This window comes from Xenopus tropicalis, chromosome 9, assembly GCF_000004195.4.
Source record: "Xenopus tropicalis strain Nigerian chromosome 9, UCB_Xtro_10.0, whole genome shotgun sequence".
Classification (NCBI taxonomy): domain Eukaryota; kingdom Metazoa; phylum Chordata; class Amphibia; order Anura; family Pipidae; genus Xenopus; species Xenopus tropicalis.
The window spans coordinates 2630071-2767900 of NC_030685.2; the positions used below are offsets into that span (position 1 = coordinate 2630071).

The following is a 137830-nucleotide window of genomic DNA, read 5'->3' on the forward strand; positions in this document are numbered from 1 at the left end:
TGGCCCATAGCGGGCACACAGCCCATAGCGGGCACACAGCCCATGGCCCATAGCAGGCCCATAGCGGGCACACAGCCCATAGCCCATAGCAGGCCCATAGCCCATAGCCCATAGCAGGCACACAACCCATGGCCCATAGCAGGCCCATAGCGGGCACACAGCCCATAGCCCATAGCAGGCCCATAGCGGGCACACAGCCCATAGCCCATAGCAGGCCCATAGTGGGCACACAGCTCATAGCCCATAGCAGGCACACAACCCATGGCCCATAGCAGGCCCATAGCGGGCACACAGCCCAGAGCCCATAGCAGGCACACAGCCCATAGCCCATAGCGGGCACACAGCCCATAGCGGGCACACAGCCCATGGCCCATAGCAGGCACACAGCCCATAGCCCATAGCAGGCACACAGCCCATAGCCCATAGCCCATAGCGGGCACACAGCCCATAGCGGGCACACAGCCCATGGCCCATAGCAGGCCCATAGCGGGCACACAGCCCATAGCCCATAGCAGGCCCATAGCGGGCACACAGCCCATAGCCCATAGCAGGCACACAGCTCATAGCGGGCACACAGCCCATAGCAGGCCCATAGCGGGCACACAGCCCATAGCGGGCACACAGCCCATAGCGGGCACACAGCCCATGGAAGGATACAGTAACAGATCTGTCCCACAGCTCATTAGTCAGACTGTGGCTCTGCTGCTGTCTGTCCCCGTTAGCCCATCAGTGTGTCACTGTGCCAGCCAAGCAAGACCCAGGATAGGGCAGGGCACAGCACTCACTGATCCATGATACACGGCTATACCCAAGGGAACTCTTTCTCACTGTCAGTCTACTGCAACTGTCATTCTGTTCCCTCCAGCTATTTCACTGTCCCTGCTCTCCCCCTTCCCCGGCTATTGTCTCACCGACCCTCTCCTGCTGCATCCCTCCTACAACCTCCTTCCCACCTCTTCCCTTCAGTCTTCCCTTTATCTATTACTGTACCATTCCCAGTCTGCGCCTCTAACTGTCAGCCCCTCATTCCCTTTCCCCTTATCGCTGGCCATTCTCTTCTATTCCCACCCCATTCTCTTACCACCTTCTTACTGTTTGTCTTCTATTTGCTCATATTCCCAAACTGCCCTTACCCTCCCAGGTTCTAGCTCATTAATACCCCCATCTCTCCTTTTCTGTCTCATTGTTATTGCATGACCCTCCAATTTATTTCATTGTAATTCTCCTTGTGCTCTCACTGCCTCCCCCTCTCCCCTATTGCTGACATTTAGTGTATCTTCATTCGGCATTGATTTCCCATTGCTCCCAATTCCCTTGGCCCTTTCTTACCTTCCCCTCTACCCACGGATTCTCTTATTGGCCCTCTTCCCTCCGTCTCTTCTGTGACTCCATCTCAGCCTTCTCTCTCCGCTTTCCTGAGCCTCCCCTCCTACCTTCACTTCATTGCTTATTTGCCCTCCTTCTGATCTCCTACTGCCCCTCTGCCCCTCACTGTGGCCCCCACCCCATGTAATTCTCTCAGTACTTCTGCCATTACTCATAATAAGGAGGTGATACGATACACATCCCATGTCATTTGTACCCGATTCCCACAATATACAATGTGCTGTGCTTGCAGATTCTTCACTTCACACAATTAAATAAGTATATTAAGGCCTTTCCAGGCTGCGGTGGCGCAAACAACATTATCTAGTGTGGGCAATTAAGCAGGAATCCAGCAGGAACGGCACCTTTGCCCATAGCCTGTACAGATACCATAAACCTATGGCAGCACAGGGATTCCCTGTACTAAGTACAATTCAGCAGGAATAGCCCCCTAAGTTTGCCCATAGCCTGTACAGAGAGATACCATAAAACTATGGCACATAGGGATTCCCCTGTACTAAGCACAATTCAGCAGGAACAGCCCCCTAGGTTTGCTCATAGCCTGTACAGAGAGATACCATAAAACTATGGCACATAGGGATTCCCCTGTACTAAGCACAATTCAGCAGGAACAGCCCCCTAGGTTTGCTCATAGCCTGTACAGAGAGATACCATAAAACTATGGCACATAGGGATTCCCCTGTACTAAGCACAATTCAGCAGGAACAGCCCCCTAAGTTTGCTCATAGCCTGTACAGAGAGATATCCCTTTAAATTCCCTCCTTCTTTCAGCTGTAGGTAGGGATGCAGACACTGTTATTAGCGCTGTGTCTATTTATCTGTGAGTTTATTTGTAGGGAAGCCATTGCAAATAGAAACAGTAGAACAGAAACAGATGATTTTGCTCCTGGGAGGCAAATAGAAATGATCTGTGCGGATGGTCAGTCTGTCAGGTTTTAATCTATTACTAGAGAAATCAATGGTGCAAGGGCCTATCCCCGGCCTCATTTGTGTGACGGCTTCACTTCCAACACTGTGTGTCTAAATGAATGAACATGTCGATTGTGAACAGCAGCTCAGTACAGTGAGATCCAATGGAGTCCGTCACTATGGGAATCCCACGGTAATTAAGCTTGAGAGGGAGCCGGCCTGGTTCCTAGGCCTGTATCCCGGCCCCTAGAGTATTCATTATACCCACAGCTGCCCCTCCGCTGATAACCTACCCTTAGTAGGGTTACCATTGTGTAATATCAACATTTAACTCCTTCCCATCCTTACCCAATTCAAATGGTTAAGTTAATGGTTAGGGTTAAAGGGGAAACATTGTGTGAAAAACAATATTGTGCCAATGAATTGTACTCATCTAAATACAGAAGGAATGGGCTTATAAATGTAGGGTTTTGGCCTGATTTATTGAACATTTCTCCAAAAAAAACCCCCACTAGCCCCGCCCATCTGTCCCACTTCCTGCTGCCTCCTTTCCCAGGCTGTGCAGGGGGGTGGCAGCACTGTAGGATAGGAACCAATCAGCAGCTAGGCTGACCTGATAGGGAACTGAAGCCTGTCTGTGCTTGTGTGAGTGCAGGGCTGTGATTGGCTCTCCCCCTCCTACTGTGCTTCTGGCAGGGACCGTTAGGACACGCCCACCCCTCATGTGAAACCCAGACAGGGACCTGAGAGGATCTATAGGGAGCTCCAATAAAGGGGCCATTGTTACAGATAGGGTTAATGTTTAGCCCAAAGGGAAACCAGCACCGGATATTATTCATAACTGCATATTCAGCGCTGCAGGTTACCGTGGGTAACATTGCGATATAAGTGGCGGAACTGGGCCAGCGCCTGTGCGAGTGCCCCAAGAGGGAGTCTGTGAGATCATTTGTGAAGAGAATGAGGGCGGATCCTGTCTGGAGGAATTCAGGGGTGCCAAGTAGGGAACAACAGGGCAGAAAGGGTTAAGGGGGGAAACAGCAGTAGTAGTGGGGGGTGCAACCAAGCGGCTGCTCTGGGGGTGTGGAGGGGTCGGCCAGGGGAGGTTATGGGAAGGGGTTTATATTGTCCTTTATGGAAAGCAATGATAAAGACTTCACCAGGGGAGGGGCCTGTACTCTCTTGCATGGGAGGAGTGAGATAGTTGTAGGGAGATAGGGAGGCCAGTTAGTAGCAGGTTACAGTAGCCCAGTCGGGATAGGATGAGAGCCTTAGCTGTTGCTGGTGAAAGACAGGGACAGATTGTCACAGTATTGTGGGATAAGAGGTGACAGGTTTGACAGTGCAGTTAATATGGTCAGAAGGAAGGAGTTAATATAGGCAGAGAAGGAGAGGGAGGAGTTAATATGGTCAGAGAAGGAGAGGGAGGAGTCAGATTACCCCCAGACAAAGTGCTGAGCTGACAGGGTTAATGAGTACCCATCAATAGGGATAGTAAAAGGGAGCATGTTTAGGGGAAAGATGATCAGTTGAGTGTTAGGGTCAGTTTGAGGTGGGTCAGTTCAGCCAGTTGGGGGCTGCTAGGGGGCAGTTAGAGATCTGAGTCTCAGATTGAGTTGTTCATAAAGGGGTGGATAAATATATTGGCATATCACCAGCATATAGATGAGATATAAGCCAAATGATTGGATGAATCAGAACCTTGTGGCACCCCTACATTAAGTGAAACTGGGATTGGGGTTCCCTTAGCCAAGAGACAGTGAGCAATTGGTTAGAAAAGTGCAATCACATAATGAAGTTGGATCAATGGCTGCCAATACACACAAATTGTTTGCCCTTTCACCTTTGGGCCACTGGGCCAAATTAGTCGGCTCTATACTCTGGGCCTGGGGAGACCTGTCGGGGGGGCAGTTCTTGCCTGCTGGGATTTCCCCAGAAATAGATATCTGTCTAACGATATCAGGCAGTCTGTCCCTATATATGGGCCAATAGGATTGTACCTTGGCTAGGGCTGAGTCGGCAGCTTTCCTGGGCCCACGGGGAAGAATAGAATATTAGGTATAAGCCCATACTGTAGGTACCAGAGCAATGTGCCTGGATACGCTGCCCCGCCCTGGTACTGAGCCACTGGCTGCCGTGCAGGGAGCATCTAAGCATTTTATTGCTACTGCAGCATTTCCCTTAGCAACAAGGTTCCCCAGTTCTTACTGACTTGGCTGTTTTGTACAGGATCAGAGCCGGGGGCATCTCTTGCTGCTGCCGATAGCCCCGGGGGGGGGGGGGGGGGGGGGGGGACTGCCAGGTGTTACTTTATTACAGCACCAGTAATATTAAGCCTGCCTCTGTCTCCCCTGGGTGATTGGAGTGGCAGTACCTAAGTGGCAATATTCCAGCTTAGTGTAAGTGCCTTTTCCAAAGCTGAGATGTTCTTGGTTTTTGGCACATATATATAAATATTTCCTTGGTAAAAGTATAGGATCCATTATCCAGAAAGATCCAAATTACAAAAAGCCTGTCTCCCATTCACTCAATTTTAATCAAATAAATCCACTTATATACTAAGATATAATTACCCCTTATTGGGGGCAGAACAGCCCTATTGGGTTTATTTAATGGTTAAATGATTCCCTTTTCTCTGTAATAATAAAACAGTACCTGTACTTGATCCCAACTAAGATATAATTACCCCTTATTGGGGGCAGAACAGCCCTATTGGGTTTATTTAATGGTTAAATGATTCCCTTTTCTCTGTAATAATAAAACAGTACCTGTACTTGATCCCAACTAAGATATAATTGCCCCTTATTGGGGGCAGAACAGCCCTATTGGGTTTATTTAATGGTTAAATGATCCCCTTTTCCCTGTAATAATAAAACAGTACCTGTACTTGATCCCAACTAAGATATAATTACCCCTTATTGGGGCAGAAGAGTCCTATTGGGTTTAATTAATGTTTAAATGATTTTGTAGCAGACTTAAGGTATGAAGATCCAAATTACGGAAAGGCCCCTTTTCCGGAAAAACCCAGGTCCCGAGCATTCTGGATAGATAAAATAAACTTTGTTAGAAACAGCTCATAAAAATCTTAAAAATATAAAATAATCAATAATCTGCCCCTTCTCTCTCCCATGCCTACCCCCGTCTGATATCTGCCCCTTCTCTCTCCCATGCCTACCCCCATCTGATATCTGCCTCTTCTCTCTCCCATGCCTACCCCCATCTGATATCTGCCCCTTCTCTCTCCCATGCCTACCCCCATCTGATATCTGCCCCTTCTCTCTCCCATGCCTACCCCCATCTGATATCTGCCCCTTCTCTCTCCCATGCCTACCCCCATCTGATATCTGCCCCTTCTCTCTCCCATGCCTACCCCCATCTGATATCTGCCCCTTCTCCATCCCATGCCTACCCCCATCTGATATCTGCCCCTTCTCTCTCCCATGCCTACCCCCATCTGATATCTGCCCCTTCTCACTCCCATGCCTACCCCCATCTGATATCTGCCCCTTCTCTCTCCCATGCCTACCCCCATCTGATATCTGCCCCTTCTCTCTCCCATGCCTACCCCCATCTGATATCTGCCTCTTCTCTCTCCCATGCCTACCCCCATCTGATATCTGCCCCTTCTCTCTCCCATGCCTACCCCCATCTGATATCTGCCCCTTCTCCATCCCATGCCTACCCCCATCTGATATCTGCCCCTTCTCTCTCCCATGCCTACCCCCATCTGATATCTGCCCCTTCTCTCTCCCATGCCTACCCCCATCTGATATCTGCCTCTTCTCTCTCCCATGCCTACCCCCATCTGATATCTGCCTCTTCTCTCTCCCATGCCTACCCCCATCTGATATCTGCCCCTTCTCCATCCCATGCCTACCCCCATCTGATATCTGCCCCTTCTCTCTCCCATGCCTACCCCCATCTGATATCTGCCCCTTCTCCATCCCATGCCTACCCCCATCTGATATCTGCCCCTTCTCTCTCCCATGCCTACCCCCATCTGATATCTGCCCCTTCTCCATCCCATGCCTACCCCCATCTGATATCTGCCTCTTCTCTCTCCCATGCCTACCCCCATCTGATATCTGCCCCTTCTCTCTCCCATGCCTACCCCCATCTGATATCTGCCCCTTCTCTCTCCCATGCCTACCCCCATCTGATATCTGCCCCTTCTCCATCCCATGCCTACCCCCATCTGATATCTGCCCCTTCTCTCTCCCATGCCTACCCCCATCTGATATCTGCCCCTTCTCTCTCCCATGCCTACCCCCATCTGATATCTGCCCCTTCTCCATCCCATGCCTACCCCCATCTGATATCTGCCCCTTCTCCATCCCATGCCTACCCCCATCTGATATCTGCCCCTTCTCCATCCCATGCCTACCCCCATCTGATATCTGCCCCTTCTCTCTCCCATGCCTACCCCCATCTGATATCTGCCCCTTCTCCATCCCATGCCTACCCCCATCTGATGTCTGCCCCTTCTCCATCCCATGCCTACCCCCATCTGATATCTGCCCCTTCTCTCTCCCATGCCTACCCCCATCTGATATCTGCCCCTTCTCTCTCCCATGCCTACCCCCATCTGATATCTGCCCCTTCTCTCTCCCATGCCTACCCCCATCTGATATCTGCCCCTTCTCCATCCCATGCCTACCCCCATCTGATATCTGCCCCTTCTCTCTCCCATGCCTACCCCCATCTGATATCTGCCCCTTCTCTCTCCCATGCCTACCCCCATCTGATATCTGCCCCTTCTCTCTCCCATGCCTACCCCCATCTGATATCTGCCCCTTCTCTCTCCCATGCCTACCCCCATCTGATATCTGCCTCTTCTCTCTCCCATGCCTACCCCCATCTGATATCTGCCCCTTCTCTCTCCCATGCCTACCCCCATCTGATATCTGCCCCTTCTCTCTCCCATGCCTACCCCCATCTGATATCTGCCCCTTCTCCATCCCATGCCTACCCCCATCTGATATCTGCCCCTTCTCTCTCCCATGCCTACCCCCATCTGATATCTGCCCCTTCTCTCTCCCATGCCTACCCCCATCTGATATCTGCCCCTTCTCTCTCCCATGCCTACCCCCATCTGATATCTGCCCCTTCTCCATCCCATGCCTACCCCCATCTGATATCTGCCCCTTCTCTCTCCCATGCCTACCCCCATCTGATATCTGCCCCTTCTCACTCCCATGCCTACCCCCATCTGATATCTGCCCCTTCTCTCTCCCATGCCTACCCCCATCTGATATCTGCCCCTTCTCTCTCCCATGCCTACCCCCATCTGATATCTGCCTCTTCTCTCTCCCATGCCTACCCCCATCTGATATCTGCCCCTTCTCTCTCCCATGCCTACCCCCATCTGATATCTGCCTCTTCTCTCTCCCATGCCTACCCCCATCTGATATCTGCCTCTTCTCTCTCCCATGCCTACCCCCATCTGATATCTGCCTCTTCTCTCTCCCATGCCTACCCCCATCTGATATCTGCCCCTTCTCTCTCCCATGCCTACCCCCATCTGATATCTGCCTCTTCTCTCTCCCATGCCTACCCCCATCTGATATCTGCCCCTTCTCCATCCCATGCCTACCCCCATCTGATATCTGCCCCTTCTCTCTCCCATGCCTACCCCCATCTGATATCTGCCCCTTCTCTCTCCCATGCCTACCCCCATCTGATATCTGCCCCTTCTCTCTCCCATGCCTACCCCCATCTGATATCTGCCCCTTCTCTCTCCCATGCCTACCCCCATCTGATATCTGCCCCTTCTCTCTCCCATACCTACCCCCATCTGATATCTGCCCCTTCTCTCTCCCATGCCTACCCCCATCTGATATCTGCCCCTTCTCTCTCCCATGCCTACCCCCATCTGATATCTGCCCCTTCTCTCTCCCATGCCTACCCCCATCTGATATCTGCCCCTTCTCTCTCCCATGCCTACCCCCATCTGATATCTGCCTCTTCTCTCTCCCATGCCTACCCCCATCGATATCTGCCTCTTCTCTCTCCCATGCCTACCCCCATCTGATATCTGCCCCTTCTCCATCCCATGCCTACCCCCATCTGATATCTGCCCCTTCTCTCTCCCATGCCTACCCCCATCTGATATCTGCCCCTTCTCCATCCCATGCCTACCCCCATCTGATATCTGCCCCTTCTCTCTCCCATGCCTACCCCCATCTGATATCTGCCCCTTCTCCATCCCATGCCTACCCCCATCTGATATCTGCCTCTTCTCTCTCCCATGCCTACCCCCATCTGATATCTGCCCCTTCTCTCTCCCATGCCTACCCCCATCTGATATCTGCCCCTTCTCCATCCCATGCCTACCCCCATCTGATATCTGCCCCTTCTCCATCCCATGCCTACCCCCATCTGATATCTGCCCCTTCTCCATCCCATGCCTACCCCCATCTGATATCTGCCCCTTCTCTCTCCCATGCCTACCCCCCATCTGATATCTGCCCCTTCTCCATCCCATGCCTACCCCCATCTGATGTCTGCCCCTTCTCCATCCCATGCCTACCCCCATCTGATATCTGCCCCTTCTCTCTCCCATGCCTACCCCCATCTGATATCTGCCCCTTCTCTCTCCCATGCCTACCCCCATCTGATATCTGCCCCTTCTCCATCCCATGCCTACCCCCATCTGATATCTGCCCCTTCTCTCTCCCATGCCTACCCCCATCTGATATCTGCCCCTTCTCTCTCCCATGCCTACCCCCATCTGATATCTGCCCCTTCTCTCTCCCATGCCTACCCCCATCTGATATCTGCCCCTTCTCTCTCCCATGCCTACCCCCATCTGATATCTGCCCCTTCTCTCTCCATGCCTACCCCCATCTGATATCTGCCCCTTCTCTCTCCCATGCCTACCCCCATCTGATATCTGCCCCTTCTCACTCCCATGCCTACCCCCATCTGATATCTGCCCCTTCTCTCTCCCATGCCTACCCCCATCTGATATCTGCCCCTTCTCCATCCCATGCCTACCCCCATCTGATATCTGCCCCTTCTCTCTCCCATGCCTACCCCCATCTGATATCTGCCCCTTCTCTCTCCCATGCCTACCCCCATCTGATATCTGCCCCTTCTCCATCCCATGCCTACCCCCATCTGATTATCTGCCCCTTCTCTCTCCCATGCCTACCCCCATCTGATATCTGCCCCTTCTCTCTCCCATGCCTACCCCCATCTGATATCTGCCCCTTCTCTCTCCCATGCCTACCCCCATCTGATATCTGCCCCTTCTCTCTCCCATGCCTACCCCCATCTGATATCTGCCCCTTCTCTCTCCATGCCTACCCCATTGATATCTGCCCCTTCTCTCCCATGCCTACCCCCATCTGATATCTGCCCCTTCTCTCTCCCATGCCTACCCCCATCTGATATCTGCCCCTTCTCTCTCCCATGCCTACCCCCATCTGATATCTGCCCTTTCTCCATCCCATGCCTACCCCCATCTGATATCTGCCCCTTCTCCATCCCATGCCTACCCCCATCTGATATCTGCCCCTTCTCCATCCCATGCCTACCCCCATTCTGATATCTGCCCCTTCTCTCTCCCATGCCTACCCCCATCTGATATCTGCCCCTTCTCTCTCCCATGCCTACCCCCATCTGATATCTGCCCCTTCTCTCTCCCATGCCTACCCCCATCTGATATCTGCCCCTTTCTCCATCCCATGCCTACCCCCATCTGATATCTGCCCCTTCTCCATCCCATGCCTACCCCCATCTGATATCTGCCCCTTCTCCATCCCATGCCTACCCCCATCTGATATCTGCCCCTTCTCTCTCCCATGCCTACCCCCATCTGATATCTGCCCCTTCTCTCTCCCATGCCTGTGCTCCTTCCTTCCAATCTGTCTGAATTTAGAATTTCTTTTTCCACTCCTGCTCCTCTGCCTTTCTCTTCTCTTGTTTAGCAAATTCATTCCAGTCTCTTTACAACAACTAAGGGTCCATCTTACTATTCCCTTCTCTGCCGGAAGCTTCCGGTGCTTCTCCGGTTTCCTTGCTGATTTGCCAGTGGTTCCATCTCCTGTTTTTGGGTGCCAGATTATGGCCTGATTATCGGGGGTCCATGGCATCGCCACCCTTACTTATGGGAATGGTCACCTTTGTGCTGCAATAGCTTAGCAGTAAACTTATCCCAAATCCCTTTACACTGAACATCAATAACTTATAGGGATTATTTATGGTGGTTGTTGCCTGCCATCTTATTCTCTTCTAAAAGAGAGAGAGATTTGCTGGTAACTGGGCATGATAGTTTCCCGCGGGTAAATGATCCAATGCTGAGGGCAGTATTTAGCTGCTTTCTGCCCCTGCTCTAGCTCCTGGCTGAGTGCTGGGCTCTCTGGAAGGGGCAGGGACAGCCAACTCCTGACTCACTGCTGCTTATAAAACATTTACCATTAGCAGAGGAATTTGGCTGATTGTGGGCGCCACTTAGTGGTGAGCACTGTCATTGCAGCTAAAGGTACTAAGTACACTGTTGTAGGAAATCATATGAGGTAAGTGCTATATGTCATTTTTACTAACTGAACAGGAGATATAACGCAAGCTTTACTGTTCCACAGACATACACCTTCAAGCAGTCAGGAGACAATAAAGATAAATGAAAAACCCCTAACCCTGTAGGCAATTATGAATAATATCCGGTGCTGGTTTCCCTTTGGGCTAAACATTAACCCTATCTGTAACAATGGCCCCTTTATTGGAGCTCCCTATAGATCCTCTCAGGTCCCTGTCTGGGTTTCACATGAGGGGTGGGCGTGTCCTAACGGTCCCTGCCAGAAGCACAGTAGGAGGGGAGAGCCAATCACAGCCCTGCACTCACACAAGCACAGACAGGCTTCAGTTCCCTATCAGGTCAGCCTAGCTGCTGATTGGTTCCTATCCTTCTGTATTTAGATGAGTACAATTCATTGGCAAAGTATTGCTTTTCACACAATATGTCCCCTTTAAAAGTGAACGCAATTGTGATTAAAAGATAATGGCCTGTGCACAAGAGCTTACAATCCGGTCAGCTCATATTAACAATCTCACTGTGCCTGTTTTTCTTTTGCAGTATTGTGAGTTGGCGAAACGCTCTTCTCCTCTCGGATGTTTGGGGGGGACCATAAAATCCATCGCTAATCGTCACATTGCCCACAGAGACACCAGCTAGAGACATCCATGGAAGAGTGTGTGCAAGTGTCCATGACAGAGAGAAGTGTTTGCAGTCTGAGTGTCTCTCCATGTTTCAGTTCCATTTTTATGCTCATATATAAATGCATCTTTCTGTTCTTCCTTGAGGATGAAGGGAATTGTTTTTGTTTTGGCATTCAGCGACAGGGAATGAAGCACATTAATGGCCACCTACATGTAGCTGCAATAGGGAATTCTACTTTATAGTCTGACCATGTACACACACTCCCAAGGAGCAGGCGTTAGCTCATGTTTCCATTCTCTTATGGTGCAGAGGTGACCCCCAGTGGTCACTGTGTGTATAGCAGGAGCATGTGTTACTACTGAGATGCTCAATGATTTTACACTGCAGCACATCCATCAAATTAGCCTGTCCCTCCCTGTGAGAGACCTGCAGGGAAAGTCTGTATTTCTTCCATGTTTCCTTCCCTTAGAGGCTCATTCTTCCCAGTCTTTGTGCAGATCATAGATCTGATAGTTATGCTGAGCATGTGAATCGCATCTCTTCCTTCTTCCGCTCTGGAACTCGTCATTCCTCTAAACTGACCCACAGATCTGAATGACTCCCCTTCAGTTCCACATCTTCTCCATCTAAATATCCAGGACCTCTACTGAAAGCATATTATAGCCCAAGGTATTCGACTGAGATCTAATGGGCACCAGTCTGCCAATATTCCATCTGAATGTGGAAAATATTACTCTCCTGACATTCCATCCAGATCTAGAGCACCCTGCATTGTATATCATTCCATCCAGATCTAGAGCACCCTACATTGTATATCATTCCATCCAGATCTAGAGCACCCTGCTTTGTATATCATTTCATTAAGAGCTAGAGAACCTGCTTTGTATATCATTCCATCCCGATCTAGAGCACCCTGCTTTGTATATCATTCCATCCAGATCTAGAGCACCCTGCTTTGTATATCATTCCATCCAGACCTAGAGCACCTCCTTTGTATATCATTCCACCCAGATCTAGAGCACCTCCTTTGTATATCATTCCATCCAGACCTAGAGCACCTCCTTTGTATATCATTCCACCCAGATCTAGAGCACCCTCCTTTGTATATCATTCCATCCAGACCTAGAGCACCTCCTTTGTATATCATTCCATCCAGACCTAGAGCACCTCCTTTGTATATCATTCCACCCAGATCTAGAGCACCCTGCTTTGTATATTATTCCATCCAGACCTAGAGCACCTCCTTTGTATATCATTCCATCCAGATCTAGAGCACCTCCTTTGTATATCATTCCATCCAGATCTAGAGCACCTCCTTTGTATATCATTCCATCCAGATCTAGAGCACCTCCTTTGTATATCATTCCACCCAGATCTAGAGCACCCTGCTTTGTATATCATTCCACCCAGATCTAGAGCACCCTGCTTTGTATATCATTCCACCCAGATCTGTATAACAACATTACTGTAACATTCCATTTAGTTCTAGGACTAATCACTTCCATACCCCCCAATGCAGATTAGGAACCCATTCAGACTGCACACTCCTACTCATTCTTGCACAACAACTGGAGATCTGATTAGAAACACTTGGCCAAATCCATTTTCTCCCCCTGGATATACATTTCCCCCCACATGGAGCTAATCATTCCTGCCCAGCTCTGCAGAACATTCCTCCATAAACTCCCAGCTTATCAGCAAAGCCTCCCTTCCCAAAGTCCCTGCTGGGCTGCAGAGTGTCGCTTCCTATTCTTGTAGAACATCAATTCCCAGACTCCCTGCCATTCTGTGGTGCAACATACTTCTCTAATGGTTCCCTGCCACAAATGTTGCTATAAATGATAATGGGTCAGTCTATGTGCGTGGCAGGGGTAGGATCCTGCACTGTGTTTCCCAACGCCCCCCCCCCCCAGGGAGGACTTTCTCATTGTCTGCATCCAGTGTTTCTCCACAGACCTGCCTATCTATATGTCTTATATCCAATGACTGTTATATATAGTCCTGCATGCTGCCTGATTCACATGCACGCAGGGAGGGATCCATGGTCCCTTCTTTCCCCTTTTGCCCTGTCCGGGGGAAGGACGAAGGGACGTGATTATGAGTAGAGAGGGAGAGACACAGAAGTGCCACTTGGATCCAGTCTCCCTATTTATGACAAGTTCTGCTACATATCATAGCAAGTGATGCCCAAGAGTGCGGTACCCAACCACCACCACCACTTTCTACTCAGATACATTTCCAATTGCATTCAGGCCAGACACAGTACGGCCAGCCAGGGACCAGTATTCCAAAGATGATGGTACCGGGCCACACACACACCTACATGCCCGCACAGGTGCCACCCGGTGTGTCGGTGACAAAGTGCCAACAACTGTTTCATACCGCAGTGCATACGCTTCTCTGTAAGAATAACATTTATGTGCCTTTGACTGGAAAACCCTCCGGAGCTGATTTGGGTACAGATTGTAGTTACAAAAGGTTGGAGGTGGGCCTACAAGCACCAGGCTCTAGTGGCTACTAAATCACAGGGCTGTTACCGGCCTTCTTTAGTCTTATAAAGGCTTCAAGTGCTTCCAGCACAGACTCATACTGTTATCTATTTCTCTCTCTATCTATCTCTCTCTTTCTCTCTATCATCTATCTATCTGTCTATCTATCTATCTCTCTATCATCTATCTATCTCTCTATCTATCATCTATCTATATCTATCTATCTATCTATCTATCTCTCTATCATCTATCTATCTGTCTATCTCTCTATCATCTATCTATCTCTCTATCATCTATCTATATCTATCTATCTATCTCTCTATCATCTATCTATCTCTTTATCATCTATCTATATCTATCTATCTATCTATCTCTCTATCATCTATCTATCTATCTATCTATCTATCTATCTATCTATCTATCTATCTATCTATCTCTCTCTCTCTCTCTCTATCATCTATCTATCTATCTATCTATCTATCTATCTATCTATCTCTCTTTCTCTATCACATTTAAGGGGAGTGCGTGTGGATGCCCATGGTTTGCCCATATGCTAGCCCTGCAGATGTACAGTAGCGTGCCACATTTAACCCAAGAATAGCTGATTTAGTAGACAACCACTAGAAATGTATTGGCGTATATCAAAAATACCGTTTCTTAAGAACTTTCCACGCCTAAGGGGCACAAACCGAGGAGCCCAGCTCCTAGCAACCCACCTGGCCAGTGTAAGTTATAGGAGGGTTGCTGGGATTTGTAGTCCGTTTACCCTCACCTTATGAATACAGCTGTCTCTCTCTCTGCTGCCTCGCGTATCTTATCTTTATATACCTGTTACAGGGTGGGTTACGGGGTTACTGAGAATGTATTTTTATTACACTAATGTTCTTGCAGGAAAAAAATATGTTACAATTAACAAAAAAAAGGTGCATGTGATGTGAACCGGAGTTGTTTGTATATTCTGCACATTTTTGTATGAATCGAGCATGAAATAAACTATTTATGCATGAAATGTTGCTTCTCCTTGTCACTTTAATGAGCTTCCAGCAAATTCTATTTATCAGAGATCAGTCACAGCCGTTGCACTTACAGACCCGTAATGGGACAGAAACCAGGGAGGAACTACACCCAGTATGTTTGTGGCTTGCACTTAAAGGAGACATATTGGATAAATGGGAAACCCCTAACCCTGTAGGCAATTATGAATAATATCCGGTGCTGGTTTCCCTTTGGGCTAAACATTAACCCTATCTGTAACAATGGCCCCTTTATTGGAGCTCCCTATAGATCCTCTCAGGTCCCTGTCTGGGTTTCACATGAGGGGTGGGCGTGTCCTAACGGTCCCTGCCAGAAGCACAGTAGGAGGGGGAGAGCCAATCACAGCCCTGCACTCACACAAGCACAGACAGGCTTCAGTTCCCTATCAGGTCAGCCTAGCTGCTGATTGGTTCCTATCCTACAGTGCAGGGTACGGAGGGCCGCCGGCTCCCCAGCTCATCCAGAGAATTCAGCCAGCAGGAAGTGGAACATATGGGCGGGGCTAGTGGGGTTTGGGGGAATTTCTCAATAAATCAGAAACACAACTTTTTAAGCACATTCCTTCTATATCTAGAGGAGTATAATTCCCTGGTACATTCATCATTTTTATAGGATATGTCTCCTTTAAAGGAGGCATATGGGATAAATTGAAAAAACCCCTAACCCTGTAGGCAATTATGAATAATATCCGGTGCTGGTTTCCCTTTGGGCTAAACATTAACCCTATCTGTAACAATGGCCCCTTTATTGGAGCTCCCTATAGATCAGTGGTTCTCAACCTTCCTAATGCCGTGACCCTTTAACACATTTCAATTTTTTTGACCACGCCCACTTTGTGGCCACGCCCCAGTTGCCACACCCCATTTTTAAAATAGTACCCACGATGGCACAATAGACAGCACCCCCATGCAGTGCCCCCCATACACAGTGCCTCATTTGCCCCCAGAAACAGTACCCCCCCATAGACCATGCCCTCAATTGCCCCACAGACAGTAGCCCCCATAGAAAGTACCCTCCATACACAGTGCCCCCCATACACAGTAGCCCTCCTTACACAGTGCCCCCCCATACACAGTAGCCCTCCTTACAGTATCCCCCCATACAGTGCCCCCCATACACAGTGCCCCCCCATACACAAAGCCCCCCCATACACAGTAGCCCTCCTTACAGTATCCCCCCATACACAGTGCCCCCCCATACACAAAGCCCCCCCATACACAGTAGCCCTCCTTACAGTATCCCCCCATACAGTGCCCCCCCATACACAGAGCCCCCCAATTGCCCCCATAGAGAGTACCTGCAGCCGACTGCTCCCGCACCGTCTGTTCTTGGGCTCCTGCTCCTTATTCGGCTCCTCGTACGGCGGCGACAGGACCTTTTGTAAGGTTGCGCCCGTGCGTACGTGTGACGTCACACGTACGCACGGGCGCAACCTTATAAAAGGAACTGTCGCCGCCGAATAAGAAGCAGGAGCCCAAGAACAGACGGTGCGGGAGCGCTCGGCTGCAGCGCGTCCCGCTGGCCTGGATTGTTTAATCCGGGACAGCGGGACGCGCTGTAAAAACCGGGACTGTCGCGACCCCTGAGAAAGGGTCATTCGACCCCCAGGTTGAGAACCGCTGCTAAAGATCCTCTCAGGTCCCTGTCTGGGTTTCAAATGAGGGGTGGGCGTGTCCTAACGGTCCCTGCCAGAAGTGCAGTACGAGGAGGATAGCCACGCCCCCCCTGAACAGCCTGGGACTAGTAGGGGGGAATTTCTCAACAAATCAGTGCAAGCACATTCCTTCTATATTTAGAGGAGTATAATGCATACCCCCCAACTGTCCCGCTTTTCGCGGGACAGTCCCGCTTTTTATGGCGCATCCCGCTGTCCCGGATAGTTCCATGAATGTCCCGCATTGCGGGACATTCATGGAACTATCCAGCACAGCGGGATCCGCAAGCTGGAGATGTTCATGCTTCGTCTGCTGCTTCGTTATGCCTCTCCTTGCGCTGCGCGACAGGCCCTTTAATAAGGTTGCGCCTGTGGGTGTGACGTCATTACGCACGGGGCGCAACCTTATAAACGGGCCTGTCGCGCAGCGCAAGGAGAGGCATAACGAAGCCGCAGGCGAAGCGCCTATGGGAGGTACGGGGTGGGGTGGAAACTGTGTATTGGGGGCTACTGTGTATAGGGTGCACTGTGTATAGGGGGCACTGTGTATAGGGGGCTACTGTGTATAGGGGGCACTGTGTATAGGGGGCTACTGTGTATAGGGGGCACTGTGTATAGGGGGCACTGTGTATAGGGGGCTACTGTGTATTGGGGGCACTGTGTATTGGGGGCTACTGTGTATTGGGGGCTACTGTGTATAGGGGGCACTGTGTATAGGGGGCTACTGTGTATTGGGGGCACTGTGTATTGGGGGCTACTGTGTATTGGGGGCACTGTGTATTGGGGGCACTGTGTATTGGGGGCTACTGTGTATAGGGGGCACTGTGTATAGGGGGCTACTGTGTATAGGGGGCACTGTGTATTGGGGGCTACTGTGTATAGGGGGCACTGTGTATAGGGGGCTACTGTGTATTGGGGGCACTGTGTATTGGGGGCTACTGTGTATTGGGGGCACTGTGTATTGGGGGCTACTGTGTATTGTGGGCTACTGTGTATGGGAGACTACTGTGTATTGGGGGCTACTGTGTATTGGGGGCTACTGTGTATTGTGGGCTACTGTGTATGGGAGACTACTGTGTATTGGGGGCTACTGTGTATAGGGGGCACTGTGTATTGTGGGCTACTGTGTATGGGAGACTACTGTGTATGGGGGGCTACTGTGTATGGGGGGCACTGTGTATAGGGGGCACTGTGTATTGTGGGATACTGTGTATGGAAGACTACTGTGTATAGGGGGCACTGTGCATTGTGGGCTACTGTGTATGGAAGACTACTGTGTATTGGGGGCTACTGTGTATAGGGGGCACTGTGTATTGTGGGCTACTGTGTATGGAAGACTACTGTGCATTGTGGGCTACTGTGTATGGGAGACTACTGTGTATTGGGGGCTACTGTGTATTGGGGGCTACTGTGTATTGTGGGCTACTGTGTATGGGAGACTACTGTGTATTGGGGGCTACTGTGTATAGGGGGCACTGTGTATTGTGGGCTACTGTGTATTGGAGACTACTGTGTATTGGGGGCTACTGTGTATTGTGGGCTACTGTGTATGGGAGACTACTGTGTATTGGGGGCTACTGTGTATAGGGGGCACTGTGTATTGGGGGCTACTGTGTATAGGGGGCACTGTGTATTGGGGGCACTGTGTATTGGGGGCTACTGTGTATTGGGGCACTGTGTATTGGGGGCTACTGTGTATGGGGGGGGGGGCAAAACTGGTACATAGTTATAACTCACTTATAACTGACTGCCTTCTCTCTATATTTGTATTTATATGTAGGAGTTGCTATATTGTTATAAAAGGAGTATTTTTTTTTTTAAATGGGGTGTGGTAATTGGGGCATGATCACAAAAGGGGGCGTGGTAAAAAAAATTGCCAAATCTTTTTGTCCCTCTTTTCATTTTTCAAATGTTGGGAGGTATGGTCTAATGCACTGGTAATTTTCCCATGATAATCTCCTCATGTGTGGGTGACAGAACATTAGGGTGGCAAACACGGTAACTGAGCCCCAGAATAAGGAGGAGGAAACAATTTTGGGCACAGGGTCGGAATGTTTTTGATATTTTGTCACTTGGGACCGGTCCCTCCCCCCTCCTGTGGCGCTATAGGTAGGGAAGGGCCCCCAGTTCCAGGGTCTCTGTATATACAGTTACACCGCTGTCTGGGCTTCATGGCCGCAGGAAGGCCCTCCCTCATGGCCCCCCCAAACATTTACCTCCCAGCACCCCCCTATCCCTAGGGTTCCCAGCGCTACTGCAGGAAATCTCTCTCTCCTTGTTTCATGTTATCATTTAAAAAAAAACAACAAAAAAACAAACAAACCAGGCCCAGATGATAATGTCTGTAATGACAGGGATTGGTTGGCAGCTGTGAGTTTTACTCGCCAGTGACTTACACAGACACATACCGTCATACAATCCCCTGAGACTGACAGTTACACAGAGATGGCACTTAGCGTTGCCTGTGGGCCGAGCTCCCGTTGCTGCTGCAGTTGTTCCGCCATTGGAATCTGTCAGTTTGGGCGGGAAAACTCGCGCGGTGCATGCCGGGAACCTTATAGGGAAAAGCGCCCAATTCCCTTCATTGGCGGCCGGGGTAGAACCGGGCTGTGTCTCCCTTTCCGGTAACACCGTGCGGGTATTGCACTCGGCCTGTGGGAGACGGACTGGGGGGGGGGATGGCAAAATGGCGCCGGTAACACAATACATTGCTATAGGAGACTCCTGAGTGCTGGCTGCGTGTCAGGGAGGGTAGAGAGGTCACTGCCAGTCAGGTGGGAAAATAAGGTGATTACATGTGTTTATAGCGGCCTGTTGGTTGTAATGGGGCATTATCAGGCCTGGGTATGATACACATAAACACTGAGGGAACTATTGGTAAGCGCTGTATACACCTGCCTGGGAGCCTAATTCCCTAATATTATTCCTCAGCGGCATCCAATCAGCTCTAGCCGTGACGTTCAGAACAGGGTGAGGGGTATCACATATTCTGTGGGATGTGGGCAGATCTGCAGGAACCTACTGGGATGGGCCCCATTTACACCCACTCACCCCGACATTCTGCACCCCATTAGCTGTTACCCACTGGTTTGTAGGAACCACCTGGGATTGGGAAAAGGTTGCTGTTACCTGTTGGAACTGGGGCAGCTTTACCGAAACCGACAGGAACAGGGGCAGCTTTACCGAAACTGGGGCAGCTTTGCCGAAACTGACAGGAACTGGGGCAGCTTTACCGAAACTGGGGCAGCTTTGCCGAAACTGACAGGAACTGGGGCAGCTTTACCGAAACTGGGGCAGCTTTGCCGAAACCGACAGGAACTGGGGCAGCTTTACCGAAACCGACAGGAACTGGGGCAGCTTTACCGAAACCGACAGGAACTGGGGCAGCTTTGCCGAAACTGACAGGAACTGGGGCAGCTTTACCGAAACTGGGGCAGCTTTGCCGAAACTGACAGGAACTGGGGCAGCTTTACCGAAACTGGGGCAGCTTTGCCGAAACCGACAGGAACTGGGGCAGCTTTGCCGAAACCGACAGGAACTGGGGCAGCTTTGCCGAAACTGACAGGAACTGGGGCAGCTTTACCGAAACTGGGGCAGCTTTGCCGAAACTGACAGGAACTGGGGCAGCTTTACCGAAACTGGGGCAGCTTTGCCGAAACCGACAGGAACTGGGGCAGCTTTACCGAAACCGACAGGAACTGGGGCAGCTTTACCGAAACCGACAGGAACTGGGGCAGCTTTACCGAAACCAACAGGAACTGGGGCAGCTTTGCCAAAACCGACAGGAACTGGGGCAGCTTTGCCGAAACCAACAGGAACTGGGGCAGCTTTAAAAACTGGGGCAGCTTTACCGAAACCGACAGGAACTGGGGCAGCTTTACCGAAACCGACAGGAACTGGGGCAGCTTTGCCAAAACCGACAGGAACTGGGGCAGCTTTGCCGAAACCGGCAGGAACTGGGGCAGCTTTACCGAAACCGACAGGAACTGGGGCAGCTTTGCCGAAACCAACAGGAACTGGGGCAGCTTTACCGAAACCGACAGGAACTGGGGCAGCTTTACCGAAACCGACAGGAACTGGGGCAGCTTTACCGAAACCAACAGGAACTGGGGCAGCTTTACCGAAACCGACAGGAACTGGGGCAGCTTTACCGAAACCGACAGGAACTGGGGCAGCTTTGCCGAAACCAACAGGAACTGGGGCAGCTTTACCGAAACCGACAGGAACTGGGGGCAGCTTTGCCAAAACCGACAGGAACTGGGGCAGCTTTACCGAAACCGACAGGAACTGGGGCAGCTTTGCCAAAACCGACAGGAACTGGGGCAGCTTTGCCGAAACCGGCAGGAACTGGGGCAGCTTTACCGAAACCAACAGGAACTGGGGCAGCTTTACCGAAACCAACAAGAATTGGGGCAGCTTTACCGAAACCAACAAGAATTGGGGCAGCTTTACCGAAACCAACAGGAACTGGGGCAGCTTTACCGAAACCAACAGGAACTGGGGCAGCTTTGCCAAAACCGACAGGAACTGGGGCAGCTTTACCGAAACCAACAGGAACTGGGGCAGCTTTACCGAAACCGACAGGAACTGGGGCAGCTTTACCGAAACCGACAGGAACTGGGTCAGCTTTACCGAAACCGACAGGAACTGGGGCAGCTTTACCGAAACTGACAGGAACTGGGGCAGCTTTACCGAAACTGGGGCAGCTTTGCCGAAACTGACAGGAACTGGGGCAGCTTTACCGAAACTGGGGCAGCTTTGCCCGAAACTGACAGGAACTGGGGCAGCTTTACCGAAACTGGGGGCAGCTTTGCCGAAACCGACAGGAACTGGGGCAGCTTTACCGAAACCGACAGGAACTGGGGCAGCTTTACCGAAACCGACAGGAACTGGGGCAGCTTTACCGAAACTGACAGGAACTGGGGCAGCTTTACCGAAACCAACAGGAACTGGGGCAGCTTTGCCAAAACCGACAGGAACTGGGGCAGCTTTGCCGAAACCAACAGGAACTGGGGCAGCTTTAAAAACTGGGGCAGCTTTACCGAAACCGACAGGAACTGGGGCAGCTTTGCCAAAACCGACAGGAACTGGGGCAGCTTTACCGAAACCGACAGGAACTGGGGCAGCTTTGCCAAAACCGACAGGAACTGGGGCAGCTTTGCCGAAACCGACAGGAACTGGGGCAGCTTTGCCGAAACCAACAGGAACTGGGGCAGCTTTACCGAAACCGACAGAAACTGGGGCAGCTTTACCGAAACTGTCAGGAACTGGGGCAGGTTTGCCAAAACCGACAGGAACTGGGGCAGCTTTACCGAAACTGGGGCAGCTTTGCCGAAACCGACAGGAACTGGGGCAGCTTTACCGAAACCAACAAGAACTGGGGCAGCTTTACCGAAACCAACAGGAACTGGGGCAGCTTTACCGAAACCAACAGGAACTGGGGCAGCTTTACCGAAACCAACAAGAATTGGGGCAGCTTTACCGAAACCAACAGGAACTGGGGCAGCTTTACCGAAACCAACAGGAACTGGGGCAGCTTTACCGAAACCAACAGGAATTGGGGCAGCTTTACCGAAACCAACAGGAACTGGGGCAGCTTTACCGAAACCAACAGGAACTGGGGCAGCTTTACCGAAACCGACAGGAACTGGGGCAGCTTTACCAAAACCGTCAGGAACTGGGGCAGCTTTACCAAAACCGACAGGAACTGGGGCAGCTTTACCAAAACCGTCAGGAACTGGGGCAGCTTTACCGAAACCGACAGGAACTGGGGCAGCTTTACCGAAACCGACAGGAACTGGGGCAGGTGTGCCGAAACCAACAAGAACTGGGGCAGGTGTGCCGAAACCAACAGGAATTGGGGCAGGTTTGCCAAAACCAACAAGAATTGGGGCAGGTTTGCCAAAACCAACAGGAATTGGGGCAGGTTTGCAGAAACCAACAGGAACTGGGGCAGGTTTGCCAAAACCAACAGGAATTGGGGCAGGTTTGCCGAATCAAATGGAATTGGTTTGTTGATACCAAGAGAATTGGGGAAGGTTTGTTGATACCAAGTGGGAATGGGGCAGGTTTGTTGATACCAAGTGGAAATGGGGCAGGTTTGTTGATACCAAGTGGAATTGGGGCAGGTTTGTTGATAGCAAGTGGGAATGGGGCAGGTTTGTTGATACCAAGTGGAATTGGGGCAGGTTTGTTGATACCAAGTGGAATTGGGGCAGGTTTGTTGATACCAAGTGGGAATGGGGCAGGTTTGTTGATACCAAGAGAATTGGGGCAGGTTTGTTGATAGCAAGTGGGAATGGGGCAGGTTTGTTGATACCAAGTGGAATTGGGGCAGGTTTGTTGATACCAAGTGGAATTGGGGCAGGTTTGTTGATACCAAGAGAATTGGGGCAGGTTTGTTGATACCAAGTGGAATTGGGGCAGGTTTGTTGATACCAAGTGGGAATGGGGCAGGTTTGTTGATACCAAGCGGGAATGGGGCAGGTTTGTTGATACCAAGTGGAATTGGGGCAGGTTTGTTGATACCAAGTGGGAATGGGGCAGGTTTGTTGATACCAAGTGGAATTGGGGCAGGTTTGTTGATACCAAGTGAGAATGGGGCAGGTTTGTTGATACCAAGTGGGAATGGGGCAGGTTTGTTGATACCAAGTGGGAATGGGGCAGGTTTGTTGATACCAAGTGGGAATGGGGCAGGTTAGTTGATACCAAGTGGGAATGGGGCAGGTTTGTTGATACCAAGCGGGAATGGGGCAGGTTTGTTGATACCAAGCGGGAATGGGGCAGGTTTGTTGATACCAAGCGGGAATGGGATAGGGTTGCAGGTGTTTGTTGGGATGGGAGCAGGTTTGCTGGTAGAGATGGGAATAGGGCTGCAGATCAGATACAGTTATCGCCACCTCGTTTTCCCCATTGTCAGTTGAGAGCCCCATCCCTAATCATACTGTATTTGGTCTCTGTAAATGAATCCAGGGGGTAAAATAGAAGTTTTAGATGCTTAGCATAAAGGAGAACTAAAGCTGCACATATGTTTTGGGGTTCCAGCCCGAGACCACACAGTCCTTTAGAAGGAAACCCTCTGCTAAACCCTCTGTTTTTTTTTTTAGAGTTTAGGGACTGACTAATTAGTAATTACATTGTATGCAGCTCAGAGGATTTAATCATCTGCCCTCTAGCATCAGCTTATTTGGCAAGCAAACCTCTTTGTCAGCTTATTTGCTACGACCCCCTTAGCTTAGCTTCTTACCAGCCGCCCTAAGCACACTGAGCATGTGCAGTGCCACTGACACTACTAACAGAATCCACGATGGCAAGCTCCTGTGCACAAGTTTGAAGGCCTGGATCATTCCTGTTATAAGGACTTTTTAGTGAATTTCTCGTCATTTTGCGAATTTTGCAGTTTCTCGAAATCAGAGAATTTAAGAGTTAAAATGCAGACTTTTCTCCACCCTTCTTCATTAGGTAAAAATGCTTTCAGTTTCGTTTCTTGTTCCTGCTTTCCGGAATGGCGTTTGCTGATCTGAGAGAAGAGCTGAACTGCTCCCTCTGCCTGGACATTTACACCCAGCCTGTGATGCTGCCCTGTGGGCACAACTTCTGCCAGGGTTGCATTGGGAGGGCACTGGATGCCCAGGGGGGGTCTGGGGGTTATTCCTGCCCAGAATGCCGAGCTGAGTACCAGAAGCGCCCGGCCCTGCCCAGGAACCGGACTCTGGGGAACATAGCAGAGCGATTCCATTCAGCGGAACTGGAGCCGGGGGAGACTGGGATTCCCTGCACCTACTGTGTCATCTCCCCTGTACATGCGGTCAAGTCGTGTCTTCTGTGTGAGACCTCCATGTGTGGCGTGCATCTGAAGGTACACAGCGAGTCAGAGGAACACGTCTTAACTGAACCCACTGCTTCCTTTGAAAACAGAAAATGTTCCACCCATAAAGAACTACTCAAGTATTACTGCCCCCAGGATGGAGCCTGTATCTGTGTGTCCTGCTGCCTGGCTGGGGAGCACCGGGGCCACAAGGTGGAGCCACTGAGTGAGGCCTCTGAGAAGAAGAAAGAGAAACTGAGGAAAGTTCTGGAGAAACTGAGCCCAGAGAGAGAGGAGACTGAGGGGCAAATCCAGAGGCTGCAGGAGCGCAGGAAAGAATTGCAAGAAAAGGCAGCCGGTGTAACAGAGCAGATTAACGCTCTCTTTAGAGACATCAGGGAACGACTCAGTCTTCTAGAAGAACAACTTCACATTCAGCTCTCCATGCAGAAAGTTATGGTTTCACTCGAAGTCTGGGATCTGATCCGGGAGCTGGAGATAAAGAAGGACGAGATGTCCCCGAAGATCCGGCACATTGAGGAGCTGTGCAACATGGCAGATCCACTCGCTGTCCTACAGGAACAATGGGAATCTGAGGGGGCAGATACTGGGGGCAGAGTGGAAGGGGATACTGAGGGGGCAGATAATGAGAGCAGAGTGGAAGGGGATACTGAGGGGGCAGATACTGAGGGCAGAGTGGAAGGGGATACTGAGGGGGCAGATACTGAGGGCAGAGTGGAAGGGGATACTGAGAGGGCAGATAATGAGGGCAGAGTGGAAGGGGATACTGAGGGGGCAGATAATGAGGGCAGAGTGGAAGGGGATACTGAGGGGGCAGATAATGAGGGCAGAGTAGAAGGGGATACTGAGGGGGCAGATAATGAGGGCAGAGAGGAAGGGGATACTGAGGGGGCAGATAATGAGGGCAGACAGAATGATGATACAAAGGTCCCTGCTGTAGGGGATGTGGATGTGGGTTTAATCTTAGGGACGTTAAGCGCAGGACTACATAGGTTTCTAAACAGCCTGAGAGTCAATAGCAAGCTGTGTAGGCAAGAGGCTTCAGGAATGCAACTCGATATAAACACAGCTGGGAATTATGTGGCTGTGTCAGGGGATGGGAAAACTGCAACCTGGACACAAGTAAATCAGCATTATCCCAAAACCCCACAGAGATTTATGTTTTCGCAGGTTTTAAGCTCTATGAGTTTCTGCTCCGGGCAGCATTACTGGGAGGTGGAAGGAAGTGCATCGGGAGGATGGAGGGTCGGGGTGGCCTATCCAACCATAGAGAGACAAGGAGAATGTTCAGTCAGTGGGAGTAATGCGAAGTCCTGGAGCCTGAGTATGTATCATAGGGAATATTCAGTAAGACACGACCGAACAGCGACCATGTTACCCGGCAAGTTATCCAGTCAGAGGTTTGGGATATTCCTGGACTACGAGGCCGGACGCCTGTCCTTCTATGAGCTGAGTGAGCCAATCAGGCACCTACACACCTTCTCCGCCTCCTTCACTGAGCCCCTGTGCGCTTCATTCTATGTGTCCATCAATTCCTGGGTGAAACTAAGGAACTAATGAAACTATTGGCTGAGAGTGTATTTGTCGGACCAAACACAGCGTGGAGCGATTTTCTGAACCTGCGGGCTGAAATGCGTGGTGCCATAAGGAAAGGGAATGTGCTACTCTAGGGAAATGTCGTTCTACATAAAGTGTGGCCCCTGGCCAGGGTTCTTCTGACACTTTATGGCAATGTTATTAAAGGTAACAAGTATTGGTCACTGCATCATACAGCTGTAAAAATGAAAGCAACGATCCTTCAAAAGTTTTCTACTGCTTTCATGGAATTCTTTTTTCTCAAACACTTTCATTCATCCTTTCCTCCTCCCACTGACTGCTTTCTGGCAGAGCTGTGATTGGCTATTCGCATTATACTGTGCTACCAGGGAGCATGTGACCCCCTTGCAACCAGAGGGAATCAATGGGGAGCTCTAATAAAGGTGTTTAAGGTGGCATATAGGATAAATATATGAATAATATAAGGTGCTGGATTCACTTTGGGCTGGGAAAGGAGGCAGCAGGAAGTGGAACGGATGGGTGGGGCTAGTGGGGGTTTTGAAGAAATTTTTTAATGAATTAACCTGAAATACTACTTTATAAAGCCCGTTTTTTTCTATATTTAGATGAGTACAATTCATTGGCACAATATTACTTTTCCACACAAAATGTCACCTTTAAGAACAATCCTTCCTAACCCCAGTTTAAATAAGGTCTGGCAACAGAGAAGGTCCGAGGGGTCCTCATTGAACTTAAATGTAATCAGAAGCCTGTCTTTGTCTGTGTGAGTGCAGGGCTGTGATTGGCTCTCCCCCTCCTACTGTGCTTCTGGCAGGGACCGTTAGGACACGCCCACCCCTCATGTGAAACCCAGACAGGGACCTGAGAGGATCTATAGGGAGCTCCAATAAAGGGGCCATTGTTACAGATAGGGTTAATGTTTAGTCCAAAGGGAAACCAGCACCGGATATTATTCATAATTGCCTACAGGGTTGGGGGTTTTTGTCTCCTTTAACCAAATATGCAGATGAAAGTCTGGCCTTAGCAGTCTAAAACTGCCTATATCTTTAAAACACAACTAAAGAGATAAAATTAATGGAAACTGAAATATAAATTACAAAGGAACAATCTGTGTAAATTCTGTTTGGATATGGATTGGAGATGGATTCTGTATATCTAGGGTCGCTTGGGTTTCCTGTGTCACACAGAGGCTCTGCAGAACGGAATATATAGTTAATAAGACACTTAATATTAATTTATTATCTCATATAAAACAGGCAATAAAGTTAAATGATACATTCCAAATAACATGTTTGGCAAGGAGACTCTACATGTCCTTCCATGTAACTCAAGGCTGAAACAAAGTGAGAGAAACATTAAAGGGTTAGTTTTCCTTTACATTCCTTTAGGCATTTTTGACCCAACTGTATGATTTTGATTTGCGTGTTGTCCCAAAGCTTGGCCAGCTAAGGTCTGTAGGTAACCTCCGTATGCAGTATGGGGTCAGTGTATGGGATCCAAAGGGAGAGGAGTCTGGGGAACGTGCAATATAATGGGCCCAGTTACACTCATTACAAATGTGCAGCCCTTACACTCCCGGCACTACTGGGGGGGGGGGGTTGCTGTAATTACCCATATCCAGCCTCTGTCTATTCCTGTCTCTGTAACCTGTACCTTCCCTGTATCAACGTCCCAGCTGTATTACTATGAAACCAGGTACTCTACCCACTATATGTAAACAGCATATTCCGTCTGGGGGAAGAACCCCACGTGTCCCCCAATTTAGGTCCATCCTCTGGGAAAATCAACTTGATCACGTCGAGCTAATTTGAGAACACGCAGACCAATAGTCATCCAGTTTGGCTGGAAATCGCTACACTATAAGGCCAAATTAATGCTTAATGCCAGAGACGTAAGCGTTTCTCTGCAGGCCTTCCCTCTTTAAAGGGAGGGGGGTCACCTTTAAATTAACATTTAGTATGTTAGAAAGGCCAATTCTAAGCAACATTTCAATTGGTCTTGATCATGTATTTGTTATAGTTTTTTAATTATTTGCGGCCTTCTTCTAACTCTTTGCAGCTTTCAAATGGGGGTCACTGACCCCTGAGCCAAAAATCTATTGCTCTGTGAGGCTCCAGTTTGTTATTGTTACTTTTTATTACTTATTTTTCCATTCAGGCCCTCTCCTATTCATATAACAGTCTTTCATTTGAAACAATCCTGGTTGCTAAGGTAATTTGGATCATAGCCACCAAATAGCTTCTGAAACTCCAAGCTGAAAAGCTGCTGAACAAAAACTGAAATAGTTAAATAACTGCAAATAATAAAAAATGAAGACCAATTGCAAATTGTCTCAAAGTCTTACTCTCTAGACATCATACTAAACGTTAGATCAAAGGTGGACAACCCTTTTAAAAAGAACAGTAATGTAACAGGATTGGGGCAAAATAAAGACAGAAGAGCCAAGAGGTCCCATGGCGCACACAGCCAGTCCTGTAGGAAAGTGCCCACGCTAGCAGGACTTGCTATTCATAGTAACTGTGGGACACGCAGTCCTTTCATATAAAGCTCCCCCTTTATGCAGGTTGTGGTTGGAACGTTTTCCAGCAGCGTCCCTCCTGCTCTTGCTGAACCACAACTCCAAACAACCCCAGACAGCTGGAGAAGCTGCGAGATGAGGCGCATTGCATGGGTTTGGAACCCCCCATATTCTTATTAATTACACTTGGGGTTATCTGTAACTGGGAATAAAAAGAGTTCATCTCCAATATTAGACTTACAGGTTAGGTTACATTAGACATACTAATGCTTATATAAAACAAACATCTCCAACCTGCAATATCTCAGCAATTACTGAACACCGAGAATTCTCTGGCATCTAAAAGCTGTCAGAGGCTGCGGGAGTTATGGTATCAGTGCTACGAGAGTGCTGCTGGCTAAATATTTCCAAATCCCATGATGTACAGGAAAGCACTAACTCCCAAGCCAACAGGTTGTATAACAGACTCATATTACTACTAATAATAATAATAATCATAAATATTCAGCTTCTTTTATCCAGGACTCTCACCTATGCATCACATGGTGCGTACCCCCTGGTTACCAGACAGGATATTAGGAGACACACAGGGTTTCTGGGACATAACATAAAGACATGGGTATATTATCCAGTATATAATGTTGCAGTTGTGACCTACAAAGTTCAGAATGGTAACTATTTACAGCATCGCAGTGTTACCCCGATTAATCTTTAAATGGGTTGGGGTACCCCATGAATCCTTTGCCACGGGAGGAGGATGTACTAGGACTACAGGTGCAATGAGACCGCCTTGCTACATTCATCAGAACTTCGACAGGACTGGGGAGGAGCTTACATAACATGTGACACATTCACTCTCCTTTTATTCTCCCGTATGGGTTCTGAGATGCAGAATGAGTTGCGAGTGTCGCGTAAAACATTTCCCACACACAGAACAAGAGAACGGCTTCTTCCCCGTGTGAGTTCTTCGGTGCACAATAAGGTGCGAGCGCTGTGTGAAACATTTGCCGCACTCCGAGCAAGTGAACGGTTTCTCCCCCGTGTGAATCCTCTGATGTTCCACCACGATCGAGCGCCGCTTAAAACATTTCCCGCACTCGGAACAGGAGAACGGCTTCTCTCCCGTGTGTGTCCTTCGGTGCAGATTCAGTTCCGAGCGCTGCTTGAAGCATTTGCCACACTCGGAGCAGATAAACGGCTTCTCCCCCGTGTGAATTTTCTGATGGCGGATATACTCTGCGTGGCGCTTAAAGCTTTTCCCACAGATTGAGCAGGAAATCGGCTTTTCCTCCGTGTGAGTTATCAGATGGCTGACCAGATCTTTGTAGCTGGCGAAGCGTGCGTGGCATACGGCGCAGCAGTACATCACCTGTAACAGGGGCGTGCTGAGAGGAGGGGAACACGTGGCGTTAGCACCCAGTTTTTTACCGTATCCGTGGGACTGGTTCGCTGCCGCTCTGTTGTTTAGGCTGCATCCCATTACGGGAGCTGCCAGTTTATTTCTCTGTATCTGTTCTGTAAGGGGGTTAATACTGCAAATCGAATGGCTTCCTCCTGAACTCGCTTCCTCTTTAATCCCATTTAAGTAATAATTAGCTGCCAAGCTGTTCTTAAAGCTGTACCCCATGATGGGCGCAAATGTGTTTGCCTTCTCTATCTGTTCTGCCAGAGGATTAACGCTGCGACCTGAATGGCTTCTGCCTTGCCACGAAATCGGTTCCTCTTTTATAGCCCTTGAAGTATAATTCAGCGGAAATGCGGAGTTCAGGCTGCGTCCTGGGGTAGACGTAGGTGCGCCCGTGGCTCGTATCTGTTCTGGAAGTGTTTTAATACCGCACTCTGATTGGCTTCGTTTCTTACGAGAAGTCAGATTGGGTTTGAGAGTGTTGGATAAATATTTAGGTGCCGTGCTGTTTGCCATGCTGCAGATTATAACAGGGTTAGAGGGGTCACTTCCCTGTACCTGTTCCGTATGGGGCTTTCTGCTGCGTTCTGGATGGCTCCCCCCTTTACTTACAGGCAGCCCTGATTTAACACCATTTTCTGCTGGGGGCTGTTGAGGTGGAGAAATGTCAGGGTTTGTGGTACTTTTGTCTCCACAAATCACTGCACCTTCAGCTGCCATCTTGCTTGGTTTGTTATTAGAAGACAATTCAGGTACAGTACTGGCATTAGTATTATCCGAAGCTTCGTTGTCACAATCTGGCAAAGATACAAGCACGGAAAGTCACTGTGATGGGAAACTTGTGTAATGCGGAAAAAAAAACAAAATACTGTGAACAACTGTTTGACATGTGAGAAATCTTCCCCTTTATCCAAGGCTACACTGCCTATTAGGCTCCCTAATGCGTTTAGTTCTGGCTCAGCTTGAAACATTGAACAAACCAAAAATATAGGTTCCAGTGTGGGGCAATCACAGTGAAAGGGCACAGGGAGCAGAGAGGCTGATTTTCGGCCAGATACTGGTCAGCTAGGGTTGGAACTAGGGGTAGGCAGAAGAGGCACGTGCCCAGGGCACAGTGGTGGGGGGCACTAGGCATTTAGCACTTCTGCACCCCTAGTCCGGTCCCTCTTCCTTCTATCCCCATCTCCAAAATGCATCCCGCCCCCCTGGTTGTCATTATACATGCGCATGTGCACGCTTGGGCATGGAAGCTGGTCAGGTTGCCTTGGGTGCCCACCCAGCCAGCTTGGCCCGACCTGCGTCAAAGTGCCCAATGCACGGGCAGATAAGGGCCAACTCAGACTGAAGAGCCCAAATTGGTAGCTTAAATCTGTCCGTGTATAGCCACCTTTAGCAAGGCAGAGTTTAGTCAAGGTTTTCACTAGATCTCAGAAAAAAAACTTTGTGCACCAATTACTCACGCAGTGGGTGGAGCTGCTGGGGCTCCTCCTCCTTTATTCCTTCCCTGTAAAGGGCCTTGTTTTCTTTTATATACTCCCACTCCTCCAAGGAAAAATAGATGGAAACATCCTCACACCTTATGGCAACCTGGCACACACAATGTTACAGTCATCCCCCAGCCAGAGAAAGGGATTATCATACACTGTTACTAAACAATAAGGGGGGATTGGGGGGCCGCACCCACCTCTCCAGTCAGCAGCTGGATGATGTTGGAGATGAGTTCCAGGATCTTCTTGTCATTTTCCTTCTGTATGACGGAGCCAGGGGCATGCAGGGCCCCCAAACCCACAGTTGGGCTCTTCTTCTTAGGGATGACGTAGCCCTATGTATTGAGAGGGAGAGAGAATGATGAGTGTGTAACGCAGCAGAGAGACCCCCTTTGTACAGACAGACAGTCTCTTCTCACTGTGCCACTCACAGTGCCCCCCTCACCTCTCCAGTCAGCAGATAGATAATCTCCAGTGTGAGATTCAGGATTCTCTCCTTCCGCTCCTCATTTTTATCCTTCTTCCCCATCACTGGGTCACTCGCTTCCTCCCACATTCCCATTGGCTCCTTGTGGGAGGGAGGGGCCTGGAAGGGGAATTAAGCAATTACACGTTTCTATAGGGGATTATTCCCAGCAATATCCCCCAAAAGAATGACAGGGGCCCGGACCCACAGAATCCCATTAAATCTCCCTACAGTTTGCATCTCTACGTGGGGCCATTCTCCTAATTCTCATGCAACCAAGCCTGGGCACTTATGGCCAGATTAAGAGGCAACTCAGGTGTTCCGCCCAGTCCTTTGGTAGAACTACATGTGCTTTCTGCATTACTGCCTATTGGCTACAGGTGCAGAATGGGTAGGGCACAAACATATTTATTGGACATCCCCCTAGACCCCCTCTGGTCCCTGTTAGTGTTAAAAATAAAGGGTGGGCGTGTCCTAACGGTTGTAGTTTAGAAGAATCGCAGGATGTTTGTGGCCAATCACAGCTTTGCCCTCACATAGAAAAAAAAAATCTGAAGTTCCCTATCAGGTCTGCCTAGCTTTCTGATGTGGATAGAAATGATAGAGAGGCTCATGGGATGCACATAGGGGCTGCCCCCATCCCTTTATCTATAATTGGCATTGAGAACTATTTCTACTGAAGGGACGGATAGGATAGCGGCCTGGGGGCAGGTGGGGACACCGAGTGGCACATACAGTGCCACCAACACGGCACAAAGCAGCCTGTAAGCCCACAGCCTGCCATATAAACTCATGGGGAGGGATTACGTCCCTTACTGACCTGCTCCTGCTGCCCAGCTCTCATTTACAGGGGAAAGAATTGCTCTGCTGCCTTCAGCTGTCCACTGGGGGGCAGGGCTTGCTCATTCATTGGCCAAGAGGGGAGGGGGCAGAGCAAAGACAGAGCCTCAGAATAGGATGATTGGATTGTTGGGAAGAGGGGAGGGATACAGGGATTTAGGGGCCGAGGGCAAGTTCCCTAATATTTTTACAAGCGTGAAAACAAAGAAAATGTAACTATGAAGTTGCTGCACCCCCCCAGCTTAGCTTGTTATCTGGGCTCCCTGAATCAGTCACCCCTCTCCCCCACGGCTGGCCTCCCTACTCCCCCATTCAGCTGGGGATTCCCCGCACTCCCAGATTCTGCATTCAACCACTTCCAGGTTACCCCTTCCCAGCCTCTCCCTATAGACAAAGGCCAGCCGCTGGGACACGTCACATGACTTCCTGCAGCCACACACAGGGGATTGTGGGAGCTGTAGTCCATGTTATACACCCAATAGAACCCCTGTATGTCCCAGTTCCCCACAATCATAATAACACTGTCAGCTCTTAGCAGTACATTGTTCACACAGTCGGCTGCTCCATTGGATCCCATTCTGTAATCATTTGGCCTCCGGATCCCCTGGTAACCAGTTTAATCCCCTGTTCAAATAACTTTGAATGATCACCTACCAGTACAGTTCTGAGACAGAGCCCTTCTCATTTAAAGGGAATCTAAACCCCCAAATCTGATCTAGGCCGGTGTTAGTACATTTGTACCTAACTGTCCCCCCCCCCCGCTCCTCTTCTTCTCACTTTGCCCAAATTCTCCCTTGATTCGTCCCAATCCATGTTCTCAATACAGCCCCGCCCAGGTTCCCGCCCACTGCCCCATGCCCATCACGTGGCCTTTCAAATTCACATTTTAGCCTGTCATTCAACCCACTTGCTGGTTGCCAAGGACCAAGCCATCCTGGCAACCCAATATCAGCTCAGGTTCCACACCTGAGCCCAAAATGTATGTATGTGTGTATGTATAACTTTATTTATAAAGCGCCACAAGGGTACGCAGCGCTGTACAGTCTTACAGAATACACAGTTACACACAGGGAGGACAAGTGATATAATAAATAAATACAATAAATACATATATGTATATATATATATAAGTGCCATGTGGTATGAGACACAGTAGGAAGGAGGTCCCTGCCCCGTAGAGCTTACAATCTGAGTGGGTGGGTAACATACAGGCACAAACTGGAAGGTAAGAGTGCACCAGGTATGGGCATTTGCCCTTAAGCGCAGGACTGGGCAAAATAATGTTTTAGTGCCCCAGAAGGTAACAGCTGAGCTTTTTCTTAAAGAGAGTGGGTGAGTTTTCCCTACAGAGGGATTCAGGGATAGAGTTCCAGAGGGAAGGAGCAGCGAGATACAAAGGGTTAAGCCGAGAGAGCGCAGTGGGTGTGGATGGTGTAAAGAGACGGAGGCTCTGAGAGGAGCGGAGGAGACGACCAGGAACATGTAGGGAGACCAGTGAGGGAATGTAGTGAGGAGCAGGGAGACCAGTGAGGGAATGTAGTGAGGAGCAGGGAGACCAGTGAGGGAATGTAGTGAGGAGCAGGGAGACCAGTGAGGGAATGTAGTGAGGAGCAGGGAGACCAGTGAGGGAATGTAGTGAGGAGCAGGGAGACCAGTGAGGGAATGTAGTGAGGAGCAGGGAGACCAGTGAGGGAATGTAGTGAGGAGCAGGGAGACCAGTGAGGGAATGTAGTGAGGAGCAGGGAGACCAGTGAGGAGGAGGGAGACCAGTGAGGGAATGTAGTGAGGAGCAGGGAGACCAGTGAGGGAATGTAGTGAGGAGCAGGGAGACCAGTGAGGGAATGTAGTGAGGAGCAGGGAGACCAGTGAGGGAATGTAGTGAGGAGCAGAGGAGTGAAGGGCTGTGAATGTCAGCATAAGGATTCTGTAAGCTCCTTTGCTTGACAGGCAGCCATGCTAGTGAGCTTAATTGAGGCTGAGCAGGATCCCTCTTAGGAGAGAGCAGGAGGATCCTGGCAGCAGAGTTTAAGATTGATTGCAGGGGAGAGAGGTGGGAGTCTGGGAGGCCGGTTAGTAGGAGATTGCAGTAATATAAGGGGGAAAGGATAAGGGCATGGATTAGTGTTTTAGCTGTTGCTTGTGAAAGAAAGGGGCGTATCTTGGCAATATTGCGGGGGAAAAAATGGCAGGTTTTGGCAGTGTTATTAATATGGTTAGAGAAGGGGAGGGACTGGTCACAGATACCCCCAAGGCAGCGTGCAGAATTTACAGGGTTGATGGTCATGCCACCAATAGTAATGGGGAAAGGAGGAGGGGCCAGGTTTGGGCGGGAAGACCATGGGCTCAGGTTTAGGGTAAGTTTGAGCTGGCGTCGGTTCATCCAGGAGGAGATACCCAGGGGGCAGTTACCAATCTGGGTTTGAACATCAGAGGTTAGTGCAGGACCAATACAATTCTTTTTCCACAGGTGTATAATATGACGGCAAACACAACATTTTTGCCTTTGCATGCTATGTATGGGGCAAATACTTCTGTCTGACCCCCATGTTCCTCTATGAGGGGGCGGCCATATTAGCGCAGCAGGAGTCCCTTAGCATTGGAAGCGGAGACTGACGGGCTGAGAAGTGAATCAATAACATGTCCCATTGGGAGGTTCACATGCTGAAGGGTTACAGTAGCTATGCAGGGACCCGCCAGTAACAGCAGTGTTCCCTCTCTGGCACTTATTGTGCACTTACCTGCAGCACAACTGTAGCACTGCTGGGAGTGTCTGTGGGAGAGTCAGTGGGAGTGTCTGTGGGAGTATCTATGGGAGTGTCAGTGGGAGTGTCAGTGGGAGAGTCAGTGGGAGAGTCAGTGGGAGTGTCTGTGGGAGTGTCAGTGGGAGAGTCAGTGGGAGTGTCTGTGGGAGTGTCAGTGGGAGTGTCAGTGGGAGAGTCAGTGGGAGAGTCAGTGGGAGAGTCAGTGGGAGTGTCTGTGGGAGTGTCAGTGGGAGAGTCAGTGGGAGTGTCTGTGGGAGTGTCAGTGGGAGTGTCAGTGGGAGAGTCAGTGGGAGTGTCAGTGGGAGAGTCAGTGGGAGTGTCTGTGGGAGTGTCAGTGGGAGTGTCCGTGGGAGTGTCCGTGGGAGTGTCCGTGGAAGTGTCTGTGGGAGCGTCTGTAGGAGCGTCAGCGGGAGCGTCTGGGGGAGAGTCTGTGGGAGTGTCAGTGGGAGAGTCAGTGGGAGTGTCTGTGGGAGAGTCTGTGGGAGTGTCAGTGGGAGAGTCAGTGGGAGTGTCTGTGGGAGTGTCAGTGGGAGAGTCAGTGGGAGTGTCTGTGGGAGTGTCAGTGGGAGTGTCAGTGGGAGAGTCAGTGGGAGTGTCAGTGGGAGAGTCAGTGGGAGTGTCTGTGGGAGTGTCAGTGGGAGTGTCCGTGGGAGTGTCCGTGGGAGTGTCCGTGGAAGTGTCTGTGGGAGTGTCAGTGGGAGAGTCAGTGGGAGAGTCAGTGGGAGTGTCTGTGGGAGTGTCAGTGGGAGAGTCAGTGGGAGAGTCAGTGGGAGTGTCAGTGGGAGAGTCAGTGGGAGAGTCAGTGGGAGTGTCTGTGGGAGTGTCAGTGGGAGAGTCAGTGGGAGTGTCTGTGGGAGTGTCAGTGGGAGTGTCAGTGGGAGAGTCAGTGGGAGTGTCAGTGGGAGAGTCAGTGGGAGTGTCTGTGGGAGTGTCAGTGGGAGTGTCCGTGGGAGTGTCCGTGGGAGTGTCCGTGGAAGTGTCTGTGGGAGCGTCTGTAGGAGCGTCAGCGGGAGTGTCTGGGGGAGAGTCTGTGGGAGTGTCAGTGGGAGAGTCAGTGGGAGTGTCTGTGGGAGAGTCTGTGGGAGTGTCAGTGGGAGAGTCAGTGGGAGTGTCTGTGGGAGTGTCTGTGGGAGTGTCAGTGGGAGAGTCAGTGGGAGTGTCTGTGGGAGTGTCAGTGGGAGTGTCTGTGGGAGTGTCAGTGGGAGTGTCAGTGGGAGAGTCAGTGGGAGTGTCTGTGGGAGTGTCAGTGGGAGTGTCCGTGGGAGAGTCCGTGGGAGTGTCAGTGGGAGTGTCTGTGGGAGTGTCAGTGGGAGAGTCAGTGGGAGTGTCTGTGGGAGTGTCCGTGGGAGAGTCAGTGGGAGAGTCAGTGGGAGTGTCTGTGGGAGTGTCAGTGGGAGAGTCAGTGGGAGTGTCCGTGGGAGTGTCAGTGGGAGAGTCAGTGGGAGTGTCTGTGGGAGTGTCCGTGGGAGAGTCAGTGGGAGAGTCAGTGGGAGTGTCTGTGGGAGTGTCAGTGGGAGAGTCAGTGGGAGTGTCTGTGGGAGTGTCAGTGGGAGTGTCTGTCGGAGTGTCCGTGGGAGCGTCCGTGGGAGCGTCCGGGGGAGAGTCTGTGGGAGTGTCAGTGGGAGTGTCTGTGGGAGTGTCCGTGGGAGTGTCAGTGGGAGAGTCAGTGGGAGTGTCAGTGGGAGAGTCAGTGGGAGTGTCTGGGAGTGTTCGTGGGAGTGTCAGTGGGAGAGTCAGTGGGAGAGTCAGTGGGAGAGTCAGTGGGAGTGTCTGTGGGAGAGTCAGTGGGAGTGTCAGTGGGAGTGTCCGTGGGAGTGTCCGTGGGAGCGTCCGGGGGAGAGTCCGTGGGAGAGTCCGTGGGAGTGTCAGTGGGAGTGTCTGTGGGAGAGTCAGTGGGAGTGTCTGTGGGAGTGTCAGTGGGAGTGTCAGTGGGAGAGTCAGTGGGAGTGTCTGTGGGAGTGTCTGTGGGAGTGTCAGTGGGAGTGTCAGTGGGAGAGTCAGTGGGAGTGTCTGTGGGAGTGTCAGTGGGAGAGTCAGTGGGAGTGTCAGTGGGAGTGTCTGTGGGAGTGTCTGTGGGAGTGTCAGTGGGAGTGTCAGTGGGAGTGTCAGTGGGAGAGTCAGTGGGAGTGTCTGTGGGAGTGTCTGTGGGAGAGTCAGTGGGAGTGTCAGTGGGAGTGTCAGTGGGAGTGTCAGTGGGAGTGTCTGTGGGAGTGTCAGTGGGAGTGTCTGTGGGAGTGTCAGTGGGAGAGTCAGTGGGAGTGTCAGTGGGAGAGTCAGTGGGAGTGTCTGTGGGAGAGTCAGTGGGAGAGTCAGTGGGAGTGTCTGTGGGAGTGTCTGTGGGAGTGTCAGTGGGAGAGTCAGTGGGAGTGTCAGTGGGAGAGTCAGTGGGAGTGTCTGTGGGAGTGTCAGTGGGAGAGTCAGTGGGAGTGTCTGTGGGACAGCCCCGCCCATTCAGGTATCTATTGGCATTGGGCCCCACAGCCCTAACAAGTGACAGTAAAGAGCCAAAGGCTGAGGCTTGGAGCCACGCACAGAGCTGAAGCCCCGCCTCTAACTTAATAGGAGAGGATTCTGGGAGTTGTAGTACAGTATATATAGATAAGAAGCTATGGGCAGCTCACGGCGCTTGTGCCATTCAGTGACATACAGCCAATGCATCCCCCGCCCGGGTTCCCTCACACACAGCCTGGGACAGAGATGAAGCCCCACCCAATGCTTTGGGTACAACGGCCGTTACCTTGTATTTACATACCTGTCAGTCAGCAACGGTTTCCCTGGTGACGCCCAGACCGCGCCTGCGCGCTGTCCCAGATAGTCACGTGGCGTACGTAGGGGGCGGAGACTCGCTCGGTCTGTGCACTGATTGGCCGGAGCGACATGGGCGTGACTAGGTCATGTGACTATACAGGCGGATGAAACTACCATGTGTGTTAGGCGGCGGCTGGGGGGGAATGGCCGGGCTGTGCCATGTACTGTAGGGCTGGGGGGGGAACGGCCGGGCTGTGCCATGTACTGTAGGGCTGGGGGGGAACGGCCGGGCTGTGCCATGTACTGTAGGGCTGGGGGGGAACGGCCGGGCTGTGCCATGTACTGTAGGGCTGGGGGGGAACGGCCGGGCTGTGCCCTGTACTGTAGGGCTGGGGGGGAATGGCCGGGCTGTGCCCTGTACTGTAGGGCTGGGGGGGAATGGCCGGGCTGTGCCCTGTACTGTAGGGCTGGGGGGGAATGGCCGGGCTGTGCCCTGTACTGTAGGGCTGGGGGGGGAATGGCCGGGCTGTGCCCTGTACTGTAGGGCTGGGGGGGGAATGGCCGGGCTGTGCCCTGTACTGTAGGGCTGGGGGGAATGGCCGGGCTGTGCCATGTACTGTAGGGCTGGGGGGGAATGGCCGGGCTGTGCCCTGTACTGTAGGGCTGGGGGGGAATGGCCGGGCTGTGCCCTGTACTGTAGGGCTGGGGGGGGGAATGGCCGGGCTGTGCCCTGTACTGTAGGGCTGGGGGGGGAATGGCCGGGCTGTGCCCTGTACTGTAGGGCTGGGGGGGAATGGCCGGGCTGTGCCCTGTACTGTAGGGCTGGGGGGGAATGGCCGGGCTGTGCCCTGTACTGTAGGGCTGGGGGGGGAATGGCCGCGGCTGTGCCCTGTACTGTAGGGCTGGGGGGGAATGGCCGGGCTGTGCCCTGTACTGTAGGGCTGGGGGGGGAATGGCCGGGCTGTGCCCTGTACTGTAGGGCTGGGGGGGGAATGGCGGGCTGTGCCCTGTACTGTAGGGCTGGGGGGGAATGGCCGGCTGTGCCCTGTACTGTAGGGCTGGGGGGGGAATGGCCGGGCTGTGCCCTGTACTGTAGGGCTGGGGGGGGAATGGCCGGGCTGTGCCCTGTACTGTAGGGCTGGGGGGGAATGGCCGGGCTGTGCCCTGTACTGTAGGGCTGGGGGGAATGGCCGGGCTGTGCCCTGTACTGTAGGGCTGGGGGGGAATGGCCGGGCTGTGCCCTGTACTGTAGGGCTGGGGGGGAATGGCCGGGCTGTGCCCTGTACTGTAGGGCTGGGGGGGAATGGCCGGGCTGTGCCCTGTACTGTAGGGCTGGGGGGAAATGGCCGGGCTGTGCCCTGTACTGTAGGGCTGGGGGGAATGGCCGGGCTGTGCCCTGTACTGTAGGGCTGGGGGGGAATGGCCGGGCTGTGCCATGTACTGTAGGGCTGGGGGGAATGGCCGGGCTGTGCCATGTACTGTAGGGCTGGGGGGGAATGGCCGGCTGTGCCCTGTACTGTAGGGCTGGGGGGGAATGGCCGGGCTGTGCCATGTACTGTAGGGCTGGGGGGGAATGGCCGGGCTGTGCCATGTACTGTAGGGCTGGGGGGGAATGGCCGGCTGTGCCATGTACTGTAGGGCTGGGGGGGGGGGGGGGGAATGGCCGGGCTTGTGCCCTGTACTGTAGGGCTGGGGGGGAATGGCCGGGCTGTGCCATGTACTGTAGGGCTGGGGGGAATGGCCGGGCTGTGCCATGTACTGTAGAGCTGGGGGGAAAATGGCCGGGCTGTGCCATGTACTGTAGGGCCTGGGGGGGGAATGGCCCGGGCTGTGCCATGTACTGTAGGGCTGGGGGGGGAATGGCCGGGCTGTGCCCTGTACTGTAGGGCTGGGGGGGAATGGCCGGGCTGTGCCCTGTACTGTAGGGCTGGGGGGGAATGGCCGGGCTGTGCCCTGTACTGTAGGGCTGGGGGGGAATGGCCGGGCTGTGCCTGTACTGTAGGGCTGGGGGGAATGGCCGGGCTGTGCCATGTACTGTAGGGCTGGGGGGGAATGGCCGGGCTGTGCCCTGTACTGTAGGGCTGGGGGGGGAATGGCCGGGCTGTGCCATGTACTGTAGGGCTGGGGGGGAATGGCCGGGCTGTGCCCTGTACTGTAGGGCTGGGGGGGAATGGCCGGGCTGTGCCCTGTACTGTAGGGCTGGGGGGGAATGGCCGGGCTGTGCCATGTACTGTAGAGCTGGGGGAAAATGGCCGGGCTGTGCCATGTACTGTAGAGCTGGGGAAAATGGCCGGGCTGTGCCATGTACTGTAGGGCTGGGGGGGAATGGCCGGGCTGTGCCATGTACTGTAGAGCTGGGGGAAAAATGGCCGGGCTGTGCCATGTACTGTAGGGCTGGGGGGGAATGGCCGGGCTGTGCCATGTACTGTAGGGCTGGGGGGGGAATGGCCGGGCTGTGCCCTGTACTGTAGGGCTGGGGGGGAATGGCCGGGCTGTGCCCTGTACTGTAGGGCTGGGGGGGGAATGGCCGGGCTGTGCCTGTACTGTAGGGCTGGGGGGGAATGGCCGGGCTGTGCCATGTACTGTAGGGCTGGGGGGGAATGGCCGGGCTGTGCCATGTACTGTAGGGCTGGGGGGGAATGGCCGGGCTGTGCCATGTACTGTAGGGCTGGGGGGGGGGGGGGGAATGGCCGGGCTGTGCCCTGTACTGTAGGGCTGGGGGGGAATGGCCGGGCTGTGCCATGTACTGTAGGGCTGGGGGGGAATGGCCGGGCTGTGCCATGTACTGTAGAGCTGGGGGAAAATGGCCGGGCTGTGCCATGTACTGTAGGGCTGGGGGGGGAATGGCCGGGCTGTGCCAGTACTGTAGGGCTGGGGGGGGAATGGCCGGGCTGTGCCCTGTACTGTAGGGCTGGGGGGGAATGGCCGGGCTGTGCCCTGTACTGTAGGGCTGGGGGGGAATGGCCGGGCTGTGCCCTGTACTGTAGGGCTGGGGGGGGAATGGCCGGGCTGTGCCCTGTACTGTAGGGCTGGGGGGGGAATGGCCGGGCTGTGCCATGTACTGTAGGGCTGGGGGGGAATGGCCGGGCTGTGCCATGTACTGTAGGGCTGGGGGGAATGGCCGGGCTGTGCCATGTACTGTAGAGCTGGGGGAAATGGCCGGGCTGTGCCATGTACTGTAGAGCTGGGGGGAAAATGGCCGGGCTGTGCCATGAACTGTAGGGCTGGGGGGGAAATGGCCGGGCTGTGCCATGTACTGTAGAGCTGGGGGAAAATGGCCGGGCTGTGCCATGTACTGTAGGGCTGGGGGGGAATGGCCGGGCTGTGCCATGTACTGTAGGGCTGGGGGGGGAATGGCCGGGCTGTGCCCTGTACTGTAGGGCTGGGGGGGAATGGCGGGCTGTGCCTGTACTGTAGGGCTGGGGGGGAATGGCCGGGCTGTGCCCTGTACTGTAGGGCTGGGGGGGAATGGCCGGGCTGTGCCCTGTACTGTAGGGCTGGGGGGGAATGGCCGGGCTGTGCCATGTACTGTAGGGCTGGGGGGAATGGCCGGGCTGTGCCATGTACTGTAGGGCTGGGGGGGAATGGCCGGGCTGTGCCCTGTACTGTAGGGCTGGGGGGGGAATGGCCGGGCTGTGCCCTGTACTGGTAGGGCTGGGGGGGGAATGGCCGGGCTGTGCCCTGTACTGTAGGGCTGGGGGGGAATGGCCGGGCTGTGCCCTGTACTGTAGGGCTGGGGGGGAATGGCCGGGCTGTGCCCTGTACTGTAGGGCTGGGGGGAATGGCCGGGCTGTGCCCTGTACTGTAGGGCTGGGGGGGAATGGCCGGGCTGTGCCCTGTACTGTAGGGCTGGGGGGGGAATGGCCGGGCTGTGCCCTGTACTGTAGGGCTGGGGGGGAATGGCCGGGCTGTGCCATGTACTGTAGGGCTGGGGGGGGGGGGAATGGCCGGGCTGTGCCCTGTACTGTAGGGCTGGGGGGGAATGGCCGGGCTGTGCCATGTACTGTAGGGCTGGGGGGGAATGGCCGGGCTGTGCCATGTACTGTAGGGCTGGGGGAAAATGGCCGGGCTGTGCCATGTACTGTAGGGCTGGGGGGGGAATGGCCGGGCTGTGCCATGTACTGTAGGGCTGGGGGGGAATGGCCGGGCTGTGCCCTGTACTGTAGGGCTGGGGGGGAATGGCCGGGCTGTGCCCTGTACTGTAGGGCTGGGGGGGGAATGGCCGGGCTGTGCCCTGTACTGTAGGGCTGGGGGGGAATGGCCGGGCTGTGCCCTGTACTGTAGGGCTGGGGGGGGAATGGCCGGGCTGTGCCATGTACTGTAGGGCTGGGGGGAACGGCCGGGCTGTGCCATGTACTGTAGGGCTGGGGGGAATGGCCGGGCTGTGCCATGTACTGTAGGGCTGGGGGGAATGGCCGGGCTGTGCCCTGTACTGTAGGGCTGGGGGGGGAATGGCCGGGCTGTGCCCTGTACTGTAGGGCTGGGGGGGAATGGCCGGCTGTGCCCTGTACTGTAGGGCTGGGGGGGAATGGCGGGCTGTGCCCTGTACTGTAGGGCTGGGGGGGGGGAATGGCCGGGCTGTGCCCTGTACTGTAGGGCTGGGGGGGAATGGCCGGGCTGTGCCCTGTACTGTAGGGCTGGGGGGGGGAATGGCCGGGCTGTGCCATGTACTGTAGGGCTGGGGGGGGGGGGGGGGGGGAATGGCCGGGCTGTGCCATGTACTGTAGGGCTGGGGGGGAATGGCCGGGCTGTGCCATGTACTGTAGGGCTGGGGGGGGGAATGGCCGGGCTGTGCCCTGTACTGTAGGGCTGGGGGGGAATGGCCGGGCTGTGCCATGTACTGTAGGGCTGGGGGGGAATGGCCGGGCTGTGCCATGTACTGTAGGGCTGGGGGAAAATGGCCGGGCTGTGCCATGTACTGTAGGGCTGGGGGGGGAATGGCCGGGCTGTGCCATGTACTGTAGGGCTGGGGGGGAATGGCCGGGCTGTGCCCTGTACTGTAGGGCTGGGGGGGAATGGCCGGGCTGTGCCCTGTACTGTAGGGCTGGGGGGGGAATGGCCGGGCTGTGCCATGTACTGTAGGGCTGGGGGAAAATGGCCGGGCTGTGCCATGTACTGTAGGGCTGGGGGGGGAATGGCCGGGCTGTGCCATGTACTGTAGGGCTGGGGGGGGGAATGGCCGGGCTGTGCCCTGTACTGTAGGGCTGGGGGGGGAATGGCCGGGCTGTGCCCTGTACTGTAGGGCTGGGGGGGGAATGGCCGGGCTGTGCCCTGTACTGTAGGGCTGGGGGGGAATGGCCGGGCTGTGCCATGTACTGTAGGCTGGGGGGGGAATGGCCGGGCTGTGCCATGTACTGTAGGGCTGGGGGGGAATGGCCGGGCTGTGCCCTGTACTGTAGGGCTGGGGGGGAATGGCCGGGCTGTGCCCTGTACTGTAGGGCTGGGGGGAATGGCCGGGCTGTGCCATGTACTGTAGGGCTGGGGGGGGAATGGCCGGGCTGTGCCCTGTACTGTAGGGCTGGGGGGGGAATGGCCGGGCTGTGCCCTGTACTGTAGGGCTGGGGGGGGAATGGCCGGGCTGTGCCCTGTACTGTAGGGCTGGGGGGGAATGGCCGGGCTGTGCCCTGTACTGTAGGGCTGGGGGGGGGAATGGCCGGGCTGTGCCATGTACTGTAGGGCTGGGGGGGGGAATGGCCGGGCTGTGCCATGTACTGTAGGGCTGGGGGGGGGGGAATGGCCGGGCTGTGCCCTGTACTGTAGGGCTGGGGGGGGGGAATGGCCGGGCTGTGCCCTGTACTGTAGGGCTGGGGGGGGGAATGGCCGGGCTGTGCCCTGTACTGTAGGGCTGGGGGGGGGAATGGCCGGGCTGTGCCCTGTACTGTAGGGCTGGGGGGGGAATGGCCGGGCTGTGCCTTGTACTGTAGGGCTGGGGGGGGAATGGCCGGGCTGTGCCCTGTACTGTAGGGCTGGGGGGGGGGGAATGGCCGGGCTGTGCCCTGTACTGTAGGGCTGGGGGGGGAATGGCCGGGCTGTGCCCTGTACTGTAGGGCTGGGGGGAATGGCCGGGCTGTGCCCTGTACTGTAGGGCTGGGGGGGGGGAATGCCGGGCTGTGCCCTGTACTGTAGGGCTGGGGGGGGGGGAATGGCCGGGGCTGTGCCCTGTACTGTAGGGCTGGGGGGGGGAATGGCCGGGCTGTGCCCTGTATTCCACATAATTGTCATAATTGCTTACAGGGTTAGGGGTTTTTCTGTTTATCCTATATGTCTCCTATTGTGACCATATAAAGGCACAAAGATGCAGGCTGACTTATGAGTGATACTCAGAGTTCCCTGTATAACTCAGCCTGCAGCCTTGTGCCTTTATATGGGGGGCACAGAACCCCTCAGTGACTGCTAATATCCTTATCATTTACAGTAGGGGGTACATTATCCCTTATAATACATGAGTGATACTCAGAGTTCCCTGTATAACTCAGCCTGCAGCCTTGTGCCTTTATATGGGGGGCACAGAACCCCTCAGTGACTGCTAATATCCTTATCATTTACAGTAGGGGGTACATTATCCCTTATAATACATGAGTGATACTCAGAGTTCCCTGTATAACTCAGCCTGCAGCCTTGTGCCTTTATATGGGGGGCACAGAACCCCTCAGTGACTGCTAATATCCTTATCATTTACAGTAGGGGGTACATTATCCCTTATAATACATGAGTGATACTCAGAGTTCCCTGTATAACTCAGCCTGCAGCCTTGTGCCTTTATATGGGGGGCACAGAACCCCTCAGTGACTGCTAATATCCTTATCATTTACAGTAGGGGGTACATTATCCCTGCAGCCTTGTGCCTTTATATGGGCCGCAGAGAGACCCCCTTTGTACAGATCACTGGGTAATTCGCTTCCATAGAATGGACGGATTGCTGGGTAGAGGGATTTAGAGACTGAAGAGAACATTCTTTACATTTTTAAAAGCGTGAAAACAAATAATCTTTAGTCGTGAAGTTGCCAGACCCCCAAGTTAGCTTGTTATCTGTGCTCCCTCAGTCAGTCTCCCCGTTCTACCTCACTGACAGACTCCCTGCTCTCACCTTCAGCGGCCAATTGCCATAACTGTAATTCCTTGCGCTTCCGGATTTTGCGTTCCAAGCCTCTTTCAGGTTACGCCTTCCCAGCCTCTCCCTTTAGGTAAAGCCCAGCAGGCCCAAGCGCCACATGACTGCTTCCAGCCACTCACATACAAAGCACATGCTGCATGCAGGGTATTGTGGGAGTTTAGCGTTAATTAACCGAAATCCCCAGTTAAATTCGTAGGGCAAGACTAGCGGAAATGCGTCTGTCATATAGACGTGCCTGCTGCTTGCACCTTCTGCCGCCCTTCTTCCTGTAACGTCCGGTACCCAGTGCCCCGCCTACATTGGAGACAAAGGGGTTTATCCCGGGGGCACGGAGCCCCCTCACACTGCGGGTTTCACTGCTCCCCCAGCAATGAGCTCTTGTTTAGTTACACAAGAAACGAGACCCGCTGCAACTACAACTCCCCGCTCCATAATTATTCATTGTAAACTCAAACCGATGTTACAGAACCTTGTGACCGAGTGGGGGCTCTGAAAAGAGCCTTTGGGTTTATGAGCGAATCAGCAGTCAGATTCAGCCCCCGAAGCCGTAGAGAGTGCGGCCCTGGCGCTTGAGAGCGTACACCACATCCATGGCGGTAACGGTCTTCCTCTTGGCGTGCTCGGTGTAGGTGACGGCGTCCCGGATGACATTCTCCAGGAAAACCTTGAGGACCCCCCGAGTCTCCTCATAGATGAGGCCAGAGATGCGCTTGACTCCCCCTCTCCGTGCCAGGCGGCGGATGGCGGGCTTGGTGATGCCCTGGATGTTATCCCGCAGCACCTTCCTGTGCCGCTTGGCGCCTCCTTTCCCCAAACCCTTCCCGCCTTTACCGCGTCCGGACATCTTGCTATTAGCTCTGATAGAATCAGTCTGTAACCGAGTCCCTCTGGCCGCTCTTTTATACACAGCTTAGAGGGCGGAGCCAACAGAATGTGGGCGGGAGTTATTGGAACCGCCTAAAATCTTTCATATCTGATTGGCTCTGAGCAAATAGGTGTAAGGTGACCCGCCAACTAAGCCCACTGTAAGTAACGAGCGGCAACTAAGTCCAAATTCATAGCTACAGGATACGGGGAGGGGGATTATTTATTTGCTGTATATTTCTATTTTGTGTTGCAGAACTTTTATGTGGGTCATTCCCAAGCGCAGCTGCCGCATGTAAATGCTGGCAAATAAAAGTAACGATTCCTGGAATGCTCATTGGTTCTTTAAAAAAGTTCCGTGGCTCTGATTGGCTCGCTTCACACAAAGACGATTTCTCAGGGTGAGGCTCTGTTGGGCGGGTTAATATCTAACAGACCAATCCGGTCCGTCTATTTGAGTCTCTAGTTCAGCAAGAAATAGAATGTTGTTTACATGAAATGCCACCTGTGGCGCTGTTGCTCACTGAAACAGAATGGATTGAATTTATTCATAAAGGGAAAACTGCCAAACCCTGATACAGTTTTATAGGTTCTGTCTCCCCATACAGTGTAGAGGAACCTGTGCTGGATGCACCGTGCTCACCCTGCCACTTGGCGGCGCTGTTTCCGTACACTTGTTATTTCTCGTTATTTCCTTACACCAGGGCTGGTGGGAGTTAAATAGTCAATGAAATCTACTTGGCCAGCAGGGAATTCTGGGGAGAAAGATAAATAGAAAGCCCCGCGAGTTCTGTTCAGTAGAGAAAGGCTGATGGGAAACCTGTAACCCCAGTGATTAACCCTTGCGTGGCTAGCATGTTGGGAGATGAAATCACAGGGCTGTTATTAGAAGGTTCCCATGGTTACAGCTGAAACAATACGGGCTGGGAGGGCACTACAGCGGCGCCTCTAATTCAGCAGCCCCTAAATGGCTCAGGGAAACCCCAGAGAACCCCCTCTCCCTGAGAGCAAGGATTTACACAAATAAAATGACGTTCAGCCCATTTGATTGGGGATTTGGTGGCTCTGAAAAGAGCCTTTGTGCTGTTGGGGAGGAAGGTTCTGCGGGTTGGATCTAAGCCCTCTCGCCTCGGATCCTGCGGGCCAGCTGGATGTCCTTGGGCATGATGGTGACCCTCTTGGCGTGGATGGCGCACAGGTTGGTGTCCTCAAAGAGACCGACCAGATAAGCCTCGCTGGCCTCCTGCAGAGCCATGACGGCTGAGCTCTGGAAGCGCAGGTCGGTCTTGAAGTCCTGAGCGATCTCCCGGACCAGGCGCTGGAAAGGCAGCTTGCGGATGAGCAGCTCGGTGGATTTCTGGTAGCGGCGGATCTCCCGGAGAGCGACTGTGCCGGGCCGGTAACGGTGAGGTTTCTTGACTCCGCCGGTGGCTGGGGCGCTTTTCCTGGCTGCCTTGGTAGCCAACTGCTTGCGGGGAGCTTTCCCTCCGGTGGATTTACGGGCGGTCTGCTTGGTACGGGCCATTGTAACTACAAAACCTCTCTGAGTAACACACTCAAACTGAAACAAACTACCGCCGATTCCTGCTTTTATTGGCGCCTCCTCCCTGTGATTGGGTGATTATAAGCACGCCCCTGTCGGTTCCGCAAATCCACTTCTGTTTCTTGAATCCCGCCTAAAATATCCTGTGTTATTGGCTAATTTAAATAGATCCCGCCTTTACGTTCGCTTACCGCTAAATTTTGTTTGGCCGCCAAAATAGACCAGGGTTCTAACCGACAGCCACCCCAGCAGGTATATACATTTACAGATTGGCGGTTCGGTATATTTCGGAACCGAGCGCAGATCATTACAACGCGCTGGGACATGGAGTTCCCTTTACTCCTCTGTGTCCCCAATGATTCTGTTCAGCCGGGACACAAGGGAAAGTGGAACACAAAGCCTCCGGCTTTTTCCTAACAAATAGTGTTTCCACATTCCACTGCCATTCTCCCCGGAACCGGGAGCCCCACTGGGCCGCGTATCACTGGTAGTAGAAATGGATCAAAGGAAAACCTCAGCCCGGACGGACATTCATGGAAAGGAAACTACAGAACCGTTCGGCTCCACTAATCTAACGCCCGGCACTGATTGTTACACTGTAACTTGGTGCTCGGGCGACACCTAGTGGCAGTTTGTATTTTACACGATTCATTTCTTTCCCATAAAACCTGCCGAGGTTACAGATCTGCTAGAAAGCTATGAAAAGATTTTAGTCCCTCCCAGTAACAACCCCGAATATAGAACAAAAAACCCCAAGGGTAAAAATTGAAAGGGCGGATAAGAGACATTACAGAGTGCAATTTGTTGCTCGGCTCATAGGGCCCGTATAGTGCGGTCAGTCAGTAATAAACACAGGTACCGGCTCTTTAGATGGAGGAGGTGGGGGCTCTGAAAAGAGCCTTTGGTGCGATGCGCAGGGGCCCCGGGGCCACATTACTTCTTAGGCGCCGCCTTCTTTGCTTTAGCCGCTTTGGGTTTGGCTGCCTTGGCCTTTGCGGGGCTCTTTGTAGCTTTAGGCTTGGTGGGCTTCTTAGCCGGGCTCTTGGCAGCTTTGGGCTTGGCGGCCTTTTTAGCCGGGCTCTTGGCCACCTTCTTGGGTTTGGCCGCTTTGGGCTTCTTGGGGCTTTTGGCGGCCTTTGCCGGTTTCTTCACCTTCTTGGGGCTCTTTGCTGCTGCCGAGACCTTCTTGGGCTTTTTAGGGGACTTGGGCGCCTTCTTTGCCGCTGGTTTCTTGGCTTTGGGCGCCGCTGGCTTCTTCTTGGCCGCCTTCTCCTTACTCTCCAGCGGCTTCTTGTTCAGCTTGAAGGATCCGGAGGCTCCGCTCCCCTTGACTTGGGTGAGAGTCCCCTTAGTGACCAAGGCCTTGAGAGCCAGCTTGAGGCGGCTGTTGTTCCTCTCCACATCGTAGCCTCCGGCAGCCAGAGCCTTCTTGAGAGCGGCCAGGGACACCCCGCTGCGCTCCTTAGAGGCGGACACGGCTTTCACGATCAGTTCGGCCGCGCTGGGCCCGGCGGGTTTCTTGGCTTTAGCGCCTCCCTTCTTGGGCTGCTTCTTCTTGGCAGCGGCGGGTTCTGCCGGGGGAGAGGTCTCAGCTACGGATGTTTCTGCCATTGTAACCGATAATCAGTCAACTACACACAGAATAATATAAATGTTACACTTTCCCGTCCTCTTTATATACATATCTCCTTTGCTCCGATTGGTTCATTCTTTTGCTGAAAAATTCTTCCTATTGGCTGATCTCTATTTCCCCGCCCACTCACTCTCTTCCTCTCTCCCCTGTAGCCCGGTGTCCGTGTGTTTCCAGAGACGGAATATTGTGCTGTTTCTCTCGGCTCTGAGTATAAATGTGCCCCAGTCTGTATGGGATCAGCTGCCCCAGTAAGTGCCCGGGTCTGTGCCACTAATTCCCATTCTATTGGCTGCATATATTGCCCAGAGCAGCTCCTGGGAACTCAGTCCCGCTCCCCGGAAAGGCTCCGCTTCATTTCTCTCCTTCCCATTTGTGGGAATTGTTGGGGATGAATAGAAATCCTTCCCCTCCCGCTGTTCCCCCAGAGAAATAAGGGGGCCCCGGGTATAATATGGGCAGGTGAGTGAGAGAGGGGGAGGCTATAAAGGGAGTGTGGGGGGGTCGGAGTCCCAGGCAAGTAGCACAGTACAGGGAGCCATTGCTGGGGGAGTTTGGCTGCAGCACTCAGGGAGGGGTCGGTCCCACTGACCGGATTGGGTTGGGTTATTGGTTCCATTCTAGAGACTGATCACTTGCTGATCCCCCAACATGGGCACAGGGAGAGGGAAATCTGTATTATGTTCTGGGGTTCAGAGGGGCCTTCGTTCTCTCCATCTGGTCATTTTGTCTTTTATCAGTAACTGGGCTGCTCTATATCAGCTCTGCTTTGCATGTTGTATCCAGTTTACTATTATAATTACTGATAAAAATATTTTTTTGCCAGGCATGGATTCGCAGCGAATTTCCACATTTTGCCATTGGAGAATTGTTTCTCGAAAATTTGCCTGGGAAAAATCCCTCACACGTCGAATTGGGCACAGTCGCGCCAAAAACTCCTGTGTACGACAAACGCATTTCATAGATTTTTAGCCGTTTTGCGAATTTTTCAGCGAAGCGAAACGGGACAGATTCGCTCATCACTAATAATAATAGTCATATTTGTGTTTTGGTAAAGGGGGTGACTTGCACATGGGGTGGGGGCGCCTTGCACATGGGGTGGGGGCGCCTTGGATGCCTGACAGATAAGACAGTATTTTTGTTTATTGAAGAGAATATCCTCATCACGCCATAGGCACCGACCTTCTCCTGCTCTTACTTAAAAAAAGATATAGTGCAATTAGGCTGGCGGGGTTGGTATTTATGATGGGGGCCCTTAGTTATTGTAATGTTCTAGGTTATTGGCTTTCTAGGAGCACTAATATGGCATCTGATTGGCACCCAGGTGAGTATCAAGATGGCGCCTCTTGGCTGCAGTAGATCTGGTATCTGAGTTACATTAGGTGTAAATAAAGAAGCCACCTTACACCCCGCCCCCCCCCCTTTCCTGGTGAAAGATGAAGAAGCTGTGGTGGCAAAATGCATATTGGGGCTGATGGTGAGTAAATCGTAGGCAAAGCTTCTCTGTCTTTTTACACTTGTGCCTTCAGGGATCATAATGAGCAGACGGGCAGGAAAAGAGACAGACGCAGTGTGGGACTGAGATGCCAGGGGCCCCACTCTCATTATTATAATTCCTCCTCTCCTCCCTCAAACTCTTTATTATCCAAGTCTCTTTCCTCTACATACTATTCTCTATTCTTCCATCTATCAAGCTTCCTTGTTCCCATACAGACATAGGGGATGACCATGAAACAGGCTGAATAGATAGAAGCACTGACACCTGGGCCCACCGGGAGTTTTCCTGGTTTCCTGCTGGGCCGGTCCGACACTGGGCAGTAGAGATGTAGCGAACTGTTCGCCGGCGAACATCGGGTGAAATGTTTACCCTTGATCCCCCTCCTGCATGCCCCTGTCCAGGTCGTGGCACCCTTTAAACAACTTTAAAATCAGTTTTCTGGGCAGAAATGGCTTTTCTAGGTTTTAAAGTTCGCCTTCCCGTTGAAGTCTATGGGGTTCGCAAAGTTCGCAAATATTCGCGAGCGAACATTTTTGGCGATGTTCGCTACATCACTACTGGGCAGAAGGAAAAGATGATGGAGAATAATATTTGCCAGGTTTGATGATGGCGGCCGGGTGCTCTGAACTCAAGGGTCGGCCCTGTGTGGCGCCATCATGCTGTGGGGCTGCCTGTCGTCAGTACGGTCTGGGCATCTTGCTGAAGTAGAAGGAAGAATTGTGCAAAATACACCAGCGGTCCCTAACCAAGGGCTCGGGGGGAACATGTTGCTCCCAGTGGCCTCAAACCCGGTGTGATGCCAAACACAGACACCTTTAGGCTCCCATTCCACCAAGGGGCTACCCAATAACCAGTCACTGCTAAAAAGGGTTGGGGCCCCTAAAAACACACCAATCAAACACAGGGACAGACGCATTGCAGTTCTCTGTGAGGTCCCCATGCTGCTGCCATACTACTGGGAAGATACTGGGGCTTTTGCCTGTGAGACCAGTCAGGGGGGAATGGGGGGGCTGGGGGTACCGATAGGACGGGGTAAGGGGGTCAGTAAAGCAGCACAAAAAGTACATTTTAAAAGCACAATTCTTCTATTTCTAGAGGTACATAATGTAGTGTTAAAGTACATGTAAACCTTGGGGGTGCAGGGCCCACTGGGGCTTCTGCCTCAGGGGCTTCACACACCTCCCCGCAGGGCCCTCCACCCATCCAACCCACCCCGAGAGCACGTAAATTAAACTTACAAGCAGAGCGTCCGAGGGAGACTGGAGGGTCGGTGGAGCGCCCTGTGGGGATCGGGTCAGGCAGCCCAGTCCGACCCAGTTCCTACCATGTATAAAAGTCGAGCACATTTCCCCACCTGATGTATCATTTGCTCTGTATGTATGTATGTATATCTTTATTTATAAAGTGCTACTTATGTACGCAGCGCTGTACAGTAGAATACATTAATACAAACAGGGGGTTAATAAGATAATAATAGATAAAAACAAAGTATAACAATAAATACAAATAAATACAAGGTACAGTTGCAATAAGTTAAGAGTCAAAGACACAAGAGGAAGGAGGTCCCTGCCCCGTAGAGCTTACAATCTATATGGGAGGGTAACTTACAGACACAAATAGGCAAATATAAGTGCTGTAGGTCACATATTGTAGTGTCACCCACTAAGTGCCAGTTCCCAGATCAGGTGCTGGATGAGTGCTCCAATAGGGAGTCTTTAACTTTAGTTGTAAAAAGACTGAGGGAGGATTCTCTCCAGAGGAAATCAGGGGGGGCATTCCCAATGTGAGGGGCAGCAGGGCAGAAAGGGTTAAGACGGGAAACCACAGTAGTAGTGGGGGGTGCAACCAAGCGATTGCTCTGCTAAGGAACGAAGGAGTCGGCCAGGAACGTACAGAGACACAAGGGAAGGGATGTAGTGAGGAGCAGAGGAGTCGGCCAGGAACGTACGGAGACACAAGGGAAGAGATGTAGTGAGGAGCAGAGGAGTCGGCCAGGAACGTACGGAGACACAAGGGAAGAGATGTAGTGAGGAACGAAGGAGTCGGCCAGGAACGTACGGAGACACAAGGGAAGAGATGTAGTGAGGAGCAGAGGAGTCGGCAGGAACGTACGGAGACACAAGGGAAGGGATGTAGTGAGGAGCAGAGGAGTCGGCCAGGAACGTACGGAGACACAAGGGAAGGGATGTAGTGAGGAGCAGAGGAGTCGGCCAGGAACGTACGGAGACACAAGGGAAGGGATGGAGTGAGGAGCAGAGGAGTCGGCAGGAACGTACGGAGAAACAAGGGAAGGGATGGAGTGAGGAGCAGAGGAGTCGGCCAGGAACGTACGGAGACACAAGGGAAGAGATGGAGTGAGGAGCAGAAGAGTCGGCCAGGAACGTATGGAGACACAAGGGTAGAGATGTAGTGAGGAGCAGAGGAGTCGGCAGGAACGTACGGAGACACAAGGGAAGGGATGGAGTGAGGAGCAGAGGAGTCGGCCAGGAACGTACGGAGACACAAGGGAAGGGATGGAGTGAGGAGCAGAGGAGTCGGCCAGGAACGTACGGAGACACAAGGGAAGGGATGTAGTGAGGAGCAGAGGAGTCGGCCAGGAACGTACGGAGACACAAGGGAAGAGATGTAGTGAGGAGCAGAGGAGTCGGCCAGGAACGTACGGAGAAACAAGGGAAGGGATGGAGTGAGGAGCAGAGGAGTCGGCAGGAACGTACGGAGACACAAGGGAAGGGATGGAGTGAGGAACGAAGGAGTCGGCCAGGAACGTACGGAGACGCAAGGGAAGAGATGGAGTGAGGAACGAAGGAGTCGGCAGGAACGTACGGAGACGCAAGGGAAGAGATGGAGTGAGGAACGAAGGAGTCCCCCATTGCTGGGGGAGTTTGGCTGCAGCACTCAGGGAGGGGTCGGTCCCACTGACCGGATTGGGTTGGGTTATTGGTTCCATTCTAGAGACTGATCACTTGCTGATCCCCCAACATGGGCACAGGGAGAAGGGAAATCTGTATTATGTTCTGGGGCTCAGAGGGGCCTTAGTTCTCTCCATCTGGTCATTTTGTCTTTTATCAGTAACTGGACTTCTCTATATCAGCTCTGCTTTGCATGTTGTATCCAGTTTACTATTATAATTACTGATAAAAATATTTTTTTGCCAGGCATGGATTCGCAGCGAATTTCCACATTTTGCCATTGGAGAATTGTTTCTCGAAAATTTGCCTGGGAAAAATCCCTCACACGTCGAATTGGGCACAGTCGCGCCAAAAACTCCTGTGTACGACAAACGCATTTCATAGATTTTTAGCCGTTTTGCGAATTTTTCAGCGAAGCGAAACGGGACAGATTCGCTCATCACTAATAATAATAGTCATATTTGTGTTTTGGTAAAGGGGGTGACTTGCACATGGGGTGGGGGCGCCTTGCACATGGGGTGGGGGCGCCTTGGATGCCTGACAGATAAGACAGTATTTTTGTTTATTGAAGAGAATATCCTCATCACGCCATAGGCACCGACCTTCTCCTGCTCTTACTTAAAACAAGATATAGTGCAATTAGGCTGGCGGGGTTGGTATTTATGATGGGGGCCCTTAGTTATTGTAATGTTCTAGGTTATTGGCTTTCTAGGAGCACTAATATGGCATCTGATTGGCACCCAGGTGAGTATCAAGATGGCGCCTCTTGGCTGCAGTAGATCTGGTATCTGAGTTACATTAGGTGTAAATAAAGAAGCCACCTTACCCCCCCCCCCCCTTTCCTGGTGAAAGATGAAGAAGCTGCGGTGGCAAAATGCATATTGGGGCTGATGGTGAGTAAATCGTAGGCAAAGCTTCTCTGTCTTTTTACACTTGTGCCTTCAGGGATCATAATGAGCAGACGGGCAGGAAAAGAGACAGACGCAGTGTGGGACTGAGATGCCAGGGGCCCCACTCTCATTATTATAATTCCTCCTCTCCTCCCTCAAACTCTTTATTATCCAAGTCTCTTTCCTCTACATACTATTCTCTATTCTTCCATCTATCAAGCTTCCTTGTTCCCATACAGACATAGGGGATGACCATGAAACAGGCTGAATAGATAGAAGCACTGACACCTGGGCCCACCGGGAGTTTTCCTGGTTTCCTGCTGGGCCGGTCCGACACTGGGCAGTAGAGATGTAGCGAACTGTTCGCCGGCGAACATCGGGTGAAATGTTTACCCTTGATCCCCCTCCTGCATGCCCCTGTCCAGGTCGTGGCACCCTTTAAACAACTTTAAAATCAGTTTTCTGGGCAGAAATGGCTTTTCTAGGTTTTAAAGTTCGCCTTCCCGTTGAAGTCTATGGGGTTCGCAAAGTTCGCAAATATTCGCGAGCGAACATTTTTGGCGATGTTCGCTACATCACTACTGGGCAGAAGGAAAAGATGACGGAGAATAAGATTTGATGATGGCGGCCGGGTGCTCTGAACCGCGAGGGTCGGCCCTGTGTGGCGCCATCATGCTGTGGGGCTGCCTGTCGTCAGTACGGTCTGGGCATCTTGCTGAAGTAGAAGGAAGAATTGTGCAAAATACACCAGCGGTCCCTAACCAAGGGCTCGGGGGGAACATGTTGCTCCCAGTGGCCTCAAACCCGGTGTGATGCCAAACACAGACACCTTTAGGCTCCCATTCCACCAAGGGGCTACCCAATAACCAGTCACTGCTAAAAAGGGTTGGGGCCCCTAAAAACACACCAATCAAACACAGGGACAGACGCATTGCAGTTCTCTGTGAGGTCCCCATGCTGCTGCCATACTACTGGGAAGATACTGGGGCTTTTGCCTGTGAGACCAGTCAGGGGGGAATGGGGGGGCTGGGGGTACCGATAGGACGGGGTAAGGGGGTCAGTAAAGCAGCACAAAAAGTACATTTTAAAAGCACAATTCTTCTATTTCTAGAGGTACATAATGTAGTGTTAAAGTACATGTAAACCTTGGGGGTGCAGGGCCCACTGGGGCTTCTGCCTCAGGGGCTTCACACACCTCCCCGCAGGGCCCTCCACCCATCCAACCCACCCGAGAGCACGTAAATTAAACTTACAAGCAGAGCGTCCGAGGGAGACTGGAGGGTCGGTGGAGCGCCCTGTGGGGATCGGGTCAGGCAGCCCAGTCCGACCCAGTTCCTACCATGTATAAAAGTCGAGCACATTTCCCCACCTGATGTATCATTTGCTCTGTATGTATGTATGTATATCTTTATTTATAAAGTGCTACTTATGTACGCAGCGCTGTACAGTAGAATACATTAATACAAACAGGGGGTTAATAAGATAATAATAGATAAAAACAAAGTATAACAATAAATACAAATAAATACAAGGTACAGTTGCAATAAGTTAAGAGTCAAAGACACAAGAGGAAGGAGGTCCCTGCCCCGTAGAGCTTACAATCTATATGGGAGGGTAACTTACAGACACAAATAGGCAAATATAAGTGCTGTAGGTCACATATTGTAGTGTCACCCACTAAGTGCCAGTTCCCAGATCAGGTGCTGGATGAGTGCTCCAATAGGGAGTCTTTAACTTTAGTTGTAAAAAGACTGAGGGAGGATTCTCTCCAGAGGAAATCAGGGGGGGCATTCCCAATGTGAGGGGCAGCAGGGCAGAAAGGGTTAAGACGGGAAACCACAGTAGTAGTGGGGGGTGCAACCAAGCGATTGCTCTGCTAAGGAACGAAGGAGTCGGCCAGGAACGTACAGAGACACAAGGGAAGGGATGTAGTGAGGAGCAGAGGAGTCGGCCAGGAACGTACGGAGACACAAGGGAAGAGATGTAGTGAGGAGCAGAGGAGTCGGCCAGGAACGTACGGAGACACAAGGGAAGAGATGTAGTGAGGAACGAAGGAGTCGGCCAGGAACGTACGGAGACACAAGGGAAGAGATGTAGTGAGGAGCAGAGGAGTCGGCAGGAACGTACGGAGACACAAGGGAAGGGATGTAGTGAGGAGCAGAGGAGTCGGCCAGGAACGTACGGAGACACAAGGGAAGGGATGTAGTGAGGAGCAGAGGAGTCGGCCAGGAACGTACGGAGACACAAGGGAAGGGATGGAGTGAGGAGCAGAGGAGTCGGCCAGGAACGTACGGAGACACAAGGGAAGAGATGGAGTGAGGAGCAGAAGAGTCGGCCAGGAACGTATGGAGACACAAGGGTAGAGATGTAGTGAGGAGCAGAGGAGTCGGCAGGAACGTACGGAGACACAAGGGAAGGGATGGAGTGAGGAGCAGAGGAGTCGGCCAGGAACGTATGGAGACACAAGGGAAGGGATGTAGTGAGGAGCAGAGGAGTCGGCCAGGAACGTACGGAGACACAAGGGAAGGGATGTAGTGAGGAGCAGAGGAGTCGGCCAGGAACGTACGGAGACACAAGGGAAGGGATGTAGTGAGGAACGAAGGAGTCGGCCAGGAACGTACGGAGACACAAGGGAAGAGATGTAGTGAGGAGCAGAGGAGTCGGCCAGGAACGTACGGAGACACAAGGGAAGGGATGTAGTGAGGAACGAAGGAGTCGGCCAGGAACGTACGGAGACACAAGGGAAGAGATGTAGTGAGGAGCAGAGGAGTTGGCAGGAACGTACAGAGACACAAGGGAAGAGATGTAGTGAGGAACGAAGTAGTCGGCCAGGAACGTACGGAGACACAAGGGAAGAGATGTAGTGAGGAGCAGAGGAGTCGGCAGGAACGTACGGAGAAACAAGGGAAGGGATGTAGTGAGGAACGAAGGAGTCGGCCAGGAACGTACGGAGACACAAGGGAAGAGATGTAGTGAGGAGCAGAGGAGTCGGCAGGAACGTACGGAGAAACAAGGGAAGGGATGGAGTGAGGAGCAGAGGAGTCGGCAGGAACGTACGGAGACACAAGGGAAGGGATGGAGTGAGGAACGAAGGAGTCGGCCAGGAACGTACGGAGACACAAGGGAAGAGATGGAGTGAGGAGCAGAGGAATGGAGGGCTTTGAAGGTTAGGAGAAAGAGTTTGTAAGATATTCTTTGTTTAATAGGAAGCCACGATAAGGACTTTAGCAGGGGAAGGGCCCGAACTCTCCTGGATGAGAGGAGGAGAATTCTGGCAGCAGTATCCCCTCTGTTCCCCGGCACCATCACATCTTCCTAAAACAAATAACAGCTTTGAGCCAATTTTTCCCTTTGACTTCATCAGTGACATTTACATCTGCAAACAGCGGTGCGCTGTAAAGTTCATGCAATGAAGAATGCAGGCTTACACAGGCAGAACTCACTTACAGAGTGAGAGCACATTTTCCCTTTTCTTTGCAGGCAGAATGCTGGGATTTAGCTATGAGGGGGGGGGGCATTAGGGTGGGAGCAGGTTTCTATTCAGGGCCTTTAGTTTGGCCAAACATCCATTTGCTGTTTGGTATCAGAGTGATTCCCCCACCTTCACCTTTGAACTGGGAAAAACCCTATGAGAAGCGCCGAAATGTCCCTGTATATTGTACCCACAGCCCAACCTCTCTCTGCGAGTTAGAGCAGCTCCAGCCCCCGCCAGAAATAGTTATACCCCAAATTCTCCTCGGTGCTAATGTTACCGGCTGTTTCCCCATAAAACACAACATTCACTGATTAACGTTCATTTATATTATAGAGCTCCTATAGCCAATTACAGATCTAATAGGGAGGGGGTGGGTGGCCCTTAGAAGAGCCTTTGTGTTGCTGGGAGTAGGGCAGGAGATGGGGCAGCAGTTACTTGGCGCTGGTGTACTTGGTGACAGCCTTGGTGCCCTCGGACACGGCGTGCTTGGCCAGCTCCCCAGGCAGCAGCAGGCGGACCGCGGTCTGGATCTCCCGGGAGGTGATGGTGGAGCGTTTGTTGTAATGAGCCAGGCGGGAGGCTTCCCCTGCGATGCGCTCAAACACATCGTTGACAAAGGAGTTCATGATGCTCATGGCCTTGGAGGAGATGCCGGTATCGGGGTGCACCTGCTTCAGCACCTTGTACACGTAAATGGCGTAACTCTCCTTCCTTGTCTTCCTGCGCTTCTTCCCATCTTTCTTCTGGGTCTTGGTCACCGCTTTCTTGGAGCCTTTCTTCGCGGCTGGAGCGGACTTGGCTGGATCAGGCATGATCAACTATCCTTATGCTTTCCGATAAACGAGAAAACTGTTCCCTCCGCCTCCCGGGCTGCTGCTTTTATAGCCCTCCCATGCAAATGAGGATGCCTTATAGCACAAACTATTACTGGTTAGTTTTATCACATGGTATAAAGAACGCCCATCTACAGCGATTGATTGGTGTACCTGAAAACATCTGTGTGATTGGTTGAAATCAATCCCACCCACTAAATAAAAAGTGAAATGTATTTAGAGCAATTGATTGGTGCTTCCTAAACCTATACTGTGATTGGCTGCATTGGAACTTACCCAATTGAAGAAGAGAGGTGTGTCCAGAGCTGCCTATAAAAGCAGAACCTGCGGGTAATATTACATTCTGCAATTTCTTTGTCTTAGAGTGTGAATACTTATTCGTGAGAACATGTCCGGAAGAGGCAAACAAGGCGGGAAGACTCGGGCTAAGGCCAAGACCCGCTCATCCCGGGCTGGGCTGCAGTTCCCAGTTGGCCGAGTTCACAGGCTCTTGAGAAAGGGCAATTATGCTGAGCGGGTCGGGGCCGGAGCTCCGGTCTATCTGGCCGCAGTGCTCGAATACCTGACCGCTGAGATCCTGGAGTTGGCTGGGAACGCTGCCCGGGATAACAAGAAGACCCGTATCATCCCCAGGCACCTGCAGCTCGCTGTGCGCAATGATGAGGAGCTGAACAAACTGCTCGGAGGAGTCACTATCGCTCAGGGCGGGGTCCTGCCCAACATCCAGTCCGTGCTGCTGCCCAAGAAAACCGAGAGCTCCAAGGCGGCCAAGAGCAAGTGAGCTGCCCGGTCACAGCACCCCCATCAGGAAACAACACAAAGGCTCTTTTCAGAGCCCCCACACCGGCTAAAGAGGGCTGCATGGCGCACACACAGGGGGGGGAGGTGATTCCTACTGATCATTATAGTTCCTTACAAGCCTGTTAGTACAGACAGAAGGCGGTGGAGGCGTTTATAAGCTCCCCCAGTGGTATTAGATAGTTCAGTCCGTAGTGCGGATTCATAAACTGGCTGTGGGCCTATGATAACTCTCATTATGGAAAGATGTTGGGAAACCTCTATCTTTTAGTGAAGAGAATCCTGTGAAACCCGGCGCTTCTGTTTCAATGCGCAGCTGTCAGGGTTCCGGGGAGTCTCCTGTTCTATTTCTAACCCCCCAGCACTGAGGGTTTTCAAACAGACTTGGGTTTATTTGGATTTACTGGAGACCGAACTGTAGCGGTCAGTGTGGGGCCGGGACTGTGGGAGATTGTGCTGCTCAGTGAGTACCAAGTACCGGTGCGGAGACCGAAACCCACTGTGTCCCGTGTATAAATCGCTTATAGAGAGAATCGGCTCCTAATAGAAAAAGTGTGAGCGATGCGTTCTTTTACTATAGAAAAAGTTTCTCTGGCCCAGCGAGTTGTACCCCGACATTCTGTGTGTGGGCGGATTCTATGGCAGGGGGTATATAATAATACGTACTGCTCTGCCATTGGGTTTAGTTCTCACGATACAAACCGATCTATAAAACAAGCAGTAACAGCTCTGAGACTGACCGAGTGGGGGCTCTGAAAAGAGCCTTTGGGATTATGAGCGAATCAGCAGTCAGATTCAGCCCCCGAAGCCGTAGAGAGTGCGGCCCTGGCGCTTGAGAGCGTACACCACATCCATGGCGGTAACGGTCTTCCTCTTGGCGTGCTCGGTGTAGGTGACGGCGTCCCGGATGACATTCTCCAGGAAAACCTTGAGGACCCCCCGAGTCTCCTCATAGATGAGGCCAGAGATGCGCTTGACTCCCCCTCTCCGTGCCAGGCGGCGGATGGCGGGCTTGGTGATGCCCTGGATGTTATCCCGCAGCACCTTCCTGTGCCGCTTGGCGCCTCCTTTCCCCAAACCCTTCCCGCCTTTACCGCGTCCGGACATCTTGCTATTGGCTCTGATAGAATCAGTCTGTAACCAAGTCTCTCTGGCCGCTCTTTTATACACAGCTGGGAAGGAGGAGCCAACAGAGTTCGGGCGGGGTTTATATGTACCGCCAAAATCCTTCATCTCCGATTGGCTCCAGACACATCGATTTTGGTTTCAAATGGCCCGCCAAAACAGCCCGCTCTAAATAACGAACTGAATCCAAATCCATTGCTACAGGATACGGGGAGAGGGGATTATTTTTATTTTGCGTTTTAGACGTTGCGGCTGAGTGAGGCTTTATGTGCAGCCTGAAATGTCCCTTATCTGCAATTTATTCTTATCCTTTAGGGTCATTATATTTGGGGATCGTTCTGTGGGAAGTAACTGCTTGGGACAAATGATCAAAGGTAAAACCTTCATTGTCCCCCGAACGCCGCTTTGTATTAGGGATGTGTCCTCCGCAAGTTCCCTGGGATAGGAATTGTATAGGATTGTGTGAGATCCAAACTGCCACTAGGTGTCGCCCGAGCACCAAGGAACAGTGTAACAATCAGTGCCGGGCGTTAGATTAGTGGAGTTGACGGGTTCCGTGGTTTCCTTCCCATCTATGCTAAAAATTCTGATTCAGAGGAGACGGCAGTGGCATTTGGCAGGACAGTTTATAAGCAAAAGGCCAGATGTTTTACGTTTCGAAAACATTTTACACATAGAAGAGGGAACTGGACCTTGTATCTCAAATCAGTGTGTATAAAGCAGTTACATGCGCCCGGTACCGAAATATCACCGCTAATAAATCAAACCGCTAAACTGTAAATGTATATTCCTGTGGGGCGGCTGCTAGAGGGAACCCTGGTCTATTTTGGCGGCCAAATGAAACCTAGAACATCGAACATAGAGGCGGGCTCTATTTAAATTAGCCAATAACACGGGATATTTTAGGCGGGATTCAAGAAACCGAAGTGGATTTGCGGAACCGACAGGGGCGTGCTTATAATCACCCAATCACAGGGAGGAGGCGCCAATAAAAGCAGAAACCAGCAGCCGTTTGTTTCAGTGTGTTACTCAGAGAGGTTTTGTAGTTACAATGGCCCGTACCAAGCAAACCGCCCGTAAATCCACCGGAGGGAAAGCTCCCCGCAAGCAGTTGGCTACCAAGGCAGCCAGGAAAAGCGCCCCAGCCACCGGCGGCGTCAAGAAGCCTCACAGATACCGGCCCGGCACAGTCGCTCTCCGGGAGATCCGCCGCTACCAGAAATCCACCGAGCTGCTCATCCGCAAGCTGCCTTTCCAGCGCCTGGTCCGGGAGATCGCTCAGGACTTCAAGACCGACCTGCGCTTCCAGAGCTCAGCCGTCATGGCTCTTCAGGAGGCCAGCGAGGCTTATCTGGTCGGTCTCTTTGAGGACACCAACCTGTGCGCCATCCACGCCAAGAGGGTCACCATCATGCCCAAGGACATCCAGCTGGCCCGTAGGATCCGAGGCGAGAGGGCTTAGATCCAACCCGCAGAACCTTCCTCCCCAATAGCACAAAGGCTTTTTTCAGAGCCACCAAATCCCCAATCAAATGGGCTGAACGTCATTTTATTTTTGTGTAAATCCTCCTGTGTATGGGAACTGTGAGGGGGGGGGGTATGTACTAAATATATTAAATATAGAACTTCACATTTATTCATTCTTCCCTAAATTCCCCATACTTTCTTGGTGGGTATGTATGCATAAGTAATAAATAGGTGAGGGGGGAAAAAATGTAAAGAAACAGCGCCGCCAAGTGGCAGGTTGAGCACGGTACAGTAAAGGTTCCTCTATAGAACACTATATGGAGAGACCTTTGCAGCAGATCCTGCAGAACTGTATCGCTGTCAGGGGGTTTGTAGTTTTCTCTTTATAGATCAATGTAACCCACTACAGTAGGCTATGTAGCGTTGCAATATGATTAGAGCAACAGCGCCCCAGGTGGCATTTCATGTGAACAAAACATTCTCGGGCAGAATCGGTTATTTAGCCTATTTCGTGTGGAACCAGAGAGACTCCAGGCTGAGCGCGGTTGCCAGTCAGTTACACAGCAGCTGCGCTTGGAAATGACCTGCACTGTAGGGCGCGGCGCTTGTTGCTCGGCTCATAGGGCCCGTATAGTGCGGTCAGTCAGTAATAAACACAGGTACCGGCTCTTTAGATGGAGGAGGTGGGGGCTCTGAAAAGAGCCTTTGGTGCGATGCGCAGGGGCCCCGGGGCCACATTACTTCTTAGGCGCCGCCTTCTTTGCTTTAGCCGCTTTGGGTTTGGCTGCCTTGGCCTTTGCGGGGCTCTTTGTAGCTTTAGGCTTGGTGGGCTTCTTAGCCGGGCTCTTGGCAGCTTTGGGCTTGGCGGCCTTTTTAGCCGGGCTCTTGGCCACCTTCTTGGGTTTGGCCGCTTTGGGCTTCTTGGGGCTTTTGGCGGCCTTTGCCGGTTTCTTCACCTTCTTGGGGCTCTTTGCTGCTGCCGAGACCTTCTTGGGCTTTTTAGGGGACTTGGGCGCCTTCTTTGCCGCAGCCGCCGCTGGTTTCTTGGCTTTGGGCGCCGCTGGCTTCTTCTTGGCCGCCTTCTCCTTACTCTCCAGCGGCTTCTTGTTCAGCTTGAAGGATCCGGAGGCTCCGCTCCCCTTGACTTGGGCGAGAGTCCCCTTAGTGACCAAGGCCTTGAGAGCCAGCTTGAGGCGGCTGTTGTTCCTCTCCACATCGTAGCCTCCGGCAGCCAGAGCCTTCTTGAGAGCGGCCAGGGACACCCCGCTGCGCTCCTTAGAGGCGGACACGGCTTTCACGATCAGTTCGGCCGCGCTGGGCCCGGCGGGTTTCTTGGCTTTAGCGCCTCCCTTCTTGGGCTGCTTCTTCTTGGCAGCGGCGGGTTCTGCCGGGGGAGGGGCGGGAGCGGTTTCAGCTGCAGTTTCTGTCATTCTAACCGATATCAGTCAAACCCACAGAGAACAATAATTGGGATGTTGTTTCCAGTCCTCTTTATATACATCCCTCCTTTTCCCCGATTGGTTCATTCTCTGGTTAATATTTCCTTCCTATTGGGTGATTTTCATTTCCCCGCCTACAAACTCTCTTCCATTCTAACCTGTAGCGCGAAAGTCTCTGTGTTTCTATAGACAAAAACATTCGTGTTTTCTACCGGCTCTGAGTATAAATGTGCCCCAGTCTGTATGGGATCAGCTGCCCCAGTAAGTGCCCGGGTCTGTGCCACTAATTCCCATTCTATTGGCTGCATATATTGCCCAGAGCAGCTCCTGGGAACTCAGTCCCGCTCCCCGGAAAGGCTCCGCTTCATTTCTCTCCTTCCCATTTGTGGGAATTGTTGGGGATGAATAGAAATCCTTCCCCTCCCGCTGTTCCCCCAGAGAAATAAGGGGGCCCCGGGTATAATATGGGCAGGTGAGTGAGAGAGGGGGAGGCTATAAAGGGAGTGTGGGGGGGTCGGAGTCCCAGGCAAGTAGCACAGTACAGGGAGCCATTGCTGGGGGAGTTTGGCTGCAGCACTCAGGGAGGGGTCGGTCCCACTGACCGGATTGGGTTGGGTTATTGGTTCCATTCTAGAGACTGATCACTTGCTGATCCCCCAACATGGGCACAGGGAGAGGGAACATTAGATGCTGCACTGGATCCAGATCTGTATTATTAGTATATGGGGCAAATCCCCACTGCACTGAATCTTATCATAAGGAATATGGGGGGGAGCCAAACTGGGGGGCAGGAAGGGTAGAACCACTGGCTCAGCGCTGGGGTAAATAAAGTGAGAAACCCAGACTGGTACCAAGATGCCCAAAGGGAAATGGTGTCTGTGTTGGGCAGGAGAAGCCCATTCAGCCTCCGACTCACTGACACACAGGGCCCTATAGGGAACATGGGCCCCAGGGGGATACATTGTGCTGCTGTGGGGGGAGCGGAGTAATAATTATAATCCCTCAGGTTTCTAACATTCCCCCAGAGCAAGGGTGAGACTGTGGGCAATGCATACACACTGGGCAGTCACACAGGGCAGTCACACAGGGCAGTCACACAGTGTTGCAGGGGCTCCCAGCTTCCCTCACTAATTTTCCTTTAAAAAAGCAGGACATTTTGTGTTATTACATTGCTAATAATGAAGGAGGACACCGGGCAATGATAGAAGGGCCAAACTATCTTGTTCTGGGGAAAAAGGAAAATCAAAGCTATGAACATGTTTTCCACTTACAAGGCCTTTATAGGCTGCGCTATTGGGTCAGCACTGGGCCACAGGGAGTTAAAATCCCCCAAGCTGAGTTGGTGCTTTCCCTGCATACGTGTCTATAAGGATATACAGTATTGTTAACGCCCCTTCAAAAGTGGCCTATTGAGTGTAGCAAATACCCCCCTCCTTTGGGTCAGGGCTGATTAGTCTTTGCCCCAGAGAACATCAGATTTTGCTATAAAGTCCAACTCCTGTTCTAGGCACAAGCGGAAGAACTAAACATTGATCACTAAAATCGCAGCAGCAGCTCCAAGTCTGTGCAAGACAAACGGCGATCAGTTGCAATAAGTGAATATTTGGGCTTGTAGCAAACACTGAGCAGACACAGGGAGCCGGAAATAAGCGAGAATGGGATGAAATGGGGAGGGTCCTGCCTGAGACAGAACATTTAGTTACTGAAAGTGCAGGTGGTGTCTCTATGGCGCCCCCCACAGGCACATTGATTTCTATACATTGTAACTGCTATGGCTGCTCCAATCTACAGGCGGAACCGATAGTTCATGGTCAAGGGATCCTCAATGGCCAGTCAGAGCCAGAGTAGATAGGGCACAGCGCCTCCCCCTAGTGGGGGGTGAGAGGATCCACCTCAGGGGGTTCCATTAGGAACATAAAGCTTTGCAGCAACAAATAGGAACTTTATATGAAGAGAGAAGCACAATCTTTATTGCAACAGCCCCTCCTGCGCTGGGGGAATGGGGGGCTCTGCCGACGCACTAGCACATTACCCTGTGCCATTTACCCAAAAGCTCTTAAAGGAGACATATCCTATAAAAATGATGAATGTACCAGGGAATTATACTCCTCTAGATATAGAAGGATTGGGCTTAAAAAGTTGTCTTTCTGACTGATTTATTGAGAAATTCCACAAAAACCCCACTAGCCCCGCCCATCTGTGCCACTTCCTGCTGGCTGAATTCTCTGGATGAGCTGGGGAGCCGGCGGCCCTCCGTACCCTGCACTGTAGGATAGGAACCAATCAGCAGCTAGGCTGACCTGATAGGGAACTGAAGCCTGTCTGTGCTTGTGTGAGTGCAGGGCTGTGATTGGCTCTCCCCCTCCTACTGTGCTTCTGGCAGGGACCGTTAGGCCACGCCCACCCCTCATGTGAAACCCAGACAGGGACCTGAGAGGATCTATAGGGAGCTCCAATAAAGGGGCCATTGTTACAGATAGGGTTAATGTTTAGCCCAAAGGGAAACCAGCACCGGATATTATTCATAATTGCCTACAGGGTTAGGGGTTTCCCATTTATCCAATATGTCTCCTTTAAAGGAGACATATTGGATAAATGGGAAACCCCATGAATAATATCCGGTGCTGGTTTCCCTTTGGGCTAAACATTAACCCTATCTGTAACAATGGCCCCTTTATTGGAGCTCCCTATAGATCCTCTCAGGTCCCTGTCTGGGTTTCACATGAGGGGTGGGCGTGGCCTAACGGTCCCTGTAGGAGGGGGAGAGCCAATCACAGCCCTGCACTCACACAAGCACAGACAGGCTTCAGTTCCCTATCAGGTCAGCCTAGCTGCTGATTGGTTCCTGTCCTACAGTGCAGGGTACGGAGGGCCGCCGGCTCCCCAGCTCATCCAGAGAATTCAGCCAGCAGGAAGTGGAACAGATGGGCGGGGCTAGTGGGATTTTGGGCGAATTTCTCAATAAATCAGTCAGAAACACAACTTTAAGCACAATCCTTCTATATCTAGAGGAGTATAATTCCCTGGTACATTCATCATTTTTATAGGATATGTCTCCTTTAAAGGGGACATTGTGTGAATAACAATATTGTGCCAATAAACCCACCTAATACTGAAGGAATGGGCTATAAAAAAAAGTTGTTTTTCTGACTTATTTATTAACATTTTCCCCCCAAACCCCACTAGCCCCGCCCATCTGTGCCACTTCCTGCTGCCTCCTTTCCCAGGCTGTGCAGGGGGCGGCGGCACTGTAGGATAGGAGCCAATCAGCAGCTAGGCTGACCTGATAGGGAACTGAAGCCCATATTTACTTTAAATCTCAAGTTCTTTGCTTTTACCTTCTTGATTGTAAATTTCCAGCAAGGCAAAACAAATATTATTATTATAAAATGTATTTAATAAAAACTGGTAACGATACCCAGGCAAGTCATACACGTTACATAAAAAAGATTAATTAGAATAACATTAAATATAAAAACATAGTACTGCATGTTCAGTTTACTGGGTGCACAGACTGTGGGTCAGCAAAGTCTGCCTCAAGCCGGTAACCCATAGCAACCAATCAGCATCTAGCTAATAAATACTAACGTTGTGGCTGTTAATCCGCAGTGTATTTCCTTGTCTAATACAGTTGGAATTACACACAGGCATCTGATTGGTTACTGTAAGTTACTAGGCAGAGACAAACCTACCCACAAACACTTATTGCACTTCATCTGCCACATGACCCAGGCTCCTCATTATTAAATATTACGCCATCATACGGACACCCAAAGTAATGGTACAGACACCCCAGGGGAAAGGCACCTAATTCTTCGGCAGGTTTAATTTTAAGGGGAACTCATGCTTGTTACAAATCCCATCAGTTAATAGAGCTTCTCCAGCTAGCCATATTCTTCATTTCCCAGGGTGCCACAGCCATGTGACCTGTGCTCTGATAAACTTCACTCACACTTTACTGCTGCGCTGCAAGTTGGAGTGATATCCCCCCCCCCTCACCCCCAGCAGCCGATCAGCAGAACAATGGGAAGGGAGCAAGATAGCAGCTCCCAGTAGGTATCAGAATAGCACTCAATAGTAAGAAATCCAAGTCCGGCTTGGGACTCCTCCAGTTACATGGGAGTAGGAGAAACAATAGGTTAGCTGAAAGCAGTTCTAATGGGTAGCGCTGGCTGAAAGCTCAGACTCAGGCACAAGGCACTGAGATGGCGCCTACACACCAATATTATAGCTACAAATACATTTGTTGGTTGAAGAATAAAAGGTTAAATGGCAAAGGGAATTATTTGCTGTGTAACAGGGTCATTTAAAGATAAAAAGTACCCCATAAATATCATGACTAAATCCCTATAAAGAGCCCCACACAACACAGAAGCCCCTTATATACCTATCACTGTAATCTCTTCCTTCAAAATGCTGAAATCCAGCTGCAAAACAGTTCTTCTCTTTCTGCATCATTAAAATCCTGGCAAGGGAGGAGGGACTAAAACATTGATGTTACAAATTGTAACAACTTCTCCACATTTTACAGACAGCATGCAGGAACTACAAAACCCACAATGCATTGCACTGGGATGTTCCTTTCCTTATTGACATCATGGGTGCAGCAGGGGATTGTGGGATTGGGAGGATGCAGGCTGAGGACAGGTGACTACTGTTATTACAAAGTAATCTGCCAGATCAGCAGGAGGCAGGGCTTAGGGAACTGTTCCAGACCATCATTTCATTACTTTAAAAAAAATCAGGCTGCATATTTTAAAATTGATGTATATTGCAAAGTCGCTTGAAATGATGTTTACTTTTCAAAAAAAACGTAAGTTGTGTTCGGGGTGGAGTTCCCCTTTAATGTGAATTTACAACAATTAAAGTTCTCATTAGAGACTTCCGGCCTTGTTACAAACAGTATTAATGGTGAACTCTGTGGTGCGAGGCCAGATTGGAGGGGCGCGCAAAGCATTTGCCACATTTGGAGCAAGAGAAAGGTTTCTCCCCTGTGTGAATTTTCAGGTGCAGATTCAGCTGCGAGCGGTGCGTGAAGCATTTGGCGCATTCGGGGCAAGCGAAGGTTTTCCCGCCAAAGTGGATTTTCTGGTGTGCGTTGAGGCTCGCCCGCGCGGTGAAACACTTGCCGCATTCGGAGCAAGAGAACGGCTTCTTCCCCGTGTGGCGCTGGTGGTGCACGTTCAGCTGCGATTTGTCGGAGAAGCATTTGCCGCACTCGGAGCAGCAGAACGGCTTCTCCCCGGTGTGAGTTCTCTGGTGCACGATGAGGTGGGAGCGAAGTGTGAAACGTTTGCCGCACTCGGAGCACGAGAACGGCTTCTCCCCCTTGTGGATCCGCTGGTGGGCGTTCAGCTGGGAGTTTTGGCGGAAGCATTTGCCGCAGTCGGAGCAGGCGAAGGGTTTCTCTCCGGTGTGAGTTCTGTGGTGCACAATGAGGTGCGCTTTCTGTGCGAAGCATTTCCCGCACTCGGGGCACGAGAACGTGTTGATGCCCGTGTGGATTCTCTCGTGCCTCACCAGATTCTTCTTCCTGCTGAAGCCCTTATGGCAAACGGCGCAGTTATATATCGCCGGCAGCGTCGTGGTTCTTATTTTAGACGTGTATAGGAACTTGCTGCTTTCCCTGCACATCATTTCTGAAGGGCAGAAATCCAGGCTGCACCCCATAATAGAAGCTGGTGCATATGATCCCTGTATCTGCTCTGCAAGGGGATTCATGCTGCAATCTGATTGGTCCCGGCCTTCCCATGAAGCCGACGCCTCTTTAATAGCATTAGATATATAATTAGCTATAAAGCTGTCATACAGGCTGCACCCCATGATAGGAGTAGGGGTCTCTGTCTCCTCTGTTTGGTCTGTAAGGGGATTAATGCTGCAATCGGCTTGGTTTCCTCCCTCACAAGAAGCCGCCGCCTCCTCCTCCTCCATAATCCCATTTGATATATAATTATCTGCCGAGCTGTTATTCAGGCTGCACCCCATGATAGGAGTAGGTGTGTCTGTTCCCTGTATCTGTTCTGTAAGGGGATTAATGCTGCAATCTGATTGGTTTCCCCCTTCCCATGAAGCTGCCTCCTCTTTAATCCCATTGGCTGGTGAGGGCTGTTCCACTGGAGACATTTCAGTTGTAAGATTGTCATCTTCACAGAAATCTTCTTCTTCAGCCTCTGTGTTTCTTGGGTCAGTATTATATAACGTCCTTTTCAGCTCAGCTGGAATCTCTCTCTTACCTTCAGATTCACCGTCTGGTCAAAATACAAACAGAGAAAATGAGTCTCATGAGTTAAAGCTCTACATGAAATAACCGCTTTGTGTGTGTGAGATTTGGAATCCTCTCAAAAAAGAACATGAACTAATGGGATACATGGAAAGTGTATTTAGAGCCAAGCTGACAGGGTACAAGTGAACCGCCATTTTGTTGGTGGCCAGTCAGGGGCTCAGGAGACCCCATAGGTTTGACAATTGACATTTTCTGTTGTGCCGGCAAAGGTTATTGGCTGCCTACATCCCACTGTACCCAGGGGTCTGCCCCCCTAAGCACTTAGCTACCCCTCTCCTCCCACAATTAACTCCTCCTCCAAGATAGGAACATAATCAGAAGCGTAGACACCACCATCTCCCAATGAAAAAAATAAAAATGTAACATAAACTTCATCTCACTGATATAAACTTTCTCCATATAATAAATTCTGTACTGTTTATGAAATGACAAAGTTACTCACTATCATATCTGCCGGGAAAGGGCGTCCCAGAGAGATATATTAAATCTGTCAATCAAAATCTGACCCCCCGACTTCTGCACAAACAGAGAATGATGGGAGACAGATGCCAAGGGGGGAGGGTAACTTGGTTACTTTAGAAACAGGACAGAATTTTTAATTCATTATTTTGAAAATGTCTTATTTCCATGAGACAAAGCTTATATTACATGTTAGATTTGCTTAAAAGGGAAATATCACAAAATTTGTCTTAATGTAACTTCTGTACAACCCGGAATTAGTGAGAGTTACAGATTGTGACTCATTTCTTTTTCTTTGTTTTCCGTTCAGATGAACATGATATTATGCAAGGAAACTGTACTCACCCAGTGGGCGGAGCTGCTGGGGCTCCTCCTCCTTTATCCCTTCCCTGTAAAGGGCCTTGTTTCCTTTTATATACTCCCACTCCTCCAAGGAAAAATAGATGGAAACATCCTCACACCTTATGGCAACCTGGCACACACAATGTTACAGTCATCCCCCAGCCAGAGAAAGGGATTATCATACACTGTTACTAAACAATAAGGGGGGATTGGGGGGCCGCACCCACCTCTCCAGTCAGCAGCTGGATGATGTTGGAGATGAGTTCCAGGATCTTCTTGTCATTTTCCTTCTGTATGACGGAGCCAGGGGCATGCAGGGCCCCCAAACCCACAGTTGGGCTCTTCTTCTTAGGGATGACGTAGCCCTATGTATTGAGAGGGAGAGAGAATGATGAGTGTGTAACGCAGCAGAGAGACCCCCTTTGTACAGACAGACAGTCTCTTCTCACTGTGCCACTCACAGTGCCCCCCTCACCTCTCCAGTCAGCAGATAGATAATCTCCAGTGTGAGATTCAGGATTCTCTCCTTCCGCTCCTCATTTTTATCCTTCTTCCCCATCACTGGGTCACTTGCTTCCTCCCACATTCCCATTGGCTCCTTGTGGGAGGGACTGGCCTCGAAGTGCCCCTGGAATTAAACAGAGAGATTTATCGTATATAGTGTATTATTTCCAGTAATATTCCTAAACTTTACTGCAGTTGCACAGAAATTGCTTTGCTTCCCACTGATCTCTATGTTTATTAAATAACCAAGGGAAAGCACTACCATGTTTTGTTTTTGCCCCATTGGCCTTTTCTCCTTGTAACATGGGGAATGTCCCCTCTTCACTATATGAGCAAAAGCATCAGTACAGCGGCCATTCAGGGTTTCAGTATAACATTTCTTCTCTTGTTTCTCTGTTCTGCCCCTCGCAGCAGGATCATTCCGTCTCCCAGTCCCAATGTACTGCAGTAGGGGGGGGGGGCAGACAGTTCAGCACAGCCCTGCACAGTGCATTTTCCATAAGCCCTATAGGAACACTGGGGGGGGGATACACTGACTGTGTTGTGTCAGTGTTATTGTTACAATAATATAAGAACATTGTGTTGCAGAAGCTCTGATATTTATCAGCAATGTGCTTTCTATTTCATGGCGCAGATATATCATTAGAAACAAGTAGCTGCCGGAGATAAAAAGCCTTTAGCGATTATTAACTGGAAGCACAAGGCATTATTATACTTTATAAGGTGTTTTGTAGCATTAACCAATCATAAAATCATATGTAAAAAAAGTTTGCCCAAGAGCAGTAACCCATAGCAACCAATCAGCAACAGCAAAAAGACAACAGCTTATTGGTTGCTATGGGTTACTGCTACTGGGCAACCTTAGTGCCTTTTATTACACACGGGGCGTTAGCCTTTAAGTTAACTTTTAGTATGTCAGAGCTAATTCCAAGCAGCTTTTCATTTTTATTTTTTTTTTTATAGTTTTTGAATTATTTGTTTTTTCCTCCTGACTCTCTCCAGCTTTCAAATGGGGGTCACTGACCCCGGCAGCCAAAAGACAAAGCTCTATAAGGCTATAAGGCTATAACTTTATTGTCATTGCTACTTCTTATAAATCATTTTTATATGAAAGCCCTCTCCTATTTGTATTCCAACCCCTCATTAAAATCAGTGCCTGGTTGCTAAGGTAATTTTCCCCCTAGCAACCAAATAGCTGCTGAATATAAAGCTAAATAACTCAAAAACCACAAATAATAAATAATGTACAGAGATCTCGGCACATTTCCAAGATGCAGCGAAACAGACTGACGCCTCTGAGTCGGCAGCGGAGCCCGGCTGGGAATGTGCTGAGCAGCGGAGCAGATGTCCTGCCTACAGACACAGACAAAGGAGAAGCAGATGGCAGCGATAGAGACAAAGAGACAGGCAGGGGATTGGGGAGACAGCGCTAGAGACAAAGAGACAGGCAGGGGATTGGGGAGACAGCGATAGAGACAAAGAGACAGGCAGGGGATTGGGGAGACAGCGCTAGAGACAAAGAGACAGGCAGGGGATTGGGGAGACAGCGATAGAGACAAAGAGACAGGCAGGGGATTGGGGAGACAGCGATAGAGACAAAGAGACAGGCAGGGGATTGGGGAGACAGCGCTAGAGACATAGAGACAGGCAGGGGATTGGGGAGACAGCGCTAGAGACAAAGAGACAGGCAGGGGATTGGGGAGACAGCGCGACAGGCAGGGGATTGGGGAGACAGCGATAGAGACAAAGAGACAGGCAGGGGATTGGGGAGACAGCGCTAGAGACATAGAGACAGGCAGGGGATTGGGGAGACAGCGCTAGAGACAAAGAGACAGGCAGGGGATTGGGGAGACAGCGCTAGAGACAAAGAGACAGGCAGGGGATTGGGGAGACAGTGCTAGAGACAAAGAGACAGGCAGGGGATTGGGGAGACAGTGCTAGAGACAAAGAGACAGGCAGGGGATTGGGGAGACAGCGCTAGAGACAAAGAGACAGGCAGGGGATTGGGGAGACAGCGCTAGAGACAAAGAGACAGGCAGGGGATTGGGGAGACAGCGCTAGAGACAGGCAGGGGATTGGGGAGACAGCGCTAGAGACAAAGAGACAGGCAGGGGATTGGGGAGACAGCACTAGAGACAAAGAGACAGGCAGGGGATTGGGGAGACAGCGCGACAGGCAGGGGATTGGGGAGACAGCGATAGAGACAAAGAGACAGGCAGGGGATTGGGGAGACAGCGCTAGAGACATAGAGACAGGCAGGGGATTGGGGAGACAGCGCTAGAGACAAAGAGACAGGCAGGGGATTGGGGAGACAGCGCTAGAGACAAAGAGACAGGCAGGGGATTGGGGATACAGTGCTAGAGACAAAGAGACAGGCAGGGGATTGGGGAGACAGTGCTAGAGACAAAGAGACAGGCAGGGGATTGGGGAGACAGCGCTAGAGACAAAGAGACAGGCAGGGGATTGGGGAGACAGCGCTAGAGACAAAGAGACAGGCAGGGGATTGGGGAGACAGCGCTAGAGACAGGCAGGGGATTGGGGAGACAGCGCTAGAGACAAAGAGACAGGCAGGGGATTGGGGAGACAGCACTAGAGACAAAGAGACAGGCAGGGGATTGGGGAGACAGCGCTAGAGACAAAGAGACAGGCAGGGGATTGGGGAGACAGCGCTAGAGACAGAGAGACAGGCAGGGGATTGGGGAGACAGCGCTAGAGACAAAGAGACAGGCAGGGGATTGGGGAGACAGCGCTAGAGACAAAGAGACAGGCAGGGGATTGGGGAGACAGCGCTAGAGACAAAGAGACAGGCAGGGGATTGGGGAGACAGCGCTAGAGACATAGAGACAGGCAGGGGATTGGGGAGACAGCGCTAGAGACAGAGAGACAGGCAGGGGATTGGGGAGACAGCGCTAGAGACAAAGAGACAGGCAGGGGATTGGGGAGACAGCGCTAGAGACATAGAGACAGGCAGGGGATTGGGGAGACAGCGCTAGAGACATAGAGACAGGCAGGGGATTGGGGAGACAGCGCTAGAGACATAGAGACAGGCAGGGGATTGGGGAGACAGCGCTAGAGACAGAGAGACAGGCAGGGGATTGGGGAGACAGCGCTAGAGACATAGAGACAGGCAGGGGATTGGGGAGACAGCCCGGGATGATAGATGTGAGTATGGGGCAGGCTGTGCAGCTTTACCCCCGGTTAGCATTATCTGCAGGAGGAATATGGGGCATTAATACAATAAATGAAAGCCCACAGATGGCTCCCAAGCTGCACAAGGAGATGCCCAGCCGGCTGCCTCACAGGGACCCACAGAGGGATGTGGGGGGAAAGGCAGAGAGACAAGGCAGCGTATCCCCCTCGCTTTGCAGCACTGCCGAGTGGCGAGGACTGCACTGGTAACGGCACAGCCCTGTCACAGCTCCCACAATAATCACTGTATAAGGGAGACGTTACCTGTAACGCTGCAGCCACCCAGCCAGGGCCATAGCAACCAAACCAGATAGCTACACCCCCGCCCAGCGCTGCCCCACACTGACCTGTTAGCCAGCTTCTTTCCCAGGATGCTGTGCTGCCTCAATCCGCGCAAGAAAGGGCGGGGCACATTCGCTCAGTGGCTAAGTGTGGGAAGGACGTAATCGCTTATTGGCCAGGAAGAGAAGAGGCGGGACAGAAACAGCCAATAGAAACTAGTTTGTCTTGCCAACCAAACCTGATAGTGACAGTGCGGCCTCCGTCCCTCACTGAGCAGCTGTTTCCCATGATGCTTTGCTTTCCGGAAGAGTGTCACAAGTAAGGGCGGAAAATAACTGTGCAGCGTGAGATGATTGGATTACTGGAGAGAATTGGGACCTAAGTGTGAGGGACAGAAGGTAAAATCTCTAACTCTGTTATTAGTATAAGGCTATATATTAGCCATGAGCAAAGGCAAAACGGCAATGTTCGAGAATTTCCAACTAGCCCGTAACTCATTTGTCCCCGCCCTCTTGCTTTTAATCCAATCACGTTGCTCTCTAATGGGTGGTTAGGTTGTACATTTAGCCTTGGTTGACGTAGCACGGCTTGGTACTACTGGCTGTTTTTGTCCCACCCCTTTCCTCTAAGCCAATGAGTGAGTTTGCCCCACCCCCTCCTGCTCAGCTACAGGCAACTCAGCGTTCTCCCCCAGGGAAGCAGAGCCGGGAGCCCGGAGCAGGTAAGTCCGGGGGCAGTGAGACTGTCAGGGTCGGTTGCTATGGCCCCGGGTGGGGTCGCCCACTCACATGGGTATTTTCCCATTACATTTATTCTTACCTTCAACTGGGAACTTACAGTAGAGACTATGGCCCCTTGGGCTTGGGGCAGAGGGTGAGACATGGGGGCAATTATAGGGGAACTTCCAAGCACTGGTGTTAGGAGAATAAGCTATAGCATTGAGGTATATACATGTAACACCTATTTGGCTATAATATGGCCAAACCCAGGCTAGTGATAGGTATAGAGCATGTGTTACACAGGAATGGGCCTCCGCTATATGGGAGGTACTAATGGAGCTGAGGGTGTAGTTGAACTACAACTAGAAAGAGCTTGTGTGGTGCAGATAGAGTAATGGACGCCAGAAAGGTTCTTGCTGATGAACTATAGTACAAGTTTATTGGACAAGACACAACTCAATAGTGCAGCAGGGATTATACTCACAGACACAGCAGTATAGGATTATGTCACAATGGATATAGTAGCAAGTGTGACACTTAGGAACAGAATAACCCCACTTGGAGGATGCACAGAGGACTAGTTTACACCTGAGATATAGACCTTTCAGTAGGGAGAGTTCCGGCCGACTGTGGCCCAGGGGAGAGCTCCTAACACTGGTACCTGGCGTCTAATAAACCGGTCCCTAAAGAACGACTACAGAGCCGGGGTAGGCTAAACCCTTTTACAACTCCTGGTTGGGGCTATTAACTGCCCTTGCTAAATAAGCTATCTATTCTCACCACTTCTAGAGGGTGCTATTATATAATACTGACTGTGCTGGCTTTCTCTCATTCACGGGGCCCTGTCCCGACTTTACAAATGGCTGGTTCTCCTTACTGGGGCCTTATGCCTCCAGGCTCAATGACGTGAAGTCTGAGACAACAGCAGCCAGAGAGGAAGACACTTCCTTGTGCAAGACACTATATAGTCTGCCAAGGGGAGTGGTCAACCTGAGCTAAACCTATAGGGGGTAGCCTAATAACTGTAATCTGAGTGTAGAGGGCTCTGCCCTATTACAGCACAGATAAGGAAAGATAAGGGATAACACCATAGGGAGCTTAACCCTATGGGTCCCTACATACATTATATTGATGGGCAGTTCTCATTCAAGATATTTTGGGTTTCCTGGTATTTTAACTCTCAATGCAGGAACATATATATCTACACTTCTCAGTTTTAAGGTATATGAATGGGAATAATACCGTATATCAATGTGTAACTGCTTAAAGGAGACATATCCTATAAAAATTAAGAATGTATCAGTGAATTATACTCCTCTAGATATAGAAGGATTGTGCTTAAAAAAGTTGTGTTTCTGACTGATTTATTGAGAAATTCCCCCAAACCCCACTAGCCCCGCCCATCTGTTCCACTTCCTGCTGCCTCCTTTCCCCAAAACCCCACTAGCCCCGCCCATCTGTTCCACTTCCTGCTGCCTCCTTTCCCCCAAACCCCACTAGCCCCGCCCATCTGTTCCACTTCCTGCTGGCTGAATTCTCTGGATGAGCTGGGGAGCCGGCGGCCCTCCGTACCCTGCACTGTAGGATAGGAACCAATCAGCAGCCAGGCTGACCTGATAGGGAACTGAAGCCTGTCTGTGCTTGTGTGAGTGCAGGGCTGTGATTGGCTCTCCCCCTCCTACTGTGCTTTTGGCAGGGACCGTTAGGACACGCCCACCCCTCATTTGAAACCCAGACAGGGACCTGAGAGGATCTATAGGGAGCTCCAATAAAGGGGCCATTGTTACAGATAGGGTTAATGTTTAGCCCAAAGGGAAACCAGCACCGGATATTATTCATAATTGCCTACAAAATAAGTGTTTTTCCCCATTTATCCAATATGTCTCCTTTAATTCCACTTCCAGGCCCCTCCCTCCCACAAGGAGCCAATGGGAATGTGGGAGGAAGCGAGTGACCCAGTGATGGGGAAGAAGGATAAAAATGAGGAGCGGAAGGAGAGAATCCTGAATCTCACACTGGAGATTATCTATCTGCTGACTGGAGAGGTGAGGGGGGCACTGTGAGTGGCACAGTGAGAAGAGACTGTCTGTCTGTACAAAGGGGGTCTCTCTGCTGCGTTACACACTCATCATTCTCTCTCCCTCTCAATACATAGGGCTACGTCATCCCTAAGAAGAAGAGCCCAACTGTGGGTTTGGGGGCCCTGCATGCCCCTGGCTCCGTCATACAGAAGGAAAATGACAAGAAGATCCTGGAACTCATCTCCAACATCATCCAGCTGCTGACTGGAGAGGTGGGTGCGGCCCCCCAATCCCCCCTTATTGTTTAGTAACAGTGTATGATAATCCCTTTCTCTGGCTGGGGGATGACTGTAACATTGTGTGTGCCAGGTTGCCATAAGGTGTGAGGATGTTTCCATCTATTTTTCCTTGGAGGAGTGGGAGTATATAAAAGAAAACAAGGCCCTTTACAGGGAAGGAATAGAGGAGGAGGAGCCCCAGCAGCTCCGCCCACTGGGTGAGTAATGGGTGCAGGGCACAAAATATTGTTTACTCAATGAACTTGGCCTATAAAGTCAACTTAACAAATCTTAGGTGGACCCTGACCTTCCTAATGTGTTGTTGGTAGTATAATAAATACCCAAAAATACTGGGCAGTTTGTCTTCTTTTTTTTTTCCCTTTCCCTGACAAGATCCTGATGCTTCTTAACATAAATGACTCGTTTTCCAGAAACATGTCCATCATAGTGCCAGGAAGTATTTGCCATTGTATGATAGTTATATACATGAGAAGGCTTGGGGGGATGAGATAAAGTTCCCTGGCAGGATAATCTAAACTGTTCTTTTTCTGTAATAACCAAACCATTCCAGGGTTATTCATGTTCTGTTCTCTCTGCCAGACGGTGAATATGAAGATAAGAGAGAGATTCCAGCTGATCTGGGAGGAACATTATGTTATAATAATGAGCCAAGCAAGATTGGGGCTGAAGGGGCAGATTCTTGTGCTGACGGAAATCTCCCGAACACAGCGGAACAGCCCCCACCAGCAAATGATATTACAAAGGTGCCGTGTAAAGGGGGAAACCAATCAGATTGCAGCATTAATCCCCTTACAGAACAGATACAGGGAACAGACACACCTACTCCTATCATGGGGTGCAGCCTGAATAACAGCTCGGCAGATAATTCTATATTAGATGATATAAAAGAGGAGGCGGCTTCATGTGAAGGGGGGAACCAATCAGATTGCAGCATTAATCCCCTTACAGAACAGATACAGGGAACAGACACGCCTACTCCTATCATGGGGTGCAGCCTGAGTAACGTTCCCTCAGAAACCGATTGCAGTGAAAATAGCAAAACACTAAACACAGTTCCCACTTCCCACCAAAAATCAGAAGCCCTACCGGTGAGTTATAAACATTCTTCATTTTCCAGCACAAAGAAGAGAAACTGTAGACAGGAGAGAACTTGCACAGGGGAGAAGCCTTATTCTTGCCTGGAATGTGGGAAATGTTTCCGACAAAAACGCTCATTTATGGAACATCAGAGAACTCACACAGGGGAGAAACCTTTCTCTTGTTCTGAATGTGGGAAAGGTTTTGTGCGCAGAGCAGATGTCACCGCGCACCAGAGAATACACACCGGGGATAAACCATTTTCCTGTTCCGACTGCGGCAAACGCTTTACATTTAGGTCTAACTTCGTTACACATCAGAAATCTCACTCGGCTGAGAAACCATATTCTTGCTCCGTATGTGGCAAAGGTTACACACAAAGTACTCAGCTGAAAATCCATCTCCAGAGCCACACAGCGACTCTGTCCTTTAGTTCCGGCGAAGGTTTTCCGAATAACGCCGTGATTCAAAGTGTCAGTGAACGCAAAACTGTTTCCTGCCCTGAGTGTGGAAAGTGTTTCATGAGTCGCACCTCCCTCAATGTGCATAAGAGAGTTCACACCGGGCAGACGTGTCCTTGTTCGGAGTGCGGGAAAATTTTCTTAAGCCGATCAAACCTCAAAGTGCACCTACGGACTCACACGGGGGAGAAACCCTATTCCTGCTCCGAATGCGGCAAATGTTTCACCAGTTACGCCATCCTCACCGCGCACATGAGAATTCACACGGGAGAGAGGCCATTTTCTTGTCAGGAATGCGGCAAAAGCTTTTCCTATCGCTCCGTCTTCACCGAGCACCAGAAGATTCACACGGGGGAGAAACCATTCAGCTGCTCCGAGTGCGGGAAGTGCTTCAGGTATCGCTCGCACTTTAAGGCACACAACAGAGCTCACACGGGCGAACGACCCTACTCTTGTTCCGAGTGCGGGAAAGGTTTCAAACGCAAATTGCAACTGAATTTGCATCAGCGAATTCACACGGGCGTGAAACCGTTTTCTTGTCCCGAATGCGGCAAATGTTTTACGCAGCAGTCCAACCTGGTCGTGCATCGGAGGAAACACGCCGCCGGAAATACGACTTTATTCTGAGTGACGTGAGGGAACGCTACAGATTCCTGTCTGTGCAGAAAATTGGATGCAAAAAAAACAAAACAAAAAAAACATCTTAAAGTTCATCTTAAACTCGTTTTCTATAATAAATATATAAAGAGATTTCTCTGGAACTGTCATTTAACTGCAGCGTTGCCTCACCTTCAAGTTGTAAAATGGTCAATTCTAACTTTTTAATTAGTCTCCATTTTTGAATTATTTCCCTTCTTTTTCTACCTCTTTGCAGCTTTCAAATGGGGGTCACTGACCCCGGCAGCCAAACCCTATTGCTCTGTGAGGCTCCAGTTTTATTGTTATTGTTCATTTTTATAACTTATCTTTCTATTCAGCCCCTCCCCTATTCATATACCAGCCTCTCCTTCAAACCACTCCCTGGTTGCTAAGGTAGTTTGAACCCTAGCAACCAGAGTACCACCTGTTTGATGTCATAACAAGTGACGCCACAACACTTCTCATTATTCCAAGCAAAAGAAGGAATTTTGATTTAATTTCAATGAAATATCCTTTGGATTCCAATTTTATTTTAGCAATTAATATAAATTTACATCATCTCAAGGCATTTTTTTCTTTTCCACCTTGGAAGTGATTTAGTGTCCGGCCAGGATTATTGCCATGGTGCCAATGTTATTAATGGGGGAAAACATGGCCGTAGTAGGAAGGACAGACTGGCAACCCTTAACCTCAGTGAAAACCCTCCTCCTTTTGTATTCTTTAAAGGAGACATATCCTATAAAAATGATGAATGTACCAGGGAATTATACTCCTCTAGATATAGAAGGATTGTGCTTAAAGTTGTGTTTCTGACTGATTTATTGAGAAATTCCCCCAAAACCCCACTAGCCCCGCCCATCTGTTCCACTTCCTGCTGGCTGAATTCTCTGGATGAGCTGGGGAGCCGGCGGCCCTCCGTACCCTGCACTGTAGGATAGGAACCAATCAGCAGCTAGGCTGACCTGATAGGGAACTGAAGCCTGTCTGTGCTTGTGTGACTGCAGGGCTGTGATTGGCTCTCCCCCTCCTACTGTGCTTCTGGCAGGGACCGTTAGGACACGCCCACCCCTCATGTGAAACCCAGACAGGGACCTGAGAGGATCTATAGGGAGCTCCAATAAAGGGGCCATTTTTACAGATAGGGTTAATGTTTAGCCCAAAGGGAAACCAGCACCGGATATTATTCATAATTGCCTACAGGGGGTTTTCCATTTATCCAATATGTCTCCTTTAAAGCCCATTCCTTCTGTATTTAGATAAGTACAATTCATTGGCACAATATTCTTTTTCACCACAATATGTCCCCTTTAATCTGAGCCTCCATGTAACAGTACGAGATGCTGTAGGACACTACAAAATCTGACCTCCAAAGGCTTTAATATAAAGTCGGATGAAGTGTTCTGTTCCTGCGTCTCCACATGACAGTCAATGTATTTCAATTCACATAAAAAAAGTCGCTCCTATCGTGTCGGATGCAGACTCAGCGCGCCATGTTTGCACCCTTCCGATTCTTGCTGCACGTGGCTAGGCTGCGCCCCATAGACCCCTTGTCTGTCCCCACCCATGGGCTCCTGGGCGGGGCTAACTGAATCTGTATCCGCCCATGAACAACTAAATAAAGGTCCCCATACACAGGCCGATAGTAGCTGCCAATATGGGTCCCTTGGACTGATTCGGCAGCTAATTGGCCCGTGTATGGGCACTCCCAACGGGCCTGCCCGACCGATATCTGGCCTGAAATCCCCTAAATCTTGATTGGGCAGGTTAGAAAATCTAGTCGGATCGGGGACCGCGTCGGCTCATTGATGCGGTCCCCGGACCGACTTTTCCTATATCCGTCATGATCCTGGGTTCTCTCGATATCGCCCACCCGTAGGTGGGGATATCGGGAGAAGATCCACTCGCTTGGCGACATCACCAAGCGAGCGGATCTTAAGGTGTATGGGGACCTTTACAGTCCAAAAAGGCAGATCTGGCCTAAATTCTAGGGTAAAGCCATAGGTTGGGGACAGATATGCAGCCCCTAATTATTTTCATTAACACCTTGCAGGCAACATCCTGATGAAGGACATAATGGAAGTGGATCTAATTGTAGAAAAGTGGGGGCAAAAAAGCCTGGTGGGGAATGGTGGTGTGTAGATTGGGTGTGTGATTGGGGGGATTGAAGTGAGAGCCCATCAGGGCAAGTATTGGCCCCACAAACAGTACTGAGCTTAAGCTTCTTGTGATGTAATAGAAAAGAGGCGAGTGGCTGCCATCATAAGTCTCAGTTGCAGTGGTGTAACCAACGGCCCCACAGGCCCAAGTGCAGCTCGGGGCCCCCAGTGCCATCTGATCAGTCCAAATGGTGCTGCAGCCAGTGTACTAGCACTGTGATTTGGAAAACTAGGTATTTGGATTTAGATATAAAATGGGATCCTGCCAAAGTCTGCACAAGTGAATCTGTGGCAGATTAATGTCATTATTATGCTGTTATTATGGGACTGACTCAGGTGGGTTTAAAGGAATATTGCCACAGAAAAAAAGATGGTCTTTTTTCAAAACATACCCAGTTTACAGATTTTTTTTAATATTAATTTTAAAATGTCACATGGGGCTAGCCATATTCTTCATTTCCCAGGGTGCCACAGCCAAGTGACCTGTGCTCAACTTGCACCGCAGCAGTAAAGTGTGACTTAAGTTTGAGTGATATTCTTCCCCCCCCCCCACACCCCCAGCAGCCGATCAGCAGAACAATGGGAAGGGAGCAAGATAGCAGCTCCCAGTAGGTATCAGAATAGCACTCAATAGTAAGAAATCCAAGTCCGGCTTGGGACTCCTCCAGTTACATGGGAGTAGGAGAAACAATAGGTTAGCTGAAAGCAGTTCTAATGTGTAGCGCTGGCTGAAAGCTCAGACTCAGGCACACTTTACTGCTGCGCTGCAAGTTGGAGTGATATCCCCCCCCTCCCCCCCAGCAGCCAATCAGCAGAACAATGGGAAGGGAGCAAGATAGCAAGCTCCCAGTAGGTATCAGAATAGCACTCAATAGTAAGAAATCCAAGTCCGGCTTGGGACTCCTCCAGTTACATGGGAGTAGGAGAAACAATAGGTTAGCTGAAAGCAGTTCTAATGGGTAGCGCTGGCTGAAAGCTCAGACTCAGGCACAAGGCACTGAGATGGCGCCTACACACCAATATTACAGCTACTAATACATTTGTTGGTTGAAGAATAAAAGGTTAAATGGCAGAGGGAATTATTTGCTGTGTAACAGTGTCATTTAGAGATAAAAAGTACCCAATAAATATTCAGTGTTTCCAGGGGGTGGAGAGAGACTGAGAATACAAAGTGCAAAGAGGTGTTTACTTTTATTGGGAAAATTTGGCTTTTGAACAGGAGGAAAACATTTCCCATAGTGAATTCTGAGTTGCTGAATAGGAGAACCTCTGACAATCAGAGCTGAGAGTTACTTTACGTTCCCATCGCAGATTCAATCTCCTCTTGGAAGGAAGAAGCATCGAATGAAGTGTTTCCCTCGTCCAGGGGAGGAGCCTCATTTCCCCTGTGACACTTGAGATGGCCAGTGAGATGGGAGCGGCGGGCAAAGCACTGAGCACACACAGGGCAGCTGAATGGTTTCTCCCCTGTGTGAGTGCGGAAGTGTCGGGTGAGTTCGAAGCTGTTATAGAAACATTTCCCACATTCAGAGCAAGAGAACGGCTTCTCCCCTGAGTGGATCCTAAGGTGTCTCTTTAGCTGCGAGCCATGTACGAAGCACTTCCCGCACTCGGCACACGTGTACTTGTCCCCTGTGTGGTAGCGTTCGTGGCTCTTTAGGCCCGAGCGGTGGGTGAAACATTTGCCGCATTCGGAGCAAGAGAAGGGCTTATCCCCGGTGTGAAGCCGCCAGTGGATTTTGAGGTCCGAGCTGTAAGCGAAGCATTTCCCGCATTCTGTACAAGAAAAGGGTTTCTCCCCCGTGTGGATCCTGTAGTGGATTTTCAGGTCTTTGTTGTATAAAAACGATTTCCCGCACTCGGCGCACGAAAACGGTTTCTCTCCCGTGTGGATTTTGTAGTGCGTTTTGAGGGCGGAGCGGTCGGTAAAGCTTTTCTTACACTCGGAGCAGGAAAATTTCTTTTCTAACTCGTGGCTTCTCTTATGGTGCCGAACGGCTCCCCTCTTACTGTCGAATGATCTGTTGCACACAGGGCACTTGTATAGGAGCTTTAATGGCAGTGGGGATTGGTTAGTGAGGGACTGACTGTATGTGGCCACGCGCCCATCACTAAACTCCTCATTAGGGCTGAGGGAATCTGCTCCATGGATCTGATCTGAAATTGTGATCGTTCTGTACTCTAAACCATTCTCCTCTTCGTATGAAGTCGTTTCGTGCTTAATAGAACTCCCTGCAGAACGAGCAGACAAGCTGTAATTCCGGCCACATCCCATAATAGGAGACGGCCCATCTGCTCCCGGGATCTCATCTGAAACTGTGATGATTCTGTAATCAAAGTGATCTTCCCCTTCAGATGACGTTGGTTCCTCTTTAATAACATCTGATATATAAGTAGCAGAGGGACTGTAACTTGGGCTGCACCCCAGGATAGGAGTAGGTGTGTCTGTTCCGTGTCTCTCTTCTGTAAGGGGATCAATGCTGCAATCTGATTGGTTCTCCTCTTCAGATGAAGCCGCCTCCTCTTTAATAGCTACTGATATATAATTGGCAGCCAAGGTGTTATCCAGACCACGCCCAATAATAGGAGTAGAAGTATCTGTTTCCTGTATCTGTTCTGTAGGTGGATAATTGCTGCAATCTGATTGGTTTCTTTTTTTACATAAAGCCGCTTCCTCTTTACTAGGATCTGTAAGTGTGTCCCGTTGTGTCGGAGAAACTTCAGGGTCTGAGAGATTTCCTTGAGCACCAAAATCAGCTTCTTCTTCTTCTTGTGCCACAATCTTGCTTGGCCCTTTATTACATAATGTTGCCTCCAGGCTGTCTTCGATATCTGAAAATAATAGAAACAGTAATTAATTTTTCCAATCACATTCCTCCTACCCACAGAGCAATCATTTTGCTGTTCTATCTTCTCCCCTAAATCATTCTCTGCTCCTGATCTATTTAGATCTCCTACCTTAAAGGGGACACATTGCGGGAAAAACAATATTGTGCCAATGAATTGTACTCATCTAAATACAGAAGGAATGGACTTTAAAAAGTAGTGTTTGGGGCTGATTTAGTGAGAAATTCCCCAAAAACCCCACTAGCCCCGCCCATCTGTTCTACTTCCTGCTGCCTCCTTTCCCAGGCTGTGCAGGGGGGCCGGCAGCACTGTAGGCTAGGAACCAATCAGCAGCTAGGCTGACCTGATAGGGAACTGAAGCCTGTCTGTGCCTTTTGATACTGGGCAGAAAGGGCACCCTGGAGCTACCATCTAGTAAGAAGGTGGAGGTAGCTCCACAGTTCCCCTGTGTCAATGGGAGCAGCAGTGCTCAATTCAAAACAAAAGGCACAGAACAATGATTGGTGCCAAATACCCTTAATAAAAGTGATTTCATGTGGAAATGACTGAGATGAAATTGCAGGGACTTCTGAACGTAAATGAGCCCTCTTATCTTTAACTTTACGAGGGATCGTCTTAGTTGCTCCATGATCAATATATGGCATCAACTTGCCATTTGCTTTTCTAGTATTAGCATACAGCCTGGGTATTGTATGTGCCTGCAAACTGTACTCACCTATTGAGAGGAACTGCTGGGGCCCGATCCTGTTCCCTTTTATATACTCCCACTCCTGCAAGGAAAAATAGATGGAAACATCCTCACACCTTATGGCAACCTGGCACACACAATGTTACAGTCATCCCCCAGCCAGAGAAAGGGATTATCATACACTGTTACTAAACAATAAGGGGGGATTGGGGGGCCGCACCCACCTCTCCAGTCAGCAGCTGGATGATGTTGGAGATGAGTTCCAGGATCTTCTTGTCATTTTCCTTCTGTATGACGGAGCCAGGGGCATGCAGGGCCCCCAAACCCACAGTTGGGCTCTTCTTCTTAGGGATGACGTAGCCCTATGTATTGAGAGGGAGAGAGAATGATGAGTGTGTAACGCAGCAGAGAGACCCCCTTTGTACAGACAGACAGTCTCTTCTCACTGTGCCACTCACAGTGCCCCCCTCACCTCTCCAGTCAGCAGATAGATAATCTCCAGTGTGAGATTCAGGATTCTCTCCTTCCGCTCCTCATTTTTATCCTTCTTCCCCATCACTGGGTCACTCGCTTCCTCCCACATTCCCATTGGCTCCTTGTGGGAGGGAGGGGCCTGGAAGTGGAATTAAGCACTTACACATTTCTATAGGGGATTATTCCCAGCAATATCCCCCAAAACAATTACAGGGGCTCAGACCCACAGAATCCCATTAAATCTCCCTACAGGGGGGGAGGGGTTCCCTCTGGATAAAAGTGAATGTGCCAGACACAAGGGCCCCAGACCTGGGCTGTATGAGACAGAGAGACTGTGGGTAGAAGTTAAACACAGAATCCTTACTATAACAACCCCCATAAGCAATTTCAGTACCCCGGGAGCCCCGCCACCCCAGCCCCTCACTGACCCGCTCTTGTTTCCCGGGGGCGGGACGTTGCGCTGCCGGAAGCTGGGCAGGAAGTAGCGGAACCCACTCGCTCATGGGCTGAAGGCTGAGGGGCACTAGTACCCAGCGGGCCCTGCCGCCCAAACCTGAGAGCGACCGGGTAGCCTCTGCCCATTACTCTTCTACTTCCTGTTTGCGGGGAGTTCTATGTTGCCACTAGCGCTGAAGGAAGTGACGTATATTAATGGGCGTAACCTACTGGATATAGGAGAGGCGGAGTCAGGCTGTACTAGTCGGTGTGGCCTCTCGACCAAGCTTGAAAGTGCGGCTGCAATCAGGGTTGATGGTAGAGGGGCGGGGCCAAACAGTAGGGGATTGAGGGAAACATTTCCCGTTACTTTTTGTGAAAGAAACTTATGTTCTTATATTTGTATCTTTTCCGTACTGATAACCGTGGGGTCAAGTATAATTACTGGGCAGGAGCGACCCTACAGGCAGCAAACTGGTACATTCCGGCTTTAGCCCAGTGCCCCCCCAGCCACACTCACCCCTAGCACCCAGTGTCCCCCCAGCCACACTCACCCCTAGCACCCAGTGCCCCCCGGCCACACTCACCCCTAGCACCCAGTGCCCCCCGGCCACACTCACCCCTAGCACCCAGTGCCCCCCGGCCACACTCACCCCTAGCACCCAGTGTCCCCCCAGCCACACTCACCCCTAGCACCCAGTGCCCCCCGGCCACACTCACCCCTAGCACCCAGTGTCCCCCCAGCCACACTCACCCCTAGCACCCAGTGCCCCCCGGCCACACTCACCCCTAGCACCCAGTGCCCCCCGGCCACACTCACCCCTAGCACCCAGTGCCCCCCGGCCACACTCACCCCTAGCACCCAGTGTCCCCCCAGCCACACTCACCCCTAGCACCCAGTGCCCCCCGGCCACACTCACCCCTAGCACCCAGTGTCCCCCAGCCACACTCACCCCTAGCACCCAGTGCCCCCCGGCCACACTCACCCCTAGCACCCAGTGCCCCCCCAGCCACACTCACCCCTAGCACCCAGTGCCCCCAGCCACACTCACCCCTAGCACTCAGTGTCCCCCAACCACACTCACCCCTAGCACCCAGTGTCCCCCCAGCCACACTCACCCCTAGCACTCAGTGTCCCCCAACCACACTCACCCCTAGCACCCAGTGTCCCCCCAGCCACACTCACCCCTAGCACTCAGTGTCCCCCAACCACACTCACCCCTAGCACCCAGTGTCCCCCAACCACACTCACCCCTAGCACCCAGTGCCCCCCAGCCACACTCACCCCTAGCACCCAGTGCCCCCCAGCCACACTCACCCCTAGCACCCAGTGTCCCCCAACCACACTCACCCCTAGCACCCAGTGTCCCCCAACCACACTCACCCCTAGCACCCAGTGCCCCCCAGCCACACTCACCCCTAGCACCCAGTGCCCCCCAGCCACACTCACCCCTAGCACCCAGTGCCCCCCAGCCACACTCACCCCTAGCACCCAGTGCCCCCCAACCACACTCACCCCTAGCACCCAGTGCCCCCCAACCACACTCACCCCTAGCACCCAGTGCCCCCCAGCCACACTCACCCCTAGCACCCAGTGCCCCCCAGCCACACTCACCCCTAGCACCCAGTGCCCCCCAGCCACACTCTCCCCTAGCACCCAGTGTCCCCCAGCCACACGCACCCCTAGCACCCAGTGTCCCCCAGCCACACTCACCCCTAGCACCCAGTGCCCCCCCAGCCACACTCACCCCTAGCACCCAGTGCCCCCCAGCCACACTCACCCCTAGCACCCAGTGCCCCCCAGCCACACTCACCCCTAGCACCCAGTGTCCCCCCAGCCACACTCACCCCTAGCACCCAGTGTCCCCCCAGCCACACTCACCCCTAGCACCCAGTGTCCCCCCAGCCACACTCACCCCTAGCACCCAGTGTCCCCCCAGCCACACTCACCCCTAGCACCCAGTGCCCCCCAGCCACACTCACCCCTAGCACCCAGTGTCCCCCCAGCCACACTCACCCCTAGCACCCAGTGTCCCCCAGCCACACTCACCCCTAGCACCCAGTGCCCCCCCAGCCACACTCACCCCTAGCACCCAGTGCCCCCCAGCCACACTCACCCCTAACGCTGGGAGTCACACTCTATACAACAGGGGTCTCCATCTTATTTTTACCTGTAACTGATATTTAAATTAAAGGAAACATATTGGATAAAGGAAAAACCCCCTAACCCTGTAGGCAATTATGAATAATATCCGGTGCTGGTTTCCCTTTGGGCTAAACATTAACCCTATCTGTAACAATGGCCCCTTTATTGGAGCTCCCTATAGATCCTCTCAGGTCCCTGTCTGGGTTTTTACATGAGGGGTGGGCGTGTCCTAACGGTCCCTGCCAGAAGCAGGAGGGGGAGAGCCAATCACAGCCCTGCACTCACACAAGCACAGACAGGCTTCAGTTCCCTATCAGGTCAGCCTAGCTGCTGATTGGTTCCTATCCTACAGTGCAGGGTACGGAGGGCCGCCGGCTCCCCAGCTCATCCAGAGAATTCAGCCAGCAGGAAGTGGCACAGATGGGCGGGGCTAGTGGGGTTTGGGGGAATTTCTCAATAAATCAGTCAGAAACACAACTTTTTAAGCACAATCCTTCTATATCTAGAGGAGTATAATTCCCTGGTACATTCATCATTTTTATAGGATATGTCTCCTTTAATAGAGATGTAGCGAACTGTTCGCCGGAGAACTAATTCGCACGAAAGTCCGGTGTTCGCAAGTTTGCAAACTTTTAGCGAAGTTCGCAATTTTGGGTTCGCCTTAGCTGGAGCCAAATTTTGACCTCTCACCCCAGAGCCAGCAGATACATGGCAGCCAATCAGGCAGCTCTCCCTTCTGGACCACCCCCGGACCACTCCCTTCCATATATAAACCGAAGCCCAGCAGCCATTTTACATTCTGCCTGTGTGTGCTTGATGAGTTAGCATAGGGAGAGAGCTGTGCAGGGGTTTGAGGGAGAGTTTAGGTAGCTTTGCTGACTAGTAATCTACTTTCTACTGCTCTGTATGTAGCTGCTGGGGACAGCTGTCCTGCTGATCATCTGCTGTAACCCAATACGTTACACATAGTAGTGACATTGCATTGCAATAAAATCACCTGAGCGATGTTTTTCCACCAGCAATAATATATTCCGTATCCACTACTGCGGCGTTTTGTCTTTGCGTGGGAACCGGCCGTAACCTTTACACGACTTGATTGGCATGTAGACGCCGGCCGTTTTAAAGCAGTTTATTACACAAGTTTAGAAATGTAGTGTGATTTCTGCCCTTTACAGCACAAAACGCAACGCTGTGTCAACAACGTATTTTTCAGAGACATTTTTGCCCTTGATCCCCCTCCTGCATGTCACTGTCCAGGTCGTGGCACCCTTTAAACAACTTTAAAATCAGTTTTCTGGCCAGAAATGGCTTTTCTAGGTTTTAAAGTTCGCCTTCCCATTGAAGTCTATGGGGTTCGCAAAGTTCGCAAAAGTTCGCACTTTTTGGCAGAAGTTTGCGAACTTTTTTTGTGAGGTTCGCTACATCTCTATCCTTTAAGAGTTGGGTAGCAACACAAGCATAAAGTCCCTGGGGAGCCCAGTATGGGCTGTGATTGGCTATTTAGTCAGCAGCTGGATGATGTTGGAGATGAGTTCCAGGATCTTCTTGTCATTTTCTTGTCAGACTGAAGCCACCCATGTATCTCGCCAGAGGGTAAGTAGCAGAGGGGCGGCACATAACTGCCCTCAATGCAATAAAAGTTTTAAAAGGAAAAGAGACCTATAAGGCACCTACAGACCCGCACAGGGGAGAAACCCTTCAGCTGCGGCCAATGTGGCAAACGCTTTATGTGGAAGGAGCAGCTGAAAATACATCAGCTTGGGGGGGGGGGGGGGGGGAGAGAAACTGGATACTTCTCTATTATTATTATTATTATTATTATTGTTATAATATACAGTTTGGTCATTTCCCTATGGGAACAAACAGTAAAGTATATTCTTTGTGATGTCATCAGTTATAATCGGAGCCTGAATGGATGGAACCTTCACAGAAGTTATCTCTCTTTGTTTCTATAAAAACATAATTGTGGTTTCTCTGCTCTTTAGTGAATGGCTGAATCACACACAGCGGGGAGAGGGGTGACCATTTATTTTCCCATCACAGACACAAGGGGGAAACTGGGCTTTAGAAGTGAAGCAAAGTACAAATTAAAGGGGCAAATTTAACAGATTGCTGTCTGATATTTAGTGGTGTAATGTCCGGCCCCTGTGTCTTCCCCCATCAGCCTCAACCAAAGGGATAGATGTAATAGGCAGGGAGCGGGGGTCTGTAAGGGGGATCCTAACGGTCCCTGCCAGAAGCACAGTAGGAGGGGGAGAGCCAATCACAGCCCTGCACTCACACAAGCACAGACAGGCTTCAGTTCCCTATCAGGTCAGCCTAGCTGCTGATTGGTTCCTATCCTACAGTGCCGCCAGCCCCCCTGCACAGCCTGGGAAAGGAATCAGCAGGAAGTGGAACAGATGGGCGGAGCTAGTGGGGTTTTGGGGGAATTTTCCATTATATCAGCCTGAAACAGAACTTTTTTAAGCACAATCCTTCTATATTTAGAGAAATATAATTCACTAGTATATTCCTAATTTTTATATTATATATCTCCTTCAATGAAAGTTGGGGACCAGGGATGCCATGCATGGGGGGAGGTAGATAGGGGTAGGTGAGCTTCTGTTACAGTATCCCTAGGGGTGTAAGGCAGACAGGTTGGGAAAAAAGCAGTTCTGAGCTCCACCCCGTAGAAGGGTAGATTGGAAGTCTCTCTCCCAGGTAATTTTGCCTGGTTTGAAGGTTTAAAGTGTCTCACTTAGGTTCTCATTGGAGGGGGATCCAACCTACTAAAGGATACATCAGAGAAGTGAACCTAAACTACTAAATCCATCTCCATAGTGGGAGTTAAGGTGCCCATACACATTAAGATTCACCCGATATCCCCACCTACGGGTGGGCGATACCGGGGAGCGTGTATATTGGCGGCAATGGGGCCAACGAGTCGATGCGGTCCCCGATCCAACTGAATTTTCTAACCTGGTCAATCGATATCTGGCCAATTTCAGGCCCCTCGTTTCTGCCGCTACACGGGCCGATAAGGGATAATGAATATTGCTGCACCCATTGTCTCTCTATCGTATCCTTGTACTAAGTTTATTGTGTCCAATTTACCTGTGTTGATTGAAATCAGGATTTTGGAAGCCTGAGATTCTCTACACGGCGCAGAATTTATTATCCAGGCGCCCCCAAGGCCACCCCCCCATTTGTGAGTGTCCTTTTTAAATAATGTAGGGAGCAGTGGGGAGAGGTCCCCATTTCTCCGTATGTGATCGGGTCCTGTGCACACAGTGTGAGAGATGTAGTTTATAAGACAAAAAGTTCCACCAGCACACCCTTACCTCCTCCAAAACTGGACTCGGTGCAAAGCCTAGGGATTCAGCACTCACAGAAATCCAGCAGAAAACTGACCGGCACAGCGAGTGCGATGCAAGTGGGCTCAGCCCCAGTGTGTTTATTCAAAGCATAGCAGCAATGCTTTTTTTTGGGGGGGGGGGGGGGGGTGTTTATATCATTTAAGAAATATACAGCTTTGTCCCACAATGCATTATGCCCATAATCATAAGTGAGATTTAGTTGGACAGGGACACCATAAGGGTTTATACAGACATACAGCAGCTGCCATCAGAACACCGGGTCAGTACCCTTAGAGGGACCTAGTCAGAAGCCTATAAGGTAAGTGACCTTTACTTTGTGTAATTTTCCACACCTGGGTTTTCTTCACTGAAAAAGCACAATGACCCACTCATAAGGTGTGTTGGAACAAAGCAGTGTTGTTAATTTACAAAGGTTTGAGATTTTATATATAAAAGAAAAATGAGTACTGTACACATTTTCACTATCTTGCCACCAAAATATATGAATGTGAAAGCATTGATAACTACAGCAAAGCACGACCTGACAGGGAACTGAGCAGGTTTGTTTATATGTATATTTATTGGAATACAAAAGGCCAATCACATGTAAAAGTTGAGTGAGACACTCATTCAGCCAATAACATTAAGCTCTGTCCAATGGTTTCCTTCCTATTACCTCAGTTTAACCAACAGCCTCAGAACCCGCATAATGTTCTACACTTTGACCCAACGTTATAGACGGGGAAACTGCTGTACCAAATGTCAGTTACGGTTAAGAAATATTTCCTTCTCGTTGCTTGTTTTGAACGCAGGTTTGACTATAGAAAAAACCCGCCGCTCAGACTTCTGCCCGCATTTAGCAAATTTCATTTATTTTACCCCATAAGCAACTATAGGCTCACCCAGTTAGAAACCAGTGACTATCAAACTAAACTCACCCCAAAGTCATATTGACCTGTTAATGTCACAAGAATACTAGTTACAGACCTTATAGGGAGGAGGTGGGTGGCCCTTAGAAGAGCCTTTGTGTTGCTGGGAGTAGGGCAGGAGATGGGGCAGCAGTTACTTGGCGCTGGTGTACTTGGTGACAGCCTTGGTGCCCTCGGACACGGCGTGCTTGGCCAGCTCCCCAGGCAGCAGCAGGCGGACCGCGGTCTGGATCTCCCGGGAGGTGATGGTGGAGCGCTTGTTGTAATGAGCCAGGCGGGAGGCTTCCCCTGCGATGCGCTCAAACACATCGTTGACAAAGGAGTTCATGATGCTCATGGCCTTGGAGGAGATGCCGGTATCGGGGTGCACCTGCTTCAGCACCTTGTACACGTAAATGGCGTAACTCTCCTTCCTTGTCTTCCTGCGCTTCTTCCCATCTTTCTTCTGGGTCTTGGTCACCGCTTTCTTGGAGCCTTTCTTCGCGGCTGGAGCGGACTTGGCTGGATCAGGCATGATCAACTATCCTTACGCTTTCCGATAAACGAGAAAACTGTTCTCTCCGCCTCCCGGGCTGCTGCTTTTATAGCGCTCCCATGCAAATGAGGCAGCCTGATATTACAGATTCTAACTGGTCAGCTTTGTCACATGGTACGAAATCCATCCTCCTTCAGACTCTGGCCAACAAATGATTGGCGTTTGCAAAAGCGTCTTTGTAATTGGCTGCAGTTAATCCTTCTTAAAAAAAAAAAAAAAAAAAAAAAAAAAAAAAAAAAGATATGGCGAGTCGGTTTCTGAGTCACCTATTGGTACTTTTTGAAGCAGCTATGTGATTGGTTGAATTGAGACTCAGCCAGTGAGAGAAGAGAGGCGGGCTACTAACTGTCTATAAAGAGTTGGAAATAGGAGTCATTTGGTACTGTTTCGTTTATCTGAACGCAGAGGCTGAGATGTCTGGAAGAGGCAAACAAGGCGGGAAGACTCGGGCTAAGGCCAAGACTCGCTCATCCCGGGCTGGGCTGCAGTTCCCAGTTGGCCGAGTTCACAGGCTCTTGAGAAAGGGCAATTATGCTGAGCGGGTGGGAGCCGGAGCTCCGGTCTATCTGGCCGCAGTGCTCGAATACCTGACCGCTGAGATCCTGGAGTTGGCCGGGAACGCTGCCCGGGATAACAAGAAGACCCGTATCATCCCCAGGCACCTGCAGCTCGCTGTGCGCAATGATGAGGAGCTGAACAAACTGCTCGGAGGAGTCACTATCGCTCAGGGCGGGGTCCTGCCCAACATCCAGTCCGTGCTGTTGCCCAAGAAAACCGAGAGCGCCAAGGCGGCCAAGAGCAAGTGAGCTGCCCGGTCACAGCGCCCCCATCAGGAAACAACACAAAGGCTCTTTTCAGAGCCCCCACACCGGCTAAAGAGGGCTGCATGGCACATATACAAAGCGCGCACAATGTTCCGAAGTTAAACCATAACTTTGTGGTACAATAATTTATGCCGCGGAGCGAAATCTCGATACTTTGGTTATAAGATTTCATGAGGCTTGCGTTCTATTGTACTGGCCTTATAATATCAATCAAGCAGCGGTGTGACTGGGATAAAGTAAATGGACACGGAATCTCTAATACCGATAACTAAAGTGCCTTTGTTCTGTCGCGGTTACGTCCCATTGCAGTATCTGGCAGTGCGGATCTATTAGAATGTTGTCTGGCACTGAAGGGTCTATAATCCCAGTTACTCAGAGGGGCAGAACAAAGAATAGATACGAGGCTACTTCGCCCGCTATTGTGGCAGCAAAAGGGAAATATTCAAGGGTTTCATCGTAACGGCCATTTCAATGTTCCAATTCGAAAATAGCCAAAAGCACGCATTTTGGCGGGATCTCTGTATTTATATCAGATTGGTCAGAGAACACTGGGTGTGCTAACAGTAGGTAGAAAATACTGTAAAATTTAATAAAATAAATTGTATTAGCTGCATTGTAAGATAGTTAAAAATTATGGTATATGTCTCCTTTAATGGCGAACCAATTATTTGCTCGGCGGTTTAAACGCAAAACAGATATTTTCAGCTGTATCGAATCGTTTCTTCCGTAATCAGTAAACTGGGAAAATAGACATTAACTGGAGCTTCCATCATATAACTGTGGGGCTCTAGTGCATTATTATCCGATAGGGGATTCCCGGGAGTAACAAATACAGGAGCTGAGAGCTCTGAGGAACCTGCCGCTCAGTCCGTGTATAAATAGGGATCAGTAATGAGTTCTGCTCTGGTGCAAAGGGAGTCAGTGTATTGTCCGAGTGCAGGGAAAGTTGCCAGAAAACCTCAACAAACAAATATATTGGCTACAAATTAGATCAAGCAGTAACAGCTCTGAGACTGACCGAGTGGGGGCTCTGAAAAGAGCCTTTGGGTGCGATGGATCAGTAGCCGGAGGAAAAAGGAGCAGATTCAGCCCCCGAAGCCGTAGAGAGTGCGGCCCTGGCGCTTCAGAGCGTACACCACATCCATGGCGGTAACGGTCTTCCTCTTGGCGTGCTCGGTGTAGGTGACGGCGTCCCGGATGACATTCTCCAGGAAAACCTTGAGGACCCCCCGAGTCTCCTCATAGATGAGGCCAGAGATGCGCTTGACTCCCCCTCTCCGTGCCAGGCGGCGGATGGCGGGCTTGGTGATGCCCTGGATGTTATCCCGCAGCACCTTCCTGTGCCGCTTGGCGCCTCCTTTCCCCAAACCCTTCCCGCCTTTACCGCGTCCGGACATCTTGCTATTAGCTCTGATAGAATCAGTCTGTAACCGAGTCTCTCTGGCCGCTCTTTTATACACAGCTGGGAAGGAGGAGCCAACAGAGTTCGGGCGGGGTTTAAGGTACCGCCAAAATCCTTCATCTCCGATTGGCTCCAGACACATCGATTTCAGTTTCAAATGACCCGCCAAAACAGCCCGCTCTAAGTAACTAACTGAATCCAAATCCATTGCTACAGGATACGGGGAAGAGGGGATTATTTATTAATATTTTTATTTTGCGTTCAAACGTTTCGGCTTTACGTGCGGGTCATTTTCCCTGTTCTGCTGCTGTATGTAAATGAATGCCAAAAGGAAGCAACGATTCCTTGAAAGCAGCTCCCATGGTGATTGGTTATGTTAAATAATGCCGCGACTCTGATTGGCTCGCTTTGCACAAAGATGATATCTCAAGGTTAGGCGTTATTGGGCGGGTTATTATCTAATCGCTGCTTTTTGGGTATCCGGTCCATACATTTTAGCCCCTGGGATCAGCATTAGAATCCCCGCGTCCCCTGGGACTGAAGAGTTTCTATGATCCTGCAAGAAATAGGCTGAATAACAAAGATCCTGCCCGGGAATGTTCTGTTCACATGAAATACGACCCGGGGCGCTGTTGCTCTAAGAAACCACATTACAACGTTACGCAGCCTATTGTAATGAAAGTCACTGAGATAAAGATGAATAAATGTATCTATAGGTGCGGAGCGCTAGCAACCGAGTGATACAGATCTGCTGCAAAGGTCTCTGTATACAGTGTTATATATAGTAATTGTTGCTGGAAAGACAGTGCTCACCCTGCCCCCTGGAGGCGCTGTTTCCTTACACTTTTTATCTTCTGTTTATACAAGGAGTGACGGGAGTAGAACCCTAAACTCAGTGATTAACCCTTGTGTGGCTGGTTAATAGCACGGAAAACGGGGAGAGTGCGATTTGTCACCCGATCTCTCCCCTCATGCACCCACAGAATAAATCAACAAACCGAAGGATTAACGCAAAAATAAAATGACGTTCAGCTCATTTGATTGGGGATTTGGTGGCTCTGAAAAGAGCCTTTGTGCTGCTGGGAGGCTGTGCGGGTTGGATCTAAGCCCTCTCGCCTCGGATCCTGCGGGCCAGCTGGATGTCCTTGGGCATGATGGTGACCCTCTTTGCGTGGATGGCGCACAGGTTGGTGTCCTCAAAGAGACCGACCAGATAAGCCTCGCTGGCCTCCTGCAGAGCCATGACGGCTGAGCTCTGGAAGCGCAGGTCGGTCTTGAAGTCCTGAGCGATCTCCCGGACCAGGCGCTGGAAAGGCAGCTTGCGGATGAGCAGCTCGGTGGATTTCTGGTAGCGGCGGATCTCCCGGAGAGCGACTGTGCCGGGCCGGTATCTGTGAGGCTTCTTTACGCCGCCGGTGGCTGGAGCACTTTTCCTGGCTGCCTTGGTAGCCAACTGCTTCCGGGGAGCTTTCCCTCCGGTGGATTTACGGGCGGTCTGCTTGGTACGGGCCATTGTAACTACAAAACCCTTCTGAATAACACACTCAAACTGAAACGAACTGCTGCTGGTTTCTGCTTTTATTGGCGCCTCCTCCCTGTGATTGGGTGATTATAAGCACGCCCCTGTCGGTTCCGCAAATCCACTTCGGTTTCTTGAATCCCGCCTAAAATATCCTGTGTTATTGGCTAATTTAAAGAGATCCCGCCTTTACGTTCGCTTACCGCTAAATTTTGTTTGGCCGCCAAAATAGACCAGGGTTCTAACCACTAACAGCCACCCCAGCAGGTATATACATTTACAGATTGGCGGTTCGGTATATTTCGGAACCGAGCGCAGATCATTACAACGCGCTGGGACATGGAGTTCCCTTTACTCCTCTGTGTGTCCAATGATTCTGTTCAGCCGGGACACAAGGTAAAGTGGAACACAAAGCCTCCGGCTTTTTCCTAACAAATAGTGTTTCCACATTCCACTGCCATTCTCCCCGGAACCGGGAGCCCCACTGGGCCGCGTATCACTGGTAGTAGAAATGGATCAAAGGAAAACCTCAGCCCGGACGGACATTCATAGAAAGGAAACTACGGAACCGTTCGGCTCCACTAATCTAACGCCCGGCACTGATTGTTACACTGTAACTTGGTGCTCGGGCGACACCTAGTGGCAGTTTGTATTTTACACGATTCATTTCTTTCCCATAAAACCTGCCGAGGTTACAGATCTGCTAGAAAGCTATGAAAAGATTTTAGTCCCTCCCAGTAACAACCCCGAATATAGAACAAAAAACCCCAAGGGTAAAAATTGAAAGGGCGGATAAGAGACATTACAGAGTGCAATTTGTTGCTCGGCTCATAGGGCCCGTATAGTGCGGTCAGTCAGTAATAAACACAGGTACCGGCTCTTTAGATGGAGGAGGTGGGGGCTCTGAAAAGAGCCTTTGGTGCGATGCGCAGGGGCCCCGGGGCCACATTACTTCTTAGGCGCCGCCTTCTTTGCTTTAGCCGCTTTGGGTTTGGCTGCCTTGGCCTTTGCGGGGTTCTTTGTAGCTTTAGGCTTGGTGGGCTTCTTAGCCGGGCTCTTGGCAGCTTTGGGCTTGGCGGCCTTTTTAGCCGGGCTCTTGGCCACCTTCTTGGGTTTGGCCGCTTTGGGCTTCTTGGGGCTTTTGGCGGCCTTTGCCGGTTTCTTCACCTTCTTGGGGCTCTTTGCTGCTGCCGAGACCTTCTTGGGCTTTTTAGGGGACTTGGGCGCCTTCTTTGCCGCCGCTGGTTTCTTGGCTTTGGGCGCCGCTGGCTTCTTCTTGGCCGCCTTCTCCTTACTCTCCAGCGGCTTCTTGTTCAGCTTGAAGGATCCGGAGGCTCCGCTCCCCTTGACTTGGGTGAGAGTCCCCTTAGTGACCAAGGCCTTGAGAGCCAGCTTGAGGCGGCTGTTGTTCCTCTCCACATCGTAGCCTCCGGCAGCCAGAGCCTTCTTGAGAGCGGCCAGGGACACCCCGCTGCGCTCCTTAGAGGCGGACACGGCTTTCACGATCAGTTCGGCCGCGCTGGGCCCGGCGGGTTTCTTGGCTTTAGCGCCTCCCTTCTTGGGCTGCTTCTTCTTGGCAGCGGCGGGTTCTGCCGGGGGAGCGGTCTCAGCTACGGATGTTTCTGCCATTCTAACCGATAATCAGTCAACTACACACAGAATTATATAAATGTTACACTTTCCCGTCCTCTTTATATACATATCTACTTTGCGCCTATTGGTTCATTCTTTGGCGAAAACATTGTTCCTATTGGCTGATCTTTATTTCCCCGCCCACTCCCTCTCTCCCCTGTAGCCCGGTGTCCGTGTGTTTCCAGAGACGGAATATTGTGCTGTTTCTCTCGGCTCTGAGTATAAATGTGCCCCAGTCTGTATGGGATCAGCTGCCCCAGTAAGTGCCCGGGTCTGTGCCACTAATTCCCATTCTATTGGCTGCATATATTGCCCAGAGCAGCTCCTGGGAACTCAGTCCCGCTCCCCGGAAAGGCTCCGCTTCATTTCTCTCCTTCCCATTTGTGGGAATTGTTGGGGATGAATAGAAATCCTTCCCCTCCCGCTGTTCCCCCAGAGAAATAAGGGGGCCCCGGGTATAATATGGGCAGGTGAGTGAGAGAGGGGGAGGCTATAAAGGGAGTGTGGGGGGGTCGGAGTCCCAGGCAAGTAGCACAGTACAGGGAGCCATTGCTGATGACGGCAGTGAGTGAATCTGACAGATTGTCTCTCACCCACTAAGTAACTGGCCCTGGGGCCCTATCCTGTACTGGGTATCAGTGTGAGCTCTGACATTTCCCAGCTTTCCTTTTGAATTCAGTCTAGGAGAGATGATAGCTGTTGCCTTAGTACTGGGAGTCCATGAGTAGAGGGAAGCACTGGGTCAGTACTCTGTACCTCTCTATATCCAGTTGGGCTGAGGGACAGGGAAGATGGTGAATGGACCAAGAGAGCCAGGAGTAGAACAAGCTTAGAGCAGTGGGAAATCTGCCAGGATTCTGGTTTAGTGGCTACTAGTGATGGGCAAAATAATTCGCCAGGCATTGATTTGTGGCAAATTTCTGCATTTCACCATTGGCTAAATAGAACAGATTCGCTCATCACTAGGGGAGACTCTATACCGTGTCCAATATAAAACACAAGTGTAGATCCCTCTTGTGATTACAAACTGGGCAGGAGTTTTTATTTGCAGGGTAACTTCTAAACTGGAAACCAGAGAAGATGCAGTTCAGTGTTACAATAATAAATGCAATATTATGCAGCTGAGTGAGTAAATGCAACGAATCCAATTATTCAGTTCAGCCGAATACCGAACCAAATGCTAATTAGAATATGCTAATTAGGTTGTGGAAGACAAAACATTTTCAAAGACGTCATGTGATTTTTAGGATTCATATTCAGTACAACCAGGAGTGTGAGTCTGGAACCAAATCCTGGATTTGTGCATCCCTACTACATGTAATGGTTCTGCCCTCCTGTTGCATTTAATGCATGGTACAAAGCAGCAAAGTGTCCCTTTTGGTTCCTAGGCAAATATGGGGGTGAAGAAGAATACTCCTAATCCCCATGATTAGTGGGGGGTTCACTTTTGCTATATATCTTCTTTAGTAGAACTCTAAAAGTTCCTTATTTGTGTTTTACACACTTATCTTATTCCCATAGCTGGGGAACGCAGTTGACTGCCCCAATAAATAAACTAGGGATGCAGGATTCGGCCTTTTTAAACTTGATTAAGATGAAATTCAGCCTCTGGCTGAACCAAACCCTTAAAGGAGACATATTGGATAAATGGGAAAACCCTAATTTTGTAGGCAATTATGAATAATATCCGGTGCTGGTTTCCCTTTGGGCTAAACATTAACCCTATCTGTAACAATGGCCCCTTTATTGGAGCTCCCTATAGATCCCCTCAGGTCCCTGTCTGGGTTTCACATGAGGGGTGGGCGTGTCCTAACGGTCCCTGCCAGAAGCACAGTAGGGGGGGGGGAGAGCCAATCACAGCCCTGCACTCACACAAGCACAGACAGGCTTCAGTTCCCTATCAGGTCAGCCTAGCTGCTGATTGGTTCCTATCCTACAATGCAGGGTACGGAGGGCCGCCGGCCCCCCAGCTCATCCAGAGAATTCAGCCAGCAGGAAGTGGAACAGATGGGCAGGGCTAGTGGGGTTTTGGGGGGGAATTCTCAATAAATCAGTCTAAAACACAACTTTTTAAGCCCATCCCTTCTATATCTAGAGGAGTATAATTCCCTGGTACATTCATCATTTTTATAGGATATGTCTCCTTTAAAATCATGTGACTTTGTCATATAAGCACAGAAGTAGAACATTTTTCACAATATGTGCAGTTCATGGTTCCCTTCCTTATCATTATATGCTTATGCAAATTAGTATTTGGATTCGGCCGAATCGCAAAATAGTGGATTTGGTGCATCACTAGCTCCCCATTGTAGAGGGGGTACTACTGCTGCCATCCCCAGGTTGATTTGCAATTTTCATGGAAAGTACCAATAAAGACAGAAACAACTGTTTTAGATCTAAAACTCTAAATCTAAAAAAATTCAATTTATTTTTTAGAAACCTCAGCGCATATGGAAGGTAACCACGAGCAGCATGGCTGCCTGACTAGCAACAGACAAATATTTCAGGCACTATTTGTTTCCATTGTTATAACTGAGGATTCCCCCATGCTCCACACTATAAAGGAGGATGCACCATAGATTCAATGATGATTTATTATATGGTAATAAATAGCTTCTCTATATAAAACCCGCACTTCCCGATGCAAAGTGAAGGCATTTACATGTGGAGTTTGTGATGCAGAATAAGGTTTGAGCGACGAGTGAAGAGTTTGCCGCACTCGGAACAAGAGAAGGGTTTTTCCCCTGTGTGAGTCCGGTGATGCACATTCAGGTTTGAACGACGCGTGAAACATTTCCCACATTCAGAGCAAGAAAATGGTTTCTCCCCCGTGTGGCTCTGCAGGTGGGCGGCGAGGTAGGCACGCATTGTGAAACACTTCCCACACTCACTACAAGGGAACGGCTTCCTCGCAGAGTGGCTCTGCCGGTGCACAATGAGGGACGAGCGCTGCGTGAAAGATCGGCCGCACTCCGAACAGGTGAACGGTTTCTCCCCTGTGTGAATCCGCTGATGTTCGTTAAGAATCGAACGACTTCTAAAACATTTTCCACATTCGAAACAAATGAATAGATTCTCCCCTGAGTGTCTCCTCTGGTGGGCAATGAGCTGCGGGCGGCGGGAGAAAGAAGCATCGCATTCCGGGCAGCTGAATGGTTTCTCCCCGGTGTGAATCCTTTGATGGACATGAAGCGTTTTTAGAAGAGTAAAACATTTGCCACATTCGGGGCAGGAGAAGAGGTCGTTTCCCGTGTGGCTGCGCTGATGGATGTGAAGGTACGAGCGCTGCGTGAAGCATTTGCCGCATTCAGAGCAGAAATATGGTTTCTCCCCTGTGTGAGTCCTCTGGTGTCTGACAAGACTTCTCTTCCTAGGAAAACCTTTAGCACATTCATTGCAGTTATATACGGCAGGGGGACTTGGCAGAGACGCCCCTTTGGAACCGTTACTGACAATGACTGCCATGATATGGTTATTGGCTTCCTCTGTCTGCTGGGTGAGTGGATTCCTGCTGCAATATGTGTGATCTCCTCTTTCAAACAATAAACACTTCTCTTCATTGTAGTTTGATACATAATTATCTGCCAAGCTGTTATTCAGGCTGCAGGGTGTGTCTGTTCCTTGTATCTGTCCTGTAAGTGGATTAATGCTGCAATCTGATTGGTTTTCCCCTTCCTCTTTAATCCCATTGGCCGGTGGGGGCTGTCCCATCTGAGAAATTTCAGGGTTTGTGGGATTTCCGTCGGCACAAAAATCTGCCCCTTCAGCCCCAATCTTGCTTGGCTCATTATTATAACATAATGTTCCTCCCAGATCAGCTGGAATCTCTCTCTTATCTTCATATTCACCGTCTGGCAGAGATACAAACAGGACAGTGTGGATGAGGGATCAATCTCAGATTCACCTACTTACAGGACAACTAAAGCCGGGCTGCACCACAGATCCTTAGGGACAGCAATTACAGTATCACCCACATTCTCTCAGTTTCCAGATGCCAGCCCCAGCTTTCTTTGTTTTAAAAGTATAGTATAGAACATATTGTACCCCTAGACTTTTTCTTTCTAATTATAACAACACACAGGATACATACAGTTTTTAAAGGAGACATATCCTATAAAAATTAACAATGTACCAGGGAATTATACTCCTCTAGATATAGAAGGATTGTGCTAAAAAAGTTGTGTTTCTGAATGATTTATTGAGAAATTCCACAAAAACCCCACTAGCCCCGCCCATCTGTTCCACTTCCTGCTGGCTGAATTCTCTGGATGAGCTGGGGAGCCGGCGGCCCTCTGTACCCTGCACTGTAGGATAGGAACCAATCAGCAGCTAGGCTGACCTGATAGGGAACTGAAGCCTGTCTGTGCTTGTGTGAGTGCAGGGCTGTGATTGGCTCTCCCCCTCCTACTGTGCTTCTGGCAGGGACCGTTAGGACACGCCCACTCTCCATTTCAAACTTGGAAAGAGAAGTGAGAGGATCTATAGGGAGCTCCAATAAAGGGGCCATTGTTACAGATAGGGTTAATGTTTAGTCCAAAGGGAAACCAGCACCGGATATTATTCATAATTGCCTACAGGGTTAGGGGTTTCCCATTTATCCAATATGTCTCCTTTAAAAAGCAAGTTTTGTAGCTTTCATTACCCACTCCAATTTATCCATTACTCACCCAGTGGGCGGAGCTGCTGGGGCTCCTCCTCCTCCTCCTTTATCCCTTCCCTGTAAAGGGCCTTGTTTCCTTTTATATACTCCCACTCCTCCAAGGAAAAATAGATGGAAACATCCTCACACCTTATGGCAACCTGGCACACACAATGTTACAGTCATCCCCCAGCCAGAGAAAGGGATTATCATACATTGTTACTAAACAATAAGGGGGGATTGGGGGGCCGCACCCACCTCTCCAGTCAGCAGCTGGATGATGTTGGAGATGAGTTCCAGGATCTTCTTGTCATTTTCCTTCTGTATGACGGAGCCAGGGGCATGCAGGGCCCCCAAACCCACAGTTGGGCTCTTCTTCTTAGGGATGACGTAGCCCTATGTATTGAGAGGGAGAGAGAATGATGAGTGTGTAACGCAGCAGAGAGACCCCCTTTGTACAGACAGACAGTCTCTTCTCACTGTGCCACTCACAGTGCCCCCCTCACCTCTCCAGTCAGCAGATAGATAATCTCCAGTGTGAGATTCAGGATTCTCTCCTTCCGCTCCTCATTTTTATCCTTCTTCCCCATCACTGGGTCACTCGCTTCCTCCCACATTCCCATTGGCTCCTTGTGGGAGGGAGGGGCCTGGAAGTGCCCCTGGAAATAAGCAAGAAGAAATCAATAATCATGTATTACCAGTTCCCTGGAAACATTTCTGCCAGTAACACTGGATGTGATTCTTACAGGAGTCTATAGGAGACAAAGACAATAAAACCGTCCCGGGAAGCATCTAGAGCTGACATTGTAACTGAGGGAAATCAATATTAACACTCACCCAGAAATCTTTACTAACCTGCTCTTGCTTTGCTTTCCAGCTCGCTCATTGGCTAAGGGAGGGGCGGGACATCTTCGCTTATTGGCTAAAAAGAGAGGGGCGGGACACAGCTATATTTATGAATGGCAGAGGCGTTAGGGACCGGGGACAAATTCACCTCGTTGTTTTTAAATAAGGTGGGGCAAAATAAATAAATGAAAAGAGGTGTAAGGATGGTGCGGGCGGCCGATCCCTAACACATATAAACAGCGACAGTCCCTTGATACCTGTTTAGCAGTTGGCTACAAGTCTGTTCGTACCTCCAGTAATGGTTCATTGGAAATTACTGCCTCCCTCCAGCTTTAGGGCACAGGCAGCTCTGATTGGCTTCTTGCACATCATGTGATGCGTTTCGTTTCTGGAACAAGTGAACTGTGGGAGTTGTAGTCCCCCACCTTAACGTACGTAATACAAATGCACTACAAGTCCCATCATGCAACTGTGACGCACGTTTTGCTAAAGGGAATTGTTTGCGAACACATTTACGTTCACAGGTTACGTTTGTGCTTACAATGTTAGGCAAAATGGATCCATTGGATAAATACTTTGGGATTAAATGTTTTATTTTTTAGAATATTTCTTGTTTTTGTAGGGACCCATAGGAACTAAGCTCCCTATGGCTTTAGCCCTACACTGTACAATCTGCTCAGTAACAGCAGATAGCAATGTTGCCACTTTAGTTATGTGTCACTATGCACTTATTGGCCCTTAGTTAGGATGACCACTTCCTGCACACTGTAATATAGTGATTTGCAGGGGGCGGGCACTTCCTCTTTGGCATTCCCATCCTTCGGAACAGGTTGCACATTGAGCCTGGGTTCTCAACTGGGCCCAGAAGTCTGTGCCCTAGAGGAAGCCAATCCATCTAGTGATTCTAAGTTGGGGATCAGGGACCCCGTGAATGAGGTGTAGTCATTTGCAGGTTAGACTCTGTTATAGCACGCTTTCGGAGTGTGACTTAGTTCAGGGCTATTTAGTATGAGCAGCTATACGCTCCCACATAGGAGACTATAGAGGGTTTAGTACCCCCAAGGCTCTGTTGCCTTACTGTAGGGACCGCAGTGTCAGACATAGGATTCAGGCTGTTATTAACCCCTGAACCACTGTCGCTGTAGGGATAAAGCGATAAAGAGATAAAGCAGACACTACCTTTGGGACTCCTGGCTATCCCCTATGCCTATCTCCACAGTGGTGCCATACTATTCTTGCTATCTGCAACTGCATTTGACATTTATGTGCTATTCTACCTCAAAGCTGTGAGTATTAACCCTGCATATGCTGTGTACCATCAATAAACCAAGTTCTAGTTCAATGCAAAAGAACCTCTGGCGTCCATAATTACTTATATACACGTTGTGGCAGTAGAGAGTTGTAGTTCTGAACACCTCTCAAGTGTAATTCTTCCGTTTTGCGAAGGCCCAGCCTGTGTGTTGGAGTCACATGTGCCCGTGCTCATACCTACTAGCCGGTACTGGCAATTATTAGCCAGAATAGGGTTACATTTTATTCACAGGTTTTTACCTAAACAGAGACTGATAAACATGAAACATTATGAGCTGATTCCAGTATTACATATAGGAGGCGATAGGGAGGACATTGCTGCCATCTAAAACTATTGCTTTAATACTTGGATTATGAGTTGATGCAACACAATGTAGCTGTACTTTTGTATATGTCAAGCTATAGATACAGTAGGATATATCCTGACGCTGAAATAGTGCTGTTCTGAAGTCGGCCACTAGAGGGCAATACTTCTTATCTCTGTGTGTTTCTATGTAACTGGCCGCACTGTGTGCAACTTGTTGATATGCACAGGGGGTTAACTATTACTTTGCTATCATCGTTTTTGTATGTGCCTGAGCAAACCTGGTTACGCCCCAACATGCAATGCTGCAATAATGTCACTATGTTGAAGTCACAGCTACTCTGTTTGCTCTTTGGGTTATCTTTCTGCATTACTCAGCGGTTTTACTACCAGCACGGCTTGTTGAGAAGCATATACACATTTGTGGAAGGACTATTCCATTTGTGAGAGCCAAATAAATGTATCACTGATGTTCGCCCCATGTGACCGGTTTAAGGCTACATAAACCCTTGCGCTGCCTCTTCACACCCAGTCAGTGGTGAGAACCATTTTTTTAGCTGTAAAGAAAGTGCAGTCTGGGAATAGTGCAGATTTTTGGGTACGTAGGTGCAGCAGGCCCTTGGCTTATAGAAAGCGCATCAGTGTCCCATCAGCTTGTTCCTATAGTCGCTGCCTCTGGTTCCCGGGTTGCTTAGAACAGGAGGTGACTGGGTTCAAGGATTGCACCACCTGTAGCTCTGCTCCTATTGTATTAGCTGAGGCTTGATCCATTCTCAGCTGCAGTGTATCCTTATGTGAATTACACAATCTGACTAAAAAATGTAGCCCACTTTATAAACAGATGTGGCACTACCTGCTGATATGTCACTATACTTGGCGCTTTCAGGAGTCCTGAGCCCCGCTTACTTTGGGGAACAGATGTTTCTTTATACTTTAGCGTGCCTCCACCCAGGATAGGGATAGAATGAACTATAACTCCCCTCCTGAGAACTTAATATATTGCTCCTCGGTGGGGACTCCCAGCACTCCTAGTACCTTGCCCCCTCACTGGGGTATATCCTTACCAGGTAGTGTAGATCCTCCAGGAGTAATACACACACACTCTGAAGTATGCTGAACCAAGTGTTGTGTTTATTTGAAGAGTGGCAGACAGCTTTTGCATACAGGAGACACAGGATATATCAGGATACCTTCTCTATCCCTTAGGAATCCCTCTCTCCTGGGATACCGGTAACACTCCAGCCAAATGACCCTCCCTTTGGGGTTCCCTCCGGTACTCACGCCGGAATACCCTCTCTAGGGCTATCCCCGGTACTCACGCCGAGCGGACACCCCTTGGAGACCTCACTCCGGAAATGTCACCCGGCTATCCCCCCGGATTAGGCAAACTCCTATTCCTATCTCTTTAGTCCCCGACTCCAGCTATAAGTGCTGGGAGATCTTAATCTCAATATGTCTCCTGGTGGGGCCAAGCTGCCCAGCCAAATACCCTGTCTGCCACTCCTAGAGCGGCCTATGACAGATATCTTTCTCTCTAAACCCAGCCTGTCACTATCCTCTCTCCAGAGGGGTCCCAGGCAGGAAGACCTGGCTGCACAGCCTTTTATACTGTGTGCACCACCCTGTGGCCATAACCTTGAACTGCAGGGAAGCTAATTCCCTATTAAAGGAGACATATCCTATAAAAATTATGAATGTACCAGGGAATTATACTCCTCTAGATATAGAAGGATTGTGCTTAAAAAGTTGTGTTTCTGACTGATTTATTGAGAAATTCCCCCCAAACCCCACTAGCCCCGCCCATCTGTTCCACTTCCTGCTGGCTGAATTCTCTGGATGAGCTGGGGAGCCGGCGGCCCTCCGTACCCTGCACTGTAGGATAGGAACCAATCAGCAGCTAGGCTGACCTGATAGGGAACTGAAGCCTGTCTTTGCTTGTGTGAGTGCAGGGCTGTGATTGGCTCTCCCCCTCCTACTGTGCTTCTGGCAGGGACCGTTAGGACACGCCCACCCCTCATGTGAAACCCAGACAGGGACCTGAGAGAATCTATAGGGAGCTCCAATAAAGGGGCCATTGTTACAGATAGGGTTAATGTTTAGCCAAAAGGGAAACCAGCACCGGATATTATTCATAATTGCCTACAGGGTTAGGGTTTTCCCATTTATCCAATATGTCTCCTTTAACTATTTAGGTGCCAACCCACCCAAGGTGTTGCACTATTTAAGTACTACCCACCCTTGGGGTCTATCCTGGGGGTAACCATCCTAGGAGCCCAATTTTGGGAGATCCCTACAAAAATAAAAAAGGCAAATATCAGTGACTTGTACCCTCAGAGTAAGAAGTTTTCCTGCGACTGTAATGTGCATTGTAATTCTATTCACTTTGTCCTGTCAAGATTTACAGCCAACTCAAACCGAGCGTTTATGTTCTGAAGGTGGCAGCAATGTAACAAAGGTTATGCAGTCATTAATATAAATACAAGGTGGCAGATGTGACTTTCGGCAGTACTGGTGTGCCTTTCATTAACAGCGGCTACAACAGTCCAGAAGCTATGGAAAAGGAAAGTGGACCCTAGTAGTTAGCATTGCTGGGCTGGAGTCCTCTGTTCGTTTCTATGAGTATATATAATATTTACATGTTTGTATGTCCTTTCCATGTCTACCTGGGCAAATTGCAGGTTCTGTAGTTTTCTACCACAGCCCATAAACATTTATGTTGTTATTGTATGGCTGAAAGCACATGGGAGGCCTTCTCCATTAGAGCAGGTGAGGCTGCAGAAAAGCACCCTAGTTACCCCCCATTGCCTGTTATGAGACCCGTTTGGAAGTGCTAATATTGGCAGTTTAGTGGGAACTTTCAAACTGGAAGCCAAAAATGTATTGTTTTGTGAGCTGACTTTTTATCTCTTATCTTTTTATTCAGTCTTACACATATTTATATTCCAGTCTGTCATTTAAACCACTGCCTGGTTGCTAGGTATTTTGTAATTGCCCATGTGTGAGCTCTATGTGCGGCTGGTAACTCGGGGTAACAGAAGGCTGACCCCCCTGCCTACCCTGATACCAATACCTATGATGCCTGAGTAAGTGCACTGTTTGCAGCTAATACTTCTACAGACTGCTCTCCAGCCTTCTGCTCTATTTAGTTGCAGAACTGCAGCTGTTGCCATAGTAACTGATTTACCCTACTATTTGCCAACTGAATAAACTAGTCTGCAAATCAGTTCTAATACTGGGGACAGTAACTGCCACAGATGTTGCCAAGGGAACCAGTCTCTTGCGATTGGTGTTGCCATAGGCACGGGATTTCGGCTAGTGATGTCACAGTGGGTAACTGGTTATTCCCACTGCCCTTACCATGGGAACATAAAGACTCTGCAACTGATAAGTTGCTCCTGCCGTTACCATGGAAACCAAAAGTTCCGGAGCAAAATCCTGAATCCCTGTTTCCATGGTGACGCCGTTCTTTGGAAGAGAGTCACGGTATGTATTACTGTGCCCTTGGGTTACAGAGTCTCTAGGCTAAAAGAACCATAGAGACAGTAACAGAGCCCAAGGGCTTCTTATTTCTCATTTAAGGCTGAGCGTATCGTTCCCTCACAGCCTTAGCTGGAAGCAGATTTTAAGGGGGTAAAGGCGTGCGGGGTGCGGCTCTAAATGCTGTCACACACCCAGCAACTGCGCCACTGTCCCTAGCAATCCCCCGCCCCCTTGCGTACCCCTCACTAGCGCCTGCACTCTGAGCCAATCAGTAAGTCTTTCCTAAATACCCATTACACAATGCTTGCGTCAGGCCCGCCCCCTGCCCTCTTAGCCAATGAGTAAGTCTGTCCCAAACTGTCCATTACGCAATGCTTGCGTGTGGCCCGCCCCCTGCCCTCTTAGCCAATAAGTGAGTGTGTTCCCAACCCCCCCTCCTCCCCACAGCAACTGCAGCTCAGCAATTCTGTGTATGGGAAACAGGAAGCAGGAACAGAAGCGGGTGACTAACAGATAGAGGCGGAATCCTGAGCTGTGTGTTCCACTCCTGTCCTGTGACTGCAAGGTATCCCTCACCCCTTATACTGACTGTTACCCCAATGTTTCTATATATCTGTAACCTTGTTATGGGCTAAGGGGGCCCAGCCTGAAGGCCAGTTAGGGGGGGATTTGGGGTGAGTGCTTATTTGTGCCCTGGGTACCCCTGGAACTATAGCGGGGTGACTGTTACCCCAATGTTTCTATATATCTGTAACCTTGTTATGGGCTAAGGGGGCCCAGCCTGAAGGCCAGTTAGGGGGGATTTGGGGGCTTATTTGTGCCCTGGGTACCCCTGGAACTATAGCGGGGTGACTGTTACCCCAATGTTTCTATATATCTGTAACCTTGTTATGGGCTAAGGGGGCCCAGCCTGAAGGCCAGTTAGGGGGGGATTTGGGGTGAGGGCTTATTTGTGCCCTGGGTACCCCTGGAACTATAGCGGGGTGACTGTTACCCCAATGTTTCTATATATCTGTAACCTTGTTATGGGCTAAGGGGGCCCAGCCTGAAGGCCAGTTAGGGGGGGATTTGGGGGCTTATTTGTGCCCTGGGTACCCCTGGAACTATAGCGGGGTGACTGTTACCCCAATGTTTCTATATATCTGTAACCTTGTTATGGGCTAAGGGGGCCCAGCCTGAAGGCCAGTTAGGGGGGGATTTGGGGTGAGTGCTTATTTGTGCCCTGGGTACCCCTGGAACTATAGCGGGTGACTGTTACCCCAATGTTTCTATATATCTGTAACCTTGTTATGGGCTAAGGGGGCCCAGCCTGAAGGCCAGTTAGGGGGGGATTTGGGGTGAGTGCTTATTTGTGCCCTGGGTACCCCTGGAACTATAGCAGGGTGACTGTTACCCCAATGTTTCTATATATCTGTAACCTTGTTATGGGCTAAGGGGGCCCAGCCTGAAGGCCAGTTAGGGGGGGATTTGGGGTGAGTGCTTATTTGTGCCCTGGGTACCCCTGGAACTATAGCGGGGTGACTGTTACCCCAATGTTTCTATATATCTGTAACCTTGTTATGGGCTAAGGGGGCCCAGCCTGAAGGCCAGTTAGGGGGGGATTTGGGGTGAGTGCTTATTTGTGCCCTGGGTACCCCTGGAACTATAGCGGGGTGACTGTTACCCCAATGTTTCTATATATCTGTAACCTTGTTATGGGCTAAGGGGGCCCAGCCTGAAGGCCAGTTAGGGGGGATTTGGGGTGAGTGCTTATTTGTGCCCTGGGTACCCCTGGAACTATAGCGGGGTGACTGTTACCCCAATGTTTCTATATATCTGTAACCTTGTTATGGGCTAAGGGGGCCCAGCCTGAAGGCCAGTTAGGGGGGGATTTGGGGTGAGTGCTTATTTGTGCCCTGGGTACCCCTGGAACTATAGCGGGGTGACTGTTACCCCAATGTTTCTATATATCTGTAACCTTGTTATGGGCTAAGGGGGCCCAGCCTGAAGGCCAGTTAGGGGGGGATTTGGGGTGAGTGCTTATTTGTGCCCTGGGTACCCCTGGAACTATAGCGGGGTGACTGTTACCCCAATGTTTCTATATATCTGTAACCTTGTTATGGGCTAAGGGGGCCCAGCCTGAAGGCCAGTTAGGGGGGGATTTGGGGTGAGTGCTTATTTGTGCCCTGGGTACCCCTGGAACTATAGCGGGGTGACTGTTACCCCAATGTTTCTATATATCTGTAACCTTGTTATGGGCTAAGGGGGCCCAGCCTGAAGGCCAGTTAGGGGGGGATTTGGGGTGAGTGCTTATTTGTGCCCTGGGTACCCCTGGAACTATAGTGGGGTGACTGTTACCCCAATGTTTCTATATATCTGTAACCTTGTTATGGGCTAAGGGGGCCCAGCCTGAAGGCCAGTTAGGGGGGGATTTGGGGTGAGTGCTTATTTGTGCCCTGGGTACCCCTGGAACTATAGCGGGGTGACTGTTACCCCAATGTTTCTATATATCTGTAACCTTGTTATGGGCTAAGGGGGCCCAGCCTGAAGGCCAGTTAGGGGGGGATTTGGGGTGAGTGCTTATTTGTGCCCTGGGTACCCCTGGAACTATAGCGGGGTGACTGTTACCCCAATGTTTCTATATATCTGTAACCTTGTTATGGGCTAAGGGGGCCCAGCCTGAAGGCCAGTTAGGGGGGGATTTGGGGTGAGTGCTTATTTGTGCCCTGGGTACCCCTGGAACTATAGCGGGGTGACTGTTACCCCAATGTTTCTATATATCTGTAACCTTGTTATGGGCTAAGGGGGCCCAGCCTGAAGGCCAGTTAGGGGGGGATTTGGGGTGAGTGCTTATTTGTGCCCTGGGTACCCCTGGAACTATAGCAGGGTGACTGTTACCCCAATGTTTCTATATATCTGTAGCCTTGTTATGGGCTAAGGGGGGCCCAGCCTGAAGGCCAGTTAGGGGGGGATTTGGGGTGAGTGCTTATTTGTGCCCTGGGTACCCCTGGAACTATAGCGGGGTGACTGTTACCCCAATGTTTCTATATATCTGTAACCTTGTTATGGGCTAAGGGGGCCCAGCCTGAAGGCCAGTTAGGGGGGATATGGGGTGAGTGCTTATTTGTGCCCTGGGTACCCCTGGAACTATAGCGGGGTGACTGTTACCCCAATGTTTCTATATATCTGTAACCTTGTTATGGGCTAAGGGGGCCCAGCCTGAAGGCCAGTTAGGGGGGGATTTGGGGTGAGTGCTTATTTGTGCCCTGGGTACCCCTGGAACTATAGTGGGGTGACTGTTACCCCAATGTTTCTATATATCTGTAACCTTGTTATGGGCTAAGGGGGCCCAGCCTGAAGGCCAGTTAGGGGGGGATTTGGGGTGAGTGCTTATTTGTGCCCTGGGTACCCCTGGAACTATAGCGGGGTGACTGTTACCCCAATGTTTCTATATATCTGTAACCTTGTTATGGGCTAAGGGGGCCCAGCCTGAAGGCCAGTTAGGGGGGGATTTGGGGTGAGTGGGTATTTGTGCCCTGGGTACCCCTGGAACTATAGCGGGGTGACTGTTACCCCAATGTTTCTATATATCTGTAACCTTGTTATGGGCTAAGGGGGCCCAGCCTGAAGGCCAGTTAGGGGGGGATTTGGGGTGAGTGCTTATTTGTGCCCTGGGTACCCCTGGAACTATAGCGGGGTGACTGTTACCCCAATGTTTCTATATATCTGTAACCTTGTTATGGGCTAAGGGGGCCCAGCCTGAAGGCCAGTTAGGGGGGGGATTTGGGGTGAGTGCTTATTTGTGCCCTGGGTACCCCTGGAACTATAGCAGGGTGACTGTTACCCCAATGTTTCTATATATCTGTAACCTTGTTATGGGCTAAGGGGGCCCAGCCTGAAGGCCAGTTAGGGGGGGATTTGGGGTGAGTGCTTATTTGTGCCCTGGGTACCCCTGGAACTATAGCGGGGTGACTGTTACCCCAATGTTTCTATATATCTGTAACCTTGTTATGGGCTAAGGGGGCCCAGCCTGAAGGCCAGTTAGGGGGGGATTTGGGGTGAGTGCTTATTTGTGCCCTGGGTACCCCTGGAACTATAGCAGGGTGACTGTTACCCCAATGTTTCTATATATCTGTAACCTTGTTATGGGCTAAGGGGGCCCAGCCTGAAGGCCAGTTAGGGGGGGATTTGGGGTGAGTGCTTATTTGTGCCCTGGGTACCCCTGGAACTATAGCAGGGTGACTGTTACCCCAATGTTTCTATATATCTGTAGCCTTGTTATGGGCTAAGGGGGCCCAGCCTGAAGGCCAGTTAGGGGGGGATTTGGGGTGAGTGCTTATTTGTGCCCTGGGTACCCCTGGAACTATAGCGGGGTGACTGTTACCCCAATGTTTCTATATATCTGTAACCTTGTTATGGGCTAAGGGGGCCCAGCCTGAAGGCCAGTTAGGGGGGGATTTGGGGTGAGTGCTTATTTGTGCCCTGGGTACCCCTGGAACTATAGCAGGGTGACTGTTACCCCAATGTTTCTATATATCTGTAACCTTGTTATGGGCTAAGGGGGCCCAGCCTGAAGGCCAGTTAGGGGGGGATTTGGGGTGAGTGCTTATTTGTGCCCTGGGTACCCCTGGAACTATAGCGGGGTGACTGTTACCCCAATGTTTCTATATATCTGTAACCTTGTTATGGGCTAAGGGGGCCCAGCCTGAAGGCCAGTTAGGGGGGGATTTGGGGTGAGTTCTTATTTGTGCCCTGGGTACCCCTGGAACTATAGCGGGGTGACTGTTACCCCAATGTTTCTATATATCTGTAACCCTGTTATGGGCTAAGGGGCCCAGCCTGAAGGCCAGTTAGGGGGGGATTTGGGGTGAGTGCTTATTTGTGCCCTGGGTACCCCTGGAACTATAGCGGGGTGACTGTTACCCCAATGTTTCTATATATCTGTAACCTTGTTATGGGCTAAGGGGGCCCAGCCTGAAGGCCAGTTAGGGGGGATTTGGGGTGAGTGCTTATTTGTGCCCTGGGTACCCCTGGAACTATAGCGGGGTGACTGTTACCCCAATGTTACTATATATCTGTAACCTTGTTATGGGCTAAGGGGGCCCAGCCTGAAGGCCAGTTAGGGGGGGATTTGGGGTGAGTGCTTATTTGTGCCCTGGGTACCACTGGAACTATAGCAGGGTGACTGTTACCCCAATGTTTCTATATATCTGTAACCTTGTTATGGGCTAAGGGGGCCCAGCCTGAAGGCCAGTTAGGGGGGGATTTGGGGTGAGTGCTTATTTGTGCCCTGGGTACCCCTGGAACTATAGCGGGGTGACTGTTACCCCAATGTTTCTATATATCTGTAACCTTGTTATGGGCTAAGGGGGCCCAGCCTGAAGGCCAGTTAGGGGGGGATTTGGGGTGAGTTCTTATTTGTGCCCTGGGTACCCCTGGAACTATAGCGGGGTGACTGTTACCCCAATGTTTCTATATATCTGTAACCCTGTTATGGGCTAAGGGGGCCCAGCCTGAAGGCCAGTTAGGGGGGGATTTGGGGTGAGTGCTTATTTGTGCCCTGGGTACCCCTGGAACTATAGCGGGGTGACTGTTACCCCAATGTTTCTATATATCTGTAACCTTGTTATGGGCTAAGGGGGCCCAGCCTGAAGGCCAGTTAGGGGGATTTGGGGTGAGTGCTTATTTGTGCCCTGGGTACCCCTGGAACTATAGCGGGGTGACTGTTACCCCAATGTTTCTATATATCTGTAACCTTGTTATGGGCTAAGGGGGCCCAGCCTGAAGGCCAGTTAGGGGGGGATTTGGGGTGAGTGCTTATTTGTGCCCTGGGTACCACTGGAACTATAGCGGGGTGAATTAATCTGCAGTCTGCCTTAATTCTTGGAGGGGATATTGCTGGGAATAACCCACTTTAGAAATATCTAACTACTTAATTCCACTTCCAGGCCAGTCCTTCCTACAAGGAGCCAATGGGAATGTGGGAGGAAGCGAGTGACCCAGTGATGGGGAAGAAGGACAAATATGAGGAGCGGAAGGAGAGAATCCTGAATCTCACACTGGAGATTATCTATCTGCTGACTGGAGAGGTGAGGGGGGCACTGTGAGTGGCACAGTGAGAAGAGACTGTCTGTCTGTACAAAGGGGGTCTCTCTGCTGCGTTACACACTCATCATTCTCTCTCCCTCTCAATACATAGGGCTACGTCATCCCTAAGAAGAAGAGCCCAACTGTGGGTTTGGGGGCCCTGCATGCCCCTGGCTCCGTCATACAGAAGGAAAATGACAAGAAGATCCTGGAACTCATCTCCAACATCATCCAGCTGCTGACTGGAGAGGTGGGTGCGGCCCCCCAATCCCCCCTTATTGTTTAGTAACAGTGTATGATAATCCCTTTCTCTGGCTGGGGGATGACTGTAACATTGTGTGTGCCAGGTTGCCATAAGGTGTGAGGATGTTTCCATCTATTTTTCCTTGCAGGAGTGGGAATATATAAAAGGAAACCAGGCCCTTTACAGGGAAGGGATGAAGGAGGAGGAGGAGGAGGAGCCCCAGCAGCTCCACCCACTGGGTGAGTAATGGTTGTATGGAACAAAATATAAAACCCTCCAGTTTAACTGAATATCAATATGAAAAGTACAAGGACTGTAAATAAGGACATCATGCTACATATAATGACTGGGCAGTAATAAACATGTACATAGTGCACATGTCACTGCTCTTGAAATTCATAAAATCTTTTTAAAACTGCTAATATCATTAAAACTGAAAGAAAAAAAAAAGTAGAGGAAAAAATGCTCAGATGAGCAATTTGCAGTAATTTTTGGGAAGGAGGAAAACTGTAAACCCTCATAAGCATATTTACTTGAGTAAAAGACAACTAGCCATTCCCTGAATGAGGGGAAACATGATATTCACGTGCTTGTTACCACTCGTAGAGAAAGTTGTCTGAGTTTACATTAAACAGGTCTTGTAAAGGATGAAATGTAACATTAGTATATTTTTATATTTTATCTTCACCAGACTGTGAATATGAAGATAAGAGCATTGTTACGGGTAATCTGGAAGCAACATTATGGCCTAATAATGACCCAGCCAAGATTTTAGCTGAGGATTTGGTTAATTATGAACACAAAAATCTCTCAAAACCTGACATTTCTCCAGTGGAACAGCCCCCACCAGCAAATGGCATTAAAGGGGAACCAGTTTCATGTGAAGAGGGAATCGAATCAGATTGCGGCATTAATCCCCTTACAGAAGAGCCACAGAGAACAGATTCACCATACAGCTTGGCAGATAATTATATATCAAATGGGATTAAAGAGGAGGCGGCTTCATGTGAAAGCGTGAACCAATCAGACTGCAGGAATAATCCACTTACAGAAGAAGTACAGCTAAGAAATACACCTACTCCTATCATGGGATGCAGCCTGAATAACGGCTCGGCAGAGGATTATATTACAGTAGCTATTAAAGAGGAGCCAGCATCATGGGAAGAGGAAACCCAATCAGATTGCAGCATTAATTCACCAGGGGAACAGACTCAGGACACAGATACACCTACTTCTATCATGAGATTCTGCCTAAATAGCAGTTTGCTAGATACTAATTTATTAAATGCTATTAAAGAGGATACACTGTCCTGTGAAGGGGATAACTATTCCGATTGCAGCATTAATCCACTTGCAGAGCAGAGTCCCCCGGGCTGTAAGCCGTTCACATGTTCCGAATGTGGGAAAAGTTATACCCGCCGCTATAATCTGAAAGTCCACCTGAAAAGCCACACAGAAGGTAAAACCTTCTCTTGTTCTGAATGTGGGGAAGGTTTCGCAGATCACACAGATCTCGTTACTCACCGGAGACTCCACATAACGCAGAAACCCTTTCCTTGCAAGGAATGTGGGAAATGTTTCACCAACTGCACCAACCTCAGGGCGCATAACAAAACCCACACGGGGGAGAAGCCCTACTCCTGCACTGAATGTGGGAAGACCTTCAGGGATCGCTCGCACCTCAATATACATAAGAAGAGACACACAGGGGAGAAGCCGTACACCTGTTCCGAGTGCGGGAAATGTTTTGCCTACCGCTCAAACCTTATGGTGCATGTAAGGATCCACACGGGGGAGAAGCCGTTCACTTGCTCCAAATGCGGCAAATGCTTCACTGATCACGCAAACCTGATTGTACATGAGCGAATGCACCGAGGGGAGAAAAGCTTCTTTTGTTCTGAGTGCGGCAAGTGTTTTGCACAGAGCACCAAGCTAACGCTGCATCAGAGAATTCACACCAAAGTGAAACCCTTTAAGTGCAACGAATGCGGGAAGTGTTTTACGCAGAGCCCACACCTTATTGTACATCAGAGAATTCACACAGGGGAGCGGCCCTACTGCTGCGCCGACTGTGGGAGATGTTTTATAAGCAGCTCGCGCCTTAACACCCATCGCAAAGTTCACAAACAGGCCGAGGGTAACACTGGGGATGGTAAAACAGTGAATAGTTGAATATGTTAGAAGGGTTATTCACCTTTAAGTTAACGTTTAGTATAATGTAGATCATAATATTCTGAGACTATTTACAACTGGGCTTCATTTTTTATTATTTGTAGCTTTTTCATTATTTCACTTTTTGTTCAGCAGCTCTCCTGTTTTGGAGTTTCAGCAGCTATCTGGTTGCTAAGGTTCAGATGACCTTAGTAACCAGGGAGCGGTTTAAATGAGAGACTGGTATATGAATAGGAGAGGACCCGGATAGAAAAAATAAGTTATGAAAAGTTAATGATAAAACTGTAGTTTCACAAAGCAATAGTTCTTTAGTTCCCATTTGAAATCTGCAATGAGTTGCAAGAAGGCAATTAATTTCAAAACTATAATAAATAAAAACTGAAGACCAACTGAAAAGCTGCTTAGAATTGCCCATTGTATAACGTACTAAAAGTTACTAAAAATACTTAAATGTGAACCACCCCTTTTAATGAATATTTTAAAAATGTGTCTGGAAAAAAAAGTGTCACAGAGTTTTAAAGTCACATGACTTCTAAGTGTTCCGCCAGATACAAACCCTAAAGATTCAGCCAAATCATGTGAAAGTGCTGGGATTCAGCTGCACCCTGGGTTTAATAAAGCAATGCTTTTCTCCTGAGTGATATATTCTTTATATTGCAGAGACTGTGGGGGATAAGCATAATTAGCAGTTGCTGTGTCACAATACTGTGGCCTTTGCTTATATTGCAGAGAGGAATTTGTCATTTTCTTCTACACAACTTCCCTCCGCAGTCCCAACAACATGCAGGTAGAATCATAGTGTGTGTAGTGGGACCTGGGACTCCACTGTGGCAGGGACTTGCTGTGATGTCTGTAAGCTCTTGTGGAATCTGTTGCTATTTAATTACTATTAATGAGAGATTTATGTGATATTTACAGTTTCAGATTAATTTGCTAACAGGTAATTAGAAAAAAGAAAAACATAAATTAATAAAATATTAATTATTAATCTGCTTCCTTCATTTTATTCTACCTACTGTGCAAATGCTTCTTGCTGCTGGGGGGGGGGAGGATTATTCTAGATGGTAAATATCCTGTGGGGTAGGAAATCTCTACATGCTATAACACAGAAGAAAAGAAGCAACCCCCCAAGCCTATAAGTACTGCTCAAGGCCATATTTATAGTTTTTTAGTTATTTTATTTTCAGTTCAGATGCTCTCCAGTTTGGAGTTTCAGCAACTATTTGGTCCCTGCAACCAGGGAGTGGTTTAGATGAGAGATTGGTATTTAAAAAAAAAAAAAAAAGGAGAGGGCCTGGATAGGAAAGAAAGTTATAAAAAGTAACACAAACAATAAAACTGGTGTCCCAGAGAGCCATTGTTTTTTGCCTGATTTAAAAACTGCAAAGAGTTGGAAGAAGGCAAATAATTCAAAAACTATAACAAATAAATAATAAAGACCAATTGAAAAGTTGCTCATACAGTCGAAATTCCTACACCAATCCCCCAGAACACCCTTTAAGCTGAAGAGATTTGGTAGGAGACTGGATGATCTCTGCCCACGATGTAAATCTCCTGGGGCCAATTTCATCCATATGGCCTGGTCCTGCCCCCCCCCCATAAAGGAACTGTGGTCTAAAATAATGGAGATCCTGACCGACGAACTGGGTACACCACAGATAGTGGACCCAACGGTTTGTTTGCGGCCAGAGTTAGGCTACGCACACTTATGTTTTATGCCAAAAAACATTAATTGTGCACTGGATGGGGGGAACTCTCCTCCCTAACATTCTGGAGATGGTTGGTGGATGGAGCTCTTCCTCTCATTAGACATACAACAAATTTGACAAGATCTGGGGAGACTGGTGCAACCAGGACCCCCTGGAAATATAACCTATTCCTTTAGAGCTGTGACCTGCGTGATATAACTAAACAAAATTTACCTAAAAAAAGTGAACCACCCCTTTTAAGGGCCATACCTCCCAGCTGCACAGTTGTCAACCAATCACATGTCATGTGGGAGTTAATGATCCAGTCCCAGTGCTGGGCCTGACTGGCTGGGCATCCTAGGCAACCCAACCGGCCACCTTGCCCACCACACAATCCACTCCCTCCTGTCATTGTGTTCCCAGTACCTGACTGTCAGCACATATGCGCTTGTTTATCCCTGTGTGTGCGCTGACAGTGAGGGGGAGCACAATGCGCCAACGTGCCAAGACTAGCAATGAGCCGGCAGTGGGGGGACGCAGAGTAGGGGAGTAGAAGAGGTACATGTCTCACCCCCCCAGCATTGTGCCCTAGGCATGTGCCTACCCTTATATCCGGCCCTATCCAGTCCTCTTGTTATAATATGAAATAAGGTCTCAAAAAAAGGCCTGGACTGGATCATTGCCTTCCTCATAACATGGGCTTGGTTGTCAGCTCTGCAACTGTCCCAGAGCCCCTTGACTTTTGTTGCCCAGTTCAAGGTCCCGGATTGCCCTTTAAGGCCCGTTTTCCCTATGGCAGCAGCACAAGATAAGACTGTGGCTTGTCACCTAGAGACTAGAGGCAGGGAAGGCTTATGGGGCACAGGCTTCAGCTGAGAAGGTACCAAGGCCTCACCTGTGTGAGGGTCCCAACAACCCCAGTCTGACCATGTTCCCATATCTGTGTGGAAACTACTGTGTAAATGGGCTATTACTGCAGGTGAAATTCAGGGGAAATGTCTGTCAAATGCTTGAGGGCAGCACAATATATCATAAAATGTGTCTGTGCCACAGTGTCTGGAAACACAATAGTGTCCTTCTATATTTTTTGCCCTTTTTCCCCCTATTAATAACATTTGCATCAAGCTTCATTTTTCCCAGCCAGTTGGCAGCCGCAGTCTGTCAGTCAAACCACATTAAAAAGGGTAATGTTTATTAAAGTTATGTGGGGGGTAATGTTTGTTATGTGGGGGGTAATGTTTATTAAAGTTATGTGGGGGGTAATGTTTATTAAAGTTATGTGGGGGGTAATGTTTATTAAAGTTATGTGGGGGGTAATGTTTATTAAAGTTATGTGGGGGTAATGTTTGTTATGTGGGGGGTAATGTTTGTTATGTGGGGGGTAATGTTTATTAAAGTTATGTGGGGGGTAATGTTTGTTATGTGGGGGGTAATGTTTGTTATGTGGGGGGTAATGTTTATTAAAGTTATGTGGGGGGTAATGTTTGTTATGTGGGGGGTAATGTTTATTAAAGTTATGTGGGGGGTAATGTTTGTTATGTGGGGGGCCGTGTGATTACAAGGTAGGCGTGGCCAAATCAGGGATTACAGCTGTAACAGTTTGAAGAAAAGCGATATAAAGGGCTATGAAAGTCCTAGGTCCTCCAGCTGCAGACTACTACTTGACTACTACTATTATGGTTTGCACGTCACTCTGCCACACCGTGTATTTTGCTGCCCATAGCTTTTGGAAAAATGTAAACATCCGCCTTAAAAATGGGACACTTCTCCTCAGTCCCTAACTCCCCCTTTTCCTCAGTTACCCAATCACGTATCTCCCGTCCCGCCCCTTCCTGCAGTGTTGACAGTATCAAGTTTAGCCAGAAGAAAATGGGTAATTATTGCTGTGTTTGTCCCGCCCTCATTCCTCTTGGCCAATGAGATTGTATGTCCCGCCCCCTCCTGCGCAGCTACAGGCTGCACAGGGGAAACAGTGCGGGGAAGCAGTAGCGGGTCAGCAATGGGGCAGAGGCGGTACTGACACTATCAGGTTTGGTTGTAGGGGCACCAGGGCTGTATATACATCTGTCTGTGAGTGTGTAACTGTCAGTGCAGGTGAGTATGCGCTCTGCTCCTGTCAGGCTCAGCTCACTCCTGCCTAAGGCTTATTTGGGATTACCTCACCTTGCTAGCTGGTTGTTGTTGTTTATTAAAAGGGGTTTCTTTGTATTTTGGGCAGATATGTGTGAGGGGAGGGTATTTATTGTCTATTATTGTATTTCTGTTCTTTTATGTGTAATAAACACATCCAAGGGATATGCCAGCTACTGGGGCAGTCGCTTCCTGCAAGTTGGGCTGTGGCTGCTCAGTACTAGGCCCCCTGGGGTATGGGGCAGCTGCTAAATATGTGAGATATATATATATATATATATATAATATATATATATATATATATATATATATATATATATATATAAATACTTAAAGAATGTGCTTTAAAATGTAGGGTTCTGCAAAAACCCCACCCGACCCGCCCACCCCTCATATGAAACCCAGACAGGGACCTGAGAGGATCTATAGGGAGCTCCAATAAAGGGGCCATTGTTACAAATAGGGTTAATGTTTAGCCCAAAGGGAAAGCAGGGTCCCTGTCTGTGTCTCTGTCTGTGTCCCTTTACATGAGCAAAAGACAGGCTTTAGACATGAAATAGTCTGTCTTTCCCAGTGTGGAGGTAGAACTGTAACAAGATTACCACCTCCTACTGTGCTGCTGGGGACACAGAGCAAACTGCAGTTCCAATACAGGTGTTATTATGAAATATGATGATTCTTGTTAGTATATAATTAAATACTAATATATAATTAGTACCAGGCACAGCAGCCCTGTGTTTCATACCCTCCCTTTCCAATAATGTTAGGTCTTTAAATGGGCAGAGTCATCCTCACTCAGAATGTTCCCCCTGCCGGGACATAGACTGTAGGGAGATTTAATAGGATTCTGTGGGTCTGAGCCCCTGTAATTGTTTTGGGGGATATTGCTGGGAATAATCCCCTATAGAAATGTGTAAGTGCTTAATTCCACTTCCAGGCCCCTCCCTCCCACAAGGAGCCAATGGGAATGTGGGAGGAAGCGAGTGACCCAGTGATGGGGAAGAAGGATAAAAATGAGGAGCGGAAGGAGAGAATCCTGAATCTCACACTGGAGATTATCTATCTGCTGACTGGAGAGGTGAGGGGGGCACTGTGAGTGGCACAGTGAGAAGAGACTGTCTGTCTGTACAAAGGGGGTCTCTCTGCTGCGTTACACACTCATCATTCTCTCTCCCTCTCAATACATAGGGCTACGTCATCCCTAAGAAGAAGAGCCCAACTGTGGGTTTGGGGGCCCTGCATGCCCCTGGCTCCGTCATACAGAAGGAAAATGACAAGAAGATCCTGGAACTCATCTTCAGTATCATTCGTCTGCTCACTGGGGAGGTGGGTGCGGCCAAACCAGTGTATGATAATCTATTTCTGTGGCTAATTACTGTAACACTGTGTGTGCCTGGGTATCCTACCATAAGGTGTGAGGATGTTGCCTTCTGTTTTGCCTTTAGGAATGGAAGTACATAAAAGAAGACAAGACCCTGGGTGAGTAATGTTTGCTACAGTGTGTGTGGCCCCGGGATGCAGCTCTGTGTATATGTGAGTGTTAATTCCTGTCACGTGACCGTGGGTATGAAGTGGTTAATTCTCCCTGAGCACAGAAGGACAGGAAAGCATTGCAAGCCATACATCTCTGCACTCCCAGCTGCCACAGGACTCAGCATTGTTAGGAGGAGCTCTATTAACCCTAAAGAAATGAAAATTGTAAATGGAAGTGCTCACTTCCTATGGACTTACAATTTGATATATTTTCTAAGGAAGAATCAAGAAAATTTGCTGCCACGTTTTAACACTGGTCTTTAAAGGGTTTTTTATTTAAAAAAACAAAACAAAAATAAAAAAATCCCACAATTTTTGCAGTGATAAATAATATATGGTGCCTAATTTAAAGGACATGTAAACCTACATTTTCCTACCATGTATATAAGTTAAGAAGAATGCAGGCTTACACGGGCAGAACTTACTTCTGCTGTGGCCCCTGTCTGTGTTTCAAATGAGGGGGGGGGGTGTAACTGTTCCTTTGTGTGCCCGCATTTGTACCTTGTGTGCACACACACATTTTGAAGCCAACACAAAACAAATTGTTGTGTGAAACCACAAAATCTTATATTAATTCTGACCTGAGTGCATAACCATAAAGAAATTGGAGGGAACATTGTTGGGTGTCCCTGCCAGAAGCACAGTAGGAGAGGGAAAGCCAATCACAGCCCTGCAGTCACACAAGCACAGACAGGCTTCAGTTCCCTATCAGGTCAGCCTAGCTGCTGATTGCAACAGAAGAAGCATCAACTGCAACATTTTACAGCAGAGCATGAGTATCGGCATTACTCGCTCCAGGTCTAATCTGAATGCTGCCATTCTCTAACAGCTCCTTTCCCCACTTTCTCAGTAGTTGATGTTGGGCTCGTGTCCCCGTAGGCTGAGGATAAATGCAAAAGATGCTGCAGTTAGTTAATGGGAAAAAGACTTTCCTACACAAAATGGCCTTCTCATATTGTAATTAAGTTCTACCATTCGTATATTCACATCCTTAAGATGAATACAGTGAAGCAAAACTGGATGTAGTAAGATATCTCAGTACTGACCCCCTACCAGTGGCTCAAAATGTTGCTCCCCAATCCCTTGGATGTTGCCCCCAGTGGCCCCAAAGCAGGTGCTTATGTTTGAATTCCTGACTTGGAGGGAAGTTTTGGTTGTATAAAAACAGGTTTACAGCCAAACAGAGCCTCGTGTAGGCTGCCAGTACCCATAGGGGCTACTGATCACCAATCGTACCCCCATGCAGGGCCACCACCAGAAATCATGGGGCCCCTCACAACAAAATTTTCGGGGCCCCCACTCCTCCCACACCCCGCCCCCAATGGCCCCTCCCCCAGTGACCCCTCCCATCAGTATAAAGGGCACACAGACATTTGTAGCCTGGGCCCCTCTAAAACATTGGTAGCCATTGCTGGTCCTCCCCCAGTGTCCTCATACTATGGCCCGCTCCCCGCTGCTTCCCGATTTCCCCCCTGCGCCCCCAAGCTCCCCCGCTGCATTCTAACTTTTATAAGGTTGCGCCCTGTGCTTACTGACGTCACATGTACGCACGGGGCACGATCAATAGCATTACCTGCTGACCACCAATGACAGGGGCCCGGAATTGATTAAAGGGGTACATTGGTAAAACCGCTTGAGCCCGGGACGACTGCCCCCCCCTGTGTCCCCCTGATGGTGGCCCTGCCCCCATGAACTTTTTATTGTGCTTGTGTTGCACCCCAACTCTTTTTACATTTGAATGAGGCTTACAGGTAAAAAAAAAAGCATTGGGGACCTCTTTTCTAGATGGTACAATGATGGCTGTTCCCGCTGTAAAGTTGAGCAGAGTAAAATGGATTCCAAAGAGCATCTTGAATCACATGAGATAAAAGTAGTCTCTAGAGCCACTTTACTGAGCTCTCACTGCAGGATCTCTGGCACCGTCCTGGGCACCCAAAGGGCAAGTGACACCAAGGGAGCGTTGCAGAGAGCCAATTTAGTCTCCCGTTAACACTTTTGTTTTAGACATTTCAATTTGAATTTCAGTTCTGATACAGAAGCTGAATTTTGGTCAAGAAAACCTGACAGCTAAAAAAACAAACTGCTTGGACATGTCCCATGTGGGGCCACTGCCATGGGAATAAAATTCATATCACAGTTTGTATTTTCCTTAACTGGAATGTGGCAGTGGGCACAATATACTATCCCATGGTTATGGCTCAGGACTATTAAAGGCCACGTGTCCTGGGAGAGGAGACTTTTTTATGGCGTGCAGTGACTTCCTGTCCTTCCACAGGCTATGGAGAGTTAACCAGTTATGTGTCCATGGCTTCTCCACAGTCCAAAGCCACTGATCATGGAGGAGAAGAAAGAAACAGATTGCTCTGCTCTAAGTTGAATCTTTTGGCTACATTGCCTTGGACTGGCGTTTGCCAATCAATAGGGAGCCAAGTCCCCTCTTCCTAGATGCACTGGTTTATAAAATGTAGCTGCGTTTAGCAGAGCTATCCCGATTGCCTTAATACGAGATCGGGAACCTATACAACCTCCTAATCGGGTCTCCTTTTTGTGGAATTTTATGGCATGATACAATGGAAACCCATATCGTCTGGTTAGTGTTACTAGGTGCCATACGTTTGGAATAACAAAAGGAAATATTTAGTAGTTTGTTGTACTATTGGTGGGATTGTGTTCGTCCCCTCGTGTGTATGTCCTATATGTATGTGCGTTTATGTATCATATGTTTGTATCTTTACCAGATGATTTGTATGAAGATAACAGCAAAGTTAAAGCTGATCTGGAAGCAACAACATATTGTAATAATGAGCCAAGCAAGACTGGGGCTGAAGGGGAAGACGTTTGTGCCAACAGCAATATCCCAATCCCTGAAATGTCTCCAGTGGAACAGCCCCCACCAGCCAATGGGATTAAAGAGGAGGCAGCTTCACGTGAAAGGGCAAACCAATCAGATTGCAGCATTAATCCCCTTACAGAACAGATACAGGAAACAGATACACCTTTAGTTATCATGAAGCACAAGCTAGATAAGAACTTGCCAGCTGATTATATATCAAATGCTGTTAAAGAGGAGGCGGCTTCACGTAAAGGTGAAATCCAATCAGATTGCAGCATTAAGCCACTTAGAGGACGGATACGAGAAAAAGATAAGCCTGCTATCCGGGGATGCATTTTGAATAACAGCTTGGCAGTTAATTATGCATCAAATGACATTAAGGAAGAGTTAACTTCTTCATGGGAAGGGAGAAACCAATCAGATTGCAGCATTAATCCCCTTACAGAACAGATACAGGGAACAGACACGCCTACTCCTATCATGGGGTGCAGCCTGAATAACAGCTCTGCAGATAATTATATATCAGATGATATAAAAGAGGAGGCGGCTTCATGTGAATGGGGGAACCAATCAGATTGCAGCATTAATCCCCTTACAGATCAGATACAGGGAACAGATACACCTACTCCTATCATGGGGTGCAGCCTGAATAACGTTGCTAAAACTATCAGTGAGTCCGCACTCACATCATATCACAGGAATCCGGCTCTGACTGTCATATATTACTGTACTGAGTGCCACAAAGGCTTCAATAGAAAAAGCACTCTCGTTAGACATCAGAAAATTCACGCCCGAGAGAAACCATTTGCCTGCAGCGAATACGGGGAATGTGACACACGTCCGTCGCATCTGAATGGGGAAAATCTGTACATTTGTTCTGAATGCGGGAAGTGTTTCAGCAATCTCTCACACCTTAACATTCACCAAAAGAATCACACGGGGGAAAATCCGTACTATTGCGCCGAGTGCGGGAAGTATTTCCGAGATCGCTCCAACCTTATTGCGCATCAGAGAACTCACACAGGGGAGAAACCATTTGCATGTCCCGACTGCGGGAAACGCTTTACCGTTTGTTCGAACCTTTACGTACATCAGAGAATACACACGGGGGAGAAACCGTATCGCTGCTCTGAATGCGGCAAGTGTTTCACGCGGCAGTCCAACCTCATTTTACATCAGAGGATTCACACGGGGGAAAAACCATTTGCTTGTTCTCAGTGTGGAAAACGCTTTGCCCGGCGTTCTGTGCTTAACGTGCATCTCAAAGTGCACCAGTAAATGTATTTCCCCTAATGTCTGACCCTACGTTGCTATTTGTTAGTCAATAAGTAAATAAAATAGTCGTTAAAGCCATTGTGAGCAGCACATTATATATATTTACAGTAGTGATGGGCAAAATGTTTCAGCAGGCATGGATTTGCAGCGAATTTCCGCGTGTCGCCATTGGCGGATTGTTTCGCGAAACAGATGAAAAAATTTGCCGCATGTCCAAAAATAATAGAAATAATAGCCACGCGACGAATAGCTGCGGGCAACGAAGGAATAGCCGCAGGCGACAATTTTTTTTTACGTGCAACATTTTCGCCGTTTCGCGAATTTTCCGCCATTTCGCAAATCCTGTGAAAGATTCGCGAATTTTTCGGCGAAATGAGACAGATTCGCTCATCACTAATTTACAGTATATTATATGTATAGAGGCACATCTGTAACGGGGAGCGCAGGGGGTCAGCCTGCAATTGGTGCGGAGACCAATAATCCAAATCTTAAAAACTCCTCACAATCCAAACAACAAAACGACAACATCTTTTGAGAGGAATACATCCGCTTCTTTTGTTTAGCACTAGGGGTTCACTATTACTAGGGATTCCCTTTTATCAAATGTACAAATAAGGATCTGAGGGCTCAGTATTTCTCTGACTTTGCTGCATCCCTATTGAGCCAATGGATTTGGATTTAGTTTGACTCAATACTAGGTTTTATGCCACCAATATCTCCACTGATGATGAAACTGCTGAATACTTTCCCTCTGGTTTCTGACTTCAGTCCAATGAACTATATGAAACACTTTCCTTTGGTGAATTCTCTGCAAGCAGACCTTAAAGGGGAAGTTATCCCTAATATGTTATAGAACTTTGCAATTGCAATCTTCATTATTTCTTATAGTTTTTGAATTATTTGCCTTCCTCTTCTGCATCTTTTCAGCTTTTCAAATGACCCCGGCAGCCAAAAAACCTATTGCTACAATTTTGTTATTCTTCTTAAGGTCCCCATACACGGGCCGATTCTAGCTGCCGATATGGGTCCCTTATACAGATTTGGCAGCTAATCGGCCTGTGTATGGGCACTACCGACGGGCCTGCCCGACCGATATCTGGCCTGAAATCAGGTTAGAAAATCTAGTCGGATCGGGGACCGCATCGGCTCGTTCATGCGGTCCCCGGACCAACTGCCCCATTGCCGCCAATATAATTTGATCATTTGGCCCCAGGGCCAAACGATCAAATTAGCCTACACGCTCCCCAATATTGCCCACCCGTAAGTGGGGGATATCGGGTGAAGATCCGCTCGCATGGCGACATCGCCAAACGAGCAAATCTTAACGTGTATGGGCACCTTAACTTTTTATTCCTTATCTTTATATTTAGCCCCTCTCCTATTTATATTCCAGACTCTCAATCAAACCACTGCCTGATTGCTAAGGTAAACAACCCTAGCAACTAGATAGCTGCTGACATGCAAAACTGAAAATCTGCTGAAGAAAAAGCTAAATAACTATAAAACCACAAATAATAAAACATGAAAATCAGTTGCAGATTGTCCCAGAATATCATTGTCTTCATCATACTAAAAGTAAACTCAAAGGTGAACAACCCCTTTAAGGTGCGATTAACCATAGAACTGGCTATAGTGCCGGCGAGTATATGGTTCTGGTTGGCTCTGGGATGCCGGCTGTGCAGAGCTTTACAAAGAAACACACGGCATGACAGAAGAAAGAGCTGCCTCAAGGAAGAACAACCACCTTCAGTTCCCCTAGTCACAAGATCTGGAGGTTTAGCTGGCTATAATTACCCCCTGCTTCCCTGGTAGTTACCCCACTGTATTGGAATTTAACATTCTTTAAGGGCTACAAGTTCCCAATTCCTAATAAACTACACACACAGATCACTATAGAGCCAGTTGCACTAGTGGATGGTGTTTACATTTCACAGACATCTTAATAGTAAGTCTAATTTTTGAGCAACCAATCAGCATCTAGGCTGACCTGATAGGGAACTGAAGCCTGTCTTTGCTTATGTGACTGCAGGGCTGTAATTGCATGAGCTTATTGACCAATAAGAGGTAAAGGTGAAATGTGCATAACCAGGTGCCATGTTTTTTATCCCCACAAGACACCTCAACCCTGGCAGACTCAAGGGCCAAACCCAGAGCCCTTCTCCCAGCAGAACAAAAGCCTATATTAGTTAAAACTATGACAAAGCAGCTTCCTGTTTCCTTATGGCACGCTGCACTATCAAGGGCAAAGGCTTCACATCTTGTCTCCTGCCTACGATGGAAATACCCAGCCCAGTTGTGCCAGGGTGTCACCTCTCAGCTGAGCTGTTGGTCACAATATGAGCCATAGAAGCCCCCTACATTTGGCACGTTCCCTGCTGGGAGTGTTGGTGACACAAATATTTCAGCTCACGAAATCTGCAGGTAAAAACTGGCTCAGAAAGCATGTGAGATGACCAGTTAGTCAATCTGCTTAGAGACAGTGAACTAGGTGCCAGGGTTAGGGAAGGTGGGAGGACTAGGATGAACAGGTAAGTGGATGAGCCAAGAGACCTCCAGGCTCAAAACTAATAACAAACCAGACAGGAACAAATATGGAGCCACTGAATTGGACAGAAGGAGCTTGGGGACCAATGGAGCACAGCCAGTTTGTTGACCAAGTGGATCTTGGGCTTCTTAGGCCACCCAACTGGGTGTCGATTGGCCCCAAATGTATCTGGGGATGTTTTCTTCACACCCACCTCAAACCCCATTGTGCTCAGACAAAGCCCTGTTATTCCCCTGCTACATGGGCTTGTAAAGAAGAATTTGATGCAGTTGTTAGCTGAACTTCTCCCTGCTCAGTCCATAATTTATATAAGCCCTGATCAGTGAGGGTATCATTTTGGACCCATACAAAGCAAAATAGACTGCTGAGTTAGTTAAAGGAGACATATAGGAAAAAACACAAACCTTAACCCTGTAGGCAATTATGAATAATATATATAATATGGTGCTGGTTTCACAATCCCCCCTCCTACTGTGCTTCTGGCAGGGACCGTTAGGACACGCCCACCCCTCATGTGAAACCCAGACAGGGACCTGAGAGGATCTATAGGGAGCTCCAATAAAGGGGCCATTGTTACAGATAGGGGTAATGTTTAGCCCAAAGGGAAACCAGCACCGGATATTATTCATAATTGCCTACAGGGTTAGGGGTTTTCATTTATCCAATATGTCCCCTTTAAGATAGTTTATTAAAAAAATGACCCCTTTATTCCCCTCAGATAGCCTCTGATCTGAGCCTGTTACAGACAAGTGGTGGCCCCCTTCAAGCAGGGAAACACAGACTGCGGTTTCTTGTTAGGTTCCCGGCTCTGTGGCACAGAACAGGAAAGCAGATGCTGGAGAAACATCTAGAAAATCCAGCTGCCATCCAAGGGCTGCACGGACTGCAATTAAATGTAAATGCAATCAGTGCTGCCCTGCAACATGTATTTGTTAGAAGTCCCTGAATTTTCTAGTGATCTGGCCACCCTAGCAGAGAATTCAATACATTTCTTTCATTGTTACAGGAGTATAATGCAAAAGCAAATACGTGATGTCTGTGTTTAATTCTGCATGAATATACAGTACATATGCACCAATACAGTATATCATGTACAGGGACCCCATGGATAAACACACAGGACACTACAGTATAGTACAGACTGACATTCTGTAGCGCATCTTTTCCCGCAGCTGTCGGTCTCGCTGTGTCCGCGTGGGTCAGTGATAACATGAAGCCGGCAGGACCAGATACAGATTTAGGAGATGAGTTTTGGTGTTTTATGTGGAAGTAACACGTCAGAGAGACTCCACCCAACGTAATTCTGAGCAACTTCTCCGTATGCAATAAATTGCACATTCCCCGTGGCATTTGGCTTATTTGTACTTTCTGAGGATAAATGACTACAGACGCAATGTAGCCGGCATCCTCTCTACCGTGTCCTGTTCTCTGTCTCCTGTAGGTCCGGTACAAAGAAAGCAAGCATTTCACCAGATGAGAACACTGGAAGCGTCTGTGGACGAGATCCATTTGTCAGAGCAATCATGGCTGCTCCATGTAAAGAGAAACAAAACATGCACATAAAAAAGTGCTTGCAGAAGAGGCCGTCACATATATATTGTCCTAATGGCTTAGAGACATATAAAGTGACCGTAAAGCCTTCCTTTAAACGGAAACTGAACCCTGCTGCACCGTAATGTTTAACCAAATGTTACTCGGCTGCTGCCGGACTACAAATCCCAGAATAATGTAACATATAATGAAGGGTGAGGCATGCTGGGAGCTGTAGTCCAGCAACATCAGGGTTGGATTCTTAAAGCAATATTGCACAATAAAACTTTCCCAGCTCTCTAGGGCCCGCATTGGCAGAAATGCAAAATAATCCTCCAATGAGAATCCCAGCTGATGTGAGTAAATCCGGCTCCCTGTTCTCTGTTCCTGCAATTGGAGTTGGGAGCAATAAGCACAGTTTCCCAGCACTGAACAAGTCTGTCCCTTTATCCCCATGTCTGATTCCTGTGCCATATAATGACGGGAAAATGCCATCATTATCTCTATATGTAAGGTACCAGCAAGGGGCCTGACACAGGGAATCAGCATTCTCATTGGTCACTTCTCTTGCATCTATAATGAAGTTTTGGGTCAGTAGAATTCTCATTGGGGAATTGGTTTCCATGTGTAATTACGTTTTTCATCAACTTCAATAGAGAACTAGGGGGCGCAGTGGGACAACTTTACGGTTGGGTTTATTTCCCCTTTAAGCAATGAATACTGCCATGTTGGACCTCAGGGGTTTCTGCTCACTTAAGTTCATATCCAGAGGGCTTTACTGGTGTAACAGATTAATAAATAGGTGAATGGGGTGCTTATGCCGAGACACTGTAGTGCTTGGGGAATGCGCTACTGGTGAATTCTCCGGTGTAACGCAAGCTGTGAGCTTTGTGCAAAACAAATCCTGCATTCGGGACAGGAATAGGGTTTCTCCCCGGTGTGAAGTCTCTGGTGATCCTTAAGATTGGAGCGTCGGGTGAAAGCTTTGCCGCAGTCGGCACAGGAAAATGGCTTTTCCCTGGAGTGGCTCCTCTGGTGCACAACAAGGTTGGAGCGGTCGGAGAAGCGCTTGCCACATTCAGAGCAACAATACGGTTTCTCCCCTGTGTGGATTTTCTGGTGCACGTTCAGCGGGGTGCGGTGGGTGAAACGCTTGCCACATTCGGAGCAGGAGTAGGGTCTCTCCCCCGTGTGGATTCTCCGATGCAAAGTCAGCTGCGAGCTCTGGGTGAAGGATTTCCCGCAGTCGGAACAGCCGAACGGTTTCTCTCCCGTGTGGCGTCTGCGGTGAACGCTGAGGGCGGAGCTATAGGAAAACCCTCGGCCACACTCAGCGCAGGTAAATGGTTTCCTCCCCGCGTGGTTCCTCTGATGGGCAAGGAGATCGTTCTTTCTAGGGAAAGATTTGTGGCACTCGTAGCAGTTATACGACAACTTCCGTGACCTCGTTTGAGAAGTGCGTGCGGGTTTAGCCTGAACTTCGCCATTTAAACTGCTATTTATGTTCCATGCTCCAATAGGATTGGGTGCATCTGCTCCTTGTATCTGTTCAATAAAATTACTAATGCCCCACTCTGAGTGATTGTCTCTTTCACATGACGCCGGCTCCTCCTTTACAACTACGGGTATATAATGAGCTGCCAAGCTGTTATTCAGGCTGTACCCCATGATAGGAGCACAGGCATCTCTGCCTTGTATTGGTTCTGTAAGTGGATTAAAGCTGTAATCTGATTGGTTTCCCTCTTTATGTGAAGTAACTTCCCCTTTAATCCCATTTGATATATAATTAGTTTTCAGGCTGCTATTGCACCCCATGATAGGAGTAGGTGTATCCGTTCCCTGTATCTGTTCTGTAAGGGGATTAATGGCACAGTCTCTATAGTTTCCCCCTTTACATGAAGTTGGATCCTCTTTAACAACACTTGTTCTATAATCCTCTGCCGAGCTGTTATTCAGGCTGCACCCCATGATAGGAGTAGGTGTGTCTGTTCCCTGTATCTGTTCTGTAAGGGGATTAATGCTGCAATCTGATTGGTTTCCCCCTTCACATGAAGCCGCCTCCTCTTTAATCCCATTGGCTGGTGGGAGCTGTTCCGCTGGAGAAATTTCAGCATTTGTAAAATTTCCGTTTCCAACAAATCCTGTTCCTACAGCGGCAGTCCTGCTTGGGTCATTATTACAAGATGGCGTTGCCTCCAGATTTGTTGCAGTGGTTTTCTGACCTTCATATTTGCAATCTAGCAAAAGATACAAGTATGGAAGGTTATTTTCCTGAGAAAAATAAATAGAATGTGCAATATAGGGCAGCACAGTGGTGAAATGGTTAAAAACAATGCTTTGCTGTATGTTCTCCCCGTGTCTATATGGGTTTCCTCCTACCCTAGAACAACAACCAGGAAGGTAATTGGTTCCTGATAAAATTACCCATAGTGTGTTTGTGTGATAGGCACCTTAGGATTGTAAGCTCACCGGTGCAAGGCCTGATGGGAATGTGATAGGAACCTTAGATTGTAAGCTCACTGGGGCAGGGACTGATGGGAATGTGATAGGGACCTTAGATTGTAAGCTCACTGGGGCAGGGGCTGATGGGAATGTGATAGGGACCTTAGATAGTAAGCTCACTGGGGCAGGGACTGATGGGAATGGGATAGGGACCTTAGGTAGTAAGCTCACTGGGGCAGGGGCTGATGGGAATGGGATAGGGGCCTTAGATTGTAAGCTCACTGGGGCAGGGGCTGATGGGAATGGGATAGGGGCCTTAAATTGTAAGCTCACTGGGGCAGGGGCTGATGGGAATGTGATAGGGACCTTAGATTGTAAGCTCACTGGGGCAGGGGCTGATGGGAATGGTATAGGGACCTTAGGTAGTAAGCTCACTGGGGCAGGGGCTGATGGGAATGGGATAGGGGCCTTAAATTGTAAGCTCACTGGGGCAGGGGCTGATGGGAATGTGATAGGGACCTTAGATTGTAAGCTCACTGGGGCAGGGGCTGATGGGAATGGGATAGGGACCTTAGATTGTAAGCTCACTGGGGCAGGGGCTGATGGGAATGGGATAGGGACCTTAGATTGTAAGCTCACTGGGGCAGGGGCTGATGGGAATGGGATAGGGACCTTAGATCGTAAGCTCACTGGGGCAGGGACTGATGGGAATGGGATAGGGACCTTAGATTGTAAGCTCACTGGGGCAGGGACTGATGGGAATGGGATAGGGGCCTTAAATTGTAAGCTCACTGGGGCAGGGGCTGATGGGAATGGGATAGGGACCTTAAATTGTAAGCTCACTGGGGCAGGGGCTGATGGGAATGGGATAGGGACCTTAGATCGTAAGCTCACTGGGGCAGGGACTGATGGGAATGGGATAGGGACCTTAGATTGTAAGCTCATAGGGGCAGGGACTGATGGGAATGGGATAGGGGCCTTAAATTGTAAGCTCATAGGGGCAGACACTTATGCATAATATCTGTAAAGCACTGTTTAATAGATGATACTAATAATAATATGTTGACAACCAGCAGTAAATAAGTCAAGGAATGTTTCCACAAAATATGCATATTTATATTGTTCCCAGACTGCAACTGTGCTGTACATTTTAGTAAGTTCAGTTACACACAGGGTTCTGATTATTTGTGCCCTGCGCCCATTACTCACCCAGTGGGCGGAGCTGCCGATGATCCTCCTTAATCCTTTCCCAGTAAAGGGCCTTGTCTCTCTTTAAATACTCCAGCACCTGTAGAGAAATACAGACCTTATGGCAGCTGTTTACGGAGTATCATTTCTTTATTATAATTTCCTATCCTACAGTGCCGCCGGCCCCCCTGCACAGCCTGGGAAAGGAGGCAGCAGGAAGTGGCAAAGACTCGGCTCTAACTGTGTACTCTGCTGGATAAACATGTTTTTTCTCCTAACCAACTCTCCTGAGCTCAGTTTAACCATTACAGTGCTCAATCCAAGCAGAACTTCTTATCAAAGTAAGTTCTGCCTGTGTAAGCCTGCATTCTTCATTGCATGAACTTTACAGCGCACAGCTGTTTGCAGATTCCCTTAGCCTAAACAAGTGTACAGACATGCAGGATAATTGCTGTATAAATCATAGTAGAACACAAGTGTTATTCCCAAATCTTACCCTAAATTGGCTCGGCAACCCTATGCCTACTGCCTTATGACAACCTGGCACACACAATGTTACAGTCATCCCCCAGCCAGAGAAAGGGATTATCATACACTGTTACTAAACAATAAGGGGGGATTGGGGGGCCGCACCCACCTCTCCAGTCAGCAGGTGCATGATATTGGATATGAGTTCCAGGATCTTCTTGTCATTTTCCTTCCTGGGGGCTCCCCCCACAGTTGGTGGGGTCACATGGCGCCTGCAGGCTCCTCCCAACATACAGTCAGTGCAGTTCTGTGGGAGGGGCATGCCATCACCTGATTTTTTCATTACAATGTAGCCCTATGTATAGAGAGGGAGAGACAGAGAGAGAATTGTCGATGCTGCGAAACCTTTGTACTGGTATTTTCCATTATGACACAGGATGCTATTCGCTATCTGAATATGCCACTTGTCATTGGCTTGTATGGAGAACACGCTAGGAGCCCCCCACTCAATCCAGTAAGTGGCAGAAGGAAGCAAAGTGCGGGAGCAGATACTGATCCAGGGGAAGCCAGAAGTCCAAACAGCGTCTATAGTAATTATAACTGCAAGAGGGTAGAATCCAGAACATGCCCCCCCCCCCCCACATTTTATTATAGGGATGTACCAAATCCGTCGTTTTGGGGTTTCACCAAAACAAATCCTGCTCAGACCATGTGACTGAATACTAAATCTGCTGTCTAATTGGCATATTCAGATTTCAGCAAAATCCCAAGAGCTGCCTGAAACCCAATGGGGGCACAATCCCTTCCAGCTAAAGGCTGGGCTGCTACTGTTACATAATGTGCAGCAGCTCTTGCTTCTCCTCTAATAAACACTTCTATTTCTCCTGCACCCCAAGACCTCTGGGCCCCTGTATCACTGACACCAGGAGCCCCAGGAAGTCATGTGACTCAGGGGGGGGCACTTTATTACCCCCAATGAGACTCACCTCTCCGGTCAGTAGGTAGATGATCTCCAGGGTGAGCTGCAGAAATCTTTCGTTCCAGGGATCTGTATCCTCGTTGCCCATCGCTGTATCAGTCGGTGAATTTCCTCAGTGTCCCCTGTAATTGGGCAGGGAGAGATTTACAGAGAGACTCCCACCTACCTTGGCCTCCAGCTGGGGGGCTGCCTGGCTCCCATGTTTGCTAACAGAGTTCTGCCTTCCTGGTGGCGCTAAGTAACAAGGCTTTACCTCAGGACTGAGGCCCTGACTTTTCCCAGAGAAATACAATTCAGTGCCTTTGGGCCCAGTACAGCAGAACAGCGCCCCCACTGGCCAGGCACAAAAGCATTATTCCTGTGGGTCCCTCAGAGAAAGAGACAGCTTTGCATCCTAGTGTCAGAGAGACACTAACAACATGGAAAGGCCCCACCCACAAGCTGCATGTCCTGTACCCGCCCACACACCCTCAGTGCCACAAACTCACCGCACTTGTGCCCTGAGCCCCTGACCTGCCCCTTACTGACCCGCTCCTGCTTTCCAGCTCTGTTTCTCTGTGGGAAAATCTCTGCTGTCTGGAGCTGGGCAGGAGGGGGCGGGGCTCCCTTACTCACTCATTGGCTAAGAGGAGAGGTGCGAAGCGGAGACAGTCAGTACTGCCAACTGTGTCCCGCCAACCAAACCTGATAGTGTCAGTGTAGCCTGTCCCTTACTGACCCGCCCCTGCTTCCTGTAACTGTAGGAGCGGCGAGACAATTAACTTATTGGCTCAAAGTGGAGAGGGCGGGGGCAATGACTTGTCAACCCATTGGCTCAAAGTGTAAGGGGCGGGGACAGTGGCTTGTCAACCCATTGGCTCAAATTGTAAGGGGCGGGGACAGTGTCTTGTCAACCCATTGGCTCAAAGTGTAAGGGGCGGGGACGATGGCTTGTCAACCCAACCGATCTGCGTAAGTTTTACCCGCTGGTATAGACGAGAGGCGGAGCTAACGTCATTATAGGAAGTTGGGGACAGAATGACAATGCACTGACTGTTCTGAAGGAGGAGCGTAGTGTTTACATTTGCGTTCCACGTTACCGACTAGGATAAGGCACATCCGGGCACCTGTAGGCGTGTCAGTGAGAATGAG

At 49.9% G+C, this 137830-nt stretch overlaps 19 protein-coding genes and 1 pseudogene across 20 annotated transcripts in view; 8 read left to right on the forward strand and 12 right to left on the reverse strand.

The window, feature by feature from the left end:
- The window catches only part of prrt2 (proline-rich transmembrane protein 2), a 27018-nt gene extending 14293 nt beyond the window's left edge, over window positions 1-12725 (forward strand). The window contains exon 4 of the mRNA XM_031893505.1: window positions 11369-12725. Coding sequence (XP_031749365.1) covers window positions 11369-11376 — 8 coding nt within the window. The 3' untranslated portion in view covers window positions 11377-12725. The remainder of the gene's footprint in view (window positions 1-11368) is intronic.
- An 11376-nt stretch (window positions 12726-24101) lies between these two features.
- LOC101731350 (E3 ubiquitin-protein ligase TRIM39) lies at window positions 24102-26267 on the forward strand. Its single transcript, XM_004919922.4, has 2 exons — window positions 24102-25014; window positions 25321-26267. The coding sequence occupies exons 1-2, from the start codon at window positions 24135-24137 to the stop codon at window positions 26013-26015; spliced, it is 1575 nt and encodes a 524-aa protein (XP_004919979.2). The 5' UTR covers window positions 24102-24134; the 3' UTR covers window positions 26016-26267.
- A 3097-nt stretch (window positions 26268-29364) lies between these two features.
- On the reverse strand, window positions 29365-31432 carry LOC100496561 (oocyte zinc finger protein XlCOF7.1). Its single transcript, XM_012954608.3, has 2 exons — window positions 31399-31432; window positions 29365-30735 (listed from the first exon to the last, which is right to left on the reverse strand). Exon 2 carries the CDS (start codon window positions 30656-30658, stop codon window positions 29396-29398), a length of 1263 nt encoding a protein of 420 aa, XP_012810062.2. The 5' UTR covers window positions 30659-30735; window positions 31399-31432; the 3' UTR covers window positions 29365-29395.
- A 15842-nt stretch (window positions 31433-47274) lies between these two features.
- On the reverse strand, window positions 47275-47786 carry LOC101731074 (histone H3). The gene has a single exon (XM_018097418.2). It carries the CDS (start codon window positions 47742-47744, stop codon window positions 47334-47336), a length of 411 nt encoding a protein of 136 aa, XP_017952907.1. The 5' UTR covers window positions 47745-47786; the 3' UTR covers window positions 47275-47333.
- An 858-nt stretch (window positions 47787-48644) lies between these two features.
- LOC101731527 (histone H1B) lies at window positions 48645-49388 on the reverse strand. The gene has a single exon (XM_031893081.1). The coding sequence runs from the start codon at window positions 49371-49373 to the stop codon at window positions 48696-48698; it is 678 nt and encodes a 225-aa protein (XP_031748941.1). The 5' UTR covers window positions 49374-49388; the 3' UTR covers window positions 48645-48695.
- Window positions 49389-58528: 9140 nt separating this feature from the next.
- On the reverse strand, window positions 58529-59010 carry LOC116407590 (histone H2B 1.1-like). The gene has a single exon (XM_031893112.1). The coding sequence runs from the start codon at window positions 58974-58976 to the stop codon at window positions 58596-58598; it is 381 nt and encodes a 126-aa protein (XP_031748972.1). The 5' UTR covers window positions 58977-59010; the 3' UTR covers window positions 58529-58595.
- A 342-nt stretch (window positions 59011-59352) lies between these two features.
- Window positions 59353-59838, forward strand: LOC100487588 (histone H2A type 1). Its single transcript, XM_002943176.5, has one exon. The coding sequence runs from the start codon at window positions 59386-59388 to the stop codon at window positions 59776-59778; it is 393 nt and encodes a 130-aa protein (XP_002943222.1). The 5' UTR covers window positions 59353-59385; the 3' UTR covers window positions 59779-59838.
- A 2101-nt stretch (window positions 59839-61939) lies between these two features.
- Window positions 61940-62441, forward strand: LOC100487756 (histone H3). The gene has a single exon (XM_018097415.2). The coding sequence runs from the start codon at window positions 61972-61974 to the stop codon at window positions 62380-62382; it is 411 nt and encodes a 136-aa protein (XP_017952904.1). The 5' UTR covers window positions 61940-61971; the 3' UTR covers window positions 62383-62441.
- A 632-nt stretch (window positions 62442-63073) lies between these two features.
- Window positions 63074-63851, reverse strand: LOC108645423 (histone H1B). Its single transcript, XM_031893076.1, has one exon. The coding sequence runs from the start codon at window positions 63815-63817 to the stop codon at window positions 63125-63127; it is 693 nt and encodes a 230-aa protein (XP_031748936.1). The 5' UTR covers window positions 63818-63851; the 3' UTR covers window positions 63074-63124.
- A 4753-nt stretch (window positions 63852-68604) lies between these two features.
- LOC116407557 (oocyte zinc finger protein XlCOF7.1-like) lies at window positions 68605-74949 on the reverse strand. The gene is made up of 5 exons (XM_031893019.1): window positions 74868-74949; window positions 71386-71538; window positions 71138-71275; window positions 70914-71040; window positions 68605-70074 (listed from the first exon to the last, which is right to left on the reverse strand). The coding sequence occupies exons 2-5, from the start codon at window positions 71500-71502 to the stop codon at window positions 68732-68734; spliced, it is 1725 nt and encodes a 574-aa protein (XP_031748879.1). The 5' UTR covers window positions 71503-71538; window positions 74868-74949; the 3' UTR covers window positions 68605-68731.
- Window positions 74950-78143: 3194 nt separating this feature from the next.
- LOC101731631 (oocyte zinc finger protein XlCOF7.1) lies at window positions 78144-80697 on the forward strand. Its single transcript, XM_018097404.2, has one exon. The coding sequence runs from the start codon at window positions 78755-78757 to the stop codon at window positions 80087-80089; it is 1335 nt and encodes a 444-aa protein (XP_017952893.1). The 5' UTR covers window positions 78144-78754; the 3' UTR covers window positions 80090-80697.
- Window positions 80698-83424: 2727 nt separating this feature from the next.
- LOC101731689 (oocyte zinc finger protein XlCOF7.1) lies at window positions 83425-86912 on the reverse strand. The gene is made up of 4 exons (XM_031893015.1): window positions 86695-86912; window positions 86017-86154; window positions 85820-85874; window positions 83425-85089 (listed from the first exon to the last, which is right to left on the reverse strand). Exons 1-4 carry the CDS (start codon window positions 86767-86769, stop codon window positions 83552-83554), a joined length of 1806 nt encoding a protein of 601 aa, XP_031748875.1. The 5' UTR covers window positions 86770-86912; the 3' UTR covers window positions 83425-83551.
- Window positions 86913-92586: 5674 nt separating this feature from the next.
- LOC116407584 (histone H2B 1.1-like) lies at window positions 92587-93681 on the reverse strand. The gene has a single exon (XM_031893105.1). The coding sequence runs from the start codon at window positions 93626-93628 to the stop codon at window positions 93248-93250; it is 381 nt and encodes a 126-aa protein (XP_031748965.1). The 5' UTR covers window positions 93629-93681; the 3' UTR covers window positions 92587-93247.
- Window positions 93682-94047: 366 nt separating this feature from the next.
- On the forward strand, window positions 94048-94515 carry LOC100488074 (histone H2A type 1). Its single transcript, XM_002943179.5, has one exon. The coding sequence runs from the start codon at window positions 94063-94065 to the stop codon at window positions 94453-94455; it is 393 nt and encodes a 130-aa protein (XP_002943225.1). The 5' UTR covers window positions 94048-94062; the 3' UTR covers window positions 94456-94515.
- Window positions 94516-96923: 2408 nt separating this feature from the next.
- Window positions 96924-97403, reverse strand: h3c13 (H3 clustered histone 13). The gene has a single exon (XM_018097419.2). The coding sequence runs from the start codon at window positions 97386-97388 to the stop codon at window positions 96978-96980; it is 411 nt and encodes a 136-aa protein (XP_017952908.1). The 5' UTR covers window positions 97389-97403; the 3' UTR covers window positions 96924-96977.
- An 888-nt stretch (window positions 97404-98291) lies between these two features.
- Window positions 98292-99061, reverse strand: LOC100488698 (histone H1B-like). The gene has a single exon (XM_004913873.4). The coding sequence runs from the start codon at window positions 99021-99023 to the stop codon at window positions 98343-98345; it is 681 nt and encodes a 226-aa protein (XP_004913930.1). The 5' UTR covers window positions 99024-99061; the 3' UTR covers window positions 98292-98342.
- A 2353-nt stretch (window positions 99062-101414) lies between these two features.
- Window positions 101415-103144, reverse strand: LOC116407567 (gastrula zinc finger protein XlCGF17.1-like). The gene has a single exon (XM_031893066.1). It carries the CDS (start codon window positions 102735-102737, stop codon window positions 101685-101687), a length of 1053 nt encoding a protein of 350 aa, XP_031748926.1. The 5' UTR covers window positions 102738-103144; the 3' UTR covers window positions 101415-101684.
- A 12742-nt stretch (window positions 103145-115886) lies between these two features.
- Window positions 115887-119076, forward strand: LOC116406510 (oocyte zinc finger protein XlCOF29-like). Its single transcript, XM_031893041.1, has 3 exons — window positions 115887-115922; window positions 116065-116155; window positions 116608-119076. Exons 2-3 carry the CDS (start codon window positions 116110-116112, stop codon window positions 118086-118088), a joined length of 1527 nt encoding a protein of 508 aa, XP_031748901.1. The 5' UTR covers window positions 115887-115922; window positions 116065-116109; the 3' UTR covers window positions 118089-119076.
- Window positions 119077-123125: 4049 nt separating this feature from the next.
- On the forward strand, window positions 123126-127626 carry LOC100488224 (Gastrula zinc finger protein XlCGF53.1). The gene is made up of 3 exons (XM_031893053.1): window positions 123126-123232; window positions 123352-123385; window positions 126178-127626. The coding sequence occupies exon 3, from the start codon at window positions 126309-126311 to the stop codon at window positions 127548-127550; it is 1242 nt and encodes a 413-aa protein (XP_031748913.1). The 5' UTR covers window positions 123126-123232; window positions 123352-123385; window positions 126178-126308; the 3' UTR covers window positions 127551-127626.
- A 4673-nt stretch (window positions 127627-132299) lies between these two features.
- The window catches only part of LOC108648853, an 11558-nt pseudogene continuing 6027 nt past the window's right edge, over window positions 132300-137830 (reverse strand). Inside the window, exon 5 of the transcript XR_001925325.2 lies at window positions 132300-133859. The product of XR_001925325.2 is annotated as a gastrula zinc finger protein XlCGF53.1-like (transcript). The remainder of the gene's footprint in view (window positions 133860-137830) is intronic.

Excerpts from the sequence above, each read along its gene's own strand:
- LOC116407567 (XM_031893066.1), bottom strand. The coding sequence starts at position 102,737 with ATGGGACAGCCCCCACCGGCCAATGGGATTAAAGAGGAAGGGGAAAAC.
- LOC100488698 (XM_004913873.4), bottom strand. The coding sequence starts at position 99,023 with ATGGCAGAAACATCCGTAGCTGAGACCGCTCCCCCGGCAGAACCCGCC.
- LOC100488224 (XM_031893053.1), top strand. The coding sequence starts at position 126,309 with ATGTCTCCAGTGGAACAGCCCCCACCAGCCAATGGGATTAAAGAGGAG.
- LOC100487756 (XM_018097415.2), top strand. The coding sequence starts at position 61,972 with ATGGCCCGTACCAAGCAAACCGCCCGTAAATCCACCGGAGGGAAAGCT.
- LOC101731631 (XM_018097404.2), top strand. The coding sequence starts at position 78,755 with ATGGGGTGCAGCCTGAATAACAGCTCGGCAGATAATTCTATATTAGAT.
- LOC101731527 (XM_031893081.1), bottom strand. The coding sequence starts at position 49,373 with ATGGCAGAAACATCCGTAGCTGAGACCTCTCCCCCGGCAGAACCCGCC.
- LOC101731350 (XM_004919922.4), top strand. The coding sequence starts at position 24,135 with ATGGCGTTTGCTGATCTGAGAGAAGAGCTGAACTGCTCCCTCTGCCTG. Across the intron at positions 25,015-25,320 it reads AGATCCACTCGCTGTCCTAC|AGGGCAGAGAGGAAGGGGAT; the intron begins AGGAACAATGGG and ends GGGCAGATAATG.
- h3c13 (XM_018097419.2), bottom strand. The coding sequence starts at position 97,388 with ATGGCCCGTACCAAGCAGACCGCCCGTAAATCCACCGGAGGGAAAGCT.
- LOC116407584 (XM_031893105.1), bottom strand. The coding sequence starts at position 93,628 with ATGCCTGATCCAGCCAAGTCCGCTCCAGCCGCGAAGAAAGGCTCCAAG.
- LOC100496561 (XM_012954608.3), bottom strand. The coding sequence starts at position 30,658 with ATGGCAGCTGAAGGTGCAGTGATTTGTGGAGACAAAAGTACCACAAAC.
- LOC108645423 (XM_031893076.1), bottom strand. The coding sequence starts at position 63,817 with ATGACAGAAACTGCAGCTGAAACCGCTCCCGCCCCTCCCCCGGCAGAA.
- LOC100488074 (XM_002943179.5), top strand. The coding sequence starts at position 94,063 with ATGTCTGGAAGAGGCAAACAAGGCGGGAAGACTCGGGCTAAGGCCAAG.
- LOC116407590 (XM_031893112.1), bottom strand. The coding sequence starts at position 58,976 with ATGCCTGATCCAGCCAAGTCCGCTCCAGCCGCGAAGAAAGGCTCCAAG.
- LOC101731074 (XM_018097418.2), bottom strand. The coding sequence starts at position 47,744 with ATGGCCCGTACCAAGCAGACCGCCCGTAAATCCACCGGAGGGAAAGCT.
- LOC101731689 (XM_031893015.1), bottom strand. The coding sequence starts at position 86,769 with ATGAGCGAGTGGGTTCCGCTACTTCCTGCCCAGCTTCCGGCAGCGCAA. Across the intron at positions 86,155-86,694 it reads CCCCCGGGAAACAAGAGCGG|GGCTACGTCATCCCTAAGAA; the intron begins GTCAGTGAGGGG and ends CTCAATACATAG. Across the intron at positions 85,090-85,819 it reads CCAGCAGTTCCTCTCAATAG|ATATCGAAGACAGCCTGGAG; the intron begins GTGAGTACAGTT and ends TATTATTTTCAG.
- LOC116407557 (XM_031893019.1), bottom strand. The coding sequence starts at position 71,502 with ATGGGAATGTGGGAGGAAGCAAGTGACCCAGTGATGGGGAAGAAGGAT. Across the intron at positions 71,276-71,385 it reads TCTATCTGCTGACTGGAGAG|GGCTACGTCATCCCTAAGAA; the intron begins GTGAGGGGGGCA and ends CTCAATACATAG. Across the intron at positions 71,041-71,137 it reads TCCAGCTGCTGACTGGAGAG|GTTGCCATAAGGTGTGAGGA; the intron begins GTGGGTGCGGCC and ends TGTGTGTGCCAG.
- LOC100487588 (XM_002943176.5), top strand. The coding sequence starts at position 59,386 with ATGTCCGGAAGAGGCAAACAAGGCGGGAAGACTCGGGCTAAGGCCAAG.
- LOC116406510 (XM_031893041.1), top strand. The coding sequence starts at position 116,110 with ATGAAGGAGGAGGAGGAGGAGGAGCCCCAGCAGCTCCACCCACTGG. Across the intron at positions 116,156-116,607 it reads CCAGCAGCTCCACCCACTGG|ACTGTGAATATGAAGATAAG; the intron begins GTGAGTAATGGT and ends TATCTTCACCAG.